General features: G+C 41.8%; 1 protein-coding gene across 1 annotated transcript; it reads left to right on the top strand.

Annotated features, from left to right (window-relative positions):
• The first annotated feature begins 60,500 nt into the window (after window positions 1-60,500).
• NRIP1 (nuclear receptor interacting protein 1) lies at window positions 60,501-126,110 on the top strand. Its single transcript, XM_069945668.1, has 2 exons — window positions 60,501-60,682; window positions 121,077-126,110. The coding sequence occupies exon 2, from the start codon at window positions 121,371-121,373 to the stop codon at window positions 124,779-124,781; it is 3,411 nt and encodes a 1,136-aa protein (XP_069801769.1). The 5' UTR covers window positions 60,501-60,682; window positions 121,077-121,370; the 3' UTR covers window positions 124,782-126,110.
• The last annotated feature ends 18,069 nt before the right edge of the window (window positions 126,111-144,179 follow it).

The following is a 144,179-nucleotide window of genomic DNA, read 5'->3' as shown; positions in this document are numbered from 1 at the left end:
AGAAGAGAAGTATTTCTCTGTGATGTAATGTTTTCCCTTGAGCAGAGGTGTGTGGAGTCTTTTAGACCATGCAATGCTCCACTAGGAAATAGATGGGCAAAGTAGCCTTCCCCCAGAAGTAGCAGAGCTTGCTCTCTGGTGCCACCTATTGGAAATAGTGTTGGCCCCTTTAAAGATCCTTGAAACATGACTGGTAGCAGACCAGAGCCTCTCACCTGCTGAGTAATAAATTAATCCATGAGGCTGATACTTGGGGGAAGCTAGGAAGGCCGCCATCTCTCTGCATATATAAGTATAAGGTTGCTGGAATTCTTTTTATAAGCTGGCAGAGAGACGCTCTCTACTTTTAGTGGCACACGGGCAAGGATTACATTTTGTAGCGATTTCTTTATCTTACACACAACCTATCACTAAACCTGGCTGCGTGTCACCTTACACCTATTACTTACTTTCGGTCTGGTGTGGATGATACAGACATGTTCTTTAACCCCAGATATGATGCACAAAGTATTCTGACCCATCTATCATATCCAGCAAAGAGGAACTATCAGCAGGTCACACGAATCTAACCTGCTGATAGGCTCCTATTGCACTCGGGACGCTGAGGAGGAAGGTATGTCTCTTAATTTCATCTGGCCCACCCACTTAATTGATTATCAGGCAGGCTGGATGACGCTATGGGGATGGGTCAGTACTCCTAACAGGGTTAATGGCTGAAGATTACAGCAACTAATGCTGCGTTTACACGGAACGATTATCGTTCAAATTTTCGCAATAACGATCGCATTTGATCAATAATCGTTCCGTGTAAACGCAGCAAACGATCAAGCGATGAGCGAAAAATCGTTCATTTTGATCTTTCAACATGTTCTCAAATAGTCGTTCATCATTTGCCAAAAATTCACAGATCGTTTCGTGTAAAAAGTCTTTCAAAGATTCACCCTATGTAATGTAATAGATGGGCTTAAGCGATCTTAAAAGCGATCGCATTAACGATTTTTCTTACAAATTTTCTTACGATTTTTCTAGCGATTTATTCGTCTAATCGCTGATCGTTATAAAAGCCAAATCATTGTTTCAAAATCGTTAAACGATCGTTTGGGCAAATTATCGCTGTGTGTAAACGCAGCATTAGGGCCCTATTACACGGGAGAATTATCGTGCAAAACATTGTTGAATAGTTCGAATTTAAACGATAATCGTTCTGTGTAATTGCAGGCAATCATTAAAAAATCATTCAAATGTTGATGATCATTGATTTTAGATCTGAACCTAAAATTATCGTTAATCGCTCGCTGTAATTCCACATTCGTTCGCTGTAGTTCCGCATTTGTTCACTAATCGTTCAGAGTAATTGCACATTGTTCATTGTTTTGCTGGGATCAGAAGGAGTAAATGATCATAGTAACGATCTCAATAACGATTGTAGTAACCATAGTGACTAATGATTATCGTTCTGTGTAATATATTGAACGATTTCAGGTTAACGATACACAATCTCGTTTGCGATCATTTATCGTTAGTCGTTAATAGTTAAAAATTGCTCTGTGTAATAGGACCCTAACAGCGCGGGATCGGCACTGAGGAGGAAGGTAAGACACATACCTACGTCCTCGGTGTCCTGGGCACTATAGGGGGCTGTCAGCAGGTTAGATTTGTCTAACCTGCTGATAGTTTACCTTTAAGGAGTAACTATTATTGAAGAAACCTTCTAGATCTCACTGTGACATATCAGGGTGCTGTGACTCTGACCAATGGCTAAAACAAAGGGATAGAACTGCTTAATCGAGCACTATGCCACTTCATCTCTGACCATCCCTGCTCGGACAGAGGAGCATACAGTGTACAGGCCAGTAGAAAATCACTGTGACATGTCAAACAGGTTGGCTTTTCGCCAATTTCTGCGATAGTAGTTGTTCTATAGAATTGGACCAGATGGCTAGCCTTCACTTCCTATGTGCATCAACAAGTCTTGTTGTGGTATCGGTGGCAACCAGCTTTGCAGGCCAGAAGATACAGGTGCAAAGCACAGAGGGGTGAAGTAGAAACAGGCTAAGATTTGGGGATGGCAGAGTATGTTTACAGTTGAAGATTAGGGAACAGATTGGGCAAAAACCTTACCTTCAGTAACGGGCTGCTGAGCCAATCACTGGCCAAGATGGGACAGCACCATGGACAGTTATTGGCTGAGAGGCCTGTCACTGAAGAGATAGGACCATTCTCTACACCAGTGCTTCTCAATTCCAGTCCTCAGGCCTCACCAACAGGTCATGTTTTGAGGATTTCCCATACAAAGTACACCTGTGCTAATACCTGATGAACTGAGTATAATTATATCACCTGTGACATACTAAGGAAATCCTCAAAACATGACCTGTTGGTGAGGCCTGAGGACTGGAATTGAGAAGCACTGCTCTACACTGTTGTGCCTATAACATGACCAGGACAGATTTTTACTAGAGATGAGCAGGACCCAAGCAAGCCATAGGCTGTATCCATGTTTTGCCGGACTCCCCAGGGCTGCATCCAACTTAGTCAGTCACCGGTATTGAAATGTTGAGCGATCTGCCCCGATCACGCTGGAGTAACACTCATTGTATGATCTTAAAAACGTCAAAGAACTCACATATGACTAAGAAATAACTTCTCATTATACAGTGGATGAACTTTAATCACTGGGACCAGAAAACTCCTTAAAGGACAAGTGCCATGAAAAACTTTTCCCCAGTAATTGAAGCACATTACAAAGTTATATAACTCTGTAATGTGCTTCAATCACTTATCTGCCTCCCCTCCCTGTCTTTTCCCCCCTCCACCCCCCACCAGGAAGTGCACTAAACTCACACAGACCTAATTACTGTCGTCACCAGGCAGCTCCTTCTTGTGAGGATGAGTCATCAGCAGGAGGGCTGGTCTAGGTCCTGTTACACCAGCCTCCCCCTCCCCTCCTTGTCAGGTGACTCAGCTTGCTCAGCTTATCTTCTCTAGTGACATGACTCCTTCACTGAGTCCACGGCAGCAGGAGAGAGGGTATGAGGGGAGGGGGAGCTGCCTATGTGCCGGAGTCAGTCAGAGGGAAGATAAGCAAGTGAGATGTGACAAGTGATGGCTTGCAGTTGTTCAGCCAATGGGAGCTGAGCAAGCCTGTCACCTGACAAGGCAGGGGAGGGGGGAGGCTGGTGTAACAGGAGAAGGAGCTGAGAGAAGAGCTTGGTGACGGTGACGACAGTAATTAGGTCTGTGTGAGTTAGGACACTTCCTGGTGGGGGGTGGAGGGGGGAAAAGACAGGTAAGGGAGGCAGATAGGTGATTGAAGCATATTACAGAGTTATATAACTTCAATTACTGGGAAAAAGTTTTTCATGGCACTTGTCCTTTAAGCCACTTGTTTAGCCAGCCTGAAGACCCCAAGATTTTACAAAAAAAAAACTGCTTTATCATTGTTTCTTTTTCTTCGTTTTCATGGATGATTTGTACAAGTATACAAAATATAACTTAATATAACTTGATCCTCTTATGTACTAAGAATGCGGCTGTGATGTCTATGCAGGATAAGGAAGGACACATCTTCTATGGTACCAGTAACTGATACTGAAGACTGATGATTGGCTCGGTTCCACATGGAGTTATCTGAGGACATGGCTGCATGATCTTCTATCATGTGTCATCTATACCTAGCACAGGATGTCAGCTAGTTCAGTTTGTTAAGGGGGCTATCCACCTTCAATAACAGACGGCCAAATGATCATCAGGCCATCATTTATCTCTCTATGTTCTCTATGGGGAGGTGAGAGGTAAGCCATCACGTCTGACCCTCATCTCCCCCGACATCTTGTAATGGTAGAAATTTGTGGGGAGCCCCAAACACCTTATACCAATGGCCGACAAAAGTACAAGGTGTATGGAAACCTTTAGGTAAAAACGCGGTTAGTTGTCTGTCAGCCACCATCTGTTATTAGTATGAAATACAAAGCTACATAGTTAAATATCCATCAAGCGTATTAGGTAACAAAAACCCATAAGAAGCAGACACCTATTGCTCTATACCAGGGGGAACCTTCCTTCCCGACTTCACATTTGGCAATCATAATAAATTCCTGGAATAATGCCCCCCCCCCCCCCAATCTAGTAGCTATATATATATTTTTTTTTTACTTGTTCAGTGAATCAAGCATTACTAAATCATGTAACAATGAGTTTCATAGTCTCATTGCTTGAATAGTAAAGAATACCTTTCTATTGTAATGGTAAAACCTTCTTTCTTCTAGATGTAGAGGAGGTCCCCTAGCTACAGTTACAGGATTTCGTGTCATCGCTCATTTTATACTTGCTTTTGCAGCAGCTTCCTGGCACTGATCACTAAAGTTGAATTTACAGTCTACCAATGTGCCCATACAAAAACACAGAAAAATGCAACAGCTCACTGCAATGGCAAGATGTAGACCCACTACAGACACAAAAATAGTTAAAAGCAGCCCCCAACTGCCAAAAAAAAATTCCAAAAAAATAATGAGACTTTTGGTTACTATTTGCAAACAGTGTAAACCACCCCACCACGATAAGGTAGCCTCATGCCATTGCGGTGAGCTGTTGCATTTTTTTGTGTTTTTGTGTTTACAATTTCAGCCATAGCAACGTGCTCCTGCCTAGTGTGAATGGTGTTCTAGGAGAGCTGACCAAATTTGTCTTTTTTTCTGTGTTCCAGTTGGGGGAGCGGCTGCGTCTACTTGGTCATTCACTCAACCCATCCCACCCAGGTGGTGCAATTATTTTTGCAGGTATAAGACAGATCTTGCATGCCCAGAGCATAGGCGTATTGTACGCCATGGAGAGGCCATAGTACAGTGTAGGCTTTGCCCCGAGCATGAGGCCACCTTATTGTGGTGGGGTTTGCAAATGGTAACCAAAAGCCTCATTATTTTTGTGGGAGCTTTTTTAGCAGTTGGGAGGGCTGCTTTTATGTCCAAACTTGTCTTTTTTTCAATATACTCGTATCCTTTGTATGGCTCCATACAACTTGAGTCCTGGATGGAAACACATAGAGACTGTATGTGCTATAATGCTGGGCCTCTGTACCTTGTAAATTGTATAAGGGCCGTTATATGGTAGGAGCCATGAGCCTTTAGAAATCAACATGCAGGTCCGTGCATAGAAACGTGCTAATAGTTCCTGTTAGTCACTAAAGTCTAACTTACTGTCTCAAGTGCCACCATTTTCAGTATACTTACCATAAGACCCCGTTCACACGTAGCAAAACTAGCGGAATTGTCCGCCGCGGAATGCCGTTAGCCTCCCTCTCATAATGGGAGTCTATGGGAGGCGTGCGCTGCTGCTCTCCCCGCGCTGAAGAATGAATATGTTCATTCTTCAGCGCGGAGAGATGCTGTGAGAACAGCAGCGTGCGCCTCCCATAGACTCCCATTTTGAAAGGGAGGCTAACGGCATTCCACTGCGGACAATTCCACCACGGAATTCCTCTAGTTTTGCTACGTGTGAACGGGGCCTAATGCAATACAAATATGCCAATTCCCTGGTTAGGAGCTGCATCTCAGTCCCATTCGCTTGTATTACCCAATGAAGCTCATGGACAGGGACGCTTCTGTTTCTAGTAAACAAAATAAAACTCTGTTCCTAGTAAGTCAACTTCCTTAATACTTAGGCAGCCTATACGTATATCTATATAAGATAAAAGTTGTCTGAACTTTTGGCTACTTGTTAAGCCACCACTTGAACATTACATATGAATGACTAGTCACAATTACAGTGGCCATCTTTTTTTTTTTTTACTAGCGACTGGTTGAAAATCCAGTTTGGCCAATCACTTGTGACTTTACACAACATTAATCACACATTCAAATAATCAAGCATTACCACAATGAAAATGTACAAGTTCAGAAAATAGACCAAGTGGAGTCACAGTTAAGATCCCCATACTTTTTTACTGATGTCAGCCAAACCAGAGACTCCACTGACAGATGATGTCGTTGTAGGTAGGGGTCAAGTATGATATTTTTTAGTGCACAGCCCCTTTGTTCTCAAAGAGATAAGCCACCAGGGCTGTCAGGCTATGGTTTACCCCCCTTACACAGAGAACACAGGATGTGCCAAACGTTCATGTGCATAGGGAGGACGGGTGAGATGACAGCTTTTGAAGGTGTATAGGCACCATTAGAATCTGTTTGGCCCATTAAAGTCAATGGGCAGGTGGAGCTTTACCTTAGCTTCCTATATTGTCACATTACCAATGTAGAACTTAATGGAAGGGCAGCAATGTGATGTATGTATTGCTAAGCAGCTTAATCTTGACATTCTTCGTTCAAAACACATGAATGCTCAGCCGAGCATTGGGATCATTGGGCCAGCATCTTATTTATATGACCAACAAGCAGAATCCTTCATACGAACGACCCCAAGGACAAATGATTGCCCACAATGTGGCTAATCAAAGTCTCCTTCTCTTCTTGTTTCTAGATCTGTAGTGCCATTGGGGCTGTATCCCAGCTCAGGTGGGGTGGGGGCAGGATTGGTGGACTCATGTATGGGGCAGCTGCTTGTATGTAGGGGCTTCCATTGAGCGTGTCTTTCTAGACTAATAAGACTTCATTGTGAATATTGCAGCACTGTATATACTAAACCTGGGTTAAACATTAGGTAAAATATGTATAAATTAACTTTAAGTGAGCGGAGAATGTGTTTGATCGCTGACATTCTGAAAGCCACCGGCACCCAGCTCAGTCCTAATAACATGGGATAATTTTATGTAAGTTGTAATGAGAAAACGGTAAAGGAAAGGCACATTAACAAAGAACTTTACTCAAGGAGGAGATGTTAATGAGTAATGAAACAAAGAGCTCTGTTACACAGATTAAATGCTCCTGTGTCTAAGTACAAGGGTCACGCTGCAAAGTGCAGCTGCTAGTCAGCTCGTAACCCCGCTGCAACCTTGGATTCCCCGGGTTCAATGTCTGTCTTCCTCCCTTCCTGTTACTAAGCTGACTAGTACAAGGTCCAGTCAAGGTTCAAAGTTTAAAACTGGCGAGAGCAAGCAGGATATGGTGTATGTGAACAGCTGCACATGTTCAGAAATATCTGATAAACTGTGATAGAAAAAGGTAAGACCAGAGCGTGGAATATTCTGGAACAGGAAACCAGGACGGCTCTGTGATATGGAGTTTTACGCAATCTGTAAAAAACACAAGGCCTTTTCTATGGTACTGATACTGATAAATCAATAGCAAGATTACCGAGGACACTGTGTACATTTATGAAGGGAAGTTATTGGTGTAATGCAGACAGTGCAGGGCTCATCTCACTAAAGGGCCTACTACAAGGGGCGAACCAGCTAATTATCGCCCCTTGTAGACGATTCAGTGATCAGACAATGATTGGCAACACATCACCCCTTGTAAAGAGAAGAGGGATGTCCGGCCAATAATGCTGTAAGTGAAGGGTCACACAAACAATCCAATGATTGCTTGGGTGGCCCTGGAGTCACAATCATTCATCCATGTAAAAGCTGATTAAAAGGGTATTCCCACCTGGTTTATTTATGCCATATCTAAGAGACTGTGGGCTGTCCCACCACTGGGGCCCCAAGTGATCTTGAGAATGAGGACCCCGAAATCCTGCATGCAAGCCGTGGTGCATGCTTCATTCTGCAGGGATTTCAAGGCCCCCGTAGCAGGAATAGCTTCCCCCATTTCAAAGTACCCTCTCTATCATAGGGAACCTTGAAGGTTGAGTGAAGACTTCACCTCTGGCTGAACACTTCTTTGGATGGGTGCACACCTAGTATTTTGATCAGTAGTTTTTGCCAAAGCCAGGAGTGTATTCAGAACACAGACAATCTTTCTTTTACAGTTTTTCCTTGTGTTGTTTCCACTCTTGGTGTTAGCTAAAAATACTGTCAAAAATAATATTCTTGAACCCAGCCTTTACAAACAAGGGGAGCTTTCGCATGTCAGCTTTGGGAAAGGGGTTATAGCTGGCATACACAACAGAGGAGGTAAGAATGTGCACCTTCTCCATGATGTACACGAAGCGCAACCTTCATAAGTGTTCCCATTGTGTTTGTCTATAAGGGTAACTCTATAAGGTAATATCAGGGGCATAGCTAGGATTCATGGGGTCCCATATGGGCCCCATAAATCCTTTACACTCTCCTCATACCCCCCGCCCACTGATGCACATACTGGGACCTGGCACAGTCCCACCCAGTTCCCTTCTTCCAAATCCCCAGAGCCTGAGTGATGTCCCTAGTATGCTGGGAGAAGGGAATGATGAGGGACTGCGCCAGGCACCGGGTCATGAATGTATGTGCACAGGGGAAAAGGCTCTTGTGGCTGGAGGTGCAATGCTGCCTCTGGCCACAAGAGGGACTGGCAGGACAGGGACCTCCCGCACGGGCCCGGAAGCAGTCGTTTGGTCTGCCTCCAAGGTAGCTCATTGGATAAGTAATAAGGGAAGAAATCCTTTTTTAAGGGAGAGACAAAAGTGATGTGTACTGACCACAGGTAATCATATTATATTATTATCCCAGACAAGTATTCAGTCTGGAGCATATTGCAGGTTCAGGTTGATCCTTCCAGTGTGTGTCAGGTGGATAAAGAGTCCTATCTGAGTACATGAAATGCATGGTCAGGTTTTAACACCCATCACTATTGACCCTCACTGACCTGAGCTATGTTTGAACTGTACATGTTCAGTCAGCAGCTCTAAATATACTGCCTATTGCAGGTGTCTGTGCATTAGAGGATTTTTTCTGTCTTTTTTTTTGTTACTTAAAAGGAAACTATCAGCAGGTTAGAAGCATCTAATCTGCTTATTTATCCTTATAACGCACAGGACACAGAGGATGAAGGACAGTTTCTTACCTAGATCCTTGGCGCCATTTTTAGGATATTAGCAGTTATTTTATATGTTAATGAGGTATTTTGGTACACTGGGGGCGGGGCTACCACCCTCAGTGCAGCGGTCAGCCGGCCGGCTCGCCCCTTCTAGTAATTCTTCTGCTAAAATGTACTTTGTAAGAACGCCATTAATTTTATCGTTAATTATCCTCCAAAACAGAAGGCGACATTGAAAATAAATAAATAATGCAATTTTGCAGATGGAGGGGGAAAACTTTTAAAAATGAAAATCATTTAATCAAAAAAAGAAAAATTTTAATTACCATTTTCCCTTAAGCTCCTTGAGAGCTGGTTAGTGGTTGGTGGATACCAGAGATTTCTCTAATCCGGCTATAGATGCAGGAGTATATCATGAGACAGCCAGGCCAAAACACCACCCAACACCCACAAAAGGAGTATGGGCAGGGACAAGGCCCGCTAGTGACCACACAAAAAAGGTGTATTGCTGGTCACTAAGGGGTTAAAATACAAATATAGCTTATGTAAGCATGGTAAACATCTGTATTTGAATTGAATGTCCACCTTTAACATCAAATAGATTTTAGGCCAAACATTCTGTGCTGATAAAATATATCTTTATAGGTATTGGGCGAACAGTCATGTGGCTGACAGCTGTCTCTCCAAATGTCTCCACTGTGTAAGGGCCCAATTACAAGGGACGATTATTGTGCAAAAAAAATCGTTATATCGTTCGAATTTAAACAATAATTGTTTTGTGCAATTGCAGGCGAAGATCGAAAAATCGTTTGTGTGTCGTTGATCATTGATTTAGATCTGAACTTAAAATCATCGCTAATCGTTCGCTGTAATTCCACATTCGTTTGCTGTAGTTTCGCATTTGTTCACTAATCGTTCAGTGTAATTGCACATTGTTCATTGTTTTGCTGGGATCAGATGGAGTAAATGATCGTAGTAACAATTGTAACTAACGATCATCGTTCTGTGTAATATGGTGAAAGATTTCAGGTTAACGTTAAACAATCTCGTTTGAGATCGTTTATCGTTAGTCGTTAATCCTGTAATAGGACCCTAAAGGCCCTATTCCACGGGTCGTTTAGAGGAGCAATATCGTTCGTATTCGGCCGATATCGACCGCTACGAACGATATTCGTCCCGTGGAATAGAGTGCAACGATCAGCCGACATCGTTCATGTCGGCTGATTGTTGCAGTCGCTTGTTTTTCAACATGTTGAAAAACAAGCGACTGATATAGCAGCGATCTGCTGCAGTCGCTCCGTTGAATAGGAACATCGGCAGCAGGCGCTGCTGTATCCTATGGGCTGCCCGGACGATCAGCGATCCCCCGGGCAGCCCCCCCAGCAGCTCCCCGCCGCCCCTCCCGCACTCACCCGCTCGCTGACGCCGCGTTGAATAGCGGCGGCAGCGAGCGGGGAACGAGGAGCAAACGAGCGCTAATAGCGCTCGTTTGCTCCTTCAAACGACTCGTGGAATAGGGGCATAAGCTCTGGCGGAATCAGCTTATTACTGTAAGAACAAAAGCCCCTCCGCCCAACATTGTTGAGGATGAGTCAGGAGGCCCCCATCCACTTTAGATAGTCATCAGCCAGTCTCACTAAATTCACCTTTAGGGCTGGGTTCACACTACGTATATTGCAGTCAGTATTGTGGTCCTCATATTGCAACCAAAACCAGGAGTGGATTAAAAACACAGAAAGGATCTGTTCACACAATGTTGTAGTTGAGTGGATGGCCGCCATATAATGACAAATATTTGCTGTTATTTTAGAACAACGGCTGTTATATTGAAATAATGGCCATTATTTTCTGTTATATGGCGGCCATCCACTCAATTTCAACATTGTGTGAACAGATCCTTTCTGTGTTTTTAATCCACTCCTGGTTTTGCAATATGAGGACCACAATACTGACTGAAATATACGTAGTGTGAACCCAGCCCCCGGACTTTAATTTCTATGATCATTCAGTAAAAAATTATTAGTACAGACATAGACATATTTTACTGCAAAAAAATAAAAAAGGGTGTTCAAGGTAAAACCTTCGCCGAACGGCGTACAGATCTCCCCATTAAGCGGAAGATTTATATGCAGCAGACAGGCATGCATCTTATCGCAGTAGTGGCACAGAACAGTAGGTGTTTAGAGCCTAAACAAATATGTAACAGTGTGAATTACCATTTATTGTCTACAAATAACCAGAAGCGGAGTATAAATTATTGCTGACCCCTCTCCGCTGCCTCCGGATAGAACACATTGTTCATTACCCAAGTATTAAAGTGATCTCTCTGCAAGTTTTTCTATCTGCGGCCTTTTCAGACTTGTAAACCCACTTTGTTAGCTTACAGGGCTTGTTTATCAGGGGGGGCGGGGGAGCTCAGCGCGGGCGGCAGCAGACTGATACCTGTATTCAGGAATATTTTTTTATTTGTAAAAGGTTTTACTGTCTGCTAGAGTTATTCCAGAACTGTGCTAGTGCAAATAGTCTAAGAAAAAAACATGCTAAAATATAGAATACTGTTTAGAGAAAAAAATGAGAATTTGTTATACGATAGCTCTACCATAATGGAAGCGCACAAATCCTTCATTATTACGATTCACGTAACATGGAGCAGTTTTCATCATGCATATTAGTATTGAGCTTACGTTTCTGTAAAATAGGTTGACAAAAAAGGGGGGGCAAAATTCGTAGAGTAATGCTCAAAATTGTTGGGCAAATCTGCTGTTCTTCACACGACCTATTATTATCAATGTGCATGGCGGTCTCCTTACTACTCCCTGCTAAATGGTCGTGGGGCAAAGAAGAATCGGGCCAGAGGATTTAAATACGCCCAAACATTTGTTCTGAGAAAAAATATTCAGGGGTGGGATTTACATTTTAACTACATGTAACCTGCAAACATCAGCCATATTAAAGCTGCCCATACACCTTCAATATCGATAGATGATCATCATCATCATCATCATTTAACAGTTAATCAGTTATCTCTAAATGGTTGTATATTGGGAAGATGCAGGTGGCAAGAAAGCATACAAACATCCTGCAATAGGTGGCATTCCACTGCAAACACAGGATCAGATTGCGATGCTGATTCCTCCTGGATCACTAAAGGCCCTATGCCACTGAACGATTATCGCTCATAAAAACGAACATTCGTTAATCGCTTCGTGGAATTGGTGGGAACGACAAAGGCGAAATCGTTATATTAAATAACATAGCTTATATAATCCAACAAAACACAGCAATCACTAAACTCTAGGAGATCAGTGAAAAAATTCCAATGAAGTACTCAATCAAGAGTCTCCACTGATGCCCCCCAAAATTTAAATATACAAAACAGGAGTCCGTGGAGCCTCGGCTGCAAGTCTCAAAACACGGGATAGCCAGATATCTCTAGCCTGTTGCAACGGGGTGACTCCATGATGGGGAGAGCACCACACCACCCTGATAGATAGCCCCTTAAGTCCCACTCGATTGCGAGTATTGGAACATAAATAGGGAAACACCAGGGTGACCCCTTTTTGTCAACTTCTAACTCAAGGTACGAGTATTGCGACATGAGAAGGGCTTGCGAAGGCAGGCTTCCATCCACAGACAGCCGTTTCAGGGTATTCGCCCCTCGTCAGTGTGGAGCAGGATTCTGGCTGGTTCGGGCAATAACAAATCAACCAACAAAACACAGTAATTACTGAACTCAAGGAGAACAGTGGAAAAAAAATTTAAATATGCAAAACAAGAGTCCGTGGGGTATTCTCTCCAGTCCAACACACTGCTTTTTGCTGCCCCCTTTGTCCATGTCAGGAAGTGTACAGAGCAGCAGCAAATCCCCATAGAAAACCTTTCCTGCTCTGGACAGTTCCTGACATTTTTTTTTTTTTTCCGCTGAACTACCCCTTTAAGTATTACTTACCTCCCACTGAACTCAATTATTTGTTTGTGCAGTTTCAGGATATGCTGGGTCCTCTTCTGGACACAGGACTCCCATTCTCTAATAGGCTATTGAAATAAGTTTACTAAATCAGATAGCCCCTTCAAGCTACAGGCACCAATGCAGCCCAAAAGGCAGACACCCACAGCTGCAGAGAGGCAAGCAGACAGAGGAAACACCAGAAGACAGACATGAAAAGAAACAGATAATAGGCCGGTCAGACACAGGACAAAGCAGCAGACAGGCTGATAAGAATGCAGATAATGGAGCCCAGAACAAAAAAAAATACTCCAGACAGCTAGAAGGGGTCTCACAATCCCCCATGTACCATGGCACTTATGAAAGGGGAAGATTTCTTCAAATTTATGCAAATATTTAATTTCCTTAAACAGTTTCCAATGAGGAAATGCTATTTCTTTCACGGACAAAAAAATAAGCGACTAACATCTGCTCCTATATCCTGGCAGCCCACGGTGTGAAGCGAGATCTTCTTTTTCCCACAGTACAATGTTGGATTGAGATCGGGAACATGAAGAACAGACAGTGAAGTTAGCAGATGTGATTACTGAGGGTGTCACAGTGATTGCTTTTGGACAGATGCCACCAGCAAAATGTTTTGAAATTCCTATAGAAGTATTTATCCATATTCAGCGCATGATAATCTATCTGCAGATCGGGATTGACCCGGTGTATGTGTTACAGATGTGAAAACAAAGTGGGCAGAGGCGTTTGTTTTTAACTCTTGCTTTACTCCCTGCTGAAATGGAAGTTTTAATTTTTTTATTTTTATTTTTTTGCTTTTATATTTTCTTGTGGTTATACATCTTATTATATCTATTAATACATCCCTTTCAGAATCCCCAGTATCACCTTGCACATTTATGTATCAACACCCATGGGTGTTAGAGAGGTAGCAGGCATTGTACCAGCTATAGGGCCTGGTCACTATTCTGTCTATTGTTTTAGTTGCTACTTAAAGGGGTACTCCGGCAAAAATCTTTGTCTTTCAAATGAACTGGTGACAGAACGTTATCTAGATTTGTAATTTACTTCTATTTAAAAATCGCAAATCTAACAGTACTTATTAGCTGCTGTTTGTACTGCATGAAGTGGTGTATTCATTCCAGTCTGACACAGGGCTCTCTGCTGCCACCTCTGTCCATGTCAGGAACTGTCCAGAGCAGGAGAGGTTTTCTATGAGGATTTGCTACGGTTCTGGACAGTTCCTGCCTCCAGTCTCTTTTTTTAGAAAATGTAACAGGTGATACATTGATACATGGTGGTTCCCCTCTGCTGCCACCACTGGCTGTTGTGGGAACTCTAGACTATACAAGCCATGATGCCCCTCTCACTATATTATCAGACCCCTCACTGTAACGCTGACACAGCTAAGAGTGAACAGGCGAAACACTAAAGTGCAGAGAATGAAGGATTGGGGGCAGTCAGCATCTTGATCCTCCATTTATTCTCATTAGTGCCATTCGCATGAAGTGTCTGCAGCCTATGAGAGGCCAGGACATGATCTCTTTAGCAGGCAAAATAATATGCCATTATCCCGCCTGCTGAAGGATCTATCCCTGCGACTCACAGGCCGGAGTACAGAAGAGAGAAAGTTCCTATCCATGCCTGGATTAGTGAGTATGATGGTTTGTTTGTTTTTTGTGATGGAGCACATCAGGGGGCCATTATGACAATGGGGGCACAGCAGGGAAACGGGCATTATCACTATGGGGGCACAGCAGGGCAGGGGGCATTATTACTATGGGGACACAGCAGGGCTGGGAGCATCATCTCTATGGGAGCACAGAAAGGCAAGGGACACTATCAATATAGCGGCACAGCAGAGCATAGGGCATTATCACTATGGGGCACAGCAAGGCAAGGGGCATTATCACTATGGGGCACAGCAGGGCAGGAGGCATTATCACTGTAGGGGCACAGTATGACATTGGGCATTGCCGGATGGAGAGGAAAAGGAATGTCTCATATCAAAGAAGACACCACCTATGATTTACTGAATTACTTTTTTTTGTATTTTGTAGAACGTTATTTAGTTGGGATTTCCTGAGGTAAAACATTTTCAAAGGGGTGTCCCGAAGTGAAAAAAGCCTGTCACTCAAAGGTCGGGTGGTGATGAAGGTATTAATTGGTTTCAAAGCCAGATGACAGTGTTTTGTATGTGGACTCTTGTATATTGCACAGCTGTAGTGTATAAAGGGTTACTGTTCTTTCTGTATTGTTTTATTTACTGTCAAATGGACATACCTCTTTCTCTTCTGCCTATCCCTATTCTCTCTCTCTTTGCACACATTCTTCTCCACCACTCACAGGGGCTTTTACACACCCTTGTTGGAAGTAGTCACTTGATGGGAGGAAGTGTATCATCAGTTTCCCTCTGATTCTCGTAGAAGGAGGACACACACAGAGTAGGCATCCCTGCATAAGTTATCCAGGGCCTGGCTGGCTGCCAAGTCCCCTGTCCAGGACAGTCCAGCTGTGTTATTGAGTCGAGACACACGTGTATGGAGCAACCAGAGACACTTCACTTCTTCAGTCTATCTACTACTCTAACTATGCAGTGCTAGATACCCCAAGGAGGACAAGTAGGGGAAAACCCAGCCCACACCGTAGGGACTGACCTGGATAGAGCAAAGTTACCCTAACAAATGTCTACGTACTCTATCTTGCAGTGCGGGTGACGCCAGATAATTTCGGACAATTAGCTACACCCAGATACCAAGACTGGGGCTTGTGTCACCTTAGAAGGACGGGTACCCCGACAATGTAGGGCAAAAGGTGGTCAGAAATAGTCTAAACATGGGCACAAGTATCTCTCAAGTATTGTCTCTAAAGTTCCGGCAGAGCACAGAACTACCTTGTGTTGGGACACCCTTGACAAACTCCTCTTCTCTTCATTGCTCTAAGTTACACCAGTACCGCTACATCTACCTCTATTGTATCAGCACTTCTAAGTATCTCCCAGCACAGTTCCAGTGAACACAAGCCTATCTAGATAAGTCTTTTGCTGCCAAAGTGTTTTGTATTCCGAGAGACTGTTCAGTAAAGCCATTATACTGATTCTACTGGGACTACATTGCACCAGCACCTATACACACCCACTACATGCCTTGGGTCACTTTCCCCTTTCAGTCGGTGGTGCTGCCAATAGTCCGGGTGAGTAATTTCTCCACCCAGGACTACAGTGACATGAGCCCAAGAGACCCATCACAGCCTGGCAGGTTACCAACCATTGGGGAGCAGTACAAACCAACAGTACATAAAGCAGACACCTGTGTTCTGGAATAGCACTAGCGTCACGACAATACCATCACTGGCCGAGTATTGCAATAGAACACCACACTAGGGCCAATTTCATGTGTATGGGGGCCTCTGAACTCTCCCCTTACATATGATGTTGGATTACCAAACTGCCCAATCCTTTTGTTCTCAGAGTGATGAGCCGCCATCAGAGGAGTTTGGCAGCAGCTCTCCACATATGAACACAGGAACACTTGGCTGAGCCTTGCATTCTTGTGTATGGAGGAAATGGGAAACATAACAGTCGGCCAAATGAAAGTTTAGCCAACATCTGCTAGGCACTATAAGTCTTGTACAGTTTGTGCTGCCCCCGCCTTCAATAAAACGTCAATAATATTAAATTTTTGTAAAATACTTTGTACCCTGACAAGGCAGTAAATATGTCCTCCATATGTCAGAATTGTAATAGGCCACACACTTGCAGTTCTCATACTTCACAAGAGAAGACTAAAGGCCCGTTTATACAATCTCATAACCGGCAGGCAGGAAAGCTCACGGCCAATGATCGACCCACGTGAAAGGATCAGTGATCAGCCGATGAAAAAGGGACAGGACTAGGATTTTTCTAACGTATAGACTACATGAATGATGGCATGAATTTGTGAGCTTCCAGTTTCCATTGCTGCTGTTGTGTTCCCCATTTTCTGATGGTCACTTTCTGATAAGCCCGGCATGTGACATGAGACCTTTGAATGGTTCATTGATTCTACTATCTTGTACCTTGCCCCATTACCTATGTCTGAACTTTGGATCTTTACTATCAGCTTTAAGCCGGAAGCCGTGGTCCTTAGTGAATGCACCCTTGTTATATCCAGCTATTGAATTTTACAAATCAAAAGATGCAAGTGAGAATATATATATATATATATATATATATATATATATATACAGTATATATATATATATATATATATATATATATATATATATATATATATATATATATATATATTATAGTGGTACCTTGGTTTAATAGTAACTTGGATTAAGAGCGTTTTGGTTTAAGAGCTCACAGTTTTTCAAAATTGTGACTTGGTACAAGAGCATTGCTTTGGTTTAAGTTCTCCCTGTACTGAGTGGGAGGGGGAGGGGGGGGAGGGGTATGGCCTGCATAGCGGGGTCTACAGCCCTGTACTCTGACCCAGGAAGTCTCCCTCACCTTCCAATTCATGGCATATCCACTTCAGGCTGGGGCTCACATCAGGGGACAGGACTGTGGAGGTAATCTCTCCATAGCTGTAACCCCTCTCTCCCTGGACAGAGAGCGCTGCATGTATGTGCCCACATCTGCTCTGCTCATTCCTTCATTCTCCCTGCAGTCTCTGTCAGCCTTTGTGTTTCCCATCCTCTCCAATACTGTACAGTAACTTATAATATGATATAATATAATATGACATATTCTGCTGTTTCGAGTTTTTTGTTTCATTTGTTTTACATGTTATTAAGAGCAATAAATCGTTATTTTTGGGGTGGGGAACCAATTGTATGAATTTTTATGATGTCTTATGGGAAAATTTGCTTTGGTATAAGAGTGGTTTTGGATTACAAGCACAGTCCTGGAACAGATTATGCTCGTAATCCAAGGCAATACTGTGTATATATATATATATATATATATATATATATATAGTGAAGTCCTTCTAAGACCTTGTGAAGTTAGGTTTAATATCAAATAAACATCATAACAACATGGCATTTACCAGTATCAGTTAGGGCCACACCAAAGATCACTAGATTGTTCTTGCACCCCATTGTCAGTCAAGGTATGGCCAATCTCACTGATCGGCTCTCATTTTCCTATTTATATGGACCAATGGCTGCACGATAATGGTTATCAATCTAGTAGATTGGCATTCATTTAAAGTTCCCTTACGCTGCTCTATGATTGTGCAGGTCAGGCCACACCAAAGATCACTGGGTCATTGTTGGACAATTCTCGCCGCATGTCAAGGGATCTTCCATGTTTTCTTCTATGATGTGTGTGTCACAATGATGAAATGAAAGGGCCACATGAATGATCAAATAATCTTTGGTGTGGCCCTGCACTCATGGAGTCCCATAAAGACACTATAAACGCACTAAGGGGGAGATTTATCAAACATGGTGTAAAGTGAACCTGGCTCAGTTGCCCATAGCAACCAATCAGATTCCACCTTTCATTTTCCAAAGAGTCTGTGAGGACTGAAAGGTGGAATCTGATTGGTTTCTAGGGGCAACTGAGCCAGTCTCACTTTACACCATGTTTGATGAATCTCCCCCTATAAGCGCAGAACTACTAGATCACAATAATTTTAACCCCTTCCCCCAATATGACGTCCAGGGACGTCATGAAAAGCAGTGCCATTCTGCATCATGACGTCCCTGGACGTCATGCTCTTCCTGCCTCCCCCCACTGTCCCTGGCTGAGACCGGGCAGCAGGAGGAGGCTGTGTCACACAGCCTCCTCCTGCTGCCACTGCCCTGCTGCCACTCCCCCCGGGCAGTTAACCCCATAGACGCCGCGGTCGGTGCGACCCCAGTGTCTATGGGGAGATCTGCTGCTTCTCGCAGATCAGATGCTGGGAGGAGGCAGCTGCACATGCTGTGCGGCTGCTGTGCTCCTCCCAGGCACCCGCTCCCTGCCGTAGTCAACCCCGCACCCCCTCCTCCCCGTGCTTCCCCTCCCCAGCCCGCTCTCTCCCTCTCCAGGCGCCCCCCTCCCCGTGCTTCCCCTCCCTGTGCTCCCTCTCCCCCCCGGAGCCGCGCAAGTAATTGCGCGACTCCGGGAGGGTAACCATAGCAACCCAGACGCTTTCCAGTGCGTCTGGGCTGCTATGATTTGTAATGATCAGGCCCCTGCACTGAGGCAGGGACCTGATCATTTGAATGATCTGTCAGTATAACACTGACAGATCATTCAATATATAATGCATTACAGCACTGATCATGTGCTGTAATGCATTATATATGTGAAAAAGTGAAAGTAAAAAAAAAAACACTAAACACACACATACATACATACATACATAAATAAAGAAATAATTAATTACAATAAATAAATTAAATACATAAATACATAATAAATAAAAAAAATAATTGAAATAAATAAATAAACATAAATAAATATACACATTTCCCATCCTCCCTTTATTAATGATCCCCTATAAATAAAGTACACATATCTGGTATCGCCGCGTCCGTAATGACCCCATCTATTAACCCGTTATATTAATTTTTCCACCTGATTAACGCCATTTAAAAAATAAATAAAAAACTAACAAAAATTTTAAAATTTTGTTAATCCCGCCCCCTAAAAACTATAGAAAAAAACGTCACATGTACCCAAAAGGTGTACCACTAAAAGCATCAGCTTATGCTGCAAAAAAAAAACCCGCCTCACATAACTCCATTGGCGAAGAAATTAAAATATTACCACTTTTACAATATGCAAGACTCAAACAGTATTTATAGTATAAATGCCATAAACTATATCAAAAGCTATATAAAATGGTTATCCCTGTAATCGTACCGACCTGACGAATAACTATAACATGTCATATGCAACGTATAGTAAATGGCGTACAAAAAAATTATAAAAACCAGCTGCTAAATTGTGTTTTTTATTCGTACCATCTCATTAAAAATTTTAATAAATAATGATCAGAGTGTCACGTGTCCCCCAGAATTGTACCGATGGAAACGTAAACTTGTCTTTCACAAATATTTTGGCACCCCAAGGCCTCCGTGACATGATATAATGACTATATAAAACCTTAAATAAGAAAAGACCCCAAAAATACATAAGGCTTCTATCATGTCTGCGGTCTATGATTGAGTCAGGTGACGCACTGCAGCCACATGTGGGGGATTTCTAGAAACATTGGAATAAGGGGAATAAATATTGAGTTCCATTTCTCAGTTAGTATTTGCTGTGTTAGAGGAAAAAATTGATTAAAATGGAATATCTGCCCAAAAAAATGAAAATTTTAAATTTCCCCTTCAACTTGCTTAAATTTCTGTGAAACACCTTAAGGGTTAATACACTTATGAAACGTTACTCTGAATACGTTGAGGGGTGAAGTTTTTACAATGGAGGGATTTATGGGGGTAACTAACAAACAGGCCCCACAAATCCACTTCAGAACTGAACCAGTCCCTAAAAAAATCTGAATTTGAAATTTTCCTGAAAATTTGAAAAATCATTGCAAAATTCCGAAGCCCTCTAACATCCTAAAAAGTAAAAGGACATTCACCAAATGACGTCACCATAAAGTAGACATGTTGTAGATGTTGCAGTAATAATTAATTCATGTGGCATGACTATTTTTTTCAGAAAAAGAGAATTTTGAATATAAAGGATTGTAAATGTTTCTAATTTTTGCGCAAATTTTGTGTTTTTCACAAAAAACTACTGAGTGTATCAACCAAAGTATACCACAAACATAGAGAGGAATATGTCACGAAAAAACAATCTCAGAATAACCGTGATAGTTAAAAGCATCGCAGAGTTATAACTACATAAAGAGAGACAGGTCAGATTTGCAAAATAGGCCCTGGTCATTAAGGCCATAACAGGCTGCGGAGGCAAGGGGTTAATGGCCGCACAAAAATTCTGATCAGCCATTGAATTAATGTTTTCCTCTTCATTGCTGATCACTCGCTCTTACACATCCAATTATCAGGAACAGGTACTCCTACATACGTTCATCCAGCCAATAATCGGCCCACGGTAAAGGGCTTTACTCATGTCGACAGAATATATAGACCCAGGAGGAAGAAGAAAAAGTTATACCTGCTGTTTGTCGAATGTCATTCCTCATGGATTGATGCAATTTGCCATTTTTCGCCACGTTTCTCTGCTAATAATATGACATAAACACTATTGACTTCCGATATTTTATTTCTGCATGAGCCGTCACTGCGAGAACCAGGGTCACTCTCCCGCCTGAGTATCTAACCATAGATCACACATTACACCTTGTAAGATTCGGGAAGCGAGAGAATAAAGGTCAGACTGGAGGTCTCCGAGCAAAACAGGCAAGTGATTATTCCGCCAGCCTCAGCTTTACAACACGATGCTGTGTAAATTTGACTATGCAGCCTGCATTATCACAGAAATGAAAAGTCACCTTGTGGGGATTTTGTGATAAACCTGAAGGAAAATTAAAGTGACGGCATGTTATTCAAAATCTGCATTTTTTTTTTTTTTTTTTTTGCCGAAATCCCAAAAGCAACTTGTAAAACATTTCTCGAAGGGTTTGTAAAGCTGGATGCTTAGCAATTCATGAGCAATCTTTTAGACCTAGGTGAAGAAATATTACTTCTTGCTGGCTGTGAGGAGTCTGTGATCCAGAACATCGCCTCACCGGGGGTTTCAAAGGCTAGAAAATAGCAGAAAGTATAAATACTTCCAAAAATTGTTTAAAAAACACTTGACATAGAATATGTGGAAGTTCAGTGACTGCTCCTTACAGACAGGCTGAATATATATTCACCGTATACAACGGGGTTATGTGATGCAAAAATCTACACAAAGCGCAAGCCAAACCTTCTATACGCGACCGAAGGTAGCATAGCGTGGGTTCAATGAACATCCTAAATGTTAGGCTCAGGTTACAGAGTAGCAAGACAATTATTGTCATTTAAATTTGAACAATGTGAACTAATCGTTTAGTGTAATAGCAGGCAACGATTAAACGACCAACCAGAAATCATTGATCGTTTGATAGAATCTGGACCTATTTTCATTGTTGATCATTCACAAATCGTTTAAACATTGTTTGGTGTAATAACACGTTGTTCCCTATTCTATCAGCCAGGAAAGTAACGATAATCGTCCTGTGTAATAGGGAGAACGATTAAGATCATTTGTCATAGCGGTCGTTTGAGATCGTTTATCGCCGAATAATCGTTTAGTGTAATAGTATCCTAAGACCCCCGACAAACCTTAAGGTCATATAATAGTCACATATGAAATACTAGCTAGCTAAAGATCCCCGTACACTTTATGTAAGAGATTATTCCAACGTTATGGATATGGATCCAATATGGATGATGTGCTATGGAACTGAGTTCGGAGCTCCAAAACTGTCTAAATGTTTGCAGTTTCAGAGCATCTGGCATCATAATGATACATGATGCAGGGTATTGTACATTCTAGTCGGTAGCATATCGTCCGTGCACAGACTGTAATCATGGAACAAGGAAATAAGCCCTTAAAGTTGACCAATAGTATAAGGTGTATGGAGTCTCCACCAACAGATCATGGTCAGCCATGATGGATTTTCATTGCCTGACCACTTTGTTTTTGGAGAAATAAGTTGGCTCAGAGCAGTCTGGAGGTGGCTTAACCTTCCTAACCCTATAGGGAACACAAGACCTTTCTATTGTGCTAAACTTTTATGTGTAAGGGGAGGAAGGAAGAGAACACTGTCAGCTGAAAGTTATTAAAGGTGTATAGGTATCTTTTTTAATGTCTGACCCTATTGCCCATGGAAGATAAACTGGCATGAGAGAAGTCTAACTGGGGCTTACCCCATCTGTGCCAAATAGTCATGTGTATGGGAAGTTCAGAAGAAATAACAGCTGACCACAGTTATTAACAGTTAAGATGTCTGGTAAGAGAAGAGTCTGGCTAGTAACATTTCAACTGGCTCTTTGGTTCTCAGAGAGATAAGCCACTCCCAGAGCTGTCTGGCATCGGTTTACACCTCCTTTCTCCATTGAGAACACTTAAACGTTTGGACATGCCAAATATCTCGGTATTTGGGTAGATTGGGATTAGTTTTCAGCCAACAGCTATTGAAGGTGTATGGCCACTATTGTAAATGGTATTGTTTGCAGTGTTACCGCTACTGTTTGTGAGGCTGGCTGCTTATATTGGGTAACAGGAGCTGGCATGGAGTTAGCGTGCCAGTTTATCCCAGATCTGTTTATACACTTCAGAGACTGTATGTTCCACTACCCCAGAATCCAAAAGTAATACGTTATACTATGCCAGCCATACCTAGCATTGCATTGTACATGATGATATGAGGCTTGTACGCACCAGTCATGGAAACCTAATCCATGAAGCTTCCAACAAATCCATGTGCTGCATTAATTGGATGAAACACGTCGCAGGGCACAAGTATCCCACTGGTCTCCAAGACTGAAACACGTCACTCACGTCCCTCAAGTCACTCCGTCACTCACCTCCTTCCACACATAGGATGTAAGAAACATTTTCATAGTTGTCTATAATGCTTATAAATAGCCGACCTTGCCTGGAATCCGGTTATGTCGTCACATCCCCTCCCATAGTATGAGACGTACCCTAGAGGAGAATGCTTACAATAGTGTAATACTAGCAGATACTGCCAAACTTGACAATCTGACTTTTTAGGAATAATGGCCTCCTATCACTTTGAAAGTCACTGCTAATTTTTCTACGGTGATTGCATGTGGGTCTGCATGACTTTATTTAGCTAGTAGCACTGGACGTACTATGCGTACAAGAAATCCAATAATTAGAGGGGGTATTCACATACATGTCATTTATGATACTATTAGGCCTCAGTCACGTGTCAGTATTTTTCATCAGTATTTGCTGATCAGCACATACTGAATCATTTGCAACCCATTGATTTCCATGGTGGTAGTCATACACCCTGTAAATCTGGTGATCCGCAATCCGCGACGGAGATAAAAAAAAAAGGTTGTATGGTCGCACGGACTCTTCTAGAAGTGCCCCGCCCCGGATTTCCCTACAGTCTGCCACTGCGGGCGCACGGAAAAGGAGCTCTCCAGGACAGGGGCCGGTTGTTGGTACGCTGATGCATTGTTCAGTGCTTACAGAAGAAGGGACCACACAGGAGCTTAGTTCTGCAATAGCCACAGCTATATCAGACAACAGTATCCTGGGTCACCATATTGTTAGTGAGTAAGCTGAACCACAACTGTCCTGTCATTACCTTGGAATTGCATGTTATCATATGTGATTTACCTATGTTTTTGACAGATTGCATGATGAAATTCTACTGTGTTGTAAAATGATTATGATATATATATATATATATATATATATATATATATATATATACCACCTGATATTCCCTGATGAAGTCACGGTAAAAAAAAAATAGCGACTGAAACGCGTTGTGTGGGGTGTGAATACAACACTGTATTACATAACGACAGAGGAGCCTTTTATTATTGTAGTGACGGTTTCAAATTTACTACGCAATAGGGAGAGACATAGGTCCGAGTAGTTTTTTTTCTTTTTGGACTGACATAGGTCTGAGTAATTTTTGGAGCAGGGACCTACACAGGTCCTAGATGTGGACTGATTAAAGTCTTTTTATATCTTTATCAGTGGACTGATTGGAGGTCTGCGATTGGTGACTAGAGGACTGATAGGGGCTTACAGTACACCTATAACAGGGAAATGCTATTTGTTGTGGTTAAAGGACTGACATTGGCCCTAGAGTAGACATTCCTACATTACAGTGACAGTGACGCTACTGTAACTGTTGACAATTTACGAGTTGTGCTGATCGGAGATACTTTTGTCTATTGTCAGTGATTTTGAACTGTCATAGGCTGATTGTAAATAAACTTCTTTACCTTTTACGCAATACCCTATCTTTTCACTCATTACACTTTTCACTCATAGAGCAAAGAATTGCTGATCCTTCTTTCCCAACACGATATTGGTCAGGGGAAACATGGAAGGCCCCTTTATCATAGTGTATTGATACTAACTGTAGTTTATCTAACCAATAAGCCATCCATTATACACCCAGCTTTCCAAGAACTCCATATCTGCCAAGATATGTACCAGTAAATGCTCAACTCTCATATCATAGAACAGCTAGATAGATTTGCTATCCAGGAGGAAGGAAAGTAGGGCAAGAATCCTTGTGAAGTTGTTACTGACAAACCAGCCAAGTTATGCAGTGATAATTCCCCCATACTCCAACACATCTAGGCAGATTTTCCTTTCGCAATCTCAGGAAAGTTGGGTAAGTTGTAAATATAAGGAGTGTCATTTCAGAAGTGTTTTTCCCACTAAAGATTTTGCCCTTTTTTTAAATGTCTGGAAAATATTTTCCTGTAACCGTTAGGCCTTATTCACACATTCCGTTAGTGTATCCCTAATTGCGGATCCGCATTTACGGACAGATGTAGGGAACATTGATTTCTATTCCTGTCCATAGTTTTAAAGATCCGCAATCTGTGACGTAAATGAATTGGACTTGTTTTAGTACAGGTCGTAATTGCGGGACAGATTCTATCAAAGAAGTCTATGGGAGCGTCCATAATTTTTGCAGAGGAAACATCCATAATATGTGGATCAAATTAATGTAACTATCACTTTCCCATTATTTGCCAAAGAAATAAGGATTACGCATGCACTATGGACAATATTTTTGCGGCTTGTGGATGACGAATAAAGAAAGTAGAAAAACTACCGACTGCGTGAATGAGACTTTATACAAAAAGGTTAAAAAAAAAGTAAATCCAGAGTTGTCCACATGACAATAAAGACAAAGGACATAGTGACATCATGATCATAGAACAAAGTCTTCAGGCTATATAGAACAATATACTATAACATCATTATCATAGAACAGCCTAGAAAAATACAAACACTATGGTGACATTATCATAATAGAACATCCATTGGAAATAAACACAATCACTATTGTGACATGACACAACAAATAGCTGGGCTGCACGATCGATACTTGTATGTAAATATCTGTGCTGTCATTTTCCAGATCACAAGCAGCAGTGTATACTTATCTTCCATGCTTCATGTGATCCGGCATCCAGGTCTTCAGCCTTCCCACTGCTGGCTGTATCTTCAGGCCCTGCCTCCTCTGGCTGTCAATCATTCTGGAGGAGACGGGGCCTCAAGACAGCATTGGTCGCAGGACTAGAGACCCAGATTCCAGATCACAAGCAGCTTGGATGGTAAGTATACACTGCTGCTTGTGATCTGCTATATACATATCTGTGCTGTCACTTTCCTTCTATCGTTTCGGCCACACATAACGATGATGTGTGGCTGACAACAACAATAAATTTTAAAGCAGGCTCAAAGGACCTGGGAGTCAAGGAGCAGACGTTTTCCCCGTTCTCAGCTGATCGGTGTCACTTTTATATGAGTCGATTATCGGCCAAAGGAGCATTTCTAGCAACAGTCCTGTCTGATAAATGGCCCATGTAAAAGACGCTTAACCCTGAGTTAAAGGGGAACCATCAGCAGGTTAGACAAATCTAACCTGCTGATATGTCCCTATTGCACAGGATACGCTAAAGAAGAAGCTTTGTCTCTTACCTTTCTCCTCTGCGCTGTTTCGGTGTTTCAGTGCTCCGTGGTCTGGTGAGAGCACTGGGGCGCTGTTAGGAGCACTGCCTACCCCCCCATGGCACCAATTCATTCATTATCATTAGTATCATTAGAAAGGGATGGGCTGGCCAGGGGGCGGATAGGTGCTATGGGGGCGAGCAGTGCCCTTAATGGGTGCCCCAGTGCTTCAAACAGTCTTAACGGACTGTAGAGCAAATGACTAACTGCACCAGAACAGCACCGAGGAGGAAGGTAAGAGACGTACCTTCCTCCCCTGCGTCTCCTGTGCAATAGGAACGTATCAGCAGGTTAGATTTGTCTAACCTGCTGATAGTTCCCCTTAAAGTTATAGTAAGGCTAGGGTGAGATCAAGGTTAGGGTTAGTTTAAATGGGGTTGGATAAAGTCTTAAGAGACCTAAAGGCCCTATCATATGGAACAATTATCTGCTAAATGAGATATCGCTCGATGTAAACCTGTCGAAAAATAATCCGTGGTCAGACGCACATCTTCCCACGCATTTAAGAAAACGGTTGTATAAATATTGAGCCATGTAATAGGCTTTGTAATTGAATGCCGATCTAGCAGATGAGTGCTTGTTTAGACTGTGTTCACACATGTAGTAACGGAATGAAAATGCAATGTGAATGCATCATTTAATTGCAGTAATTGATCATTTAATTGATCTCCAAGGGCAAACATATGCTCACACTGCAGCTCGGCCTACGTAATACACCCTTCAGGGTGTCATACATGATATTTATTTTCAGGACTATTGAGGTACGTTTGAATCCAAATCAAAAGTAATGACTAGTGATGAGCAAATCACTCGGGAATTTGTTTCATGAAGTTCACGAATATTCGCGAATTGCATACAAACGAATTCCATTTAAAATAGTGGCAAGCGAACATGTTCGGAAGTGTTCGTATGTTCGTGCGAACATGCCGCTTATTGTCCATGTTCGTCGATACGAACAATTTGTTCAATGATCGGAATGGTTATACCAATCATTTTCGAACATGCGAACATTTATCTCCTAATATACGCCACTGTGTAATATTCGCAACTGCGGAATGTTCCCAACTGTATAATATTCGCAACTGCACAATGTTCACAACTGTAAGCTAACATTTGCATTCGCTATTGCGGTCGCCATGTATGGCAAATTTACGAAGCGAATCTGGAAAATTCACGAATCACAATGAGGCGAATCAGCCAATTCGCTGCTAATCGGAATTCGTCAGATTGGCTTCACTCACCTCCAGTGATGACCTGAAAGGACATTTTGGATATTTGCTCCTCTCTGGTTACTATTAACTTCCCTTAGGAAAACAAGATGTTCACATGTACAACATTGATGTCTAAATCCTGCAGCTCTAGTTTCTGATAATATTGCCTAATTGTGAATACTATAATCAGCCGGGGTGGTATCTTATTGCCTTCTGGATTATACGTAAGATCATGTTCTGACCAAATAGATGCATTCACTGGAGCAAAATATTCAACCAAATTAAATGAATGAATGTAGTCCAATCTGGCCATGTACAGTATATTATTACAAAAATTGGACATTGTCCTTCTATTCCACCAATGCAAAAGATTAATTGTCATAAAGAGTTAAAAAACACTATACTGAACACATTCATCGAAAACACATCCTATACTTTGAGTTGGTTTCTAAAGAATGAGAGAACAAAACTTATGTTTAAAGTTAGGACAACCTGACCTATTGACCACAAAAAACTTTGTATAGAAAATCTGAGACTTTACTTAGATTTATCCACAGTAATAATGAATTAGTTTGTTGAAATAAAGACTAATCAAAAAGTCACGCTCGCTGCCTTCAGACAATAGCCCATTGGTCAGGTATCCCACGTAAGACGTGTTTAAAAACAATCCATCAATAGAATTGTGTTCATTGTATTGATCTCGGGTCATTGAAGCCAGGCTGACATCTTGAATTTCCTCAGGTCATGTCATGGTGAACTTCATGAGTTCACCACAATACAATGTAATCTTAACTTTAAAGTAGCGTGACTTTATAATTATGTCCCTAACCTAATAGATGGCAAATTATCCGGACCTGAAGCAGAATGAGAAGATCATTTTCAGGAACCCTGTTAGGGAGTTCCCAGTTACTAGTTGGGGTGGGTTCATTGTTCAGGACTAGAGATGAGCGAACCTGGAGCATGCTCGAGTCCATCTGAACCCGAACGTTCGGCATTTGTTTAGCGGTGGCTGCTGAAGTTGGATAAAGCCCTAAGGCTATGTGGAAAACATGGATATAGTCATTGGCTGTATCCATGTTTTCCAGACAACCTTAGAGCTTTATCCAAGTTCAGCAGCCACCGCTAATCAAATCCCGAAAGTTCAGGTTCAGATGGACTCGAACCCAAACCCGGTTCATCTCTATTCAGGACCCTTATGTGTTAGCTAGGGCTGAAAGAGTATCACTTGCTATAGGGGACACATTTGGGGAAATGAAAGGGGAAATAAAAAATTATATAAAATCCTTTAAAAAAATATCATGGTTGATCATATTGTGGGTAGAAGGCTTTAGGGCATTACGGGGATTTAAAGAAAAACCTTTGATATGGTTATGATCTTGGTGCTGAAACTCCCTCTCATCAACAGACACTAGCCAGAGGAAGCACATGGCTGTGCTCTTCTCTCCATGACTTGCTGCTCCATCCCGCTTGTTGTAAGGGACAAGGGAAGGCCTCCATAGTAAGTTTATGAGTCTGTGTTTTGTAACAAGTCAGATCGAGTGTTGAGTCGGTGAAGTGCACAGCCTCACACTTCTCCTGGTTATATCTAGGAATCGGTGAGGGTCTTAGCATCAAGGCCTGATTCCTGAAAACTTTTGACAATAAGTTAGGTCAATAATTTTATTAAGATTAAGCATCAGTAAGATTTGAAAAATAGTTATCAGACCAAAGGAATACTAATTCTCCTTGAGGACCCTTACAGGCCATCCATGTTCCACTCGGAATTCTGGGAAGGGTGGGCATGCAAACCAGCTCTTACACCAACTAGAAAAAGATGGCTTTCTCTTCAAGTCTCAGAACATGGGATTGGGATTGATGCAAGCCAGTGGCCTGCAAGTCTCCGTACATCCTTATAACACTCTCCTCTAAAGGAATTGGTATCCCTTTTTCCCCATGACAATGGGCCGCTCAATAGCCATCCAGCACCCTGCTGTGTACTGATGAGGGGCAATAAGCCCAAAACAGACAGTCTGCAGACGGATATTCTTAAGAGAGCTTTTTGCTTTGGCTTAAATCCTTAGTCATGTTCTAAAACTTCTAGTTGGAGTGAAACACTGACTTGAAGGGAAAAACATCCATTCAAGTCGATGCGAGAGCTGCATATCCTCTCTTTGTTTAGTAGGGTTTTTCCAATTAAAACTTACTTGTCCCTTATCCACAGGATAGGGGACAAGTAAGAGATTGTGGGTTTGTGGGTGGGGGGTCTTACCTGCATGCCACCCCTCCCCCCCTGCAATCTCCAGATCGGCCCCCAGCTCCTTTGTTTTGAATAGAGCCGCCGGTTGGCATGTGACCCCAACTCTATTCAATTCTTTATGGAGTGGCCAGTGGGAGCCTAGTACAGTACTTGGCTCTTTCCGACATCTCCATAGAGAATAAATAGAACCGTGGGTCAAGTGCCGACCCGCAGCTCTATTCGAAACAAAGAAGCAGAGGGCTGATCTGGGGATTGCAGGGGGCAAAGAGGTCGGACACCCCCCCCCCCCCCCCCCCCCCACACACACACACAATCTCTAACTTGTCCCCTATCCGGTGGATACCACTCCTGGTCCATCCAGCAAGGAATACCCTATATTGCAAAAAACACATCAGATACATATTCAGTAAATCAGCATTTATTATAGTTAGTTCCATATATCTAAACTTGGTTGTTCCCTGAAATTTCCCTCTCCTTACTGTCAAGTTTCCATTTGTGCCTGAAGACCCTCAGCAGCTGGTTACCCGACGTGATCCCCAGAAAGACATTCAGTACAAACCATGTGTCTCTACATTTGGATTATTTTTACCCAGCATGCAGCAATTGATGGGAATAATTATGGGATAGTGTTACTGAGCGATCTCCATTTGCTTTCTGTATGATTCAGCTGCTTAGGCTTCTATACATTAATAGGCTGACAGAGAAAGTCAAGCTGCTACTTAGTATAAAATAACTTGAATAATTCATACTTCAGCCCTTGTCCAGCCTAGGTATATCATGCTGTATGGTGGGATCTGGTGGTCTTCGGCTCTATAGTTGTGCAAATTCCAGCTGAGCATCTAGCATTAAATATATTGGAAGGAATGCTGATGGGTATACTTCTGTCCACATCCATTAGGCTTCCGTATCTGGATTCATATGTGGAGAACTGCACTCTGAGTGATTGCCTGTTATAATAATATTATTAAACCTGCTCCCTTTGCCAGCTATACAGACCTACTACCAGCAGGGCCGGCGTCAGCACCCGGCTAAGTAGGGCAAATGCCGGGGCCCCCAGCTCCTCTAGGGGCCCACTCCCGTTTGTTACTACATTTTTTTTGTTAGTAAAAAAGAAAAAAAAGTGTAGTAACAAAGGGGACTGGGCCCCTAGAGGCCGCATGTGACAGTTAGGGGCCCGCCGATCCATACTGGGGCCCCCGAGCACCTGTCTTCCATCACAAATCTTCCCTACAGCCGAGTAGGAAAGAGGACCTTTGAGTCTGAAGGACCTTTGATGATGTCACGGGTCATGTGATCGGACACATGACCTGATAGAGGGCAGCAGGTAGGCTCTGCAAACTAAGTGTCCTGTATGTGCTGGTTCTTCTACTTGTTTTGTGTATAGAGGTCCTGCTGTAATATATCTATATCTATTACAGCAGTATATATATATATATATGTTACAGCAGGACCTCTATACACAAAACAACTAGATATCTGTATCTCCTATCTATCTATCTATCTATCTATCTATCTATCTATCTATTTCCCTATCTCCTATCTATCTATCTATCTATCTATCTGTCTATCTATTTCCCTATCTCCTATCTATCATATGAACATGGTGAGACCTCTAGTTCTCCTATATTCAGGCCCTGCAGTGATATACAGTGTGTGTGTGTGTGTGTGTATATATATATATATATATATATATATATATATATATACACACTGTATATCACTGCAGGGCCTGTATATAGGAGAACTAGAGGTCTCACCATGTTCATATTATAAATAAATATATATATATATATATATATATATATATATAATGCTGGTGCTGCTAGTTCTCTAGTATACAGCTCCTGCTCTGTGTGTATGTATATACACACACACACACACACACACAGAAGGAGCTGTATACTAGAGAACTAGCAGCACCAGCATGATATATATATATATATTCCTGTCACTGTGTCTGACTCCTCCAGAGTCCTGACTACTGCAGAGATCAGGAGATACAGGAGGAGAAAGATATGCAGCAGCCGCATGTTTCTTCTGCTGCAAATCTTTCCTCGCCTGTCTCTCCATGATTTGCTCCTCAAAGGGGCCCGCCGAGGCTCTGTCGCCCAAGGGCCCACAAAAAGCTGGAGCCGGCCCTGACTACCAGCCATGTGTATAGAACCCATATAGCAGTGCACAGAGAATGTACTGCTCCTTAAGGTCCCCATAGACCTTATACGGCAGATTTGGCCATAAATCTAATTTGTATGGGGCCGTTTTGACACATGATATTGGTGGTGATAAGGGTCAGCCAATGTGGAAAATCACTAACCGACCCCTTAGTTCAGAGAGATATAAGCTGCAGCCACAGCAATCTCGATGCTCCCCTTCCATGGAGAACACAGGAACTCTCGAGCATGCCAAACTTTCCTGTGTATGGCGAGGATGGGCGGCGGGCTGGAGATATAACTAATGGCCGGATGAACATTTGGCCATCAGTTATTGAAGGTATATGGGGGCCTTTAGTTCATAGTTGCCTCTGTGCATTACTGTACAGCAGGAATGGGGAATATATATAGTCAGTATATAGAAACTAAGCCTTATAGGTAATGCTTCTAAGGTAGAATACCTCCACTCATATACAGTCTGATGGGATAAGCTATTATTTTGTTTTCTGTAGGATCTGTACGGTAACATGACCGAACCATAATACGACCATGTACATGATCCTTAAAGGTGCCCATACATGTCCAGCATACACATTGTTTCTGAATAGAGGAGAAACAGCAGGTTAGAAGTCTCTAACAGGGCGCTAAGGATGAAGGTCATTTGCTTATCTTGATCCTCAGCGCTGTTCTTGGAAAAGTTTGACTTTATTCCATATGCAAATGAGGTAGTTTGGTGTACTAGGGGCCGGGGCTACCACCCTCAGTGCTTCGATCCACCCTCCTGGCATGCCCCTCTTTCTGATACTTGTTAAACAATCTCTTTGTATTTTATCAGGTTCCTCCAGTTAAGTTGCCACCTCGAAACCCATCCATCCATGTCAGATCAGGCTATAGGATAAGATCCCATTGGACAGTACATCCCGTACCTCATTAGATGCCACCCTCTTGATCAAGCCCAAGCTATTGCATTAATAAGGCTCTTATCAGCCCCTGAAGTTATACGTAAGCCTAATATTTACCAGTAAGATGAACTAAATAACAAGCTCCTTAGCTATTAAGTAAGTAGAAACTTTCCTAAAAGGTGACTGATTTCTAGCTGCAGGGAGTTTCCTTGTATGTGATTGATTGCTCCTGCTACCCACTGTTTGTCTGTGCCAGGAAACATCCCTAACTAATATTACAGAGCTCCCTGCTTCCCTGACAACCATCACATTATGCATTGCAAGTGGAGATTGTTTATTTTTTTTATTTTTTTAACTTTAGTTTGTTAGTATGGCTATCCACCATAGTCTTTAGGACTGGTTTCAGAATTTATTTAGTATGTTTGGCTGGTGATTCAGTAAAAATATCATACAAAAAAAACTAGTGCTGACAAAAAACAATGGTGTTGTTCACGGTGGAGAAACATAAACATGTTATTCTTACCTCTTCAGGCTCCCTCGGTGTCCTCCTACAGCATCTCCGGGTCCCCAGCTGAATGATTCCGTCTCAACTTCTGAGGCTAACTCGTCTTGACAGTAACAGCTCGATCAGCCAATCACTTGACTCAGCTCTGTCCTATCGCTATCTTTCAACATGTTAAAACATACATAATCAGGATAGCAGCAATCTGCTTGTGTTGCTCCGTGGAGAAGACCGCCTCTATCATCTATAGGCTGCCCGGACACAGGGGCGGATTAACTTTACCATAGGCCCGGGGCTGTTCACCAAGCTTGAGCCCCCCAAACCCCACTGTAACTATATCCTAAGTATTGCTCCTCCATAGTGCAGACTGTACAGGACCTGTGGTGACATCATCGTCACATGATAAGGTACTTCAGTATGTTCTTTAATGTTACTGAATTGTCTTTGCCCTGATTTTTGCAAAAAAGCGGTAAAAAAGCAGCAATTTTTTGCACATCGTGGCAGAACTGTAGCCAGGAGACAGTACACCATTAAAAGTATAAGTCTGTTTGGGTGGCCATGGGCCCCCCAGGAGCTCAAGGCCCCGGGCTACCGCCCGTAACTGATCTATTATAATCTGTTACTGCCCAGACAATCTAGTGATCACCTGGGCAGTCCCCCCCCCCTCGGCTCTTACCTGCTCATTGCTGACGCATGTAATAGTGGGAAGAAGGACCTCCCTCTCCCGCTTTAACATAAAATATTTAAAATGCCCAGGGTACCACTTTGCAGGGGATACTCTTGTCTTTTGTCACACTTCTCTACATGTTTGGTATCATAATTCATAATGGAAATACAGAACAATACCAGACACAATCAATGGACATGTGTGGCACTGTTTCTGAAAGAAAGTCATCAGATTTATCCAATGCGTACAGAAGCTATAGGGGAGAGGCTCCTGCTGCAGCCAATTGTCTTACCGTCAGGATTGTGAAATCAAGCGTGACATAATGTTTTTCTAAACCTGTACAATTCCTCTAAGGTATATAACCCAGCATTGTATCACTTGGGTAATTTTGGGTGTGTTCCTGCTTTTGTTGATTCAGAAGCATTGCTTGACGTTGAGCAAACAACAATCAATCAGGCGGATCCTCTTAGAATACCAACACTGCGATGGACCAACGTGAAGCATTAAAAACATCTCGGATCATATTGTGAGTTGATATTGTAGAAAGCCGGCCAAGTGAATTAGAAAGGGGAGATGGGTTTAGTGAGCCGATTCCAGCAATGGTCTGAATGGATTACGGTAGAGAATGAAAAAAGCCAGCAGCTGGCCGACTAATTAATTAAGAAATAATATTGAAATGAGGTGAGCTGAGGTGAGGCGAGAGCTCCACTGTACAGGGATCAGAGCTGGGTCCTGTGTGCCGGAGTCTCTGTCCCATATAAACACTTGCTTCATTCTGTCTAGTGCCAGACTCCGCTGTATAGTGACTATGAGTGATGGAGCAACCTAGTTGTACAACATGATAAATCTGTACTTGCTGTACTACATACTTAAAGTGACATTTTTCTTTACTAACTAAAACCAGATGTTGATTTCATTCTTTTTTATTATTATTTATCTTTTTTTTATCTTTCTGTTTATGACAATGGGGGCTGCCATGAGTTCTACTTTATTAACAGCAGTCCACAAGTTTTTTTTTTTAAAGCGACTACAAGCACTATAGCTAGGTGTGCCTATACTCTGAATAGTGAGATAGTGGAGAAAAGCTACTGACAGACACTTCTGGTCAGTGGCAGATTAACTGTAAAACTGGCCCCGGGCTGTTAGCAAAACACGGACCCCCCATATCTGTAGTCAGCAGCGGTATGATTTCATTTAGGTAAATATTGAAGTGTTTTATTAAAAAAAAAAAAAAGAAACATTTATCCCTATCCAGGGAACAAATACTATGTCTCTACTATGACCACAAATAACCACCCAATAGTGAATGAATAATGCCCCTACTGAATTTAAAGCACCATTCATAGACCTACATTACCCCCATACAGTGACCATATAGTGATTACAGTCCAGCTGCATCAAGTGACTCAGAGGGAGTGTCTCCTCGGATCGTCTCCTGATGTGCCAGGGAAGCGAGCGCCAGTACCCTTGCTATATGTATAAAAATAATAAAGTTATACTTACCTTTCCTGGCTCCCCAGTATCCTCCTTGCTTCCTTCGCGCTCATCACAGTCACTGCTAACACATCTCTCCAGTGAGAGGCCGCTCAGCCAATCACTGGCCGAGACAGGACAACGCCACAACTAGTGATTGGCTGAGGGGCTTGTCACTTCAGAGAACTTCAGAAGCTTCAGCAGCAGCTGTGATGAGTGGAGAAAAGCCAGGAGGACATTGGGGGAGCCTGGACATATAAGTATAATGTGTATTATTGTCTTTAAACTGTCAAAAGCCATTGGCGCCTCACTACACATGTACGGCGGTCGATACTTTTTAAACATGTTGAAAGACAACGATCAGCTGATTATTGGTCCCTCAGCTGATCATTGTCAGGCAGATATCACCGCATGTATTGAAGACAATCATCAGCCGAGGAGTGAGCACTTTCACTCATTGGCTAATCGTTGTCGTTCAATATGTTTACAAGTCATCGGCGGCCATAATATCTGCCACAGTAATATTTGCAATAGTTAATATAGAATAAACAATGTGTTTTCCAATATTTCTGTGCAGTATATATCCCATTCATCAGTAATCCCTAATACCATCCCATTATCCATGCCCATGTTTACTACAAATTAAGCTTGTGTAATACATAAAATCCATTGACGTGGAGTCACATGGTCACAGATGACCTTTTGACTGTTTTCTATGGCCAAAAAAACCCAACATGTGTTATGTAAATTGGATAAGCCTGGGGAAGTGCAGACAGATCTGTGAATGATCTATGCCTTTCCCCTCACTATCTCTCTATGATGTCTATTACCAAGACATGGCCATTAGGCCGTTTTACTTGTTAACTTTGAAAACCAATTTCAGGAAGGTCCATATTGTATGACAGCGCCGCCAAAATGCCAATTATCACTTCAAAATAAATCTCCGGTTTCAGATGAGCGCGGTATGTAAAGTGCTGATCGCCCATGGGTCTACAGGATGTCATTATGGCTTAGTTCACTATGAGTTACAGAAATGTCATTGCCACTAGGGAACAGTGACGAGACAGTAACATAGAAGCAACATAACATATCTCACTTACAAATAGGATAACAAAATGCAAAGTATCCATCTACCTAAAAGGAAAAGCAAACTGCACATGGAGTCAAGTAAGGTCCTATGTACATCTATGGGGCCAGGATTATAGCTATGTACAAGAGGTGTGTTAAACTTTGGTTTGGTCTACTTGATAGCATGTTTAGCAGTTTTTGGAGTGTTTTTATTTTTAGTCTATTTATGTGTGTGGAGTGAAGTAAAAAAAAGGCCATAAACCAAAGCTCAAAAACAGTTGCAAAAAGCAATCTCAGTGGCATAAAGATCAGCATTGCTGCATTTACTATCATTTGATTTGCATATGTTAAGAAACAGTATACAGTACAGTCTTGGATATCGAGATCTCAGCTTGGGAGCTGAATTAGAACAGGGTACTTGATGTTAAAGCTGAGCTGGGACAAGGGGTTGGCAGGTATCCACCTGCCTAGGGCACTACTACCTACCCAGCCCAGTGGGGGCACAACTGCTGATGATTGCTACCAGCAGGAATCCTGGGTTCTAGTTCTGGATCCACCATCAGGTGAAAGCTGACAGACCAAGTAACCTCTGATTGTACTGTAGGCTGCAGGCTGCATTGGGCCTGCTCTCCTCTATCCCAAACACATGCGCAATAACTTCACTCGTAGTGTAGGTGTCTACTATCAGTAGTAAGGAAGGGGTGGGTCCTGGCTATGAGGGAGTGGGGAAAGGTAAGTATGTAGAGTTATTTATTTTATCTTTTTGTCTGGAGACCCGTTTGTCTACCTACTAGCACATACCAGCTACCTACTAGGGGGCACCTATGTTTAATGGGGAACATGGCTACCTACAGGGGGGAACTACCTACTGGGGCCAATATCTACAGGGAAAGCACCTATCTACCAACTGGGGATCTACAGCTCCTGGAGGCTCATATGTTGGGGCACCATTTGCCTAAACTGCCTAAGGCACAGAAATAGCTGGTCCCGGTCCTGTGTTAAAGAAGTATTCTCATTTCAGCTACAGAGAAAGAAATAACTTGAAGATCTGTTGGGGTACGACCTCTGAGACCCCCACAAATCTCAAGGACTCTGGTGAACTGTGCCTCCAAATGAAGGAAGCAAACTGCACATGCTTGGCCACAGCTTCATTCATACTCCAAACTCAAATAGTGGGAAGGGTAGTGACCGGGCCCCCACTGGTCTGCAAGTATTCCCCTATTCAATGGAAGGGATAACTTGCTGAAGTGAGAATACAGCATTCTGTAGTCCCAGACATTGGCTTATCTTTCTATCATGTTTTATAGTAAACATATTTTTGTATTATTTTTTTTCTCTATGCCACCATTCACATTAAAAATAATCCCTAACTTGTTCAGTTTTCACTTTGGCCACTAAGCCTAATAACAGGTCATTATTCCTTGTTCTGTAGAGAAAACGTCTTGACAGTTTCCTCACTATCACCACAGGCAGAACACCATTCAAAAGGTAACACCTATATCCTATAGGTAGCACAAGATCCAAAATGGTCAAGAGGTGATGGTCATAGCTCACCCTCTCCCAATCCTTGCAGACTGACCTCTGCACTGGTCACAGAGCATGCCTACAACACCCTCACATAGATTGATCATCTTCAAACTACAGGTTCCTATGCGTCATGTTAGTGCTGTAAAGTATATCTCTAAATGCTGTTTAGACAAGATGGCCGCCCCGATCATATAAAGAAAACATAATTAAAAGTAAAACCAATTCGAAAAAAAAGTGTAATAATAATAATAGTAATAATATAAGTAATATATATGCGATACTTGCCCTTTAATACACGTGACTTTGTCCTTGATATAATACCGGAGCAGATCTATTTTTTCTTTTTCTAATGTGAACAGTAGAGGTAAAACCCGGTCAGCCAGTGACAATTTCCTATCACTATTCCTGCTGCTGCACCATTGCTGCTTGACCTAGCCGGCTGCTCCATGGAAAGCATTAGGAGGCTCTCTGCAGCAGCAGCATCAGGCAATGACCTATATTTTAGGAGGCATTACTTACTTATGTGCCACTAATGGACTACTTCCCTGGACGACAAGGGGCAGCACGTGCAGCTCCAGGCGGCTTCACACTGTAGGAGTTTGGTCAGTAATATTTAGCAAAAAAACAGAAGTTGAACTGACACTGAGGAAAACTATAAAATGCAAGATTTGCACCTTTTCTGTGTTTTTGGACTCGCTCCTGGTTTTGGCTCAAAATACAACTTAGAAATCCTCCTTCATACCATAGTCACATGGGGCTTTTTGCAGGACTTTAAACACAAATTAAAAGGGCAGCATATTTCATATAGTGAAGTTCAGTGTTTTTTTCAACGGGGGGGGGGGGATTTGATTACAAGTACGAACTTACCTCTCCCCGTCACCGCAGGACCAGACTTGGGACCCCCGCTGGGCTCCAGAATCTCTGGCGTTGATGGACTGGCAGCTCAGACAGTCAGTGACTGGGGCGGGATGTAACTCCAGTCACTGATTAGCTGAGCGGCCAGTCCATTAGCTGGCCCTTTTAGTGGGGGTTCTCACTGTAGGCATGAGGAAAGGTAATTTCAAACTTATAACCAAATTCCCCCCTCCCCTGCCAGCTGCTAAAAAAACGCCAGACTTCTCCTTTAAGTAAAGGGGAAACAGCGCCACTCTTGTCCATAAGTTATATGCGGTATTGCAGTTCAGTTAAACTTGAGAAGCACTACAAGAATATTATTTTTCTTTGCTTTTATAGAAGTAGTGGTCTTTATTAGAGATAAGCGCAACTGGGGCATGCTGGAGTCCGATCGTTCGGCATTTGATTACCAATGGCTGAAGAAGTTAGATGCAGACCTAGGGAGTCCAGGAAACATGGATACAGCCATCTGGCTTTGCAGAGAGAAGGGACAGTCTCATCACTGCAGCAATTAAGTTGCTGGTTGTGGAGTTCTGACTCATAGGTGGGTTGGTGTCAGTTCACATTATGAACAGTATTGATGCATTTTTTTATTTTATTTAAAGTGCCTCTTTTTTTAGAGAACTATTGCCAAGTAATTAGGCAATTTTACCTAGAATCACAACTGAGGTGATGAAGATTTGACATTTTTTTTTACATCTTTTACTGTTTGTCCTATAATTTTCCAAAATTGCAGGGAAACATTTCTACTGTTATTTGCACAATTGCTGTAAAATACGTGATTTTTTCTACAATTTGGGGAAAATAAGACGAAATGAGAAAAAAGCAACAAATGCAATGGAAAAAAAATGCAAATGCAACTGCTGAGTGTTTCTGTGTTCTCTATGGGAAGAGAACAAAGGGGTCAGGTGGCGATTTTCCATCATGTCCAATCCCCATCTCCCCCGACATCCCAACATCATACCACTGGTATACCAACCCACATATATACATACCCAGCTGTGCTGGGATAAAAGAGACGGCACTGTAAAGGTCCCTGCACACCTTATACTTAGGTCAGGCGTACCCGCCGCTAATGGCAAATTCGGGGAATGGGGCTCTCCAGCCTCTCCTCACCATCCACTGACAGATGGTGTAGATGGAGATAGGGGTCATGTGGGGAGATAAGCCGAAGCCAAAGCTCTCTGACTATGGCTAACCCTCCCCTCCCCATGAAGAACACAGGAATGACTGGCCATGCCAAACTTTCTCTTGTATGGGGAGGATGGGGCGAGGGTGGGAGAGATAATGGACAGCTGAACGATTGCTTGGCCACCAGTTACTGAAGGTGTATGGCAACCTTAAGACTAGTGATGGTGAGTGTGCATGAAAATAAACATGTTTTTCTATTCTGGATAACCCCTTTTAAGGGGTATTCCGCTTTGAACTTTTAATATGTTGCGGCCCAGATGCAGAAGATAATAAACAGCTTATTCTTACCTCTCTGCTCTTTCCTAGTGTCCTCTTACCTCATCTTTGCTCCTCGGCTGAACAATCCTGCCTACATTTCCAAGATGGACCTGTCTGGCAGTTACAGCGTGCTCAGCCAATCACCGACCAAGACAGAACAGTGTTGTGGCCAGTGATTGGCTGAACGAGCTGTCACTGCCAGATGGGTCCGTCTTGGGCTGCATCCAACTTCTTCTGCCATCGATAATCAAATGCAGAACAATCGGGTTTGTACGACCCAGACCGTGCTTGACATTCACTCATCTCCTACCATCCCCTCTGCTGCTTCTCCCCAGATAGCCGCAGCTCATACTCCTGCAGAATATTTCCATGCAGTTGTCTGCTAAATAATTTGAATGAAACTTTTATGTATAAAAGATCTGATTCTGAACAGTTCCCCCCCTTTTTTTAGATCACGTCTGTTTTCCATTATATTATTTAGTCCGCGATAAGTGTGAACATGATAAAGCGATCACTTCGTACATAGCCTAATCTCTAGTCATCAGCTACTTTGCCCAGAGCATCAGTCACTCCCTACAGCTGTCTATTCACTTTTTCCTGTCTGAATCACTCCAGAACTCCTTCCCTATCTCTTTACTTAGGGAGGGGGGGTGGTTGAGGTTCTCCTTATTTGTTTATGTTGGGGAAGTGATGATTCCTCACCTCGGCTGCCCTTTAATTCTCTAGCGCTGGCCGGTATCCACCATCCCCTCGGGCTATGTGATATGTCATCATTGTAGAGCCAAAAGTCGAGGTGATGTAGGGCCAGTTCTATACGCCTAAAGGGGAAACGAGGTGAGGAATGCTTGGATCCTTTACATTAGAAAACATACTGATTATTCCCGCACCTCAGCATTACCTAGCCATAGGGAAGCAAGAGCTCCACTGAAGTTGAATGGAAGAGTGGACAGGCATGTTTGAACTGTGATGACCTTTCTCTATCTGAAAAATCAGTACTGTGCCTGACCTTCACTGACCTTTCCTTAGTTTTCTGCCTCTCTGGTTTCCTACCATTAATTCCACTCCCTTCACACTCTCACTCTTTATTAAAAAGAAAAAAAAAGTGGATGTCCTGCCATGTACAGTCATATAATTTCTACCAGACACTGTCTTTTTAGGGAAATAGTAAAGTGCAATTTTACCTGTAAGAAAGAAAGTTCCAGTTTAGTTATTAAATTAGTTATGAAAATAGCACAGCCACATAGGAAACATGGAGCAACAGACTCAACGCATTTTAAGTCCTTCTGATTTTTATTAAGGGTTAAGTGCAACTTTTACTTTTTTATTAGAAGTGAGCTATTTTTACTATATAAGCCACATAGAAAACATGGAGCAACTAACTCGACACATTTCAAGTCCTCCTGATCAGCGCTGAGTGCATCTTTTACTTTTTTATTAGAAGTAACGTGTTTTTACTGTTATTATTAATAATAGATAGATAGATAGATAAAAAAAAAAAATTCCATTCCATTTGTTTTGTGCTGTTCACACTGACCTCTGTAATGGATCTCTCATAAGACTGACAGATCTTACAGGCCTGACTTATATGCATTTAATATATACAGTGGGATTTGACTAGATTTGCTCAAGATTTTCTCCTAAATATTTCACCATGTACTGCACTTTTCTTGGTGTTGAAAGTGATGGAAACCCCCAAACCCTGCTAAGTGAATGAATGAATGAATGAATAAATGAATGAATCCTCTCCACAGTGTAGGCTATAGCCTATGTCCATCTGGCTGTTGCATCAGTCAACCATGTAATGTGTATGGTAGCCTCAGACTATCATCTGACAGATAATGGTAGAGGAAAGAAGGATTGGGCAGACGGATTTCACAATAACTAATCATTTAGTATTCAGGGGAGATTAGCTGCCATCAGAGTTGTCTGCCAGCAGATTATTCCTCTCATCCCATTTACAACACATGCATGCTCCCTGAGCTGAGTGTGCATGAGTGTGGATGGTCTGGAGTGATAGCGGTTGTGACTGGCTGTGCACATGAATTCTGATGATCAGTGTTCAGCTGCCTGTAGCCTCTCATGTACACATATGTGTTTCTATTAGGCTGGGTTCACACTGCGTTTTTGCAATCTGTTTTTTTTTTGCAAAAAACTGATGCATTTGTGTGCATCCATTTTGATCCATTTTTTATTGTCTTCCATCATAAAATATAGGATCAAAACGCATCCGTTTTTTTAACGTACACAAAAAAAAAACGTAGCTGACCTTATTTTGGCATACGTTACAAAAAAAGGGAATGCGTTTTGAGCCGTTTTACTTTACATTGGAAGTCAATGGAAAAACGGATGCACACAAATGCATTAGTTGTTTTTTTTTGCAAAAAAGCTGTGTGAGCCCAGCATTAGTCATTTTTTTTTTTTTATCAAAACAACAAATTTGTAGATTTGAACAATAGAGAACGAAACCCAGTTATAGCATCGTTTGTAAGATATAGCGCTCCCTGGATAATACTACATGAAAGCTAATATCATATAAAGTTCTATCTGTAAAGCCAAGCATAACATTTTTTTTTTTAAAATAGAGATCTTTTCTTTACTCTTGTAGAATACGATATTATCAACAATACCCAGGTCAATAGAACCGCTAAATCCCAATTATTATAGCCCACTGCATTATTATACCACCTACTGTAAAATATAAGAATATTAGGAGTCATCCAGGAGTCCTATGACAGCACATTGCCACAGCTCAAGTGCATTTATACAGGGCGCAGAAAACCAAGGTGACTGCTAATATTCATAGTCATTTATAATAGAAGGCTTTGAGGAGAGAGCAGGAGTTTCATGCCAATGTTAGATTAAGTAATATGAACGGCTTTGTCCTTAAAATGAGGGTCTATGGCAGACGAGGTGGAAGTCATACCCTATCTGAGGTAACACCACTTCATGTTAACTAGGATGCCCCCCAAGAAGTAGCCACAGCCCCTCAGACCGGTATTTGACTTTCTCTTAGACTAGGTTCACACTGCGTTTTTGCAATCCGTTTTTTTATCCGTTTTTTGCAACAACAAAAAAAAAACGGATGAAAAACTGATGAAAAAAACGGATGCATTTTGGTGCATTCGTTTTGATCCGTTTTTCCATTGACTTCCATTGTAAAAAAAAGGGATCAAAACGGATCCGTTTTTTTTAACAGACACAAAAATAGTGTCAGCTACGTTTTTGTGTCCGTAAAAAACCCAGCAAAAAAAGGATGAAAAAAAAACGAATTGCAAAAACGCAGTGTGAACCCAGCCTTAATTGGAATGCAGGCGCATTCGGCCATGCCCGCACTCCAATAAACCATAGCACTCGGGGGTGGTACTATCCATTGTGTGCACAGACTATTTTTCGGCCGCACAAAATACACGTCAGTTTTTTGTGCAGCCACAGAGAACAACGGCCGCACTTTATACACAGTGTATACAGTGTGGCCGTTGTTCCATAGAAACAGATGCAGCTTGCCGCTGTCAATAAACAATGGACGTTGCTGCAATCTCCAACAATGCACGTTGTTTATTGTTTTTTTATGTTGTGTGAATGTGGCCTAATCCTGCACGAGGCACAGAAGCTTTGCCTAAGTCATCCATGGCGGGTCCCAGCTATCAGTGATAGCCGGGACCTGCCGCAATTGTCAGCACCGGAGCCGTGATCTGGTGCTGACAGTTAACCCTATAGATACTGTAGTCAGCACAGCCAGATTATAAAAACCCTGTGGGAGATTTATCAAACCAGTGTACTGTAGAATTGTCCCAGTTGCCCCTGGCAACCAATGAGCTTCTAACTTTCATTTTCCAATGCATGAGGAATGAAAAGTGGAATCTTATTGGTTGCCAGGGGCAACTGAGACAGCTCTACTTTACACCCCTTTCATAAATCTCCCTCCCCACCCCATTTTTGAAAGTAGTGCCCATGTCCAACATAATATTAACCCCAGCTTAATGCCTCGCCACAGTCCAATGTGCAACCCACGCCTTAAGATTAGGATTACTCAGACACACATTTTTCAAGACATAGGTGGTAACTGGACCAATACTGTTCTTGGGGCTTTTAAGATATCACAATAGTCCTTACAGCTCGCACAATGGTTCCTTATAGGGTACTTGTTGTGTGAAGTTTTAATGACTCTTGTGATTTCTTGAGTGGTTTAAAGCTATAGGAAGAAATCCTGATGGTGTATATGTCACAGAGGATGATGTCCTTTAAACGTGATATAAGAAACCTCTACAGCTACTATCAGCAGCTTTCTGTTGCTGAACGGCAGGTTAACTTGTCTTATGTATAGTGCATTCAACCGTCAATGGTGGCTTTTTGGTTTCTGTTGCGTAAAACCCTCAGCGGATGTGCATCTGTATTTCAGCCACCTTTCAGCACCAGGGGGTGAGCGGATAATACACAGTTCAGTGCGTAACTACCTGGTTCAACACTGAGGCTATGTTTTTCCGTATTTGCGGGAAATAACGTCCGTTGTTATGAAATGCGGCCATGTTTTTTACGTAGTGTGAACCCAGCCTGATACTGCATATTTACCAAAGTCGAGACAGTACTGACCAGCATAAAGATCCACTGATGGTTTTACGCAGCAGCCCATACTCCCATACCCCACCAGCGTATCCTCCTTCAGAGGTGCACACTAGGGTTGCGTCTTGCACTTTGTCAAATCAATAAGCTGGTGTTGATATAAATGCGTGTCTTGAGAAAAGTTCAGATTCAGCAAGGTTTTTGAACGCATTATCTCCGTCTTCTGAGGTTCTGAGGGTCTAAGAATTGGGGTCTTTCTTTTATTTCTCCAATATTTTAACGAAAAAAGGAAAATCCCGCTATAGTTACCAACCTCAACTGTCTTTGCTAGGCTCCTCAGAGTTGAATAGTTTCAGAGTGCTGACTCTGCCCCTGCCCCGCCACCTCCTTATCCACTGGCATCCAATGATGTCCATGGAGAGAAAGCAATTGTATGCCGCCATTGCACCAATGTCCACTGCTGTCCTGGGAGAAAACTGATGTTACGCCGCCGTTGCACCAATGTCCACTGCTGTCCTGGGAGAAAACTGATGTTACGCTGCCGTTCCACCAATGTCCACTGCTGTCCTGGGAGAAAATTGATGTTCTGCTGCTGTTCCACTGATGTCCACTGATGTCCATGGCGGAAATTGGATGATCGACTGTCTTATTGAAATTTTTTTAAATCTAGATTTTCCAATTTTAACTTTTACAAGAACATACAATTACAAATTTGTCCTTCTGTCCCATTACTGTAGCTAGTATAGTTTGGCTGTTTTATTAAAATTCATTAGGATTCGATTTACAAATATAAATGAATTTGACCCAAAATTTGCAAAGCTCGCAAAACAAATTTCTGGCGGCTTCACTCATCTCTAAATAGTATCATCTTCTGTGTTTGGCTCAAAAAACTTCAGGTGTGATCACAGCCTAAGACAAACCAAAATATTACCTTCCGTATTACTTATGAGTAAACATGTAAGAAAACTTGTTGTAAATGTCATTGGTGAGGAGTAGAAATCTCCAGGCTTCTCCTTCAATAAACTTCTTACGAAACCCTTTGACCTTCCCTCCTTGCATCCTCCTTATCTCTATAACCCCATGGTTCATTTCCTCTAAAGTCATTCTATTCATCAACAATTTCCTCCTCTGAACGGTCACTCTTGTCCTTGCTTCATCACTTCCCCTTCCTCCATACCCCCTAATGTTCGCTTTCTGACAGATGGTCACCATTTGCTATGTTGATAGGGAGATTAGAATTTAGTTTTTTATTCTGATATGTTTGAAGAACTCAATGATAAGTAGGAATTCCCCACTATGTTAGTGGACTGAATTTAAAGGGATTTCATATCATGAATATCCACAGTTTATCATAAGTTCCACATACTGGAATAGAGAGAGCCACATGTCTGTCCATTCAGTCTGTGGTTATATTCTGTATTATTCCAGCTGTACCTGCATGCCTCTTTTGGAGGGACAGTCCCTACTTTTGAGCCAAGTGCCTATTTGCCCCTTACATGTCCCCCTAGGAAATAGATTAGCATTAATAATCTGTTTATGTTGCTCTGTTTTCTTACTGTATATTAGACCCAAACCTGCACTTTATTCTATCCAGTGGTGCACAATGAATCCTAAGAAATTGTTATATTCAGATGAATCATGTAACATTATGGCCTCTTTCAGATGCTATTTTATTATCCACAGTATTTTATTTGAAGAAGCAATATATACTTTATTGTGGACAGTCAGTGAGAATTCTCAGAACAGCATCATCAAGAGTACAGCTAGGTATCATGTATAAAAAAAAAAAAACTTCCTTCCCCCATAGATTTACTGTAAATCAGTGATTGTAACGGTGGTATATATATATATATATATATATATATATATATATATATACTAGAGCAAAAAAAAACAAAAAGCTGGCTCCGCTATTAGGGTTCTTGGTTTTCTAATGGACATAGAGTTGGTCACCTTCTCTATGCTGTGTCCACCACCTTATTGCTATGTACAAATGTACTTGCTACCCAATTTATAAAGCTATGGGGCTCCTTATGTCTGCAGACCCCATAGCAGCCACACAGTATGCATGTCTATACTATAGATCTTTAGGCATGCACTGGTTACATAGACCAACTGACTCCTCGGGCATAATTAAAGAACAGCTTCACTTACTGACTAATTGAGAGAATTACATTTTCCTCTTACATTTCCAGTAATATAGAGAATTAGCCCTTTTAGAGGATGTAATATACACAGGAGGTTGATCGGGGAAAATAATATAATCCTAAAGGCATTAGTTCATCTTATGAAGCAGCTTGAGCCTGATGAACAAGTTTCAGTTCTGAGGACAATATCCTCCTTAATCCACAGTATGTTTTTAAAGGGGGAGAGGCTGTGAGTCTAGAGCGGGCGTCTTCACTCCCAACTGTGACTCTCATCAAAGGTCACCATCTAAGATGCCAACAGCGATGAACCCATACCATAGGTCAAAGACCGTTAGATTCACACTAGCAGGAAATGCTTGCAAGCACTTTACATGGAGTCATCTACAGTGATATGAATGCAGCCTACACCAAATCCTGCTCAGTTACCTGCATACATATATGTATATAGTATGTGGGAATGTCAATATTTGACCTTTATTCAAATATTCTTATATTTGCCTACTCTTGCACATTGGCTCGGAGATATTTTCCCACGAGTCATTAGAGAATTCTTTTTGAGGTCTGAAGGTCGTGATGATCCCGTTCATGCACATCTGATGTCAATTCCCACCGCAGACGCTCATTGGGATTTAGTGCTCAGCTTCGACTTGGCCTTTCAAGAACCATCCAGTTTTTTCAGCCATTTGGTGGATTTACTGGTATGTAAGAGCACTGTCAGGCTGTAAGGTCTGCCCGGGGCATTCTGTGTCTTAGGGCCCTATTCCACCGGACGATTATCGTTCAGATTATCGTTAAATCGTTCGAATCTAAACGATAATCGTTCGGTTGAAATGCAGTAACGATTAACGACCGAACGAGAAATCGTTGATCGCTTTATAAGACCTGGACCTATTTTTATCGTTGCTCGTTCGCAAAACGTTCGCAAATCGTTCGCATTGAATAAGACATCGTTCGGTCGTTCGCAATAGATACGAACGCAATAGCGAAGAAATACGGAAGAAGAAACGATCGCAATTACGATCATAAGTAACGATTATCGTTCCATGGAAATGAGTGAACGTTTTCAGGTCTTTCGCAATAGCGGTCGTTTGAGATCGTTAATCGTTAACGATTATGCTAACGATAATCGTCCGGTGGAATAGGGCCCTTAGTTGATGTTGTTTGCACTTTGCTGACTTTCGAGTCACTGAGTCATTGGAAGATCAAGCCCCTATGTTATTTTTGAGTTGTTTTGTTTTATTTATGTGGGTCAATATTCAACTATTGTGAGCGTATTCCTGCTTGACGATACCAGACGTCAGGGTGTTCTTCTGCAACTGTGTGGTTTCTGTAATGCCTTTGGAGATAACGTGTGCATAACGTTTCTTCAATTCCATGTTATGCTATATGGGGCAGTGTCATTGCGGCTAAAGTCAAAGGTCAGTCTAGAAAGAACATGTGGACACCTGTACTTAAGAGGGAGGAGCTGATGCTACGTACAGAGAAGAATTTTGGCACCAGAAGGTGTGTTGCTGGATAGTGTGTGAGTGGATCTGTAACAGACCTGCCCGAGTAAGGTAAGGGCCCTATTACACAGTGTACTTTATGCAAAAATTCAGCCTGTCATTGCAAAGTACAATTAGTGACGCAAAAAATAAGGGGTCATGTGGGTTTCTAAGTGAAAAAATGCAAGTGCTATGGCCTTTTAAACACAAGGAGGAAAAAACAAAAATGCAAAAATTGAAATTGGCCGGGTCCTCTAAGGGTTAAACGATAATCGTTCTGTGTAATAGCAGGCAACGATCGAAAAATTGTTCGTATGTCGTTGATCCTTTATTTAGATCTGAACCTAAAATTATTGTTGATCGTTCGCTAATCGTTCGCTGTAATTCCACGTTCGTTTGCTCAAGTTCCGAGTTTGTTCACTAATCGTTCAGTGTAATTGCACATTATTCATTGTTTTTCTGGGATCAGATGGAGTAAACGATCATAGTAACGATCGCAATAACCATCATAGTAGCAATCGTAACTAACGATTGTCGTTCTGTGTAGTATGGTGAAAGATTTCAGGTTAACGATAAACAATCTAGTTTGCGATCGTTTATCGTTAGTCGTTAATCGTTAAAAATCGCTCAGTGTAATAGGACTCTAAGTGTAGGCCAAGAGAAGGGTGTAATGCTGCGTTTACACGCAAAGATTATCGTTCGAATTTGCACGATAATGATCGAATTCGAACGATGATCGTACGTGTAAACTCAGCAAACGATCAAACGACAAGCGAGAAATCGTTCATTTTGATCTTACAACATGTTATTAAATCGTCGTTCGCAAAAAATTCGCAGATCTTTGCGTGTAAACAGTTGTTCACCGATTTAACCTATTTGCGAGATAGACTTAAGCAATCGCAAAACGATTTTTCCGTACGATATATATCATTCCGTCTAAATGCTGATCGTTATTAAAAAAAAATTGTTACTTCGAAATCGTTAATTGTACGATCGGGCGAATTATCGCTCCGTGTAAACGCAGCATAAGATTGGTGGAGATTGCTTGGCAGAGTGTTTTTTCTTTAAGAAGTAAATACTATTGGACTGAAGCTTTTGGCTGTGCTCTGCAATGATGAAAACATAAAATACTTGCAACTGCCAAGAAGTTGTGCTCCTAAGGAGTATGACCACTATTCTGTGTATCATGCATATTATACAGAAGAACCATATCTGCTGTGTAACTATAAAGCCCGTATAACACGTAGCAATATTGTTCAAAGATTCGCTATAATGATCATTCACGATTCTGAGGTTATTACATTCACAGATTACTGTTATGAACGATTGTATTTTACATTGCTTTATGGTGGTTAATTGTTCCTCAGGACAACGCACACAACATGTTTTATCCGCGAACGGCTTATTGCACGGACAAATAAGCGAACGATCGGCGAACTACCAACAATCATTTTTCAACACGTTAAAAGACAAAAATGAGCGATTTTTTTCATTCGTTGTTTGATCGTTGGGTGTTATTACACGGGCAGATTATCGCTCATTTTCAATGTAATAGGGGCTTAAAGGGGTTGTCCGGCGAAAAAGATTATTCACAGAATAACACACATTACAAAGTTATACAACTTTGTAATGTATGTTATGTCTGTGAATGGCCCCCTTCCCCGTGTCCCACCACCCCCACCCGTGTACCCGGAAGTGTGGTGCGCTATACATTACCTGTCACGTGCCGACCACGGTCTCCGATCTTCAGTAGTGACGTCTTCTTCGGGAGGCCAGCGGATCTTCCCGAGTGCTGGCCGCCCTCTGCAGCGTCATCCGAAGCTCAGCCGCGATTGGCTGAGCATAACTGTGCTCAGCCAATCGCGGCTGAGCAGCTGATGACGTGGCCGCGTCATCAGCCGCTCAGCCGCGATTGGCTGAGCATCACTGTGCTCAGCCAATCGCGGCTGAGCGGCTGATGACGCGGCCACGTCATCAGCTGCTCAGCCGCGATTGGCTGAGCACAGTTATGCTCAGCCAATCGCGGCTGAGCTTCGGATGACGCTGCAGAGGGCGGCCGGCACTCGGGAAGATCCGCCGAACTTACGAAGAAGACGTCACTGCTGACGATCGGAGACCGTGGACGACACGACATGCGGTGAGTATAATGCACCACACTTCCGGGTCTAGCGTGGGTGGGGGGAAACACGGGGAAGGGGGCCATTCACAGACATAACATACATTACAAAGTTGTATAACTTTTTAATGTGTGTTATTCTGTGAATAATTTTTTTCGCCGGACAACCCCTTTAAGGCTTCAACCTCTATGCAAGATAAGGTTTATTGCATCCTAGCCCGCTTGTGATTGGCTGTGAAAGTTTTAGGATGAACCAGACACCTGTAGTAAATGCTTCTGTTCACCACCTGGACTTTGGTAGGGTCATTGTCCTGATATTTGAAAATGAATGGGTACATGTGGTGTCTAACTTTAGATGAGCAAAAACTACTTCTATGTTATGCAGTTCTGCTACCACCATGTTGTGTACAGCGCCTTTCAGCAGTGTCATGCAATATACAAATACCACCATAGCGTACTCAAAAACCACATAGCAGCTCAAAACATAAAGTAGTCTAAACAGTGTACCATATAAAGTCTAAACAATATTGCTAAACAATATAAAACAAGTATGAAATATAGACGTCTATTACACAATTTCAGCTCCCAGCGCCATATATGCTTAAAACACTGGAAAGAAAGATTTCTCATTGCCAAAATGAGAAGTTAATACAAGCTGTGTTCCCTAAAGGCCCTGGAGTGATGGGGGATGGGAATCTCTAGTTTTCCTGTTGGTGATGCCAGTGACCAAAACTGTATCCAAGCTGTGGAATGGGATATGCCATAAATGTGGGTCCCACCTTTAAAGGGGTTGTCCAGCAAAAATCTTTTTCTTTCAAATCAACTGGTGTCAGAAAGCTATATAGATTTGTAATTTACTTCTATTAAAAAATCCCAAGTCTTCTAGTACTTATTAGCTGCTGTATGTCATGCAGCTGACAGCTGACAGCTGAGTCTGTGTAACTCCCATTGCCTTTAGTGGGGATTATGAAAGCAGTAAAGCACTGCAAGTTAGGCTTTTTTATGCATGCCCCTGGCTATGTACACAGTGTAGCTCACACTGCTACATTGTTTAACCCTTCATGACCCAGCCCAAAATGGCATGAGTGACCACACCAATTTTCATTTTTGCATTTTCGTTTTTTCCTCTTTTGCCTTCTTAGAGCTATATGACTTAAATTTTTCTATATACATGGCTGTGTAAGGGCTTGTTTTTTTCAGGAATAAATGTACTTTGTAATAGCAACTTTTATTCTACCATTCTACCCCCAAAATATTATTTAGGAAAATTAAAATTTGGCGAAATGGGGGAAAAAAATGCAATTTTGGAACTTTTTGGGGGTTCTTGTGTCTGCGTAATGCACTATACGGTGAAAGTGGCATGATACCATACCCTTATTCCAGAGAAAGTATGTGTATAGAGCACTCAACATATTTTTTTAGAAAGTAGGTGGGGTTTAGCGGAGTGGGGTGTGGTTTATGCAGCCTGACAGGTTTCCCATAGATTATGTCAGGAATTGGCATGGTTAGCAAGAAGATAGTGAGTTATGGCATAGATTGGCATAGATTTCTGCTTACAGCACAAAGATGGTCACATCTTAATAAATTCAGGGCGTCTTACTCCAGGGGACTTTTATTTAGCATATGAAACACCAATCTAAGTAAATATCCCCCCAATGGAGGGGCCTAGCCTCCTCCTGCGCCCAATTTATCAAGGTTTACGCCTGGAAACCTGCTTCAGAGCAGTAGTAAATACTTGCCCTGTGCTTGCGCCAGGCGGGGGCCAAACAGAGTCCCTCTTAGTAAATTTTTCCCAGGGGGCAATGCACCTAGGATTTCACTGCATTACGCGCTTTCACTGGCAGCCGGCAGTGTCATCATTTGGCTGGTCTCCCTGAAATCAGCGATCTGTTTCTCTTATGGCTCTACTAGGCATTGCTCCCACCTAGCCAGAATCCTGCTCCACACTGATGAGGGGCAACACCCCGAAACAGCTGTATGTTGATGGATATCTGGCCTTGGTTTTTCCCTTGTCATTACATTGACTTATAGGGCCACTTAATATGGTGGTTTTGGTGGTTTCCTTACAAGAGCCACCCCTAGGCTGGGTCCTTCCTGGAGGGATATCTGGCTAGTCCTGTGTTTTGAGGCTCTTCAATGAGGCTCCATGGGCTCTTCTTTTGCATACTCTTAGTAAATCTGTCGGGGACAAAGGGGGTGGGGCTTTATCTACGACTGACGTATGAGTACACCAGCCTTGATAAGTACTCCCCAAGGTCTTTATTTTACATCATAGATAACATTGCTCTGAGCAGGAGACCAACTAGTGAGCTCTTGAGTATCACCAGAATAATTATATATATATATATATATATATATATATATACATACATACAGGTGGTCCTCGGGTTACAACGGTCTCGAGTTACATTGTTTCGTGGTTACAACGCTTTATTCCACGCCTTATTCCGACTTACACGGTATCGACGTAACTCAAATACATGCAGCGGCAGAAGAATACAGTACGATAGTATACTGGTACAGTACTCAGTTATGTGGTTCTAGACTGAGGATATTGATAATTATGTAGGGTACTATGTTAGGATAGGCTAAGTGTTTACAGGACAGTACTGTTGTTATGGTGCAGTACTGTATGAACATATGATCCGACTTACATCGAAATTCGGTTTACAACGCTGCGTAAGAACGGATCACTGACGTAAGTCGAGGACTACCTGTATATATATATTTCCCCCCCCCCCTATGGGATTTATGGCTTCACGGAAAATAGGGTTTGTAATAATTTAGACGATAAAACATATCCATATGTTATACAATGCACTTAAGAGAGAGGAACTGCTACTTGTGTTTTCCTGTAAATAAGACGCAGTGACCTCACTGAGGGACCGGCACAGATTGTGGAGACTTGGCAGAGACACGGAAAATCTCAGGACAGTCTGAATCCCTATTGCTCTGAGGCAGACAGCGAAAGCTGGTACACAGCTGAGCATAGTGTACCTGAGCGTTGAGGAATGGTAATAAAAGTGACAACGTCACCTCTCTGCTCTCCTGTCTTTTCCAAATACAGTGCCAGAACACTGTGTACTCACCCCTACGTATAAATGTGGCCTATAACAATAAATTATTTCCTGCGTCTATTCCGCTGATCAGCGCAAACTAGATACAGGCGGCTTGTAATCGCACCCTGAGCTGGGGAAAGTATTCGCCCCCTTTCAGATGCGAGGCTGTTGAGGAACTGTAGCTCACACACTTGGCAGAGCCGTCTAACCACAGAATACTTGCACTATTTTGAGCCCTAGTGACCAGAAGCATTTATATCATTGTGCTGCTTACACAACAAGAACTTTTTTTTTTACTTTTAAGATTATAAATAGAGATAAGCGAACCTGGAGTCAATCCGAACCCGAACTTTCAGCATTTGATTAGCAGTGGCTGCTGAACTTGGATAAAGCCCTAAGGCTATGTGGAAAACATATAGTCATTGGCTGTGTCCATGTTTTCCAGACAACCTTAGAGCTTTATCCAAGTTCAGCAGCCCCAGCTAATCAAATGCTGAACGTTCGGGTTCGGATCGACTCGAACCCGAACCCGGTTCGCTCATCTCTAATTATAAACTTGATTGTTGCATCTTTATTTTTAACAACTAAGCTTTTCACATTATTTTTATTAAACTTTTTTGTGTCATGCACCCCAAAAGGCCAGGCTTTTTTTTTCTTAAAGGGGAACTCCAGTTATCCCATAAAAAAAAAAAAATACACAAAAAGCATATAGGTGCACTCACCTGTCCCCCATCCATTGTTTGACACATTTCCCTCTTGTCTATGCTGCTTCTAGCCCCAAATTCAAACAAATGATCACTGTTTTACATCATGGCACCTGACCAGGAAACTACATCTCCCAGCATGCACTGAACCTCAGAGCCATCTGCCGAGTATGAGCCCTTGTCTTGTAGAATCTGCCCACCACAGGCTTGATCTGCTTCTACTTTGCACAGTAAACACAGTCTCTGTATAGCTAACCAGTCAACGATCTATCTATCTATCTATCTATCTATCTATCTATCTCATATCTACCCATCTATCTATCTCTATCTATCTCATATCTATCTATGTTTTTATTTATTTATCGCTCTATGAGAGAGAGAGAGAGAGAGAGAGAGAGAGAGAGAGATGAAACAACAGTGGGCAGGGTTACAGGTGAGCCATTACAGCTTGCCTGTCAACAGAAGAGACATGTCCTCTGTCTCAGAAGGGAGGGGAGGACAGAGGAGTGGAGACAGAGAGGACTGGGAATGGAGGATTTTCAGCAGCTTCCAGGTGTGAGTCAGGATGTGCTGCAGACTTGCGAGGTATTACAATTAATTCAAGCTGCAAATGCATAAGAGTTAGGCTAGATTTACATGTACCGTTTGCAGCTAAATCCCCTGCGGATACTTTCCCTGTCAGTTTCAGTGTGATTCCATGCTCGCAGCAGGATAGTCATCCCGCTGCAAGTATGTTTATGCCGGCCCCATTAACCCCCTGCCACCCAGAGCATACTTTACCAAATCCACGCTCCGGCTGCATCTGTTACTCCCGGTCCCCTTGGGTCCCACTCAGCCAATCAGTGCACAGCCCCGCCGAAGTCACTGACTGGCTTGGCCGGACCTCCGGGAGCCGGGAGCCTCAGATGCAGCTGGAGCGTGGATTTGGTAAAGTATGCTCTGGGTGGCAGGGGGTTAAGGGGCCAGCATTTACATACAACGGGATGACTATCCTGCTGCGAGCATGGAATCACACTGTAACTGACAGGGAAGGTATCTGCAGCAGATTTTGCTGCAAACTCGCTGCGGATGTGGTATGTGTGAATCTAGCCTTAGGGTACAAACCCACTTGCCGGATCCGCAGCGAGTCCCCTTGCTGCGTATTTGCAACGAGACTCCGGATCTGCGGATCCGGCCCCTATTCTTTCAATGGAAGACAAAATCGCAGCAGGGATGTACATCCCTGCTGCCATTTTGTCTGCAGCCCGCCCCATTAACCCCCCGGCCGCAAGACATTATACATTACCGGGTCCCCGTTCCTGCTTGCTTCGGGGCTCCCAGTGTCTTCACGGCCCGCGGCGGGGCAGTGCACTGATTGGCCAGGCGGGACGTGCCGGGAGCCGCCGAAGCAAGCAGGATCCGGGATCAGGTAATGTATGCTGTATCCTGCCCACCCCCCTGCAGCCCCGATCGCCCGCAGCCCCCGACCGCACCATTGCCCCCAGCCCCCGGCCGCACGATTGCCCCAGCCCCCGGCCGTACTATTGCCCCCAGCCCCCGAACGCACGATCGCCCCCAGCCGCACGATCGCCCGCAGCCCCCGGCCGCACGATCGCCTGGCGGGGGGGCGGCCGGGGGCTGCGGGCGATCGTGCGGCTGGGGGCTGAGGGCGATCGTGCGGCTGGGGGCTGCGGGCGATCGTGCGGCTGGGGGCTGCGGGGCTGGGGGCGATCGTGCGGCCGGGGGCTGCGGGCGATCGTGCGGCTGGGGGCAATCGTGCGGCCGGGGGCTGGGGGTAATGGTGCGGCCGGGGCCTGCGGGCGATCGGGGCTGCAGGGGGGCGGGCAGGATACAGTATACATTACCTGACCCGGCTCCTGCTTGCTTCGGCGGCTCCCGGCAGCAGCCCTGAAGGAAGCAGGAACGGGGACCCGGTAATGTATAATGTCTGGCGGCCAGGGGGGTTAATGGGGTGGGTTGCAGACAAAATTGCAGCAGGGATATACATCCCTGCTGCGAGTTTCTCTGCTATTGAAAGTATAGGGCCGGGATCTGCAGCGAGTCTCGCTGCAAAAACGCAGCGAGCAGACTCGCTGCAGATCCGGCAAGTGGGTTTGAACCCTTAAAGGGAACCTGTCAGCTGCAATTCACATTCTAAACTGCTGACACTGTTGAATAGCTGTTAGTACTAAGAGACACGTGTTACCCTTCAAATATCTGTCTGTGCTTCCAGAATGTAGAAAAATACTATTGTTTTCTGGAGCAAAGAGTCATACAGGCTTTCCCAAGCTCCTGAGCAAGCTGGAATGTCTACTCTCTCTCCCCCTCCCTGCTTAAGGGACACTTTGAAGCTGCATCCCCAGCTGGTTCAGGTATGGGAGGGGTGAGTAAGTGTTACAGCTTGCTGCACTTCAGGAGCTCGGGAAAGCCTCTTTGACTATTTGTACCATAGAATGAAAGCATTTCTCTAGCTTTTGGAAGCACAGACAGATATGGAAGGTACCATGTGTCTCCTAGTACTAGCAGCTATCTAACAGTGTCAGCAGCTCGGAACATGAATTGCAGCTGACAGATTCCCTTTAAATATTTTTGCTCTAAACCAACTGAAGAAATATATTATTTTTTCACATGATACATGCAATGCAATAAAAAAATAAATAAATACAAAGGCAAATGTGACCATTGTGGCGCCCCCTGATATCTCATCCGCAGCAGCTAAACATTAATACCTTATGGCGAACAAGATAATTCCCTACAGCCATTTTGTTCCTATGTTCACATTCACTAATGCAGCTAACACTCCCCTGCACACTGCTGTTACTGCTGGGGGAGTATAAGGTGATTGATGCTGACTCACGATACACTATTCAGCCCCTGTCTTACCCCTGAAACAGGTCAGAGATTTATACGCTTTCTACTTGCTTGGAAAATCTCTGGGGCCTTGTCACTGACTGAGAACAAGCAAGTTTGTGCTTGACAAAACCCTGCTGCTTTTCTCTGTGGTCTGACGTCCCCTATTCCCAGAGCCAGGGAGGGGAGGTGTCGTAGCTGGCCAGTGTGCCAAAAATCTGGTACGCCTAGTGAGATAGATGGGATGTAATAAGATTATAACTATAAATAGAAGTAAGAATAACAACAACAACAATAATAATAATAATAATAATCTAATAATAATAGTAATAATAATAATAAGTAATATAGTCGAGTAAAAAAAAAAAATCAGCATAACAAGAAAAAAAATATTGTAATTAAGCTGGGTTCACACTAGGTTTTTGCAATTCATTTTATAGGCTATGTTCACACAACGTTTTTTCAGCTCCGTTTAAAATGACGTTTGTCATTTTGAGTCTAAAATAATGGACATCATTTAGCTGTCTGGCCTCTCCTTAGTGCAATTATGGCTGTTTGTACATTATTATATAGTTTGGGGTTACTAATTGGCCTTTGGATGCAGCTAAATTGAAAAGTCCTTTGAATTTAATAGTAAAAATGGAGAAAGAGCGGTGGAAAAAGAAAAACTGCGTGTGAATAACTAATAAAAAACGGCCGCTCTTTGCAAAAGACGTCTGGAAATAATGATCATGATCATGTCCATGATAAAAACGTCCGTTATTCAACGCATTGTGTGCATTGTTTGTCCGTTTTTCCATTGACTTCATTGACTTCAATGCATTGCCAAAATCGGCCGCCTTTTCTCTATTTTTGACGTGTGAACATAGCCATTATCTGCTTTTTTTGCGAAAAACAGATGATAAAAACCAGATGCATTTGTGTCTATCCGTTTTGATCGTTTTGACTTCCATTATAACGAAAAAAAAACGGATCCATTCTTTTCAACGTAGTTGACCTCATTTTTGTTTCCGTAAAAAAAAAAAAAAAAAACAGATTAGTTTTGCTTTGTTTTTTTATAATGGAAGTCAATAGAAAAATGGACCAAAACAGATGCACACAAAAAAAACGAATGACAAAGTCGATTCGTAAAAACGTCGTGTGAACCCAGCCTTATCGTTTTGTATACTATACAGTATACATACAGTTCAGTACAAGGATTATTATCTTATTATACATTCTGGATTATTAGATGATGGATTAAAAGAAATTAGCGTTGTATAAATATATTACACATACGGTATATAAAGTATATACGATGTGTGATTAAAAAGTTTAAATAGATATGATTAAATTATGACCATAAGGACTGTCTGCAGCTAAATTACTGTACGTCATAAAAATGGAAATAAATGGCAAGATTGATCTTTTTTCCGTCTCGTTGCCCATAGATAGCTACATAAAATATATTGGAACAAGTAAAGTCAGATATTTTAACAGGGAAGATGATGCAGCATGATGAGACAGATCAATATGTGTATGTGGTAATAGTAGCAGGAAAGCATGACTGAGGAAATATGGTAAGCTAAAGGGGAACTCCACCCAAACTCCATCATCTGGTAAATCAGGAGATAACATTGGTGGAGCCCATGTGCTGTGACTTCTACTGTCAGAGAGTCAGTAATAGAAGAGATAGACATTACATACAGATATGACAGGTGTCTGACAGTAGATTATTCCATTCTGCCCTTCAGTAGATAGATGATAGATAAATAGATAGATAGATAGATGATAGATAGATAGGAGATAGATAGATAGATAGATAGATAGATAGATAGATAGATAGATAGATAGATAATAAATAGATAGATAGGAGATAGATAGATAGGAGATAGATAGATAATAGATAGATAGATAGATAGATAGATAGATAGATAGATAGATAGATAGATAGATAGATAGATAGATAGATAGATAGATAGATAGATAATAAATAGATAGATAGGAGATAGATAGATAGGAGATAGATAGATAATAGATGATAGATAGATAGATAGATAGATAGATAGATAGATAGATAGAAGATAGATAGATAGATAGATAGATAGATAGATAATAAATAGATAGATAGGAGATAGATAGATAGGAGATAGATAATAGATAGATAGATAGATAGATAGATAGATAGATAGATAGATAGAAGATAGATAGATAATAAATAGATAGATAGGAGATAGATAGGAGATAGATAGATAATAGATGATAGATAGATAGATAGATAGATAGATAGATAGATAGATAGATAGAAGATAGATAGATAGATAGATAGATAGATAGATAGATAGATAGATAGACAGGAGATAGATAGATAGATAGATAGATAGATAGATAGATAGATGATAGATAGATAGATAGATAGATAGATAGATAGATAATAAATAGATAGATAGGAGATAGATAGATAGGAGATAGATAGATAATAGATGATAGATAGATAGATAGATAGATAGATAGATAGATAGATAGATAGATAGATAGATAATTAATAGATAGATAGGAGATAGATAGATAGGAGATAGATAGATAATAGATGATAGATAGATAGATAGATAGGAGATAGATAGATAGATAGATAGATAGATAGATAGAAGATAGATAGATAGATAGATAGATAGATAGATAGATAGATAGATAGATAGACAGGAGATAGATAGATAGATAGATAGATAGACAGGAGATAGATATATAGATAGATAGATAGATAGATAGATAGATAGATAGATAGGTAGATAGAGCACCCCTTTATATAGATACTTCTGTGTGTTTCTTATCACTACTCCCTGTTCTCCCTGTAGAGCTGATACCCCAGTGTGTGTGTGGGCACAGCAGGCCCTGGGCTGGCAGCACAGCTGAGTGGCAGTAAAGTTGGGGCTGTTCCTCCCCCCCCTCCTCCTCCTCCTCCTCCTCCTCAGCTGCATTGGATCCAGTGACAGCAGTGCTGTGTGTGTGGGTGGAAGGGTTAAGAGCTGTGAGTGAGTGGATGAATGGCACACCAGTGGGAGGGCCTGTGCAGTGCCGGGTGAGCTGGAGGAGGACACTCAGACATTGCAGCAGATCCCTGAGCCGCACACAGGAGCAGACACAGCAGCAGCAGCAGCCGGGGACCGAGCCGCTGCTCCATACACTGGGATTTGGGGGACAATGTGGATGCTTGGGGGTCTACACCCTGGACATGTGGAGACATGAGGCCCTGGCTCTGGGGTGAGTAGTAGTCCTCCTCCTCCTCCTCCTTCTTCTCCTGCTGTATTGTTACAAGGAAATGGCCATGACTGTACTGCTTCTCATCTAAGCCCAATGTCTGACTCAGCCAGGCTGGGGAGGAGGGAGGGAGGAGGCTGGGGGGATGGCAGCATGAGGGTCCCTGAGGCATGGACCCCTATTGTCCCCCGGCCAGCAGGGCAGTGTGTACAGACTGGGAGATGTCTGGGCTGGGGATGAGACCTCTGGCTCTGGGGCTGATGGAAATGAGGTAATGCTGCTGGAGCTTGGGAAGCTGGCACAGTGACATGACACAGCCAGGGGTTATGTGCCCAGCCCCCCCCCCCCCCCCGGGTATGGGGGGGGGGGACTTACATACAGGAGAGGGGGGGCTGCATTACCCTGGAGGGGGCTCCAACCTGAGCTGTCACAATGGAGCAGGGTGGGGGAAACTAGGTTGCAGACTTTGTTATTGTCAGAGTGATTGTTACATCTTCATCTGTTACATTGTATCTTGTTGTTTATTGTTATTGTTCAACACAACAAGAGCCAGAACGTCCTGGACTTTTATAGCACCAACATATACCGCAGTGCTGTGGATGTGTAATGTAGTGATGTAGCACCAACACTGAAGAGGGAGAAAAGATAGTAATAGTGTCTATTAGTATAGCACCAATGTATATTGTAATATGTTGATATAGCACCTACATATACCAGAGGGCTGTACTGTCAAGAGGGAGTCATGATAGTAATATTGTTTATTAGTATAGCACCTCTGTATACTGTAGTGTGTTTATGATAACAATAAATTGATATAACACCTTCGTATACCAGAGGGCTGTACTGTCAAGAAGGAGCAATGATCGTAATATTGTGTATTACTATTGCACCAGTGTTTTTTTATAACAATATATTGATATAGCACCAACATATACTAAGGAGCTGTACTCTGAAGAGGTAGCAGTGATAGTAATCTAGAGCACCAATGTATACTGTAGTGCATTAGTAACTATATTGTTTTGGCACCAACATATACTAAAGGGCTGTACTATTTGGCATAATTGCAGTAGTAATGTGTTGTAGTGCTTTACCATATGAGGAATAGTAAAATATGTTGATATGGCACCAACCTATACCAAAGAGCAGTAACTGTTAATATAGCACAAACCATCAGGGGTGCTAATAATATATATTGATATAGCACCAACATATACTGCAGTGCTGTTCAGTATTGGAGGGTAATCACATATAATGGTATGGCACCAACCTGGAGTGCATATTAATAGAGCACCAGCCTATACTGTAGTGTTCTATCTAAACTGGATGATAATAGTATAAAGGTATGGCGCCAACATATACTGTACAGTAGAACTTTACAGTCTGGGAGGATAGGCGTATATTGATATGACACCAATTTATATATTATATATAATACACTATACAGTATATTAGCTAGCACACTAATTATACTGTAATGCTTTAAAATACAAAATATTGATATGGCAAAGCGATATTGATATGGCACCAACCTATACCAAAATGCTTTACTATTCAAAGTATTGTACATTACTATAGCAGCAAAACTATAGCAGCAAGGTTTACTTCAGTGCTTGTCCATCTAAGAGTAATATCAGTCTATTAATATAGCACCAACCTATAGCAAGACTGTGTAGAACCAATGTATACTGAAGTGCTTACAGTTAAAAGAAGTTATATGATATAGCTGTCAACATATACTGTAGTGTTGTACAATCCTGATGACTGATGCTGTATCCATATATATCACCAACCTATACTAAAGAGATTTACCATTAGAAGTAGTGTATGTGAACAAAGCACTAACCTATACTGTAGTGCCTTACCATCTGGGGGTGTAATAACCGTATGTAGAAATGACACCAACCTATACGGTAGCGCCTTACTATCTGGGGGTATAACAACTATATGTAGATATGACGCCAACCTATACTGCAGTGGGGGTGTAATAACTGTATATAGATATGACACAACCTATACTCTAGTCAGTGCCTCACTATCTGGGGGGTGTAATAACTGTATATAGATATGACACCAACCTATACTGTAGTGCCTTACTATCTGAGGGTGCAGCAACTGTATATTGAAATGACACCAACCTATACTACAGTGTTGTACAGTCAAGGGAAGTTGTGGCACTAGGTTGGTATAGCATTAAGGAGCTTTATAGATCCAGTACATTACCAATATCTGTGCATCACCTTAGTGCTTTATAGTCTGAACTAGTAATAGAAAAAATACTAATGTATGCTAGTATAGCAGTGTTTTGATGTCAGTGGAAGTAGGGAATATACAGCATCATAATGATAACCAAAATGTATGAGATAAGAGTGCAAGCTCTGCAGACCAGGCCACGTTTTCTCAATGCTTGGCTGTTGGGCTTTTGATTTATTTCATGTGGCAGTCCCAGTTAATCTCCTCGGTGGGGTGATGGGGGTTACATAGTACAGAACAACCTCAAAGTCATGTACAGGAGGGAAAATGACTGTTTCGGTGACTCATGCTGACGGCCCAATAACTGGCAGCACTCCCAAGTTATGGTTGTAATCATCACACAAGTGCGGTTTACTTTAACCACAGCTGGCTTCCCCTGCATTGTTTTGACCTTATATTGCAATTTAAGATGTCACATTTCATGTAACACAAATGTTGGAGACAGAACAATTGGTTCATTTTTTTTTTGTCTTAGAACAAATTGTGATCTTCTCCTTACCAAAAATAGTGCACAGAATCGTCCATTCATTCTCGCGTCACGCCTCGTGTTTGCCACATAGCCCTGATTTTCATGCTTTTAGGATGGGATGTTGCCGCACTGCATAGCATATATATGCCCCCCCAGGCTATGCATGTGTGCAGATCTGGATAGTTTATAGTTTTGCCATTCAGAAGTCTGGAAAAGTTAAGTCAGTGTGCTCCAACTTTTGGCTCTCCATCTGTTGGAGAACTGCAACACCCATCATGGCTGTCAGGACAGCTGGAGAGCCATAGGTTGCGGAATACTGTGTTAGACCAATATTTGGCCCATATATAAGAAGGATGACAAAGGTGGGGGTCTGGGCACTAGTGATCTATCTAACTATCTTAAGTTCTCTTACTATTACACAAAGCGATTTTTCGACTAGCGATTAACGAACTCAAACGATCGGTATGGCGAACGACCTGAAATCGTTCACCCAATTACACGGAACGATGATCGTTACTTATGATCGTTATTGCGTTCATCCTGTTGTCGTTACTGCAAACAACTGAACAACGTCTTATTACATGCGAACCAATTGAAAACAATCAACAATAAAAATAGGTCCAAATTCTATTAAACGGCCAACGATTTCTCGTTGGTCGTTTAATTGTTGTCTGCCATTACACTAAACCATTATCGTTCAAATCTGAACGATTCACCAATTTTTCAAACGATAATCATCCCGTGTAATACCACCCTTATTTATACTGTACAGCTGGCCATACACATAAGATAATTCTAGATGTTCAGCTGTCTCTCCTGATTCTTCCACACATGTGCATGCTTAGCTTAATAGAGGAGAGGAGAAATTTGCTGCCAGACACCTCTAGCAGTGGTCTATCTTCCCAATAGCAAATAAATCAGGCAGTGTCAACCCACCATGCCCAATCTTTCTACCGCTCCCCCCAAAAGTAGTAGGAGAGTCTGGCCTTCCTGGTATGACTGTCAAGTATTTAACGTATATGGCCGGCTTAAGGGTCCTATCAGATAAAGCAATTTTTCGTTTCCAACGATTAACAATAAACAACTTATGGGAATGACCTAAAATTATTCACCATAATACACGGAACACAAGTTGTTAGGTACGATGGCAATTACGATCCTTCATACGCGCTGGTCTACAAATTTTCATAATTACAAAAGAACGATGTGTACATACACCAAAAGATTTGCTAACAATTAAAAGGGTGATCCAGGATTAGAAAAAAACACTAAATTTATTGCAGAAACAGCGCCACCCCTGTACTCAGGTTGTGTGTAGTATTACAATGCTACTTCAATGGAACTGTGCTTAAAAACCCATGCTTAGGCCAGGTTCTCACTATGTAAAAACAATGGCCGTATTTCATAGCAACGGCCGTAGTTGTGCAAACAACAACCGTTATTTGTGAAAAAATGGCCGTTGTTATGAAATACGGCCGTTGTTTTTATATAGTGTGAACCTGGCCTTAAACTGAGGACAGGAGTGGTGCTGTTTTTGGGGAAAGGCAGCCATGTTTTTGTAGGCCTGGATAACCCTTTAAATGATGATTTTATGGTCAGCTCAAAAGGTGCGATCAACGACACACAAACAAATTTTAATCACTGCCTGCATAAACACAGAAAGATTATTGCTTAAATTTGACAGATTTATTGATTTTTCCACACAATAAATTTTTCTGTGTAATGGGGCCCTAAGCCCCTATTACACGGGGCGATGTGGAGAGCAAGTGAGCGCTGACCTTGTTTCTCGCTGCCAGCGCTATTACACGCGCCAAAAGCAAGGGGGACCGCAGGGAGCTGCAGGAGGCTGCCCAAGTTATCGTCTGAGTGTCCAGGCAGCCCATAGCGGACAGCGGCGGTCTGCTGCTGCTCCTATTACACGGAGTGTTGGCAGCAAATCATTAACAGGCTGATCATTAGCGTTTCAGCCTGTTGAAAGAAAATGATCATCTGACATCGTGCATGTTGGCTGATCGTTGTTGTTTATTCCATGAAACGATTATCGTCCGTAACGGCCGAATATTGCCGGTAATCGCTTCATGTAATAAAGCCTTTTAGACTCACAAAGATATCACCATGTTATTCTCCCCAGGGGATGTTGGAGTGATAGAACCATCATCAATATCCACAGCAAAAAGTCTTAATGCTTAGACTCGAAGATGCCTTATATTTTAGAAGAACAATGTCTACATACCCTTTAAGGTACATGTGTCAACCTGTGGCCCTCCAGCCGTTGAAAAACTACAATTCCCATCTTGCCTGGACAGCCAAAGCTAAAGGTATGATAGGAATTGTAGTTTTGCCACAGCTGGAGAGCCGCATGTTTGACATCCCTGTTTTAGGGTACGTTCACAGGTACCGGATCCGCAGCGTATTTTCTGCTGTGGATCTGCAGCGGATACGCAGCAAATCTGCGGCAGATTTCATCTAAATAACTGAACACAGCATCAAATCTGCTGCGGATCTTGCACGTGTGAACGCACCCTTAGGGTACAAACACACACAGCGTATACGCAGATACGCAGCAGATATGCAGCAGATTTGATGGTGCAGATTTGATGCTGTGATCAGTTATTTAGATCTAATCTGCTGCGTATCTGCTGCGTATCGCAGCAGTAAATACGCAGCGTATATGCCGTGTGTGTTTGTACCCTTAGGGTGCGTTCACACCTACCGCATCCGCAGCTTATTTTTCCGCGGACATCCGCAGGTCTGGTGGTGCAGATTTCAACCTGCGAGAAATCCGCGTATGTGTGCGTTTCGCGTTTTTTCTGCAGCAAGTTTATCGCAACTGAAATGTCCGTTTAGAATGAGAGACATTTTAAACTGACATTTCAGTTGCGATAAACTTGATGCAGAAAAACCGCAAAACGCACACATACGCGGATTTCTCGCAGGTTGAAATCTGCACTACCAGACCTGCGGATTTCTGTAGAAAAATAAGCTGCGGATGCGGTAGGTGTGAACGCACCCTTAGGCTGGGTTCACACTATGTATATTTGAGGCTGTATTTGTGAGGCTGTATAGCAACCAAAACAAGGAGTGGATTGAAAACACAGAAAGGCTCTGTTCACATAATGTTGTAATTGAGTGGATGGCCGTCATTTAATGGCAAATATGTGCTGTTATTTTAAAACAACGGCTGTTGTATTGAAATAATGGAAGTTATTTACCGTTAAATGACGGCCATCCACTCAATTACAACATTATGTGAACAGAGCCTTTCTGTGTTTTCAATCCACTCCTGGTTTTGGTTGCTATGAGGACCTGACATGAGGACCAAATACTGCCTCAAATATACATAGTGTGAACCCAGCCTTAGGGTGCGTTCACACCTACAGGATCTGCAGCAGATCTGCAGCAGATTTGATGCTGTGTTCAGTTATTTAAATGAAATCTGCTGCAGAAAATCAGCTGCAGATCCTGTAGGTGTGAACACACCATTAGGGTACAAACCCACACACCGTATACGCAGCAGATATGCAGCAAATACCCAGCAGATCTGCAGCAGATTTGGTGGTGCAGATTTGATGCTGTGTTCAGTTATTTAGATCTAGTCTGCTGCGTGTTTGCTGCGTATTTGCTGCGTATCGCAGCAGTAAATACGGTGTGTCTACGGTGTGTGGGTTTATACCCTAATGGCGCGTTCACACCTACAGGATCTGCAGCTGATTTTCTGCAGAAGATTTCATTTAAATAACTGAACACAGCATCAAATCTGCTGCAGATCCTGTAGGTGTGAAAGCACCCTAAGGGTATAAACCCACACACCGTATACGCTGTTTATTTACTGCTGCGATACGCAGCAAATACGCAGCAGATTAGATCTAAATAACTGAACACAGCATCAAATCTGTACCATCAAATCTGCTGCGTATTTGTTGCATATCTGCTGCGTATACGGTGTGTGGGTTTGTACCCTAAAGAATTATATTATAGTTAGACATACATATGGGGAGATTTATCAAACATGGTTTAAAGTGACACTGGCTCAGTTGCCCCTAGCAACCAATCAGATTCCACCTTTCATTTTCCAAAGAGTCTGTAAGGAATGAAAAGTGGAATCTGATTGGTTGCTAGGGGCGACTGAGCCAGTGTCACTTTACACCATGTTTGATAAATCTCCCCCATAGTCACCATCCTGAGTAACACAGTTGTGGGAGGCACTGGCTAACAGTCCTTGCTTGGACTTCCCAAGAACCGGTGTCATCTGGCTGCCCATGGCAGCCCTTGGTCTCTGTCATACGATGGGCTTTTTATAGTTGTTTTCCCTGTTTGTTTATCTATAGGTATTTTTATAATCTCAGATTATGAATGTGGGATTATTTACGCTATCTGTAAGAGCATTGGCCTTCTGGAGAACATGATCCCATCACTTGAGTCGTCATCTCACATGAGTCAGTGTTTATCGCCCTCAAAATAGCAGCCAGCAGGGTGGGCATTAGATTTGGGGTCTATGCTAGTGCATTTGGTGGAGTGTATCAGGTGTTGGCCTCTAAGTAGGTTAAGACACAGTATATATATATAATACCCCTCTACAATGACCATACTGATCCATAGCCCTGCGTGTCCCCATGCAAATAATTAAATTAGATATGTGTAGTATTGTCAGTGATCCATGTCCCAGCGCTGGACTTTGTGAAAGGAGATTACGGCTGATGGACTAATGTTTATTTTAAAGACACGGCGCGTTAACTCCCTAATGCTATTTTGCGTGCCCTGGTTTAAACCATTGTCACAGTATTAGGCGGCATGCACCTTTATGATAGTGGCGGCACAGTGTCCTTTTCATGCTGCGCATACAATGGAGTGTTCTCTGACTTGTTACTTCAGGATGCGGAGTCATGAAATGTTCTATTATCTTATCTAAGAGATTCCCATGTGTTCTTGATTAGAAAGCCATGGCAGTATACTTTATATACTGTGATATAACCAGTAGCCGGGCTGCGGGCTCACTGTCTGGCCTTGGCCGCATGAATCATGTGCAGTATCCTGTCTACTTGTAGATGACTTTTTATAGGAGGCTGTGGCGTGTATTGATCCGTTGTGAAGAGGGTCTTCTGGTTTAAAGTGATCCCTCATAGATGATTATTATTTCATGATTGCCAGTTGACTGAGATCAATAGCACCCTCATATTAGAGTTAGTTTGACCCCTAAATGTCCAGTTCTGTAAAGGGGAAACAGAGCATGTGTGGTCTGAGAAGAACAAGAGTCTTTAGTCCTGATAGAAGGCACTGTTGCCCCATGCATATACAGTATGTGCATTGAGCCTGAGGGTATAAACCCACACACCGTATAAGCAGCGTATTTACTGCTGCGATACGCAGCAAATACGCAGCAAACACGCAGCAAATACGCAGCAAAAACGCAGCAGATTATATCTAAATAACTGAACACAGCATCAAATCTGTACCAACAAATCTGCTGCGTATTTGCTGCGTATTTGTTGCGTATCTGCTGTGTATACGGTGTGTGGGTTTGTACCCTCAGGGTACAAACACACACATCATATACGCAGCAGATACGCAGCAAATACGCAGCAGATCTGCAGCAGATTTGATGGTGCAGATTTGATGCTGTGTTCAGTTATTTAGATCTAATCTGCTGCGTATTTGCTGCGTATCGCAGCAGTAAATATGCTGCGTATACGGTGTGTGTTTATACCCTTATAGACACTTTGGGGGACCTCTTTTTGGCATCCCCTTCCCATTAACCGGATGAAAGCATGGCGCCAAAGAGTCTGGCACTGCCATGGTGATGCATCCCTGGTACCCCCTCCCCCCTTTGTTTACCAGCATCCAGCTATGACGTATCATATATGTTAACATGTAACTGCTGCAGCCAATCACAGGAGGCAACATGTCACCACTTGAGGTTGGTAAACAGAGACTGGCACAGGACCAAGCAAGCAGTGCCACATCATATTGCTTTTATTAACTATCAGGAGCTTGAGCCCACATCACCAAATTCAGATTGGTCTCACATGTGAACATGGCCTTATACATATTATAACTCACTCCCATGAGTCTCCTAGTCCTGTTCAGAGGCACTACCATTGTAACCTGGCATAATCTGCAGTACTAAGCACTTTACTTTATGGGCACTGCAGCGTTTGCACAGTATTGTCCGGTATCTGGAGTCATAGTGACAATGTTGCATGCACTTCACTTTGCTCGGGTTTATGCACTTGCATCAACTGTCGAGCTGTAGTAAGTTACAATTTTGTGGCTGCATTTTTATTTGTTTGTGTAGATTCATGGTCACTCTATCAACCCTTGAACACTTCGAGATGTAGCAGAGCTTAGTTTGCACCCAGTGAATTTTCACAGTGCACCATGAAACAACTAAGTTACAAATGTAGTTCTGCTACACGTGCACACCACACCCTTTGGTGGACAGATTGATCGATGTTATTAAACCTTTTATGATTCAGTGTTTTGCCAGAAGACAAGACTGCACCAAGGTGAAGTGTGCAACTCCCACGTGTGCAAATGGAGCAGTAAACCGTGTGCTTGTGGGAGGTTTCTTCACTGAATGATGTACAGCAGTACTAGGACTGTACAAACCCTGACTTAATCTTTGACATTATTGGTCTTCTGTCAGATGTTTGTTCAGCTAAGTGCTCATAACATAAAAAGTCACCTCCATGACTATTGGGTTCTGGTCACTATAAAATAGTAAAGGCGCCTGGCATAGTACTTGAGATAACAGCACTGTCTGCATTTTATTGATAATGGACCAAAAAAAAAAATAATTAAAGACAGTCATAAAAAATGGAAAAGAAAGCATACTCGCCTGCCCCCATCACCTGCTGCTGCGGTTCTGTCTTGTGGTCATCTCTCCTAGTTCCTGTGACACGTCAATCCAGCAGGAACTTCCCACTTAGCCAGTCACTGATGACAGCATGACCCGCCTTGACCAGTAGCTGATTATAGGTTGATGTGTCATTGGAACTACAGTAGCAATAAGCAGCGAAAGCTGTCAGAACGTCAGTGACGGGGTAGCAGGGAAGGTGAGTATGCTTTCTTATTTGACTTTCTTTTTTACTTGCTTTTACATATTTTTTTTTTTCTGGGCTAAACTATCCCTTTTAAGGGTTTGTTCACACACGGTAGACGTGATGCAGAAAATTTTGCAACTGGGAATCAGTATTATTCTTCTGACTGCAGTTGTTTCTGAAGACTCCATTTAGATCAATGGGATAGTCACTGAAATGTCTGCAATATACTCCAAGGATGACTTTATACAGGGAGCAACTAAAAACAGCCATGTCCATCACCTTTCTATAATTTGGGGGGGTTGTGAAAGACATGAGATGGAATCAGCATTTTTATAACTCCAAACACAGCTCATCATGCTATACACCTCTATGGTGCACACTGTAAGTTTGGTTCAGTAGAGCTGTGGGGGTCTGGGCTTGATATCAAGAATATGGGAGGGTCCAAGAGGAGACCCCATGCTGATGAAGTATGCTAAAGTGGACAACCTCTTTAAAGGGGTAATCCAGCGCTACAAAAACATGGCCACTTTCTTCCAGAGACAGCCCCGACTCTTGTCTCCAGCTTGGGCGGGGTTTTGCTGCTCAGTTCCATTGAAGTGAATGGAGCTTAATTGCAAACTGCACCTGAACTGGAGACAAGAGTCGTGTTGTCTCTGAAAGAAAGTGGCCATGTTTTTGTAGCACTGGATAACCCCTTTAAAGACTAGGATGACTGATCAGCAGTCTGGATTGATCAAAGTGTCGCTATGCCGCGTCCCCAATAGTGCTTAGCACGGCCTGCAAATTGCCCATTATTGACCGGTCTTCTGCTTAGTAAAGATTTTCATTTGTATTATTTCACTGTAGAAGAGCTGTAATTCAGTTAACCTGTACCTGCTCCACTTATTATCTTTATGGTTTGTGAGTCATAAAATTATCTGTAGATATTTGCAGCGCTAAGCATTTTGCCCTTGGCTAGAAGCAAGCTGCAGTGCTGAATACAGACCCTGACTTATGTGCATGGAGGAGCCGTGTAGTGCGGTGTGTGTGTGTGTGTGTGTGTGTGTGTGTGTATATATATATATTTATATATATTATGAATGAATATCATTCATTCCAGACATGCATTAACCTAGAGTAGGAAGAAATGTAAGGGCTCTGAACATAAGGTATGAGTTAAATCCTGGGTGAATTCTAGGAATCTAAAGGCAACCGTGTAATGTAATGTTGGCAGGATCATGTTTAACTATACTGGGGTGCTGTCACATAGGAGAAGCAGGATTTTTCAGCAGGGGTGGTGCCCAAGGCAAAGTTCCCTGACACAGAGCACCAATGAGAATTACATAAGTTTTGATAAGAAATTTAATAAGGATTTTAAAGCACCCATACATGTCAATGATTTTTTCTTTTTTTTAATGCTGAAAAATTTTCAGTATCCTAAGGACTGGGAATGTTATTTTCCATTGATGACAATACGTTTTCTTGTGGAAAAGATGCTAAATGGGAGGTAAAGTAGACGAGGGTTTCATGTTCATATCTGTCCCTTTTTCTGTTGTGTGAATAAGGCCTTAGATGATAAAATCCTACTGTCTTGCAGGTACCCCTAGGGGGATTTATTCCATTTACAGTGGCAACGAAAAAGTTTTTACTTTATATAAAGGAAAGAAAGGCTTTCTTTCAAAAAACTGCACCACACTTCTATGCAGACTGTGTCTGGTATTGCAGCTGGACTCCATCACGTCAATAGACCTGAACTGCATTACAGCTACCTGTAGTCCGGTGTGGCAGTGCAAGAAAGTAGCCATGTTTTGCTAATTAAGGGGTTTCTGGTTAATAGGATTTCCCACTAGCCATATAAAAATAGGCCTCATACACAGACCCTTTATGGCAGCATGAAAAGTATTGGAGTTAAATTTTGAATCCTTGACATGCTGGGGGTTGTACTCCCACAACATCTGGGTAGTTTAAACGTTCTCTCCGCACCTGCCGGGTTAATGCAGTGTTACACACAACCCTGAGTGACTAAGCGTTGGTAATCTCTGTTTATCGGCAGCCTGAGAGCTATGTTTAGTTTCTACCATTACCTTTATCCTAATGTGCGTGTTTACAGTATATACCTATATGAATGTATGTGATAGATGTAACACTGACAACACTAGGAGACGTCCTTGCCATTAAAGTTTTGCAACGTTTCAGCGCTGCGTTACACAGGTACATGGGGCTCGCCTCATGTATTAGCAGTAGGGCATTTGTCACTTCTCGCCTGTTTCTTTGGGCAGTAAGGACATGCAAAGCTATCAATGGAGTGATGGCCTAACTGGTACGTCTCCAGATGCTGCTGAACTACAACTCCAAGTCGTGCTATGGTTGTCAGGGGATAATAGGAGTTATAGCTGCATAACAGCTAGAGATGTTGCAAAACTACAACTCTCATCACGCCTGGACAGCCAGAGCTTTAGCTTTGGCTGTCCAGGCATGATGGGAGTTGTAGTTTTGCAACAGACGGAGAGAGCCAAGGTTCCCTACCCCTGAACTAGAGAGCCACAGACTGGAGTCTAAACCAGTGGTGTCTAACCTGCAGCCCTTCAGCGGTTACAAAACTACAATTCCCATCATCCTTAGACAGTCTTAGTTGTCCAAACATGATGGCAATTGTAGTTTTGCAACAGCTTGAAGGGCTGCAGGTTGGACACCACTGGTCTAAATTACCCGTTTGTAATTTAATTGTAAATGTTTGTTGCCCATAGCAACCAATGTGAGCTGAGCTTTCATTTACCAGAGCTTGTTAAAAAGAGCTCTGGTTGCTATGGGTAACAAAGATTTACTATTATCTTCCCCTATTGAACTATAATGGACGTCCGTCTGTCATTTTGACGGGTTGAATAGCTCTGCGTGCAGCGTTATGTTCACATACCATTACAAATTCATTCATATGCGAGGAGAAAAATAGGGCCCAACAAAATGATGGACACAATGTTGGAACCATTATATAGTATATAGAGGCCATTACATAAGCAGTGTTAAACAGAATGTTGATTATGACAATGGGAACAGAGCCTTATGAGTCCTGTCAAATCTGACAGAAGCCTAAGGCTTGCTACAAAAGATCCCATTAACTGTGATGGCAAACTTTCTGCACTCCAGCTGTTGCAAAACTACAATTCCCATGATGCCTGGTCAACCAAAGATATGGCTCTGGCTGCCCAGGTATGATGGGAATTGTAGTTTTTCGACTGTTGGAGTGCTAAGGGTTCACCATAACTGCCCTGGAAACCTGACTATGCAGCAAGATATACGTATTTACACCTGCCATTCTGGAGCATGGGAAAGCTGGGTGCGTAATGGCAGCCATATCGCTTCATATCAAGAAGAAATACCAAAATAGAACAACTTGATAGAAGAGGACAACCCAGTGACTTCTAATGACCGATTAGCGTTGAGTTCACACAGTCTGGTTGTAGTTGCAGAATGCGCAGGTGACATCATCGGGGTCAAAGTTGAGTGACATAAAACACTGTTGCCAAGCAACCAGATTAGCAACACAAAATTGAGATGGAAATTGCAAAGGCGAACGATAAAGCAAATATTAGCGTATGATTGGGAACTTTCACACAGTGCTATATCTGTACAGATCCTGTATATTCTACATGTGGCGTGCACCGTATCACGTTCCCATAATAGCATGTATGGTATACTGATAACGTTGCTTTGCGCCAAGCTCCTTAAAGTGAAAAACATCAAATAGTGATTTGACAGGATGGTGTCTAACCATAGGCCTGTAGTGTTTTCTGGGTTTCAGCATGTATATTGTAAGTGCTGAGGTTATTGTCTGTTACACTTGCTATATGCACTGAAGGTTGGCTCAACCCATCTAATTTGATGGGATCTGTCATAATGTGTATGGGACCACATGACGGTACTGTGATGGCCAATGTAAGGAAAATGATGGGCCATTTGCTTTGGACCTTTATTGCCATGGAAGATGAGCCTAAGCTGGTCCTCCAGATAGATTTCCGTTTGGCTGACCGCTAACTCTCCCAATCACCAACAATTCTGTCCCATGATATATGCCATTAGGGGAGAGTCAGGAAGTCCGCACACACATTAGGCTGTGTCCACATTGGAGGCTCCTATGACTGCACCCATTGCAATTTCTGACCAAAAAATACTAGAAGGTTAGTAACACTTGCTGAAATACTAGAAACCCATGGACCCTATTAAAGTCAATAGCTAAAAAGTACTTTCCCTGTAGTAACTTTTATGAACAATTATGCTTAGGTAGGTGGTAAAAGGCAAAAAATTCCTTCTGGACTCGTGGAATATCCCACTGAATGAGTAGCTGCTGTGGTGTTCCCCCTCAACCATTGATTTTGAATGTGCTGACCACAATCCCGGACGTTCTTCATCTAGGATTTCTGCATACTTGTGTTCTTATGGAAGGTAGGCGTGCAATCGAGATGTTTGAAAGTGCTTACACCCCTTTTCCCATTGAAAAGACATAAATATGTATTGGGGAGGTGGGAAGGAATAGCCATCAGCCAAACAAGCATTCAATTGAGTGGGAAGTAGAGATGGCTTTTATCTTCTGCCATATTAAATGAATGGACCAGCATCAATTCATAAATGGAGATTGTAAGAGTGCGACATAGGATGGTTATGAACTAATAGACCGATGTTCGGGTTTTAGCTGTACTTGACAAATAGCTCCCAGTATAACAGTACAGTCGGCCATATCACACAGGGGACTTACTTACTTATAAACCATCTGCTCCAGAGCTGCAGTTTCTTCCTGTGGCCCACACCCTTGTTTCTCTTCTCTCTCTTTTATGTGTCTAACGTATAGTAAACTTTGTTATATTGAACTTGAACTTTTGCCCCCACAGTTTTTGTACTGATCACATTTCCCCTTTTGTAGATGTCTTATCTTCAACCACTTGATTTATGCACAGGGATAAAAAAAAAAAAAAAAAAAAAGAAAAAGAAAGAAATTGACTTTGAACTTGGCATGCATGCCGGCATCATGGTATAACATGAAAGACTCAACCTATGGATCTCCAGCTGTCGGAAATTGATTGAAGTAGACTAGGGGAGATCCATTATTGAAGCGTTTTACCTCTATGCTGTTTTTAAAATATGAAAAATAGTTAATTGGCCCAAAACATTAAAGAGAAATCCAGACAGCCAGTTGTCCAGCCAGCAATACCGAGAACATGCTGTATGTGCTGAAGTTAGCCAACAGTGACCTATATGGAAGAGTACACCTAAAAACTGAACTCTCATAAAACAGTCCATATGGTCATTTTCACGACAGGTGGCCTTCTCATGGGTTCTGTAAAATGTTTATCCAATACTCCTCTTGACTTTTTTCTACCATCTCTGGTCACCTGTAGTGTTTTAGCGTTTTACATTCTGCTTCCTTGTAAAATACCTATTCTTGGTGGGTCTAAAACTGTCCATGCCCATAAGGTATCTGCTGAGTTCCCATGTTCTTGGGATCATTACTTCGAGTCATGGGTAACTACAAATACCTCTCGTGCTTGCAGTGATTTACCAGTGGTTATTGAGACTGAAGGTTCAATGTGAAAAATTAAGAGAATGTGAGAAAATATTCAGGCTTTTCCGAATTGCTATCAGTCTAGTGAAGTTCTTGCATTTGTATCTTATAATTCTCCCTGGCATTCAATCTCGTACTTGTAACTAAAGTCCAGAATATTATCTAATTAGTATTCTAATGTTTATCTAATAGGTGTATGTTGAATAGAGGAGGGACCTCTTCTCTTTTAAAAAAGTAAAAGTGACTTTTTGGGAAATTACCAGAAGTATAGTTTAATAGACCCCAATAGTAATCGGACATAATTGAGTGGAAAGAAAGGTAATTTATTTATTTTTTGTTCTACGGCGCTGTACATAAAAAGGGTTTACATACTTATAGCGAATGTACAATCAGGTACATGGCTTTAAGTTTTTTTTACATGAATAGACCAATGCCGGTGCGGAGATTTTTTATGAACCATGGGCTTGTTCCCGCATGCGGTGCCGGTCTGTTCCCGGGCAATGGCATGAAGCACTGGTGGAGAGGGGAGATCGTCACACTGGGACTGGGTGGGCCCGTCTTCAGTGCTTCATGCTGGGTCGGTGCTTAGGAACAGACCGGCACTGTGAGCGGGAATCGGGCTGTGGTTCAAAAAAAGGACTGCAGCATCAGCATCTCGGCACCGATACAAAACTTAAAGCGCTGTACCCTATGTTACCTTTGCAGTGCCCTGATGTTACATGGGGCAGTGACAACAATGAGATTACTAAGTAAGAGACTGGTGCAAAGGGTAGAGGGCAGAGACAGATGATGAGGGTAGAAACTATTGATATAGAAGCATAATGGCAGTAACTTTCTTGTAGGTTATTTGGCCCTATTACACTTGGCCATGTGTGGTTTAAACAAGAGCCAATCTATGGGATTTAAGAGCCTATTATAAGACTCAGCTACAATGTAAGGAGGGCTGGATCATTCTTCAAACCATCTTGCTTCCATCATTTCTCACCCCTAATCCTCTTACATGGAGAGCAGTGTAGTGTGGCTTGGAATGGATCAAAGTTTATCCTTTACATGTAAGAAATTGATTAATTGTCTGGGGTGCGAAATAAAATGTCACGTTTTATAAAGTGGGACGGCCGAAGAGGTAAACTTCAGTTATATCAGCAAAAAAGCGGTACTGAAAATCATTGGATACTCTGCACTCTATGTAGTCTGTATATGGTTGTGGACTGTATTAATGCAGTGCAGAAGTGTGGATTAACCCTATGGACCCCTGAAAAGTTGTCAATTTATTCTTTCTTGACAAAATTAAAACCCATTGCACTATTATGTGCCAGCACATAGAAATAACACAATGTTCAATTACACACTAAAATGTGCAAATTGCTTATTCTTTTCTCGACATATCAGAGCCAGTTAATTTCACGGTGAGTCAACGTTGCATTTATAAGTTTATCATTGCCATGACGAGTTTTGGATTCTTGCTTTGACTTCCAGTAGGTTCATAGTATTTTTTTATTTTTTATTTTTTTGTTTTTACTCATGTGAACCAATGGAGTTGTGATTCAGTGACTTGCTCTATGAAGTGTCTAATGTCTCCCACTGCTGTGTCCTCAATGACTCCAGATAAATGACTAATGATTGCCCTGTGGCCCGTAATGAGCTCAGGATGACATCATGCAGATTAGTGAATCATGCCCTTCATCTTAAAATGGTAGAATTTATACATCCCTATAATCTCTTACGAGCTGACCTAGACACCGCATAATCCATACCGTCTAACACGTTACTGTAACTGCTATCATTTTATTGGTTGCTGGGAATATGCCCTCACGTTGCTTGGTGAAGGATTTGGGGGAGTCGTCTCTCCAGCTATTCATCTAGACAAATAAGCTGCTTAATGAACAAGGCTTATGATGACAGGCGCTCTGTTGAGGTCTCTAGACGGTAAAGCTGGTGTCATTCGGCCCGCCGTCCCCTCCCCACCTGTTCTTTAATGGTTGTGAACTTGGAAATAAGTTGTTAATGAGTCTTAAAGCGGTCAACAGGGACCAGTGGCTGAAATCAGTACAGAGGTGACACTTTCTCTGTGCACCAATCTGGTGGCTTTCAGGGTTGTAACAGACAGAAGCTGTAGATCTAGTATAACCATCCTGGCTGCAAGGCCCCCTAAGAACATTTGGACTGGACAAATATACTTTAAAGGGGTTATCCAGCACTACAAAAACATGGCCATTTTTTCCCCCTCTCTTGTCTACAATTCAGGTGCGGTTTGCAATTAAGCTCCATTTACTTCTATGGAACTGAGTTTGAAACCCTACTCAATCTGGAGACAAGAGCGGGGCAAAAGTGGCCATGTTTTTGTAGTGTTGGATAACCCTTTAATAAACGATAAGGGGAAGCGTATTTGTCTGACATGTTTACCATTACCCAATTGTTATTTCACTCGTTTCCCAATGGTGGATGTCTGGGAAGACCACTGGTTGACTGTTATAGTTGACATTGACAATGGATCCCACTGAAATTGTTAGGATGTTTTGGAAATAAAACTTGTCTATAGACTGCTTTAGACCAAGTCTTGGATATCTCATCCACAAAGTGCTCTCATGTATGCAAAAGGGTCTATGCTATAATGGAGACTCTTTGAAATTCTGGGGGTCGTTTGTATCTATTATTGGGGCCTACCAGTTGGCACTTTATGGACCATATCGGTCATACAGTACTGGTGTAACCACTAGCTGTATGGGGCAACCCTGGCAACATATTTCATGTCTACGGCTGATTTCACACAAGTGTTTGCTTCCATACTGTGGATGCAAGTCCCAGCCTGACCATGGGTCTAATGACCCAAAGTGACCTTCTCATAGATCACTGGTTCGAATAAGGAGGCAAACATCTCTCCGTATTATGCATGTAGGAAAACGTCCTTATGCTGAGCTTTCCTTGTGCCCATTCTCTTCACCAGTTCATCAGTAAAGACCTTGCACAAATCCTTTGCCAGGTTTACCACTTGCATTACGTAATGGACCTTTTGCATTCTCTAGGTTCATTGATTTTCCTTATAAATGTTCTTTGCTTCTATGATCAAGGATTTTAGGAAAGTGAGCAGATAAAGGAGCAGAGCCATCATAGAGCGTAATAGGTGTATGGAGGAAGCGTGCATCGTTCTTCTTTATAATCCACTTTATGCCTGAACTGTAACCTACATGACATGGCAAACAAAGCTTTCTTCTGCTCCTTCAGTCACCGCTTGCTGCACATTCCCCAATTAAGTTTATTTTTCTTAAGCATTTGAACTTCTGCTTGGTCGGGATAATAGAAGGGAACAAAAGGTCACGCCGTGAAGACATGGCGTTCATTAGAGGAGGGCCGCGGCGTCTTCACTGGGTGACAATTAAGTAGATTTCCCACAGTCCTCTTACTCTGCTGCCATTTTTCAACTTGAATGACTGGCTTGGAGTAAAGGGCAAAGGAATCTACCATGTTGACATGTGAAGCATCCTTTGTCATTTTTATGAGAGTGGATGTGTCCACGTCTCATTGGTTGGCACAGAATTCTGAAAATTGATGCGAAAAGCTGTTTTTGTTCTTATTTTAGAGCATTCTAATAAATTAATTTTACCTAATAAAGAATTTTCCAGAAGTCATATGGAAGTGTATGTGTCTTGGCTAGAGTCAGGCGGCTTAAGTGTTTATAAGGTGTCGAATGTGATGGAGGTTTTTTCCGATAATTATAATTACTTATATACGTTCCGTGTTTACCCTATGTATATAGAACTAGCCCAATATTGTAGAACTCACAGCCAATGTGAGCATAGTATGGCATAGTATAGCATTACTGTTCTAAATGCATCAAAATGGTCCAATAAACTGCTGTACATGCCTCGCATATCATTTGGTTGAAGGGTGTTCTTTGGACACTTAAAGGGGTTATAATGCAGCAAAAAAACATGGCTACTTTCTTCCAATTTGGGTGCAGGTTTTGTAACTCCGTTCTATTGAAGTGAATGGAGCTTAATGGCAAACCGCACCTAAAGAGTGGTGCTGTCTCTGAAAGAAAGTGGCCATGTTTTTGTAGTGCGGGATAACACCTTTAAAGGAGAAGTCCGGGGAACATTTTTATTAAAGTATTGTATTGCCCCCCAAAAGTTATACAAATCCCCAATATACATTTATTACGGTAAATGCTTATAAAGTGTTTTTTTCCCTGCACTTACTACTGCATCAAGGCTTCACTTCCTGGATAACATGGTGATGTCACTTCCTGGATAACATGGTGATGTCACTTCCTGGATAACATGGTGATGTCACAACCCGAGTCCCAGAGCTGTGTGGGCTGTGGCTGCTGGAGAGGATGATGGCAGGGGGACACTGAGGGACACAGGGCACTGGTGGAACACTGAGCATTTCTCTGCCATCATCCTCTCCAGCAGCCACAGCCCGCACTGCTCTGGGAGTCAGGGCATGACATCACCATGTAATACAGGAAGTGACATCATCATGTTATACAGGAAGTGACATCACCATGTTATCCAGGAAGGGAAGCCTTGATGCAGTTGTAAGTGCAGGGAAAAAAGCACTTCATAAGCATTTCCCGTAATAAGTGTATATTGGTGATTTGTATAACTTTTGGGGGGCAATAAAAATACTTTAATACATTTTTTTGCTGGACTTAGGATATCTGTCAGCTGTTGTTCACTTTTTAAATTGCTGTTAGATGAAAGGTACCATGTCCAGGATGTAGAAAAATGCTTTTATTCTCCTGAATAGCTGAAATGACTCCTTGCTTCCCTTCCTACCCCTATTCCTGCTTAATTGACAGTCAGCTGAAAGCCAAATCCCAAGCAGTTAGAGGGATAAGGGGGAAGTAAGGAGTAGTTACAGCCCTCAGCAGTTCAGGAGCTTGGGAATGCCTCTATGATGCATTGCACAACAGAACAAAAAAAAAAATAAAAAAAAAAATATATATATATATATATATATATATATCTATCTATATCTACACGTGTGTGTGTGTGTGTGCTGTGGAAGCACAGATTGATAAAGGAAAGGTACCACATGTCCCCTTGTCCTAACCGTTATCTAACTGTGTTAGCAGCTTAGAACCCAAACTGCAGAGTCATATAATAATATTTAGGGATCTTCTAGTGTATGTTATTTATATACACTGATGTAGTTACTGTTTTTATAACTCATTTGAGGCTGCGTTATTTGTGCATTCAGATTACTCTCTCAGTACAGATAATGTGGCAGATTTATGCTGTTATAGCCCACAGATAACATTATAGTATCATGTCAGGTGGCTATGCCAGTGTATAGTGCCAGGTTCTTTGTTTTTATTATTCCCACCTTTTTTTATTGTTGTTCTTTAATTCTATGTTGTAACATTGCAGTATTTGTGTTTTCTTTTATTTTAAGTTGTGCTATAGGAGTATGTATGCTCTTTTTTGTTCTACCCTGTACCATTGCAGTCTTTGTCTTCCCTTTTTGTTCTGTGTTGTACTTTACAGTATTTGTGTTCCTTTTTATTGCATGCTGTACCAGTGCAGTATTCTTTTATTCTATTTTGTACCATATCAGTGTTTGTGTCTTTTATGTTGTGGCATTACATTATTTGTTTTTATTGTATGCTGCACCATTGCAGTATTTGCACTAGCTTTTTCTTTTTTTTGCTTCTGCATCCCATTTGATGTGTATTTGTCCACCGTGTGACTTTGTAAAGTTAGAATTGAGTTATCTCTCGCAATTTGATACTATTAATAAAATGTTGATGAGAGAAGAAGCTGCCGGGGATAAGGTTTGTAGTTCATTTACAGTTCAAGGTTGTTCTCTGGTTTAATGTCAGGCGGAGGTCAGGCTGCGCTGTCTAATATTAACACAGTCTCAAGGACGTGTGATTGACTTGGCAACGAAGGGAAAAAAAATATGTTGACTGTGAACATCAGACAAGGTTTTTTTTTTTCCTTTCGCTGCCGCGCTGGATATAAGCTGTCACACCCCTTTGGAAAACAGATCATTGACTTTGCTTGTACCCCTTGCCCCATACACTATTGTTAACAGTGAGGCGTTGTTCAGTATATGGCTCGCTTTAAAACGGCATTGACATCTGTTACCTTAGAGTAACCTCGGTGAGCGGCTTTTATGAGGTTCTCGGTTATTGTGTGAACGTTTATATGGCGCTTGTAGTGGGCAATATATATATTGTGCAATAAAAGCTAAATGATCATAGGAAGTAGGTGCGGATATAGAGTGGGAGTTGTAGGGAAGCCTGCTGATCATGTCCGTTCTTTAGCCATGTATTCGATTCAATGGCAGATAACTTACGATAATAGTTCCCCTATCACTCCTATAGCAAAGTTGTAATACCACACACAACCTGAGGGCAGACATGGCGCTGTTTTTCGAAGAAAGTAGCCATTTTTTTTTTTTTTTAAATAACACTAACCCCTTTAAATACATTGCATTACTTATTTATTCTGATAGGACCAGTCAGTCCCCAGACACATCCCGTGCACTCAACTGAGCTTATGTTATACCGCCGTATTCTTCAGTTTCTTATGTGGAGACACAGAAAAAGTCCTTGTATGTTCTCCGGCATGCCTCAGTACACAGGTATTCATTCTCCCCTCGAGGCATTGCCTCTAAGATGTACGATGGTGCAGGAGGAGCCACGCTTGTACACAGTTTATTATAGTTCACCATAACTTTGCCTGTTATAAATCATAGGTCATGTACACAAGTGGGACATAGTAGGACATTACATGCATAGAATGGATAAAACGTGTTTCTTCATGTATGATTACTCATGCGGCTTTAGCGTGCAAAATGCACATCATGTTGTTAAAGAGGATTTCCCATCTTTATACAAGGATGGCATTTTGCAAGAATAGGGATCCCCCAGCCACCAGCTGTTGCAAAACTATCAGTCCCATCATGCCTGGACAGCCAAAACCACAATTCCCATCATGCCTGGACAGCCAAAGCTAAGCTTTGGCTATCCAGGCATGATTGGACTTTGGCTGTCCATGCATGATGGGAATTGTAGTTTTGGCTGTCCAGGCATGATGGGACTGGTAGTTTTGCAACAGCTGGAGGGCTAATGGTTCCCCATCCTTGCTCTAGGATATACGTCACTCATTGATCTGCGAGGTCCGACTTCTCCCAGTGATATTTGGCAGCCCCTGGTCAGCACTGAGAAAGAATGTGAATAGGCCTAATTACAGTATCAGTGGGGGTCCCAGAGGTCAAAACACTGAACAAAAGGTGATGGCACATCCCTGCAATGTACCATCACTTAATGAGATGGGAATATATAAGAGCTCTATATTTAGGGCATGTCCTATCTTCCCTTTTATCCAGGATTAAAAACACCATAGCTGCTTTAAAAAACTCCACCTCTGTCCTCAGGCTGTGTGTGGTATTAAAATTCAGCTCCATTCACATAAATGGAATGAAGCTACAAAACCACACACACACACTGAGGAGAAGGGTGGCGCTGTTTCTGGTTCAGCCAAGTCTTTTCTAATCCTGGATAACCCCCATAGCAGAAAAAAGTGGAAAAGTATTCCTTAAAGGGGCTATCCAGCGCTACAAAAACATGGCCACTTTCCCCCTACTGTTGTCTCCAGTTTGGGTGGGGTTTTGAAACTCAGTTCCATTGAAGTAAATGGAGCTTAATTGCAAACCACACCTGAACTGGAGACAACAGTAGGGGGAAAAGTGGCCATGTTTTTGTAGCGCTGGATAACTCATTTAAACAGGGTTTTTTTCCAGGACAACAAAAACACAGCTGCTGTATTCCAGAAAAAGCACCACTCTTGTTCTGAGTTTGTGTTTAGTATTACAGTTAGGCTCCATTTACTTTTATGGAACGGAGATACAAACGATACCGCTCTTGTCCTCACTTTGCTGCTCTTTGTCACCTTGTTTTTGCTGGCTAATAAAACATTGCTGCTAGTTTAGTAAAACAGAAGCTGTCGCCACGCCTGATGCCTCGGCTGAAATGGTAATTCTTACAAAGTGCATATTGTTCTTCTGTTAGTCCTCCCAGACGTGAATTACGAATACATTGACAACTAGGTGTTACTACTTAGTGATGTTTCATTATGCTGTCTAACCAAAGCTGGGTTACTCACTGTGCCAACTGATAACACCCAGGGTCTTCCTGTGCCACCTGATAACACCCAGGGTCTGCCTGTGCCACCTAATAACACTAAGGGTCTGCCTGTGCCACCTGATAACACTTAGGGTCTGCCTGTGCCACCTGATAACACCCAGGGTCTGCCTGTGCCACCTGATAACACATAGGGTCTGCCTGTGCCACCTGATAACACATAGGGTCTGCCTGTGCCACCTGATAACACATAGGGTCTGCCTGTGCCACCTGATAACACCCAGGGTCTGCCTGTGCTACCTGATAACACCCAGGGTCTGCCTGTGCCAAATGATAACACCCAGGGTCTGCCTGTGCCACCTGATAACACCCAGGGTCTGCCTGTGCCACCTGATAACACCCAGAGTCTGCCTGTGCCACCTGATAACACTAAGGGGCTGCCTGTGCCACCTGATAACACCCAGGTTCTGTCTGTGCTGCCTGATAACACCCAGGGTCTGCCTGTGCCACTTGATAACATCCAGATGGCAATTTATTCCAAAATTTCCTTGAGGGACAACAGCGGAGCACCGCAACACAGGTTTATGAATAATGGTTCTCCTGATTTATTGGGTATACAAAATTGTAGCTTTGCAACACCCTTGAGGGCCGAAGGTTCCCCATCCCTGCTTTAGATGGAATTGCGTGCTGGATAGACCTGTATGAAGTGTAGACGTTTTATAGAGGCTGAATAGTCATCAGCTCGTAGGACTGTTTGCTGTGGGACGCAGCCAGTTATTTTCTTTTCCCTTTGTTCCTTCTAAAGGTTCGGTAACATTTCTTTTTGCACACGGATTGTTTACTTCTGCCCATCTGACCTTCCAGATTGGAAGGGTTATTGAAGGTTAATAGAGGTTAGTTTTCCACCTCTAATATTTTTCCAGATCTGGAGGTCATGGGAGAATGTGCGATAAGGCAGTAACCTGACCTCTGTTCCACGACCCGGTAATTATTGCTGCTGCTGCAAGCACATGACCCATGTCATACGGGAGATGCGTCCGTCCCTAGGAAGGTCTTCATGTTTGAAAAATATGTTTAATAAGAGTTGTGTCCAAACCCATCAGATTACTCATCCAGCGTACATCACAGTGGCAGAAAGTATCACTAAAGACAACTTATAGTATTAAAGTCCGGCTAAGAAAAAACAAACAAAAGGGAATAAAAAAAAAAAATCTGTAAAAATATTAAGTTTTCTGATTATATATTCTGAGTATATATTATTTTATTTCTATAGCAACAGCTTATTCTCATGGGATTTTGCTATCCTATTTGTGCGCTTTTGCTATCAGTTATTGATACATTATCAGTAGGATGTGTACACAGGGGGAGATTTATCAAACATGGTGTAAAGTGAAACTGGCTCAGTTGCCCCTAGCAACCAATCAGATTCCGCCTTTCATTTTCCAAAGAGTCTGTGAGAAATGAAAAGTGGAATCTGATTGGTTGCTAGGGGCAACTGAGCCAGTTTCACTTTACACCATGTTTGATAAATCTCCCCCTAAATGTTTTATTGATAGAGCAGCTGGATACGTTTTCATATGTGGTGTTTACTTTCATGGGATGGGCTGCAATACCAGATATGGCCACTATACAGTTTATGGCAGTGGGCTGCAATACCCGGAGTAGCCATTCCCTATGCTTGGCGCTGGGTTGCAATAATAGAAATAACTATCTTTTGTATGGTGCAGGGCTGCAGTTCCAGATATAGATGCTGCCAATGTGTGGTGCTGAGTTGCAATACCAGATATGGCCTCTATCTAGTGTATGGTGCTGTTCTCACGGGGGGGGGGGGGGGGGGGGGGGAGGGGTACCTAGAGTCCAACCATCACCGATTTAGTATTCATGACCATCAGTATAAAAGTCCTAGAGAACCCCTATAAGGCAGCATACACATTGGGCTTTGTTAACATACTGGTGCACTGGTGCATATGCTGGCTACAGGGACCAGTGGACACATTTTAAAGGGGAGCTCCAGGTAGAGGTTAAAAAAAATGAAACATCTGCAGAAGCATAAAGCATTATTTACCTATCTATTCCATTTTTGAAACTACCAAAAAATCATTTGTTTTGGGGGGTTTTGTTCTGTTTTGTGTTTCTGCACTTCCTGGTTGATCAGTTGTACATAGTACTACAGGTTCTAGAATGCAATGCTTTCCCTCAGCTGTCCATCACAGTCCTCCACCCTGCCTATTCCCCACCTGTAACACCACACAGCACACTGTATTCTCTACCTGTAACACCACACAGCACACTGTATTCTCTATCTGTAACACCACACAGCACGCTGTATTCTCTACCTGTAACATCACACAGCACTGTATTCTCTACCTGTAACACTACACAGCACGCTGTATTCTCTACCTGTAACACCACACAGCACGCTGTATTCTCTACCTGTAACACCACACAGCACATTGTATTTTCCACCTGTAAAACCACACAGCACACTGTATTCTCTACCTGTAACACCACACAGCACGCTGTATTCTCTACCTGTAACACCACACAGCACGCTGTATTCTCTACCTGTAACACCACACAGCACTCTGTATTCTCTACCTGTAACACCACACAGCACACTGTATTCTCTACCTGTAACACCACACTGCACCCTGTATTCTCTCCCTGTAACACCACACAGCACTGTATTCTCTACCTGTAACACCACACATCATGCTGTATTCTCTACCTGTAACACCACACATCATGCTGTATTCTCTACCTGTAACACCACACAGCACGCTGTATTCTCTACCTGTAACAACACACAGCACGCTGTATTCTCTACCTGTAACAACACACAGCACACTGTATTCTCTACCTGTAACACCACACAGCACACTGTATTCTCTACCTGTAACTCACTGCACACTTCTGCACAATTAGAAAAATCAGTGCAACACCTGCTTCTGGCTGGTCAGAGATGGTGAATCACTCAGGGGATTTGGGGATCCGGCCAAGCCTCCTGTGACATCACGCCCTCCCCCCTGTCTGCATCATCAGCCTGTGCTCAGCAAACACACACAATGTGAGACAGAGGCATGGAAGATTTGTGATAGCAGAAGGAGCAGGAAACAATGTGGATTTGCACAGGGGCCACTTTTCTTCACTTCCTGGATTTCTATCAGACACCAGTATGGCAGAACCGTACAGATACAGTAATACATTGCTACTTTTAATGTACTTTTAATAGAAAACAAGTTTTTCTTATCCGGAGTTCCCCTTTAACATACGAGAGCGCTGGCTTGTATGAAGCTTAGGTGAAGCTGATGACGAGCTGTCCATCTAATGAGTATGGTGATGTGGCCATATGTTGCCACTGCATGGCATCATAAAATGAAATGTACAGTGTGAACCCATAGCAAGCAATGAGTGGAATATTGTGCATCTATACTGTATACCACAACCTAACATTCCAATGTTCTTTACATGAGTCGCCCTCAGATTGTCGTCTCCCTCCACCTATAGCTCATTACCATTGACTCTCGGAGGTGAACGCATTACCGGGGTGGAATTCTCTCTTTTGGTTATCTCTCCCAGCGTTATTTATGTGAAGGACATAGGTGCTGGTATGTGAAGGTCAGTGCTAAGATCAGTCTCAGTCTATGGAGGCAATTTTACATTTTGAAAGAGTTTTTAGCAAGACCTTGAAATCTCTGCGCTGTTCTCCTTGCCAAGTAACATTTTCAGCTATAGCTTTGGATATATTTTATCAACCTTGCCAGGAGCAAATTGTTGCAGCGTTTCCATAACTTACAAACAAAGGCCGTCCATCTTTAAGATTTTTTTCCCCGCCCTCTATTGTTCTAACTTGAAATATTAATTGTATATTTGCTGAGTGTTGCAGTCGGTGACACCTTCATTGTATAAACTGTGTACCAAAGGGTTCAAGGGCGGCATGCTCCCAGCCATGTCATGTGCAAATACAATATGTAGCAGCATTGTCTCCAGACCAGTTCTACCAAGGGGGCATTTATGTAGAAGAAGAACTGCAACGCCCATCGAGTTCTGCAAAATAAAATAAAATCTATAATTGTGTAAGTCTTATTGACTTGGCTGTTTGTATGTGTAAGTATACATGGCCGAATCTAACACTTTTTGTCTGCTTTATTGTTAAAGGGGTTATCCAGGCTTAAAAGAATATGGCTGCTTTCTTCCACAAACAGCACCAGTCTTTTCCTTGAGTTTGGTGTTGATTTTGCATTCTACGGGCGGGCCAATTCCACCATCCGCTGAAAGAAGTGACAAGTCAATTCTTTTGGCGGAATGCGGAATCCGCCCATGCATAGAATGGTGTCTATGGTACGGGCGGAGAGGTGCGCGGCCGTGAGCGCATACTATCGACGGAATCTAGATTCTATAGTGTGAGCCCACCCTTACATTGAAGTGACTGGAGATGAATTGCAATACTACCCACAACCTGAGGATAGGGGTGGCGTTGTTTAAACAGGAAGGTAGTTGTAGGGATAAAGAGGTTCTTCTTGACTTCGACATTGACGTCCTGTCTTTGAGTTAGGCTAATAGATTTTGGTCATTTGGGGTTCTTATCCCAACAATAAACAGGATCAAGGCCATCATGTTTCAGTAAAAAAATATATAAATATAAAAAAAAACTCAAAATATGGCTCATGCCGATATTGGCGCAAGACCAATGATAAATTTCTCCATAGTTTGGGCATCTGTACTTGGTAGTGCCCCATTATCCAGTTGAAGTGAATGTGTACTGTGCCTGTGGCATTGTCCCAGGGGGCACACCCTCTCTGATCATGCATTGGGCACACATATTGGACAGGAGTATGACCTCTTGGATTTCACACGCTTGATTATTCAGTTCTTGGTGTCTGGCGGTGGCTTTTTACTATATCCTCATACAGCACACACGGACGCTCAGCCGAGATGAGTGTGTATGTATGTATGTACAATGATAATTAGAGAGGGCCGTCAGCTGAATAAGCTGCCAGCTTTATTTTGGAATCTATGACAAGCTTAAGGATAGGAAGACACTTTTACTCACAAGACTCTTTTATATCTTTTGATGTCAAAGTTATTGAAATAAATAGCTGAAAAAAATTCCCTGTGGGGCAAATAAACCATCAAAGTATAGTCATGTTTGTAGCAATCTTGACAGATTATTTTAAGATGGAGCAAATGTCCTTGCAGACTTATGATTGTCAACCTGTATGTGTGCGTGTGTATCCTCAGATGTCAAACTCGTGGCTCTCCAGCTGTTGCAAAACTACAATTCCCATCATGCCTGGACAGCCAAAGCTTTAGCCATCCTTATAGCTTCATCTGCCAGGCTTTCCTCTCAATGACATTGACTGTACCGGCACCAGGTAGCTGCCACTTTGCACTTTTTGGAGTTAGTAAAGCCTAAGCAGTTATTCACTATTTGTACAGTTTGTGCATGAAGGCGGTCACTTTTTTCAGATTAATAGAGCTGCATAATCTTCTGCGTGGGAAGAGTTCTTTACAGAATATGAAACAATATTTCTTTAATGATAGCAAGCTCTTATGTAACTGTGCTTTTGGTATGGCCGGGGAGGGAGGTCGCTGTTAATCTCGTGCACGGTAAACCGAAAATACCTCCATTTACAACCATTAGGTCATACTTAGAAGTGACAACTGTAATCTAGATGTCCTTACTTTACTGGAAAATGTGTGTGAGCTTAAAGGGGTTGTCTAGGATTAGAAAAACATGGCACTGCTCTTGTCCTCCGTTTTGGTGTGGGTGCTGCAGTTCGGTTCCATTGAAGTAAATCGGTATGAATTGTAATATCGCACACAATCTGAGGACAGAGGTGGTGCTGTTTTTGGGGAAAAAAATAAAAGTTGCTGTTTTTTTAAATATTCAATAAACCCTTTAAGAAGCGTTGTATCTGCACTGGAAAAGGGTGGTCTGACTATTTCGGCAATGTAAGGATTTATGGTCCCTGTTAACAATACTTCTTATAAGTGCAGAAGAATGTGGAAGAAAACGTTTAAAGGGCACCTGTCATGCTGCCTGAACCACAAGTCATTGGGGTGGGCCCCAGTAATTTTTCCAATCTCACCAGCCATGACTGATAGATCTATTCCTATAACCAAACAGACAAAGATCTGTCAATCAAGGTCGGCAGGTGGAGAGAAGCCACCACAGACGACAGCCATGTCCGGTTCCCTTTAAGTATATGCTGGTGTCAAGCAGCTGCTGAAAAGGGCCTCATTTTTATCATTGCTATTAGGGCCCCCTTCTATAAGCCACTGTTAAAGCCTATTCTTTTTGGCATCTTATAAGAGGATAAACACATGCTCACATTACTCTACGTGGATCGTGCTGACATTTTGTAAGTGAACTTTGTGCCCAGATATTTGACGGCCATTAGCTGTGAACATATGTACGTAGATGGATTTGCTAATAATATTGCCGGCTTAGCAGATATTCAAAGAAAAATACAGGACGTTCTGTGTTATATCTTGGTGATCTCATGTTATGAATATTTTTTATTTTTTTTTCGGGGGCCCCCTGCTCTGTTGTTGGACACAGGGATGACTTTATCTTGGGTTCACTCCACCACCCATCGTAATTGAGGAAGGTCCAAACTGGAGAGTTGTAAACTCTGGGCTGTAGAGCCAAAATGGGATACTTGGCCTCAGACAACCTTTCATCTTGGCTTTTAATAAAATAGCTGTGGGTTACAGTCAGTGGTCGAGCTTGACTATTCTGCTTTGTTACTGTGTTGGCAGCAGTGTTAGTATCTGCATACCGATGGGTCCTCATATCCTTCTGTAAACCGGGGATGGTTTCTAGTCCAAGCCCTCGAGGCACGGTCCACTCGTTTGACCTTCTACGACATATTATTGAAGGTCCGGTGGTTATGACCTTCCAGCGCACAGAACTCTCAGTATGTTCTCAGTTCTTTTTTTTTTTTTTTTTTTTTTTTTTTTTTTTTTTTCCTGCTCCCCTCCTTTGTTCGCCGTATACATCTAATGTTTTTTATTACGAGTATCAATTGTGGATCTGGACATGATGATGTACAATCTGTGTCTGCGCCCCCACAAGGCCGACCGCTAAGGCTGGCTATAAATACAGGCCGACGATCAGTCGAAGCTTTGACTTGAGATAACTGCGTAACGTTTTCTTGTCTTCATAGTAAAAAGATGTTTCTGGAGCCATCCTGCTGATAAATGAATAATGAAACTCAATTACTGGAGGAGAAAGCCCGCTCATTAAGTATTCAGTAAAAGCTGTTGATCTGTTGGAATCAACAATGGAAATCTTTCAAGCTTTTTTTTTTTTTTTTTTATTCCTTATGAAACCTGTTAATAAATTACTTATTGCCTGTCTGAAGCCTTTTGTGACAGGCATTAAGGAGTCGGCCAACAAAGAGCCATTGTGCTTCTAGTTACCCGTTTTATTATGATCTCGTCTGTGTGTTTTCCGGATTATCTCGGTCTCTGCCCTAACAGGAAGTGTTTTTGTTGATGGTTGAATGTGATGCGCTCTCCCAATTATCATCTTCAGCTCCTGTAACTGTGTTCTGGTCTTTGATCTAGTCCACGGATGGGGAACCCTCCTCTCTCCAGCTGTTGCAAAACTACAATTCCCATCATGCTTGGACAGCCAAAGCTTTGCTGGTGGGCCGAGGGTTCCCCATCTCTGATCTAGTCTTTTTGTTATAGGTGGTTGCTGTCTAAATGAAACGTCATATAATATATATATATACCATTTAAAGGGGTTTTCGGTATATAACCTCTGTCCATATATGCTTTAATAAAGGGGTATACCACTCAAACATAACTTTTGATTTGTTGCTGCCCTAACAATTCATTTAATACTTGTTATCTGTTCAGTCTCCTTCCCCCGATTCTCAGCTGCTGCTTTCTGCTAAGGACACAAAAATCTGTGTGTGTGAGCCTTTCTCTCTGTCTCCCCCTCCCCCTCCCTTCTGAGACAGCTGATGTAAACAAGTCCCTGTCAGGGTTTATCTGTAACACTGTAACTTTTTTGTAATGCTGGGAGGGTTAGTCACAGTGAGTTCATACACAACTTGACCTCAGACTAACCGTCCCAGCATTACAAAGAAGCTACAATGTTGCAGATAAAGCCTGCCAGGGACTTGTTTACATCAACTGTTGCAGAAGATAGAGAGAAAAGCTTACACATCGATTTTTGTGTTTTCAGCAGAAAGCAGCAGCTGAGAACTGGGGGAGGGAGACTGATTACATAATAAGTATGGGAGGAATTGTTAGTCTCATCTCGGGCAGCAACAAATCAAAAGTTATGTTTGAGTGAAGTACAACTTTGGCCACCAGTATTCAAATGCTGAACAATCTCAAGCATGATCGAGTTGCACTCATATCTGATGGGGATTGAATGGCCAAATGGGTAATACTAAATTTGACCTGTAGTGGCCACTGCAGGAGAACTGAGCAGCCAATGGCAACCTTTGACAACAAGGTGAATTTGTCCATGGTCAGACCACCCCTTCAAAGAGGAAAAAACTTTTTTCCTTGATTCATGATTTTTTTTTTTTTTTTTATTCTATTTTTTTGTCAAGATTTTGATTTCAAGGGAATTTGCCATCAGGAATTTACCAATTATTTAATGACCCAAGTTTTAATGTTAAACATTTTTTGAAATAATTTTTTTTCAAATCTGTGTTCTAAAAGAATACTGAAATCTTGCAGTTTTCATTTTGGCCACTAGGCTTGAAACTATTCTGAGACTTCCTGTTCTGTCTGTGATGATAGGGGACCGCTGATCTGTAAAGCATTACAGTGAAAGGTGACATCAGTATAAAGCAAAAAAAAAAAACAATAATAACTCCCCCGCCATGTTGAAGGAGGCCACAGAGCCTGCTTACAAATGTGTCCCAAACAAAGAATAGGGACTAGAGAAGTTTAATATGTCTACGTACATGAGGCTTGCAGTAAAGCATGTCACTAGATGCTGTTGAAAACAGTTCAGGCAAGATAGCTGCCCCCATAATATACTAAAAATAAATTTAAAAAATTGTGAATATTCCAGTATCTGGCTCTAATTAGTAAAAACAAATCTTGCTGTACATTCCCTTTAAAAGGACATGGTACACAAAGGGGGAGATTTATCAAACATGGTGTAAAGTGAAACTGGCTTAGTTGCCCCTAGCAACCAATCAGATTCCACCTTTCATTCCTCACCGATTTTTTTGGAAAATGAAAGGTGGAATCTGATTGGTTGCTAGGGGCAACTGAGCCAATTCTACTTTATACCATGTTTGATAAATGTCCCCTATAGTCTTTATTGTGTATATTATATGTGCTCTATAACTATACGAAAGGGTGAACAAGTTTCAAGTGTCCATTTCTAGAGATGAGCGCAACTCGCGCATGCTCAAGTCTGATCGTTCGGCATTTGATTACCAGTGGCCGAAGAAGTTGCATGCAGCCCTAGGGAGTCCTGAAAAACTTACTGTAGGTATAACCTATGGCCTATGGTTGTATCCATGTTTTTCCAGGCTCCCTAGGGCTGCATCCGATTCCTTCAGCCACTGGTAATCAAATGCTAAAAGATTGGATTCGAGCATGCTCCAATTCCACTCATCTCTATCCATTTCTCTACATTTCGAGGGAAGGTTTGTCATTGCCTTGATCACCCTATACAGTAGATCCAACTACAGTGGGTTTTCGGCAGTATAATGGCTTCTGATAACCCCCTATATGTAGTCATACTAGTCTAATGTTATATATTACGTTACATGACTCCAGAAGCATTTTTAGTGGTCAGGTCATCTAGACATCTATTAGAAGTCAACACAAAAAGTAGGTTTTATTGACACATTTTCTAGGCCACCCGGGAATTTTCCAGCTTTGGTAAACTGATTACTATACAATATCTGTTTGTGTGTCAATGCTCATGCCCTTGTGTTACTATTAAACCCTTTTTACTGCTACTTCCCCCTACGGTGACCTTGCAGTCAGTGACTTCAGGTTTGCACAGTGTTATGAGTCATGTACATAAATGTAATTACGGCAGTTCTTATCCAAGGTGTCTGCTGTTCTATCCAAGGGTGGTATGGCTTATGTGGCTGGATCAATGTCACCTGCCCTTCCAGTTAAGAAGATTTCTCGTTCCCTTATGTGATAACAAGTCATTTTTATTCCAATGTATGATTGCAATTAGATAACTATAACTAATTCCGGATTAAACGGCTCATGTGGTCTCTGAAATACAACTCTCATAGTGTTCTGGTCAATAACTGATGCTAGGAGATTACTATATTTTACATCTCATTTTGGGTTTTATGTAACCTTTTCGCTCATGTTTTTTATACTGTACTTGTAATATTTTCTGCAATTTTTCACTCTTAAAGGGCCAGTCCATTTGCAAACTTAAAGGGAAACTCTTAGAATTTCTGTACCGTTCAGTGAATTTTAGCCATTTCAGGCTTGATAGACGCTAAATTTAATAAGATTACTTATAGGAAGTCCATAAAAATCCTTGGCCCAAGATCAAGAACATTTCTCATTTCGCCCTTTCTGAGAACGGCCAGAGAAAAAATTTACTTACATTTAGAGAAATTATAGTAGCAGCTCATTCTGTAATGCCTTTTATCGGTTATTTTATGTTCCCGTAGTTTACTCGACCCTTGCAATTCCCAATCGATGGAAGCAGCCAGACAAACTGTGCCATATGTGGACCACATTGGAAGGAGAACGCTTGTGGTCTCAATGCTATTCCTATATATATAGAAATGTCCACAACCTCTTAGGTTAAAGGGGGATTCTGGAGATTTAAAACAAACCAAAAAAACTTATCAGCATTTATCAGCTGCTGTATGTTTTGCAGGAAGTGGAGTATTCTTTCCAGACTGACACAGTGCTCTCTGCTGCCACCTCTGTCCATGTCAATAACTGTCCAGTGCAGGAGAGGTTTTCTATGGGGATTTGGTGCTGCTCTGGACAGTTCCTGACATGGACAGAGGTGGAAGCAGAGAGCACTGTGTCAGACTGGAAAGAATACACCACTTCCTGCAGGACATGAAGCAGCTGATAAGTACTGGAAGACTTGAGCTTTTAATAAACAAATTTATATAACTTTTCAACACCAGCTGATCTAGATAGATATAGATAGATAGATAGATAGAGATAGGTTGTTTCCCGGTTGGGTATACAGAGACATTTATCAATCAAGACCAGTGGGGAGAAGTCTCTAGGGGCCACCCCCAATTACTCATGGCTTGGGCAGCATTAAAGTAATGACAGGTTCCTTTTTAAAGAACAACCAGGGGGTTTAAAACAGGGTTCCTGTGCCCCAAAACCTGCATGGAGGCTTCGGCATGGCAATGTAATACATAGGTATTCTTTCCTAGATGCACTGCTTTCATAAAAACTTGTTCTCCTCTTTTATAGTAGTGACTTCACATACATTACCAATCTTTCTGAAAGTGACATAGAATTGTGCAGAGCGGCTTCAGGTTTCATAATGCCTGTTATTTACTTCTAAGAACAGCCTGACTGGTCAGCATGACCTTCTTATCACTATGCTTTCCATTCTTCTGCTTCACATGTTCTTGTTTATATAAAACAACCCGATAATTTACAGATTAAAAAAAAAAAAAAAAATCTGGCGTTTCTGTATCTACTGGATATAGGAGCATTCTGGGGGTCCTTCCATTGCCGGGGGGTTATTTTCCATTGTGTATCTTCTGCAAATAACTGGAAATATATGGCTGCTAAAATAGTTTATATACAGCTTTAGTTTTTATTCCCACATGGATTGTCTACTTACACCTGTGTATTGTTGCTGGGTGTATGCAGTTTTAAAGGAATTGTTCAGTTTTTTTCATGTAACTGCTTTATAGGGTATCCTTTATCATTTACACCTACATTTCTTCATGTATTCACTACTTTTTTTGTGCCAAAATGAACGCCATTTTTGGTAAATCTTCCCTTGTGTAGTTTTTAGGGACATTATTCCCCTCTGATTATTTTCCTAGTACATCTTGATAGCAGTTGCTCATTTTTTTTATTCTGAACTCCCATGCAAAATCATAAATGATAAAATTCTGAACCCCCTGCAACAGCCACTAGGGGGAGCTTTGGAGCTTAAAGGGGTTGTCCAGTAATTTATTTATTAAAGTGGCCAAACTGGGAAAAATTTTTTACTGACATGCTGCTCCCCCACCTTTTGCTGTTCAAATGGTAACTAGTCCCTGTGGCTCACCACCTCCTACTATCCTTAGGACATGAGAAAATGCCTACTCGTCTGTAAGCCACAGTGTGACTCAGGCCTTGGTTAGTTAAGCATTTTCATGTGCCGAGACTTCAGCAGGAAGTAGTGAGCCGTGGGGATCAGGGACAACTGGAACATTAAAGGGGTTGTTCCCCCCAAAATATTTTCTTTCAAATCAACTGGTGCCAGAGATTTGTATTTTACAAATATTAAATAAAAATCTCGTCTTCCAGTACTTTTCAGCTGCAGTATGTCCTGCAGGAAGTGGTGTATTATTTTCAGTCTGGAGAGCAGGAGAAGTTTTCCATGGTAATTTACTACTGCTCTGGACAGTTCCTGACATGGACAGAGGTGGCAGCAGAGAGCACTAGGTCAGACTGCAGAGAATACACCACTTCCTGCAGAACATACAGCAGCACTAGAAGACTTGAGATTTTTTAATAGAAGTAAAATACAAATCTTGGGCACCAGTTGATTTTAAAGAAAAAAGTTGTGGGTGATAAATCCCCTTTAAGCCCAGGCAGCCCACATTTAAGGTGTGCCTGATAACTATTATTATATCAGGAAAAAATCGATTGGTACTTGGAACAGTGAAGTAAACCCTTTTAGTTCCCCCGCCTAAAGGACACTACCACCAAAGTATTATCTAAACATGAACTTTGGATGGACAAAACTTTTTTTGTTTTGTTTTTTTTGTTACAATGTTTCTAAACAGACATAACTGATGACATAGAGTTTTGTCTGTCATCTGTGACAGACAAATCAATTCCCTGCAGCGCCTCCACAGGGGAATGAAAGCATTACATGATGCCCTTGACACATATGTTCTGTAAGTAATGCAGCCAGTATGGTTTATCCAGTATAACTATAATCCGTTATCCCTGATCATCAATAACAATAGACGCCAATAACATTTAGAGCACTGTGATGTGTTTCCAGCGATGCTGGCGTTATAATTGTAATGATCGTCTTTACAGCGATGTTGTTGATTCCTTTGTTACTTCTGTGGCCGCAGAGGACGGCGACTGCATAATTTACCATTTCCTACAGCTAATGAGATTATTTGCTGGAGACATCTTTCATTTAGAGTGACTCTTGATAGGTGTCTAGACTGTGGTTTACTCTCCTGTCTTGATCTAAAGTAAAGGGTTTTGCAAGTTGAATATGTGGCCACCTCCTGCAGAGAGCGTCAAACGTCTATATAAGCCTCCTGCGAAATGCAGGGTCAGCACAATTTAGCACAGTTCAGCAAAGACACTACTGCTGTCTACATGTGCATGTGTACTGTACTGCCACTTAAATTCACTATGTCTACTGTAGCTGTATGTACTGCACTCTCTGAACTATTTGTTCTACTCTCTGGCTGTACTACATGTTCTGTACTGTCTGCCTGCATGTGTTCTTCTCTCTACCTGTGCTGCATTAAATCTACTGCCCCATACCTGTACTGCTATCTAACTGCACCACATATAATGTACTGATCTCTACACGAGGTGCATTTGCTCTTCTGCCCTCTACCTGTATTATAATGCTGTCTAACTGCACCACATGTACTATTCTGCTCTCTACCTGTGCTACAAATAATGTACTGCTCCCTACTTGTATTGTTCTGCTTTCTACCTGTACCATGTGTTCTGTATCACTATATGGCTGTACTCTTTTGTTGGTGTAGTATATGTACTGTACAGCATCCACATCTACTATGCTGATCTCTACCTGCACTGTATGTCCTGCTCTGTATCTGTCCTATTAGTACATCTCTGTACCACATGAGCTATACTGCATATACTGCACTTCTGTCGACCTGTAATATTTGCATGGGTACTACTTTCTACCAGTGCTGCATGTGGGGTGCTGCCCTTTTCCAGTACTACATGTATGCCCTGTGCCATTTCTTAATGTGTGGTACTGCCTTCTACCAGTATGACCTGTTCTGTACTGCCCTCTACCAATACTACATGTATGCCCTGTGCCATTTCTTCATGTATGGTACTGTGTTCTACCAGTATGACCTGCATGGTACTGCCCTCTATCAGTACTACATGTATGGTACTGCTTTCTACTAATACTACATGTATTACACTGCCTTCTACCAGTACTACATGTATGCCCTGTGCCATTTCTTCATGTGTGGTACTGCCTTTGACCTGTTCTGTACTGCCCTCTACCAATACTACATGTATGCCCTGTGCCATTTCTTCATGTATGGTACTGTCTTCTACCAGTATGACCTGCATGGTACTGCCCTCTATCAGTACTACATGTATGGTACTGCTTTCTACTAATACTACATGTATTACACTGCCTTCTACCAGTACTACATGTATGGCACTGCTTTATACCAATACAATACTGCCTTCTACCAGTATGACCTATATGGTACTGTCCTCTACTAGTACTACATATATGCCCTTTGCCATTTCTTCATGTATGGCACTGCCCTCTACCAGTACTACATGTATGGCACTGCCTTCTACCAGTACTACATGTATGGCACTGCCTTATACCAATACTACATGTGAGGTACTGCTGTCTACCTATACTCTGCACACAACAGTGCCTTCTAGCTATTCTACAATAAGTCATCCAGGGTGTACATATCCGGAGAGTTTGGCATGAACCGTTAGAGCGGCTTTATCTATGACTTTCTGCTAGTGATCTTGGTACTTGCTGGGATGTGTGTGTAGTAGAATTGCTTTGGCAGATATTGGCTGGATTATTGTTACATCGGCATTACCGTGACTGTATCTGGCCATCGGTATGAGCTTGTGCTTTAATATTTGCTGCTGGGTTTCTGTGACAGCTCCTCATATTGCTTCTTTCCAGCTTATCTACTTTCAAATGTCAGTGCAATATGTATGGAGGTCACAAGATGTAATAAGACGACTCTTGACCTTTCTTCATTTTGACTTTTCCTCTTTCCTTGTGATGAAATAGATGTAATCCTGTGTACAGTAGGTCATTCTCACAGTACAGCTTCCTGCACTTGTTTGTCTTTCGACTTTTGTTTTTGGCGGTCACTGGTAGTGCTTAGTTCCGAAAGGTCTTCTCCTGACCTTTATCCGGATACGGAGTGCCAGCAGCACACAGCTTGTTGTATGACTATCCATATATTTATATATATATCTGTGTGTGTCCATTTACTATAATTGCCGAAATTAAAGATAATAGTAATAAAGCTCCAAAATGTAATGTCCATGGCCGGTGCTCTATATAGCACATACACAAAGAAGGTGTATGTGTATAGAGACCTCATCTGTAATGGAGCTTCTTCCTCCAATAGATGGCTTGTTTTTAATCTCCTGTTACATGGAGAGGTTTGTGGGACCTAAGTCAAGGGTAAGATGACCATGCAGGTCTCCTGGCGTGACCTCTGCAGAGGCAATAATGCTTGAATTTCATATGTCCTTGAAGGTTTCATTAAGACTCTGGTTTTAATACATACACTATATAGGAGGCATGATTATATGCATAATGGAGGTGCACTGAATTAATTTCAGCAATACTAAAGGTCCTAAGCATGGACATTATGTATAGCCGATCCCGCAGTATGTGAACACATATGCTAATATTTGTATAGAAAAGGCAAAGGTCTGTCTTTTGGACGTGTTGGAATAAGAACATGAAATACAGTATAGGGCTATGTTCACACAACGTATATTTTCCATATTCTCCATTTTGTTGTACAACGACCGTGATTATTACGAAAAACCGGCTGCAGAAAAACCCTGTCAGTACACACAATAGAGTGAGCAGCTCCGGCCGCGCGCTTTTTTGTGTGTTGTGAGGTTTTCTGATGCTGCGGCCTGAAAGATCATCCGGCCGGTACTGCAGTATTGGCCTGGATGATCTTTTCAGAGACCAGCCATTCCGTGACCTGGCCCGGTCATGGAACGGCCTGTCTCTTACAGCATGTGAACATAGCCTCGAGGTGTATACATAAATATAATGGAGGAGATTTATCAAACAAGCTGTAAAGTGAAACTGGCTCAGTTGCCACTAGCAACCAATCAGATTCCACCTTTCATTTTCAAAATAGTCTTTGAGAAATGAAAGGTGGAATCTGATTGGTTGCTAGGGACAACTGAGCCAGTTTCACTTTACACCATGTTTGATTAATCTCCCCCGTCATGTTGATGTGGGAAGCAGGACAAATTGGTGGCCTGCATGGGCACCCAGTTACTGTGACCACCTACCTAAACATTGGGCAGTCCCCTGATCATAATGCACGGGTCAGGCTGCTTATAGAACATGACAAAGAGTTTAAGGTGTTGACTTAGGCTCCAAATTCCTTAGATATCAAGCTGATCAAGCTTCTGTCAAGTCCTATAAATCTCACAATTTATAGGACTTAAAGGGGTAATCTAGGCTTAGAAAACAACTTGGCTGCTCTTTTCCAGAAATAGCCCCGCTCCTGTCCTCTGGGTGTGGTTTTTGCAGGTCAGTTTCATTGAATAGAGCTGAATTGTAATACCACACAAAACCTGGGAAGAGGGGTGGCGCTGTTTTGCAAGGTTTTTTTTTTTTTTTCATATCTTGGATAATCTCTTTTGAAGGATACCTGTAAAGTTGAACTTTCAGCAGTTTGGTATGGAGATATGCATTCCAGCCGGGGTGGTATAGTAGCTCAAGCATTTGTGCGACACCCAGTAAGTTTCATGCACAAGCCCATTTCCAGGTAATAGAACTTATGCACGGAACTTGCTGGGCAGCTTCAGCAACCTGATTGTCCAACACAGCCTGAGTCTCTCCACTCCCAGCCCAGACACCACAGGACACTTTCAGTAGTTTTTGTGTCAAGGCCTCTATGGCTCAGGGATGTTTAAATACATATATTTCCATTAGATAGGTGTAAAGGTTAGAGAGTGCTCATTGGGAGGTATCCTACATCCGCCTAACCTCCCATGTATAGTCGGTCATTCACCAGCTTCCAGCAGCTGTCTTCTATATGAAAGGACTTGCTTCCTATAGTATATTATCCATTTATTCCCCTCTTGTTATGATATTTTGCCAACTTTGGAACCAATTATTAGGTTTTCACACAATTACGCTCTTGAATTATAGTGCTTGACCTATAAAGAATTTTTGTAACTTAAGGAACCCCAATAAGACCCCCCCCCCACCATACACACACACACACAAACACCGGTGCCATTATATGCCATAATAGGACATTAGTTCACACCGCAGGGTCTCTTTAAGTACGGTAACTAAATAGCAATATATTCAGAATATTACCGCAGTCCTTTCATTAATATGAGTCCAGAGGCTGATATTTCAGTCATACATTAGTCTTCCAGGAAATGAGCCTGCCCCTGCCGGGGGTCAGCGCAGTATTAGCTTTCCTGACCGGTCGCTCTCAGGTGCTCGTAAGGTTCATTTCCCCACCTGGTGTTTACATCATGCCGAGTTATTTTTACCAGTCTCATTGGGCGCAGTCCATCCCCCGGGGGCTTGCACGTTGTAGTTTGTACCTCAACAGCAGTTTGTTGTGAACAACACAGCGATATAGTAGTATAATAGCCCCCAATAATATCACTTCAGTTCACTGCATAGATCTATAACTATTCCTTGTTTATTCTTGGAGAAAAACTTTTGTCTAAAAGACTTGCTTTCTCAGCTGTGATACTGGTCGGCCTGTTATTACATGGTCTGTGCAGTGTTGCTAAAAAGTGAGATCTGTATTTATTTATTTATTTTTAGTGAAGCAGAGCTGAGTTTGTCATTTTGCACAACCATTCACAATGGACATCCCACGAAACAAACTTCTAGGTTTGGGCCATGTTCCCACTCTGGAAGACACCGGCCGTTCCGTGATCCGGCCGGGTCACAGATTGGCTGGTGTCATACGTTGTGGGAACATGGCCTTAGTATGTATACATGCTGAGCTTACAGGTGCCTGTCTGTATAAGTGTAAGGCCCTGTTCACATATATACTGTGGCATATCTGCAGCAGGCCTATTGACCTCTGGAGAAGAAGAAAAATAGTTTTTTAAATGAACTGGTGTCAGAAAGTTTTATATATATTTGTAACTTTAAAAAAAAATAAAAAAACTCAAGCCTTCCAGTAGAGATGAGCAAATTTACAGTAAGGCCAGGTTCACATTATGTAAGACACCGGCCATTCAGTGACCCGGCCGCGTCACAGAATGGCCGTTGTCAGTGAAGATCATTACGGACGGTACTGCAGTACCGGCCGGATGATCTTCATTTCTTTTGATTTGGGATGCGGGCGCATCTGTTTGCACCCGCATCCCAATTCACCATTGAATACAATGGAGAGTGTCAGGGTTGTGCGGCCGCTATTTAATGAATAGTGGCCGCACAGAACTGACATGTCAGTTTGTGTTTCCGCCGCTAGGGATCCCGGCTGCAGCATATACGATGTGTGAACATGGCCTGATAAAGTAAAACGCTTCGTTATGTCTACAATCCGGTCATCAGCCAGCTGCCCCTGAACTCCGTGCCGCTCTGTTTTAGGTGCCTGAAAAAGTTGGATCCAGTCCTGGGAACTTCTCCTAGTTTCCCAGGACTGAATCCAGCACCTGAGGGAGGAGGAGTGGCACGGAATTCAGGGACAGCCAGCTGATGAGCGGATTGCAGACATAACGAAGGGTTTTACTTCGTTATTACTGTAAATTTGCTCATCTCTACCTTCCAGTACCTTTAAGCTGCTGTATGTCCTGCAGGAAGTGATGTATTATTTCCAGCCTGACACAGTGCTCTCTGCTGCCACCTCTGAGAAGCAGCAAATCCTTATAGAAAACCTTTAATGCTCTAGACAGTACACAGCATGGAGAGAGGTGGCAGCAGAGAGCACTGTGTCAGACTGGAAAGAATACACCTAGGGATGGTCCGAAACTGCCGAGGTTCGGGTTCGTATGAACCCGAATGCTCGGCATCAGATTCTCGCTGTCTGCCCGCTCCGTGCAGCGGGCGGATACAGCGGGAGGACTGCCTGGAATACTGGGATACAGCCTAGGGCTATGGCTGTATCCCAGTTTTTCAGGCGGTCCTCCCGCTGTATCTACCCTCTCCACGGAGCGGGCAGACAGCGGAAATCATTACTGAGAGAGAACTCTGTTTGGACCATCCCTAAATACACCACTTCCTGCAGGACATATAGCAGCTGATACGTAGTGGAAGACTTGAGTTTTTAAACAGAAGCAGTTTACAAATCTGTATAACTTTCTGACACCATTTGATTTAAACACATTTTTTTTCTCTGAAATACCCCTTTAATAGGCTGAAACCTGACTGGTGACTACTGATTTGGCCTATTTCCCCAAAACATACTTTTTTTTTCTGGGACTCTAAAATGTGTTCTACACATAAAGTATACTTTCAGATCAGAAAAAAAGACTCAACATAGTCACTAGTACACCATGCCTGATCTATTAAAGTCAATGGGCCAGCTACGGTATTCGTCACCATACGGTTTTCCCAATATTCCAACATATACCACCGCTATACCCCAAAATGTGATGTGCTTGGGGCCTAAATAAACTTATTTTTGTCTAAAATTGTCAATATGTACCATAACATCTGCCCCCTCTTCACAGCATCATTTTCTTTACAGCCCTTATGGCGGTGTCAACTCCACCAGGCAGATATACCATGACGGTAATATCATATCATATGAGTGGTGACGGTAATATCATATAACATAAGGGTTTTTTTTTTAAGGTGGAGGGAAAATGTCAAGCCAGTTCCAGATAACCTTTATCCTCATATCTTATATCACCCCTTCCCACCACTCCCTGTATTGGTGACCTATGGCAGAGTTTCCTGTCCTTTTAGGTGGCTGTCATCTTGTGTAGTCAAGTCTTCTAACAATGACGGGTCACATCTGTTCTCTGAAAGGAAGCGTCTTGTCATCCGAGTAGTTACCTGGGGCCAGGGGAAAGAAAAAGTTCAGTTTCAGAACTGATGACATTTTCTTCACACGTAAGTCTTCTATTATCACGTATGGTTTTACAAGGTTCTTAAAGGGGTTTTCCTGGTTTTTACATACTATTCATACAATAATGTTTGATCAGTGAGGCCAAATTTTACCGTCACCACCGGTGAGACAGGAGTGTCAAACGTGTGTCCCTCCAGCTGTTGCAAAACTTCAATTCCCATCCTGCTGGACAGCCAAAGCTAAAGCCAGGCATGATGGGAATAGTAGTTGTGCAACAGCTGGAGGGCCGCGTGTGTGCCTTATGATGTAGATGCAATCCTTTGAATCCAGGAAAGAAGGTCCAGGTTGGCATCTTTCTTCCCGGTTGTGTAAACCAATTGTCGTTCTAATAATTGTCGTTTCAGTGGCCTTAGTGTCTGGAGAAATAATCAAGGAGCTGCCATGACCCAGAGTATTAGGGATCAGCAGAACCTCAGCAATTGGAAGTGTTTTAGTCCTGGAAAATATTTGTGGTTTGAAGTGTCCCTTGAAATCAGAAGGTCACCAACCATTTGATCATCTGTGATCTGCAGCGCCACCATGAGGCATATGAAAGATTACATGGTGTAAATTGAAATCAGTGAAATGTTTGTCTAATATGTGGACATCCTGGGTCATCCAGAGAGAGAGATTCTCTCAGTATCCTTCTACACCTTCGGCCTTCCAGCCGTTGCAAAATTACAATTCTCATTATACCTGGACATCTGAAGCTAAAGGTTTGGCTGTCAGGGCGCGATGGTAATTGTGGTTTTGCAACAGTTGGAGGGCCACAAAGAACCATCCCTGTTCTATACTATGGTATAACTTTTTCTCACCAATGTTGCTAAAATTGTTGTTTTTTTCTGTTAGGCCCTTAATTAATGAAGCTGGTTTGGACCAACAAATACAGCCTAGCCTCCAGCAGTGCAGGCACAGGTGCATATGTTATCCCCTGAATAGATTCTAGGTAATGAATAAAGGTCATCTAGAGGTAGCGATCAGCTGATCCCATCAGGTCTGACTACTGTCAGGACATATGGAAATTGGGGAGGACTCCTTTAAATAACTGTTCCGCCTCTGCTGTATGAAATGGTTGAACATCCCTTTTTAATCCAGACATAATAAACTCCAATAAGGCTCCGTTCCATGTCATCTATTTGACTTTTGCTTGCCGTTATGCTGACTTGTGCCATTTTTCTCATCACTGTTGGGTGTCGCTTCCTTCCAACTATGCAGAGGTGTTCAAAATAGATTGTATGATGCATGGTGAGTGAATCCGATCACTCTGTAAGGCAGTATTGGGCTCTGTTTCACCTCCTCTGTCTTCCCCCAAAGACATCTGTGACCTATACGCTAAAGATGCTTGGAGGCATTGTCATAGTGAGCTTTACTAGCTGGAATTTTCCCGCTCTGACCAAATATAACCACCGCTACTGATGCTAGACATGAGAGATACGATCAGCTTCCTGCTTCAGCAATGTATTCCTCCTTATTTACTTTCTATATTCGCTCGGGCCTATTATTTCCATGTGTTTGATGCAATCTAAGTCAATATTAGCCTTAGCTGAAGATTTAAAGGTGAATTCCTTAAGGTCAAAATAATAATTTCCTTCAGATTCCTGGTTCACATTTCAATTAATGAAACTTTCTTTCTTTTTTTTTCCCTTCATGCGTAAGTAAAAAAAAAAACTGAAGAGACTCCTAGAAGATTACATGAATAATTTTTCCCTGGAGTCCATGCTCTTAAATCATGTCAGTCCACGCTTGTCTGACTATATCGGGGAATTTGCTTAAATAACAATTATTTTTTTTTAATTTTGAAATGGAGATTGAAATGTCCTTCAGCTTCCCTGAATGATGATCCATTGGGACTGGTAATATGGAAGATCAGTGGGTGTACAGTTGCTCATGGTTAGGGGACCCTAGTCCTCCATCCTTCCAAACCAGCATAACCATTGAGATGTATAGAGCAGGGGTCAAGCCTGGGGGCTAGCCCTTCATTTAACAAATCAATGAAGACTGGTGCCTAGTGATCAGTGGGAGGCTTGGAAGTAGGACCCCTACTAATCTAACCTTACTTATCCCATTGAGGTTTAGTCAGTAAAGCTGGTCCTACATATGCATGCGGAGATGCATGCGGAGAAACATAACTTATCTCCATGAGAACAAAAGGATTATGCCCAACCAGCTGGTTGTTAGATAATTTTGTGAAAATTGTGAGGTTCACTTAACCTAAACCTAATGTCGGTGGCCAACTTCTTATAGATGGTTGGTAAAATTGCTGTGGTGCCTTAAGGTGTCCATATACTAAAGTTGACTAAACCCAGTGGGGTCATCCCAACTGCTAGAGGGAAGGGCCGTATGTGATGAATTTTCACTGCCCTACCATCTTGTTCTTGGAGGAATAAGCTAAAGCTGTCTTCTACATAGGGAATACATAAATGTACAACTGTGCGAAACATGTCTATAGGGAGACATAATGGTGGCACTTTTTAAAGGGTTTGTCTTGTCTGATGAGGAAAAGGATAAGTAGAGACCTGATTTTTAAGAGATAATGTTCAATGGAATGCCATCTGTTATATAGTTTTGTGGAAAAGATCCAGGAAAACTACTAATTTACTCATGTAAACCTCTGCTCATTTTGGGCTCAGTCAAGTAGGCGGTCCTTGGTATAAAAGTTGCCAATTTCTGAGTAGGACCTCCCACTTGACTAATTAGCTCAGAAGCAACATACATTTTTGTGAATAAATGTTAAACTGAATCGTCTCACAAAACTATATAATATTTATATATATATGGGCTAAGTAGTCAGGCGGGCGATCTACTCGGTGATAGGCACCTCTCTTATACAAATATAGCTGTCAGTCACTAGTAGTAACACCCACTTGACTACTTATGCCAGAATAGGCAGAGACTTCCTTAGATAAAGTACTAGTTCTATATATTTTCCTACAAACCTATATATCAATCTGCCCAGCTCCTCGTGATCCATGCCATAATGCCAGCAGATTAAACAGCATTTTTAACATGACAGATTCACTATAGCATGTTTTTTTTTCTTCCCTGAATTGGTTAGCAAGCTGATTTCTTGCAATTTTACCCATAGATCACTTATTATTTATATGCCTTATATTCCTTTTATATTGTTACAGGTTGCACCTAAATTGATGGTAAGCTACAGGTCCAGACAGACACTGCAGCACTCTGTGGTAGTTCACAATGTGGCAGCGCCTTTTTATTAATGTGCCCAATACCACTGAGACAATATGCGATCCATCACAAGCTTGTTGCATTGCTGTGGGATCGTCTTTGCCTGTGTTGTCGTTTTTGCAGAATGAATATCAGGACAATGAAAGTTAATGACAGCCTGAAAGGGTTAAGAAGCGACCACATGCCTGTCAAAGGCCTTGTTTTTCATTTTGCCTTTCATACTGGCACAGATCCGGCTAAGAGCAGCCCAGATTAGTTCAGAAAACCTTTGAAGAGATTTAAGATGTCCTTCAGCCAGTTTGAAGGTTTTTGTCTTGTAAATCCAGTACAAGGACGCCTGCAGGCATCTCGACCCTTGCTGTGTTGCTGATGCATCTCAAGGTCAATCTAACCCGCCCTGTGACATTCAGCACACACAAAATTATGCAGTGAAACTGCTACAGCATCCAGCCAACCAAAACTTCTCCGCTCATCAGTAGACGAGGTGCTTATTTTATTTTTTTTTTCCCGTGTTTTTTTTTTTTTTTTTTCTTTCCTCCCTTTTCGCTGTAAGACATAATCCAGGATTTCTGCTGTGTGTGATGACAAGGTCATTTCTTACTTAATTAGAACACATGTAAAGAACAAAGCTAAACTGCTTCAAAACAGCTTTGTAGTTGATGGAGAGGATTTCAATTATTTAAAGGGATATTCTCCCACTATAGAACACAGCCTTGGTTCTTAAGACTTTTTCTTTTAACCTTTTTGATCTCGCCGATAACTTGTTATCTTGGGTGACGTGGCCATAGGCTGATCCATAATTCGGCCAATTTCACTCATAATGAAGTGTTGGAGCTGAAACGGATACTACTTTGGTGACCATATAATTCATTATGATGAATGAGGATTTATGGATTGAAAAGGAAAACTACTAATAAAGTCAGCGGATAGATCTCTCCTTATCCATCCTCTCCAACACCATGTAAATAAATTCTAATAGATATATTATTTCAACGCGTACAAGCACACTTTCCAACAAGCCCTATCCCCCCAAAAGTTGTTAGGACAGTCCAATAATATATGAGATAGGATGGGGGGGTATGATTAATCTTCTCCTTTCTTTAGTTCTTTGGAAGTGGCTTAACATTCTGAAGTGGACATTGTGATACGTCATTCACAGGCTATGACATTGGGTAACAGCTATGTGATGCCATCATAGAGGGTGGGTCTAGAATCCCCCTTGCACTGTGTTTCTTATGTGCACCAGGGCCTCTTGACTGTTGAATTTCAGTGCCTGAAGGTTTCCATACACCATAGACTAAAGTTCACCAAAGCTGCATGATAGCCTTCTGATTCTCCCCCAACAGTTGTTGGTTCATTACTAATACTAGAACCTATTGTTCTGGGAGAAATAAGGTACTGCCACTGCTTGGGACGACAGTTTTCTCTACTGTCCACACATGAGCGTTCCCATAGAGAACACAGGAGTGTTCGGCAATGCTGAGGGGGAGGGGAAGCTGCAGCCAAATGCTGCCCTGGCAGTGGCTTATCTTTCCGAGAACAAATGAGTTGGGCAGTAAAATTCCATCATGTCTGATACCTATCTCCGCCGACATCATCCTGTGGAGACTCTGGAGGCCCCTATACACTTTACACTGATGTCTGAACCTGCTGCCAACTAATGGCTGACATAAGTATAAAATGTATGCGAACCTTAAATGTCAGCCAGATTAGTTACTAAGAGAGGGCCCAACATATGCATTCCTTACATGGACAGCCTATTGATTGCAAATAAAAAAAACAAAAACTTTCTAATGTCTCATTTGTCTTTTGTCAGTTGACGTCCCATCGGTGGGACACACTTTGAGCAGCTTATCGTCCTGTGACCATTCTAAGAAAAAGCTGTGTTGTATACTGTTCATAAAGAATTTACGTTGTGAATAGCCTTAAATGATGTATAAGATGCGCCCATCCCCCCTTCCTTTCTCACATCTTTTATATCGTATACCAAAGCTTTTAGTCTGGTCGTAGACGGTGTGATTTTTCACAATTTTTTTGATCAGTCATTTGTTGTTTGGACAGTAGCAGTTACCACGGATGCGTCTCTCGATATGACATCTGTCTCAAGGGGACCATCTGTCAGACATGGTGGAAAATGATTTTTACAGACATCTGCTATTTAGCTTAGTCCGGGCGGCAGTGTTCTACCGGTACTGTTATTGTTAATGCTTGCCGGTACTTCCTCCTTACCAAAATTGGCACAGTAATAACCATGGATGGCAGATACGTTACATAGTGTAATGTAGGTTTGTTGCTCTTATAAAGTGTTGGTGCACATCGGAGACCTTGCACTATTATATTACGATGTTGCACAATAAGCATGTCCGTGACCTATGTACATGTACACTAATAGATAATGATGAATTTCGGTGGTTTCCCCCCGCGGTCACGTCTGTCTGCGATTGTTTTGCCTCTCGGGGAATGTAGCTTGGCCGTCTGGAGCAGGAAATGATAGTCTGTGTATCTCAGCTCAGCCAAAGTTTTCCAGGATCTCCTTAGCTGTAAGCGGAAAGTTTGCTCCTAATGCCAGTTCCGTACTTTGCTTCCTTATTTCAGTCGAACTTGCCAAACAGTGTCAGATATGTCACTCCTTATACTGAGGGGCTAATAGGATGGTAATCCCGTGACCTATTTATTGGGAAAGGGACATCAAGGGGATCGGCATAGACTTTGCTTATAAGATTTTATCCTAAATTAATTTAGAATTGGTGAATTCATGTGATGTCAATATCTGCCCTTTTATAAATCTGATCACTTTTATATTATTACATAGTAGTCACAAACAGCAAACTTGTATGGCACATAATGGAGTTATAGTGTAGGTTAAAGTAATCATTGCAGTGACTTGGTGATTGTGATGATCAACACTATCATGGAGGGGCAGCCATGTGATACATTGTGATGCTGAACCCAACAGTGTGGTGCACTCTTTGCATGGGCTCGTCCATCTAGATAATAGAGCGGAAGTAACAAGTAAACATGGGGCCCCAAAGCAAAACCTGTAATTAGGCCCTAATCTACAGTGACCAACTTAAATGGCAAGTTCAGTACATGAAAAACTATTTGTAGAGATAATCGAAAAGCGCTAATTTACAGGTTCGTTCGAACTCGAACCATCGGCATTTGATTCCCGCTGCCTTCCCCTTCTGTGGAAGAGGTGGAGACAGCCCAAGTACCACCTGGAAAACAGGGATACATCCTAAGTAATAGTCTGTATCCCTGTTTTCCAGGTGGTACTCGGGCTGTCTCCACCTTCCCCACGGAACGGGAAGACTGCGGGAGTCAAATGCTGATGGTTCGAGTTCGAACGAACCTGAAAGTTAGAGCTGCTCGATCATCTCTAGTTAATTGGTTACTGAATTGTCTCCCGCCTACAGTTTTGCCCTGACTTAAAAGTGGTAAAAAAGCAGCAATTTTTTGCAACTTGTGGCAGAACTGTAGCCAGGAAACAATACACCATTAAAATTATAGGTGTATGAAAATTAGAAATTGTGGCACTCACCCCAATTGCAGTTTAAAAAGCCTTTATCGTAAAGCGGCTCGGTGAAGACGCTGACAAGTGACTGGGCTACAGCCGCTTCACGCACATGCGCAGCGCGCTTCCTCAAGGCTACGTCCCGAAACGGACCTATTATAATTCGCTACTGATAGTCATCACTAGCTGCACTGTATGTCTCAGCAGTAATGGGGACCCCCTTATACTTAGTGACTCCTTACTGAATCTGTTTTGCTAAAGAGAAAAAAAAATCAACGAGGGGAGTTTTATATAGAATAAAAATCTATACAGTCTTGTAACTTTGTAACTTTACCTATCTCGGATGGATTTTGAGTTATATTGGTTTTATATTTCTCAGTTTTTTTTTCAAATTTTCTGCACATTATTGCTCCACTTCTCCTTACACCCCCATCATTGCATTGCCCCCTTTCCTATCCTTGTCCATGTGTCGTTGAGGTCGCTTGTATACATATCATGCAGTCGCCGGTAAGGGGAAGATTTCCCGTGTGGGTCACTGATAGGATTCTTCCAGTGAGTCATTCTCATGAGCAGGTACTTAAACCGTGCATTACCTATTACAATAGACGGCACTTTTAACCCTGTCATTGTCATTTTTGTGCTTCCATAAGGTCCCAAGTTCACGGGTGTCATTGTGGAAGGTTGTGTCTCACGCTGATCCTCTGGGCACGGCCTTGGTCATGTAACATCACCGCTCTAGTTCAATGCCATGTTGTGACAGCTTCTCCCCTGTTGTTTCTGTGTGGTTTCCGGCACCCAAAGGGTGGAAAGATTGTTGTAATTGGCACCCGCAGCTGCTCTTTCTTTTGACAGGGGATAATTTTGCATCCAATGCTTTGTGTGACAGCTGCCTAATTGGGCATTCTCTCCTTGTAGCGAGCATGCCTCCTTCAAGCCTCCCCGCTGACAAATGGTGGCGGATTATAGATGGGGACATGCTGACCCGTTCGACCTTGCTGAGACAGCAGGGAGGAGCCTCATGCCTCATGCAAGAGGCTTCGGGTCACGTAAAGGACAAGGTCACAAGCCAGGTGGGGAAGCGAGCCGGTATCGCATGACCGTGATGCAATGTCACTGTGTCAAGGGCGATAGCCGCGTTATTGATTATCGTCCCTTTCATGATGTCTCATTGCGGCTGCTTATATATTGGATGTCAGTGATTAAAGTACGGTGCAGTGAGCAAGCCATGGAGAATGGAAATGATCATATTGAGAGCCTGGAACATTGATCTACATCCTTGTCATTGGAATTAGTCTAAATGCGTGATCCAGTCACTAGGGAGCTAACCGGCTAATCTCGGTGGCTTTCCTATCCGGCTTGCACAAAAAGTTTTTAGAATTTTTTTTTTTTATTTTAAAGGGTGACCTTTCCCATTCCGGCCCAGAGCTTTCCAAGTATCTGCGATAAACGTCCTGTTTGTTATTAGATGTTAACTCCTTTTGCTTTCTTCGGCTTCCTTTGAAAGGTTAATAAGATGTTTCATGGCTGAGCGCTCCTCTCTCACTGGTTTTATAGAAGTAGGTGCTCACTGAAGGGGAAGAGCTTGGCAGATTTTGTGTCTGCCCTCAGACGTCTCTGGACAAAGAGGTTACCTGCTGTTTGATGCTATAGCTGCATAACAAACCGCGCACGGACAATTCCGTCGTCGCCCAGGTGAAGCGACACGGATCAAGTTAAAAATAAAAAAAATAAAAAAATTTTTTGTTAGCGGTGACCTCTATAAATGCATTTAATAAAGTGAAGTACATGCAAACCAGCCTCGTCTGCATTATGCAAAATGTATTTTTTTTTCCTTTTATGTTATCCTTACCCCAAGATGTAATTGCAATCCCTGGAGGTAAAAGTCAGTCAATGGTTCTGAGTGATGAATTGGTGCACTCAAGTCTACTTGCATGTGTGTGTGTGTGTGTGTATACGTGTTTAATGCTGACCTTGTTCTGCATACGCTTAGCTGCTCCGAGTGATTCAAGCGTAGTAAAGGTTTTAATCCTATGCCCTGACACGCATACTGTTGATTAGTACCAGTAGGTGTCTTAGAGGATATTCTCTCCTCCTTTCGTACTGGTCAGGACCTGGGCACTGGGGAGTCAAGTCGAAGGAGAGAGAAGGATGTATTTTCATTAGTATTCTAAGGAAGCCGTTCTGTCTGCAGAACAAATTGATTGCCACACCGTACCTGCGCCGGGCACCATCGCTTGCCGAGAGAGAGAGAGAAACAGAGAGGTAGGCTTGTAATCTGTTGTTACCGTATCACAAATCGAGGCATTCCAAGATTATTTTCTGTCGTCTACATTGGGAAGATTGGATTGTAATTAAGTGAAGTGCCATCTTGTTACGGTATTAGGGGGGTATATAAAGTTGCTTTATGTACTGGCATAGGATCTGTCGGATGTCGAGTCTTTGTATCTCTGCACTTGTTAGAATGTGTCGCCGTATGCCGGAAACTCCAAGCTCAGGTCCTCAACAGGACGTCTTGTAAAAGTGGCCAGTGATGGGCGCTCCTCGTCGTGTTGCTCTAGTATGTGAACAATGCACTGTTTACATTAACGGGAGAGGCAGCTCAAGTATTTTGTGCACTTTCACAGAGCAGACCGTGCCATTAACATTACTAGGCAGGTGGCAGACGTACATGAGGTTAAGATCTGCATGGGAAGCTTATCGTATAATATGAGGAGGGGTGGAGAAGGTAACTTTCAGGGGAAAGACCTTAGAAGACCTTTGTCCTATGTAGAATGCAGTAAAAGGAAATATTAGATGTAATATATTTGGTGTGTATATAAATGAGATCTCCAGAAGGAAGAAAACTGTCTAGAGAGAGAACTCATTTGCATAGTTTTTCCCATGGAGCATTGCCTGGAAATCTGGATCTCTCCTCAATGAAAGCCAGTACCGCCCAGAGCTATATTACTTGCACATATTTTACATATTTGATGCATATATTCTGCATTCCTCAGGAATCATAGGTTTTACAGATCTGCTGTGACATGCTGATCACAGGTATCCCTCCAAAACCGGGAGAAATCAATCAAAATGACAATCTAATTAAACTACCCGTCGCCTGTCATAGATGTTCATGAAGCAGGGACTTTTATAGGATTAGTCATGCTGCCTATCCTATTTACAGTCATTGTTTACTTATATGGATATTTGTTGTTTTTGCATTTATTTTTTTTTTAAGCTTTATGAACTTTTTACATACACCAAAAACCATCCTGAGCTAATAAAGTAATAAGCCATAAGCGCCTTCACTAGAATAGGATTCTTACAAGTCACATTACAGTGAAATCTAAAAAGTAGTGTTTAAGGGGTGTGATCTGTTCTGTAGCTACTATTATACTTTAAATGGGACACCAAACTTAACCCTTTTACCTTTTGTGTGCAGCTAGCAGTCTGTTGTTCTCTGTTATCAGCCATTCTGGCAAGGGAAGAGTCTTGGTGTGGACCAGAAAGGGTCCAAAAACATATCTGCCCCATATCACTATGCTCTCTCATGTTTCCAGTTTTGAGAAGCTCCTATGTATTTACATATATAGGAATACATGGTATTCACCATCATATATGATTTTTACTTATCTTCCTTATCAAAATGCCTCCTAGTTGTAGTGAAACTCCTATTCACACGCACGCACAGTTTGGCCAAGTGTGCATGTGTTTCGAATAGATAGAGAAAAGTCATCTGACCCACCATTCATTTTTTACACCACTCTTCCCAGCAAAGCCAGCGTTAGGCTATGTTCCCACAATGTCTTTTTTAATTGAAAAGGGCAGGTTTTTTTTTTTTTATAATGACTGCCGTTAATAATGATCATGATCATTATTGATGTCCATCATCGTAAAAAAAAAATTAGCTGACAGATTTTTGAAGCCAAAGCCAGGAACAGACTATAAACAGAGAACAGGTCATAAAGGAAAGACTGAGATTTCTCCTCTTTTCCAATCTATTTTTGGCTTTGGCTTAAAAAATCTGTCAGATAAATGTGTGTGTGTAAACGCACCCTTACAGGTTGGTAGCATGATGCAGATCCACTTTCAGCGATCTCTGAATAAGGTCTTTGGATGTGGCAATGATACGTAATGTAATACATGGTTTGGGGACAGTCTTTTGCCTTAGGCTCGATATGGGGCACTGCTGGCCATTTTTAATCTAACTAGAAGGACTGCTTACTCATGCGCCTTGTGTGTTTAGTGGAAAAAATCTCTCTTTCAAAGTCAATAAACGTACTATAGTATAGATTCATTTCCAGTCACCTACTACCTAAGGCTTTTTGGGAGTACATAAGACACTTAGTTGATCATATTCCTTTTTTTGCAGTGTTCTTTATAGCTTATAATCTTCATTGTTTTTGTTTTTTTCATAGAAATCAACTCTTCATGTCCTCCTGCTGATCTCTCTTCTAGAAACAGCACCACCCCTGTCCTCAGGTTGTGTGTGGTATTACAATTTAGCTCTATTTACTTCAATGGGACTGAGCTGCAAAACCCTACACCCAAACTGAGGACAGGAGAGGAGTTGTTTTTAGGGAAAGGGTACATGTTTTTCTAAACCTGGATACCCCCTTTAAACCTTTAATAGGCAACAAGGAAGATTTCTGACAGACTCCTATTAGATAATGCAGTGTAACTTGAGTCACTGATCCCATCTATGCCCCAGTCTGCCCTGCGTGGTCACAACCTATATATCTTATACCTAAAGGGATTTTCCAACCACGTAATATTTTTATTTATTTTTTTCTACACATGGCCAGCAATGGCTTAGGACCAAAGGGAGTAATGATTCTCCATAAGGAAAGCACCGTAAAGATGTTTGAAGATGGCCAATTCATGTTCCAATGGGAATTCTGGGAAGGCGGATATGCAAAACTCTGTCGCCACTTTTTCCCTGCAAGTTGGTGTTTGATTCCTTTAAGAAGTCTTAGGACACGACTGGGGATTGAATAAATTGCCAGTTACCCTCCAAGGATTCTGACACTGGTTTGAAAGCTACCTCCTAATAATAAATAAATAAATATATATATATATATATATATATATATATATATATATATATATATATATATATATTGTGTGTGTATGTGTGTGTGTGTATATATATATATATATATATATATATATATATATATATATATATAATTATTTTTTATTATATATCTATCTATATATGTATATATAGTCCAAGAATTCAGCGGCTCAACCAAATGTAGTGAAAAAATCAAAAGGGTGTTTATTCCATAATCAGTAGAAAATTCACATGCATGTGAATTTTCTACTGATTATGGAATAAACACCCTTTTGATTTTTTTCACTACAGTTGGTTGTGCCGCGGAATTCTTGAACTTTCTAAAGGGGAGACGTGGATTCAGTCTCCAGCTGCTGGCACCCACAGCACCACTAAAAGCAGAGTGCTCTCCATTGTGGAAGTATATATTATATATATATATATACACATATATATAAAATTTATTTATTTTTTTTGCTTCAAATTTTTGAGAGTCTGTAGAAATTTCCATCATGTCCTACCATGGTATGTAATGGATGGAAACCTATACACACTGAAGATGTATAATAATACAATACAGGAGAATGTTACTCGTAAGACCTCACCAGATAAAAATGTACAAAGCACAAAGGCAAAATAAGTTGTTGATTCAGTGACATGGCGGGTACAGTGAGCGTATTGTTTTTAGCCGAGAGTTCATTTATCGGGTCATTTAACTGCTGTAAGTAGGTACGGCATTGTACTGAATGTCTTTATGCCAAATTAGCCGAGTGGCTAGAGTTTAGCGTGAGGTCATGGACTTTAAATAAATGTATGCTTTGTTCAATGCTAAGACTGCATGTCAGGTTTATGCAAATTGCCTTTCTAGCAAACACCATGAGATTTGCTTAGTGCTTTCTTAATAGGTCACTGTACCTATAGGTCCTTGTCTAGAATCTGCAGCTTTTTATGGAACACCAAAACATTAACATTTTACTGAGACATAATTCACCTCGCTGCCTTTGTCTAAAGCTTCATGACCGAGGAGATCATTGGTGCAGTTTAACAGGGTACAAAGCCCCCATAGAGAAACCAAGACATTTAGGTGGCTAGGGACCCTGGGTATTGGGTAACAGCTAGTGCATAGAGTCATTCAGCTGACTGGTTATTATAGAGACCATGACAAAGTGATTCTTTGCAGGTACTGTGCATACATATTGTTGAATAAGGTTTTGAGGTAGACATGGAAGCACTTGGGCCGAGGAGCCATAGGTACTCCAGTGTGCTGTATTATAGTTACTCTCTCTGGTACCACATTAGCATTAGTGGTTCTAGAAGAGAATGTCTACCAAATCATCAGATTGAGATTGTACAACTTTGCGTGAGATTGGATAATTTGGCCCTATATATTTCTATGCTTTGTGCATACGCCCGTGTGGGTGTACGCCTGTGTGTTCGGAATGGAGGAGTAAGGGTTATTTTCTGGTAGCTATTAACACCATAACAGAATCAGATGGACTCCTCTAGGTTAATGGAGTCCATTGAGTACCTATGGTGTCAGCCATGTCCACTTTGTGCTCTGATGATAAGAATCCTTCATCGCAGATGTCAACCTAGCTCTAAGATCAACGGTTTGTTCCAGTACTCTGGTAAAGATTGAGTACTGAGAATTTAGCTTTTTCTCCATATATGACTATACCTATGTAAAATGACCTCTTTCTATAAGGGTTATGGGTGAAGAAGTCATATTGGCATTTTCTGCCGACGTGCTCATCCAATGACTTTCAGCAATCGGCTATTAAAAGGAGAGATGACTCCGCACTTGCCTATTTGAGCTGGAGGGCTTGTCATCCTTCGCTGACCTGTTACTTGCCTGATTTAGTGTTGTCGTTCATCATGACCCTTTATATGTATGACTCATATGTAAGGAAAGTTTAAGCCACAGGTTACGTCAGCACTGTCCATCTACAGAGGAAAAGGTAAATTACATGAGATTGCTTCATACTTTTATTGGTGAATATTGCAAGGTGAGCGTTTGTTTTTATGGTGATATCCTGTATCCTGTTTTGTCTGCAATACACATAAGGCAACGTTATATTGTCTACCAGTGTATTGAATGTATATTAAGTCCAGTAAGACTGCCCTAGAGATTTTCAGTCTTCAGTCTTTCGGTCTTCCAGTACTTATCAGCTTCTGTATGTCCTGCAGAAAGTGGTGCATTCTTTCCAGTCTGACACACTACTCTCTGCTGCCACCTCTATCTGTGATAGGAACTTTCAAGAGCAGTAGCAAATCCCCATAGAAAACCTCTCCTGGTGTCCAGACTGGAAAGAATACACTACTCCCTGCAGGACATACAACAGCTGATAAGTTCTGGAAGACTGGAGATTTTTAAATAGAATTAAATTACAAATTTCTGGCACTAGTTGATTTGAAGAAAAAAAATTGCTGGAGTACCCCTTTAAAAGTCAAAGCAGTGAGACTTATACAAGTTAAGAACTTAAACAGGCTAGGAACGAGGAATGGCCAAATAGTTCATTATAATCATACTTATTATGCATTGTGCCTGTAATAAACCTTTAGGGTACAAACCCACACACCGTATACACAGCAGATACGCAACAAATACGCAGCAAATACGCAGCAGATTTGTTGGTACAGATTTGATGCTGTGTTCAGTTATTTAGATATAATCTGCTGCGTTTTTGCTGCGTGTTTGCTGCGTATTTGCTGCGTATCGCAGCAGTAAATACACTGCTTATACGGTGTGTGGGTTTATACCCTTAAAGGCATAGAGTCGGACATTAGGGCGTCGCTTTCTTATACTGAAGAAATTAGTTGAGACTGAATTCTAATGGGAAGATATCAGGGTGAATAGGAAAGTTTACATATGTTACCTATAAAGTCATTGCCTAAATTATTACGGGAACTTTGATTTTCAAGAAATCGGTCTCAACAAGGAACGCCGAGCTGTTTTCAGGAATTAATGTGCGGCATCAATTACAGTATGTGGGGAGGAACCACTGACTTTATTCTATTATCAATCAATAGGTGCATATCCAGTCAGCCAGAAAGATGGAGCGCAAGGGGGGGAATTAAAATCTATAACAAATAAGTCATCACTTTCCTTCACACTAAGGGAAATTAGCATAACTGGGAAGAGTGAAAGGGATTAAAAAAGAAATAATAATTAAAAAAAAAAATTAAATATACACAGGGTGACCAAAAAGTAGGTGGACAGTATGTCTAATAGGGCTATAAATGAAGAGATTTATCAGACATGGTGTAAAGTGAAACTGGCCCAGTTGCCCCTAGCAACCAATCAGATTTATCCTTTCATTCCTCACAGACTCTTTGGAAAATGAAAGGTGGAATCTGATTGGTTGCTAGGGGCAACTGAGCCAGTTTCACTTTACGCCATGTTTGATAAATCTCTTCCTTCATAACCCTATTACACATAACGTCCACCTACTTTTGGACCATCCTGTATATAATTTTAGAAATACAATGTTCTCTTCTGGACCATTGTAACTTGAGACCAAACATTCAGGATCTGCAGCACATGTGAATAGCGACGATCCATGGCCATTTTACCTGTAAAATTTTACGGATCTGTATAACTTGATTTGGGGAAAAAATGAAAATTATTCAGTATATCTTTAATGTTTGAAATTAGTGTATAGCGGACTTGTTGAACTGTTCGGGTTTGGCAACATACAGTATTCCGAACCTAAAAGCTCTGCATTTGACTCCCGGTGGGTGGAGAAGTTGGATACCACCCTAGGGCTGCCAGGAAAACATGGATACAGCCTATGGCATCCAACATTTCCAGCCGCCAGGAGTCAAATGCAGAGCTTTGAGTTTCGGAGAATGTTTCAATACATTTCTATAACATCCAGTATATTTGGACATTTGTAGGGTATCTTGCCTTTTTGTGTTTTTCGCCTTTTCAATCTGTTACCATGTTAGGAAGGCAATGACTGGCATGATTTCTGATGTGCTGTAATTAACGGTATAACGCTTTGTTACAATGTTGGATTTTCCTCTTCGGCGGCTGTATTTCCAATGGTTTATGCAGAATGTCACACAAGGCTAAATATTTGGTTGTCCTTAAGCGTTCTAAACACTTGTGATACAATGTACAGTATGCGTAAATCGAGTGAGTGTATGTTGTGTATGTTAAGTGTATTCTAAACCCCAGGAGCCTGGATCAAGTGCCAGCTGTTACATCAGTCCTATTTGTAATCTTACTTACTAGTCTGTGACCTTGACATTGCAGTTGTGGACGTACCCTGTGTTTCATCTATTTTTAAGGGTGATTTAAGTTGAATATATAGTGTTTGACGTTCTGACATGTTCTAAGGATACTGTATAGATTCAGATATTCAAATAACGAAGCTCAGAAATAATCAGCCTAATTATACATAGATTTTCCGGGGCTTTAACTCTGCTGACCTATCCTTAGAATATCAATTATTTAACCAGCGAGCCTGCCTAATGTTTATCTAGGTCCAGTGCCACATCCATGTATGTGGTTGTGTCTATTACTGCAGCTCAGTCTAAAGGTCCACATACATCTTATACTATAGTCGGCCAAAAACTGTAGCCGATTCAGACATTGGTGTAAGGTGTATGGGGCTCTCCTGTATATTCACTGACAGATGTCAGTGGAGATAGGGGTATGGACATGATGGAAAATCACTGCCCGACATCTTTGTTCCGGGAGAAATAAGGCCCAGTCTGTAGATTATAGGATCGCTCGGCAGTACTGAATGTTCTGTGCATATAGGGAGGTCTGAGTTGGGATGGGAGAGATAACTGATAGCTGCACGATCATTCGGCCATCAGTTATTGTAGGTGTATGGGGACCTTTATTAATTCTGATTGGTGGGGGTTGGGACACCAATAATAAAGATTGGCCATCAATGTTTTAGATGAATTTTTTTTAATTTGGTGGTATTAATGTGGATCAGTAAGAGACCCTAAAAGAATGTTGAAAATTGACTATGTTTCTTCTATAATTTTATCATTAGTTCTGTGCTCCTTTAAGAAATATACATACATATATATATATACATTTTTGATACTGTACTAAAGTGTTCTTTTCTTTGTTTTTAAGGTGGTCGATAATTGAAGAATTAAAGCGCTGTTTCCATGGATAAAGTGAGAAGATTGTCTAATGTGAACAGAGATCTGACAGATTGATACACACCATTTCAACATGTTGCCTCAACACTAATTTGATGGAACATTCATATTCTTGGCAAACAATTCTTCAGAGGACATCTGCTTGGAGATTATACTGGAAATGATTTAAAAGAACATAGACACCTACTTTAGAACATCTAGTCCGAGTCTTCAACATTCTCTAAAGTAGGTAAAGACATAGCTTTTCCGCATACGTTTGTTGAACATGACTCATGGAGAAGAGCTTAGCTCTGAAATGCAACAGGATCCCATTGTTTTAACGTATCTAGAAGGATTACTAATGCATCAAGCAGCAGGCGGTTCTGTAACAGCGGTTGACAACCTCTCAGGCCATGTAAAAGCTGATGACAACTTTAACATTTCTGGGAATGTTTTTACGAACTGTAAGAATAATGCCCCGGTGCACAACAATAGTCAGTCATCCGGCATGTTGCATCTCAAGAAGGCCAGACTCTTACAGTCTTCAGAGGACTGGCATGCTGCAAAGAGAAGGCGCTTATCTGATTCTATCAATGGAAATGGCAAGAATGAATCTCTGTTAGCGGGAATGGTTGAAAATGTTCCAAAAGGGAAACAAGATAGCACGTTGCTGGCTTCCTTACTGCAGTCATTTAGTTCTAGGCTACAGAGTGTTGCACTTTCTCAACAGATTAAACAAAGTCTTAAAGACCAAGGATTTTCCCTGAATCAGCAGGGAAACTTGGAAGAAAAGGATAACCAATGTTATGGTTTGGCTTCAAATCACCTAAAGACACTCTTAAACAAAAGCAGATCAAAAGATAGTCCATTGGACGGTAATTTGACTGGTCTGCCTAAAAGTTCTGTTCAGGAAAAGTTTGTTGAACCTTCTCTTTCCGCACAAAGTAGCACTAAAGTGGTAGGTGAGCCAATTTCATGTGCTGCAAGACTTCAAGCTGTTGCTAATATGGTGGAGAAAAGATCAAGTCCCACCGCTTCGCCTAAACCAAGTGTGGCCTGTAGTCAGCTTGCGCTTCTGCTTTCCAGTGAAGCACACTTGCAGCAGTACTCTAGAGAGCATGCCCTTAAAGCACAGAGCGCAAGTCAGCTAGCAAGTGAAAGGCTGGCAGCAATGGCAAGATTAAAGGAGAGTTCTGAAAAAGATTTTGGCCGGCTTCAGTTGCCATCAAATGTGCCAGCTAGTCTCAATGCCCCACCAAGGACAGTATCCAATGGATTAAGTACTGCAGGCAATATTTCTCCTTTTCCAAACTCGCTTGGTGTTCCAAATTCTCCTATAAAAACTGTTGGCTATAAGAATCATTTGGAAAGAAGCCACGGAAAGCCATCACCTAACAACAGCTTGCTTCTGCATCTTCTAAAAAGTCAAAATGGTGCAAGTGTTGGAAACAACCTCCCACACAATGAAAAATATTCTGCATTTGACGAAAGTGCTACGCCTACAACAACAGATGACTTCTCCGATAACAATCCTAGCTTTACAGAGGAGGAGAGCAGCGATGATGAAAGCACTCATTCTAACTGCTTACCTATAGATTTGTCCTTCAAAAACCGAGCAGACAAGCCCAAGATGTTGCATTCTACAGCCTCAATTGAAAATTTAACTGAATCACTGCTTCATAACTGGGATCCAAAAGTTAATGGGATCGATATTGGCAAAGACAATAAAGACTCCGTGGATAATACACTTAAACCATATCAGAAAGTAACACTCTTACAGCTATTGCTAGGGCATAAAGCGGATGATGTTCCATCAACAATTGAAGAACTTCAGATGCAACAAAAGGCTACAGACTTATCGAAGTTCAGTTTCCCAGTACCTAGTCCTCTTTCAGAAAGTCCAACTATACGCAATCCCTCTCCATTAAATGCACTCTCTTTACACCCATCCTCAAAACCAGATTCTCCAATGAACCTAACACACCAGCCATTTCCAGTCAAGCCTCCTTTTACACCATTCATAAACAACGTTCATCCAGAAAGGATGAATCCCGTAAATCCAGCATCAACCCATCTGATAGAGCTTACCCGAAACAAAGCACTTCAAACAACTGTCCCGCTAGCCACCGAAAATGCACAAAATACATCTTTCAGTGCTAGCAAGTTGTTACAAAATTTAGCCCAATGTGGAAAGCCAACATCTGCTCCGGATGAACAGAGGCCAACAAAACCAGTTGGTCTGACAAATTCCAAGTCTGCTGGGTTGATTGAAAGACTGAACAGTCCTCTTGTTACAAATCCATCACGGACTTTTGAAGAAGGAAGAGGATTTAGTAGTCCTTCTACTCCAGTGGATTCCACGTTTTCTGGCTCTGAGATTGAAAACCTATTAGAACGACGCACAGTACTTCAACTACTGCTAGCTGCGCCTAACAACAAGGGCAAAAATGATAAAGTGCAGAAACCAGTGATAAAAGATGAAGTGAACACAGAGAGGACTGTGAAGTCTCCAAGTGAGCAAGTCATGGCTTTCAAAATTAAATCTGAACCTGAGGATGATCTCAACACTGCTGACCGAGCGATTACCGTCCCAAGCTCCTTGGTAGCCTCATTGCACAAAACTGCAAGACCGGCTCCAGAGGATGTCAGATCTCCACACTCCTCTTCTCCACAGGACTTTTCACTTTCAAAAAATGGCCTTTTAAGTCGTTTGCTGCGTCAAAACCACGATGGCTACGATACCAGTGATCTCAATGTAAATAATAGACATTTCGAGCCTAAGCGGACAGATTCAAAAATATCTTGTATTGTGCCTAAAAAACGAAAAATGCACCAAAATGACCCCATCGAAAGCCAAGTAAAAATAGCAAAAATGAGTTCACCGGAGGCTGGAAACCAACAGTTCTGCACTTCACCCTCTTTATGTGAGGCACCTTTTCTCCTTGAGGACAAAGTCAATGGCACAAAAATTGATCATGATAACAAGAACCTTATGGGTCAGAATTCCTCAGGTGGGAATAAAAACTTGAGTTGGTCAAGAGAGAGTAAAGGTTTTAATGTGTTAAAACAGCTGTTGCTTTCAGAGAATTGTGTCAGGGACTCTCAGCATAGGAACAATACACCAGTTGATGAACTTCTAAGAGGAAACAGAAGTAACTTGTCAGGAAACACTGACTTTATGCTTCCTTCTCTAAATATGTTTATGGGAAAGCATTCTCACCAAAATAATGTAGGTCAAATGTCATTTCAATATCCATCTCCTTTAAAGAACTCTCCTCACTCTTCCCCAGATATTTTAAGAAGTAACCCCCCACGGACTGAATCTGGACATGTGAATATGTGCCCTCCCCCCGTTGATAATGGTCCCATCAAATGGGTTATCACAGACATGGAAAAAAATGACTTTGGGAAAGATTCCCCTAGACTGACAAAAACAAACCCTATATTGTACTATATGCTACAAAAGGGGGCACATACGGCTGCTAGTCAGGACTTACGAGATCGAGCCAGCTGGACTGAGTCACTGTTGGGACAAGCAGCAGAGATGACCTTCAAAAGAGAGTCTGCCCATAATAGAGGAACAAACGGGATTGGTTTTCCCAAACCGCCCAATGTTGTAAATAACACTTTACATAATTCCAATAGCAGCAAATATGGACTTCTTGATATGCTAACAATAAAAAAGGAGCCTGAATAAAATCCTGAAAAATTTGCTACAGATTGTTTAAGATTTCAGAATTATTTTTTTTTTCATTGTATCATGCATGATGTAATAAATGGCATGATCTTACGGACATTTTATCATTTTATGGACTTAGGTTGATCTTGCTTGTGGTTCTAGTCAATGTACAAGTATTGTTATTAAAACCTCTTCTTTTTTACCTTTAATATCTTATGTTGCTCATAATTTAGTAGCTGGGTTATAATAATGTGTTACGGTTAATGTCAGCCGTTTCAAAAATGTTCTGGCTAATTTGTCTGGGGTACTTGAAAAAGGGCAAATACTGAGTTTATAGTATTGAATGCTTTAATTACGGGTAACTATTACATTACACCTCTAACCCTTCATAAGGGGTAGGGAATTTTTTTCTTTCCAGCTGCTGCAAAATGATTCAATGGGAATTGTAGTTTTGCAACAGCTGGAGGGCTGAAAGTTCCCTATCCTTACCGTACATTATTATTGATGACCCCCCACCCTCAAACCCTTCCCCAAAATTATGTAAAAATACACAATTTTATACACAAAAAATTCATTGAAGTACATTTAAAACGACTAATGCCTCGGCTTGGATGCTTCCATACTTTTAGGCAAAAACACAATATACAAAGGTGGCATTTATTTATTTTTATCTCTGTCATTTTTAAGCACATAAGTAACCAGATGGCGACAAGAACAGAATGTTTTTCAATATGTTATCCTTATTCTGATTATTATGGTTTTTCTTTTAGATACTTTTATGTTCCTGGCAGGTTGTCTTTAATGTAAAATCAATGCAGCAAGCACAGTGAAGCTGGCTGGTTACCACAAGGTCACAGTGGTGTAACCTGGTGGTAAATGAAATACTTAAAGTCTTTTTCCCAAAGTAACAATATTGCTGTTTCAACTGACACACGACTTTCCGTTTCCACAAGGAGAAGACTGTAAAAGACCCTAATTGTGGCAATATCTAGTTTGACATTTTTCTTCTGAACGTAATAGTAAAATAATTTTTACTTGCTAGACTGATTTTCACATTTAGGAGTATTGTTTTTTTATCTTCCATATTGTTACTTTTTGGTGCATTTTTACATAAAGGGGGTTTGCCGGGAAGAAAAGATTTTGAAAGATTCTCTAAAAAAGGTTTATTAGTAGAATAGATTATCATCATCATGTGATCTTGGGGGACTCACAGAACTGCCACGATCAACAGAATAAAGAAGCTACAATAGCCCTTTAAATCCAGACACTGTGGTTGTCTATGTGGCTGTAACATTATTCACATGAATGGAGTTAAATAGGGATGGTCCGAACCCGCCGGGATTCGGGTTCGGCTGAACCCGAACGCTCGGCATCGGATTACCGCTGTCTGCCCGCTCCGTGCAGCGGGCGGACACAGTGGGAGGACCGCCTGGAAAACTGGGATACAGCCTATGGCTATGGCTGCATCCCAGTTTTCCAGGCGTTCCTCCCGCTGGATCCGCCCACTGCACGGAGCAGGCAGGCAGCGGTAATCATTGCGGATGGTTCAGGTTCGTACGAACTCAGTTCAGACCATCCTTAGAGTTAAAGCGTAGCTGTCATTTAAATGTCATTTTTCAGAAATCAACAAATATCAATAGTACAAGCGATTTTAAGAAAAGCTGTAATAGGTTTTATTAAGCAAAAGAATTTCCTTCTGCACTCAAAAAGCTGTTTTCCTACCTCCCCCCTCACTTTAGGAAAAGCAGATTTCTGTGTCCTTTATGCTCTATAGAGAGGGGAGGGGTCGAGGAAGATGAGTGAGAACAGAGAGGAGAAAAGAAGGACTGTACCAAACACTACATCCTGCAGTCTTCTCTCACCAAGCTCTCGGATAATCACTGACCTTTATGACCTCTGAATCCAGCGTTTTATGTGCCCAGACAGTCTGCAAAGTGCTCTGTCTTTTTCTGCTCACTGAACCTCCTTGACCCCCTTCCCCTCGATGGACTTGGCAAATCCTTCTTAACTTTGCCTGATAAGGAGCAAATAAGAAATGAGGGGGGAGGCTGGTAAACAGCCTTTAAAGTACAGAATGAGGCTTTTTTCCCTAATAAAACAAATTACAAAGTTTCTCAAAATCGCTTGTACTAATGACAGCTACACTTTAAGCTTTAGTACCAGGCACCACTATACATAAAGGGCCACAATGCATGGATAACCAATGAAAAAAACATGGCAGCCCTATGGTTCGTTGATTGGAGAAGGTTCTGTATTTCAACCAAAATTATTCAGGATTTTCAGAAAAAAATGGGTATGGGCTTCTTTATCCCAATAAGATCATGTTAAAGCAAATGAGTATAGCCGAGAGTGTATGCCGCAAAAGGGCTATTATTTAAGGTACACTTAAAGATTCAGTACTAGAGATGAGCACACTTCAAGCATGCTTGAGTCCAGTTGTTTGCCATTTGAATATTGGTGGCTGGTTCCCCACTTGGCCCCCTTAGCTTCTGTGTGGCCAATTCCAGTCCCCAGATCTCCTGTCTTACAAGACTATGTTGGAGCACGGCCTTCTGGCTCAGCCAATAACTGACCAAGGCGGGAAACTGATACAGTTAGTTATTGGCTCAATGCTCTTATTTTAGAAGCTAGAATAAGACAGGATCAGGGGACCGGAGATTTTTTTCCCTCAACTTTTTCAAGGAAACTAGCAACATATTTTTGTAAACCATCAAAATGCCCTTTTATGGGTAACAATCTCAATGTTATTGTGCAAAAATGTCGGTGTTTAGGTCTAGTTTCCTGGCTTTAGTGCGATAGAGAGGTATTCTATGAAAAATAAACTTTTCCCCTATCCACAGGATAGAAGAAAAGTAGGAGATCACGGGGGTCCAACCTCTGTACCCCCTGCCTATCTCCATATCGGACCCCGGCTTCTGTATTATTAGAGCTGCGAGTATGGCACGTTACCCACGGCTCTATTCATTCCTGTGGAGGGACGGAAAGAGCTAAGTACATCGGAAGAGCACGGTATTCGGTTCTTTCCATTGCCTTCATAGGAATTAATAAAACCATGGGTCCCGTGCTGTATCCATGGCTCTATTCATTCCACAGAAGCCGGGGCCCTATATAGAGATCAGCAGGGGGTACAGAGTTCGGACCCCCCCATGATCTCCTACTTTTTTCCCTGTGTTTTTTTCTGGGAGTACCTCTTTTAAGTGCTGTACCATATGTGTGTGATCTATGTCAAAACAGACTTTATATTGGTCAGTATCACCTAATGCCTCACGATGGACCCTGCACACAGGCTTATGGAGTCCCTGCGGTTCTATGATACATTGCCTTGGGGAGCATATCTATGTGATCCAGCATCTGGTATAGCACTCTTAAGTTTGAATGCCTTAGTATGTAATAAGAGGCTTCAAGAGGTGGTTGGTCCCAACTTAAAACCATGGGTGCCATATGCCTCCATAAAACGTGAAGATTGTACAGAGACATAATATGGTCTTGGATATTTGAAAGATGGCATTTATCGGTTCTCTTCAGCCTTTTAAGTTCTGCTACATAATATGGGTAGTCTAACATCTAGACATCCTGATATCCTCTAGAAGTAAACATCGCTGTGTTGCAGGTTTAAGGGAACCCCTCATCACTTTCATACTTCTTTAGTTACTAAGTGGTTCCTGATTACTTCTATACCCAAATGCCGGATATACTATTAGTCAAGGTTGGTGGGACAGAAAGAATTTGTAAGCGACTGGCCAGATGACTGGTGGCTTGGGCATAATTAAAGTAATTACCAGTTCCCTTTAAGTATGACATCAAAATAAAACCTACTGTTTACTGGTGTAAATCAGACCAGACATAGTAACAATAGTCAGCCTACTAAAGCCTATGGCCATGCCTTGTTGATAGTATTCCGACATAGAACGCAAAGCTGTCTAAATTAGAAGCTAAAGTTTTGTTCTCTGATTTCCACTAGCTTATATTATGGATTATTAATAGAGATGAGCGAACCTCGAGCATGCTTGAGTTCATCTGAACCCGAACGTTCTGCATTTGATTAGCCGGGGCTGCTAAACTTGGATAAAGCTCTAAGGTTGTCTTGAAAACATGGATACAGCCAAAGACTATATCCATGATTTCCACATAGCCTTAGGGCTTTATCCAACTTCAGCAGCCACTGCTAATCAAATACTGAACGTTCGGGTTCGGATGAACTCAAGCATGCTCGAGCTTCGCTCATCTCTAAATATTACCAATAAAGGAACACTCTCACCAAAATGAACTTTTGACATGTCCGAAGTTTTGATCTGTCAGCATCTCCCTACTGAAATCCCCTATTAAACCTTTAATCTCAGATGCCCAACTACACGTAATAAATCTAGTGCTTTAGCTTCCATCCATGTGAATATCAAAGTGATGTTTTATTTGACTTATTTACTTCTTTAAGAGGCAGCTATCAAAGTTTACATGTGAAATACTGAAAAGAACATTTTACTATGTATAAGTATCTCTGTGACATGCCCTCACTTGTCAGGTGCCTGAAATATGTATATAGATATATGCCGTGTATGTAAATAGAAGTGATATGTGGGACATTTAAATTAGAAGATATTAATTTGCTGTTCTATATTGTTACCCAGTTTTTTTTTCTTTATAAATGTATGAAATGGGTACCTGCCCTAAAAGTAATACCTCAGTAACACATAATTTGATAGCACATGCAAAGGTTTTTTGTTCTTAAATACCCAGTATGATATTGGGACATACATTATGGCCCAAGACACATATATACAGTGTATAGATACACGAGGTATAAAATATTCAAGAAATTATTAGTGGGGAATATCTGCATTTGATCTATTGCCAACTCTTCTCTCTGAGGTCTGTCCATGATCAGAAATTTTTGAGAGTTCTTATTGCTCTCAAGTAAGAACTTTCTCAGAAACTAAGCTTGCATAGATTTAAAAGGGTATTACCACCTTGAAAAGTTACCTATCTATCCATGGAATAAGGAATATCTGAGATTGCAGCGTGGGGGGATCCAACTGCTTAGGCCCCTCCACAATCTTGAGAATGTGGACACCAAAATCCGACGAATGGGCCACTATTCATTCTCTGTGGAGCCGCTGAAGGTAGCCGACAGCTGCATTGCTCTATCTCCAACAGTTCCATAGAGAATAGAGCGGAGGCATACAGGCATTACTTGCCACTCCATCTAGTGGAGATTTTAAGGTTCCCATTATTGGTTGCAGCGGGCCCCACTAAATTATAGTTATTTTCCATCTAGAGAGTTTATGGCTGTATCAGTGTTTTCCAAGAAGTCCTTGGGCTGCATCCACCTTCTTCAGGTGGCGGTATTCAAATGCTGATCGTCCCATGGCTACTGTGGATAGGGCATAACTTGTCAAGATGGTAAAACCCCTTTAAGTGATTAAACTGTCACCATTGGAGGGAGCTTTAAAGGAGTTGACAATAGAAATTCCCATTGATAAGTTCTGAAACTGTCTCAGCACAAATGCCCTTTTGGCCCATTTCCGGCTAATGTGGGTCACCGTAGTGGCTAGTAACTGAGTGGGCTTTTCCTACATGATAAGACTAGCAAGTGCTGATCAGGTAGTGTAACATCAAGCCTTGGCAATACACCCCTGACTTTACCCTATATTTTAACTGTGATGTCTGTGCAGGCAATCTACAGACATAGATCGGAAGTAATACATCATTTATTGTTGTCACATCTAATTTTAAACAAATGATCAGCACAGAATATTGACCCTCAAAACAACATAACATTAAAAGGTGAACACTCACTGTAAAAGGGTCGGCTGCTCACTTGTGCTTGCACCATTGAACATGTTCTAGGCCTCAATATTCAGTATGCTAGCAGGGATAGGATCGTCTCTTAATGAAGAACTGTATTTTTTTTTTTTTTTTTTTAAGTTTAATTTCTCCTAAATATATATATATATTGATACAAATGAAATTTAAATATTTCAAATTTGAAAATTCATTTAATTTAACAAAATTTAGAAACTGAAAGATTTTTGTGTTGCAAAACAAAAAGTTAAATAATTTGTGTAAAAAATAAATAATAATTTGGAGATAACATTTTAAAATATATAGTATTTTTTATTACAAATGAATAAAATATGTTTTTCTTCTCTATGTAAATACCACTGTAAATAATGTATCACTTATGCGTTGGTATGTTAGCATTTTTTAGAAAACAAAACGAAAATGGCTGTAAATAATGTTTTCCATAAGTCAACCTTTTTTGTATTGTTTTAATTAAACCTGTTTTCAGGTTCTATACAGTCTGTGAATATCTGTGTATATAGGGGCAGGTGGGTTCTCGGCCTTCTTGTTTTGCATGTATACATATCATTGTACTTTGGGGGAAAAAATGTACAGAAATTAAATTTTATTTAAAAAATGTGATTAGATTCTGCATGTACGATGCATGGGAAGACACCCTGTGCATTACGGCTTCACAGTCAGGTCAGAGAATAATTGGATAAAAACAGTATTGTATTTTTGTTTGTTTTTTTCATATCAAACCCCCCACCTCCTCACTTTGGGATAATATAATAAGTGAAGGGTCCCTTTTAATATGATAAGATTGTTGGATTTCAGTGGGGAGCCCACAATTGTAATGTGACTGATTTTTAGTTTATATATTTTCATTTTCTGAAAAAAGAAAAGTAAATGAAGTAATGTAGCATTGCAATATGAAACCTTGTTTGTTTTTTTGTTTTTTGCCACTCAGTTATGGATTCTGAGGTTTACAGAAAACTGTTATTTTAATGGAAAATTTCTTGTTTTCCTGTGATGTCACAAGCCTTGTATATAATGCGGTGTGATTCTTTTGTTATTATTTTTTTTTATTTTATTTTAGTGTTCATTTCCAAATGAGGATTTGAATAAATATTAAAAATGAAATTTTGTTTTATGTATTTTTTTTATTGTATTTTATTATCGTATTTTATGTAAGATTCTGTGATTTCATCAAATCTCTACCTCAAACTATATTAGGTATTGACTTTGAAAGGCCGCATAATGCTAGGTATTACTTTAAAAGGTCACTTTTTAGTATTGTGGTCCTTGTGGTGCTTTATAACCAGGAACATGCCAAAACACCTGCCATCATGGATATGTTCTGACCCAGTTGTCTAGCTCAGTGCTTCTCAATTCCAGTCCTCAGGCCTCACCAACAGGTCATGTTTTGAGGATTTCCTTTAGTATGGCACAGGTGATATAATTATACTCAGTGCATCAGGTGTTATCACAGGAGTTCTTTGTATGGGAAATCCTCAAAACATGACCTGTTGGTGAAGCCTGAGGACTGAAATTGAGAAGCACTGGTCTAGCTATCAAAGTCTGCCCTTTGTTTAAGTTCCCCAGATCCCTAAAGAAACTCTGTCAGTAGGTTTATGGTGTCCTATGTAAGGGTAGCATATACTAGTTACAGAGAAGCTGAACAGAATGATGTATCACTTACATTGTTATGTGCAGCTGATTCAGAGAGATCCTCCTGAATAACATGGAGAGTAGTAAATGGTCCTCGTTACTATGTGCACAAGCTCAGTAGTCCTGGATATTCATGAGCAGCAGGAAACTCCACCCACCAACTGTTGATTGGCAGTTATCCATCCATGCTGTGTATAGGCAGTCAACTGTCAATCAGCAGCTGGAGGGTGAGGTGAGTAATGTGGCATGACTCCTATTCTCCTGCATATTAGGAGAATGGCTGAGCAGAATGATGTACTGTAAGTTATACACCGATCTGTTCAGCATTTCTGTCACTAGTTTAGGCTGCCCTCATTTAAGGAAGCATAAACCTAGTGACAGATTCCCTTTTAAACTTGTGTTTTCTCCTGCTTCTTTTCCTGAACACAGAGTGTTCCCTATAACTGGTAAATCACAACTTCTCACCCCTATTCCCCCCCCCCCTTTTTTTTTTTTCTTTGACCACCCTATAGAAGTAACAGGAAGCTGAATGTGAATAGCGTAAGTTGAATAATCCTCCAGACACCAGAAATGATTAACCTATTTGAGCACCCCAGACCACCAGGGATGCATAAACAAAACCCTTCTCTTCTCTAGATCGCAAGGGATGAAGAAGATCCTAAAGGGAAATCATAAACCTCCCTGAGGGTGAGTGAGTTGGCCCTGGTATCTTACAGCTGTCAAGCCCATCAGTCTCCAGTGGGGCCGCAGATTCAAAATCTTAATCTTTAATCAACCTTCCCGGCACCTGATAAGTAGGCATATGGATGGAGCCACAGTGGCATGTATTACCCTTGCTCCTTCCCTCTTCCCAGCCACTCACTTGATTGGCAGCTTGAGCGCTGGGCTTTGCATTAAAGTGTCACTGTTATAACTTTCAAAATCTAAATCAACAGTAGATGTGAAATAAAGCAAGTTTGCAATTTACATTCATTATTATTTTTTGTTAGTTATCATGGAAAACACGACACTCCCTGTTTTCTGACAGTTTTGTTCTCAAAGAGTCAGAAAACAGGAAGTCCAGTGTATCCCAGGCCATCTGAGCGCTCACAAAGAGAAGGCAGTCAGGTGATTGATGGACACATTGAGCCGTGACTCTCTGTACTGGCTGTAATTCCTGTGTTTAGTCTGTTTTCTACAACCAGCACAAGTCAGAAAATCTGCCTTCAGGAGACTGGACCTGGATTTCTGGCAAGTACAGCTTTGTTTTACTGCACAATAACAACAAAAAAAAAATAAAGAATGTATCTTGCAAACTTTCTTTATATCACATCTACTGTTGATTTAGATTTTGAAGGTTATAACGACAGCAACACTTAAAGTTTCTAGGGCTCAGGCTGCAAATCAAGTATACAATGCTGGGAAGAGGGGAGGGAGCTTGACTACATGCCGCTGCGGCTCTGCCTTCATGCCCACTTACCTGGTGGCGGGACGGACAGTAAAGATAATTTTGAATTTGCTGCCCCACCAAAGACTGAATGGCAAACTCACTCCCTCAGGAAAGTAATTGGTACCCTCTAACCCCCTTACTTCCCTAGATAGACCACCAGGGATGCTGATAAGGTGTTGATATACTTTTTGTTACAGTTACCGATGATTGGACAGCTTGTTAGTTATAATAAAAAAAAAAAAAACATACTGAAATTAACAGCAGGTAAGATGCTCCAAAGTGATATAAAATTATTTTTTTAGCTTCCAGACATGTTTAGTATTTCAAGTATCTAGAACTTCTCAACACTAATTCTTTAAACTGGACAATAATTGAAGTAATAAATAAAGTAGGAGAACACAGTGTGTGTGACGTGACACATGACCCGCACCTCTACTTATTCCTCTAGAGCCGGGACCTGATATGGAGATCGCCGGGGGGTTCAGAGGTCGGAACCCCCCCCCCCCAATTTCCTAGTTATTTTTTTTTTCTTAGAATACCCCTTTACCCAGCGCAGAGAGGTTAAAGGAGACGTTGTAGAGAAGCTGAACTTCGTGTTGAGTGTCCCATATCGGACATAGTGTTTGCTGTGCATGTTACTGTTCTTGGCTATCAATTCCATTATTTTTATGCTGGCAGCTACAACGTCCTTCAAGAGATGACGATCGGGAAGTGTTCGGGTTAGGAGCAGCTCTCCTCCCACAGTCATGACCTTATCTCAAATATTTACTATTGTGATAAGTTCTGGAAAAGTTTCATTGTGTATCTGGAAATGTAATCAGTTGTTCCTTTTTATAAGTGAACTTGAAGTTTTAGCTACAGATGTTGCAGGTGACAATCTAGCGAAGTCGCCAACTTGTCTTAGAGCATGGCACCTGTGGTGGTAGAGGTCATCCTGTATCTATTATAATAGGAATACCATTACTGTGTGCAGCACAAAGGGGGACACTAATACAATCGGGGGCACTATGGATGGGAAGTTTTATGCGAAAAGGAAGAAACAACAAAGGTGTCTGGGCAGTAAATTCTGCAGAGACAGGATGTGGCTGGAAAATATCTCGGCAAGATAGAGACTATAAAAAATGTGGAAATACAATCAGAGAAGACGTCAGCTATGACCAATGGACATATCTGTACTGCAGTCTACAGAGTACCTGTGTAGTACTGGCATCTACCACTATATGGTGGTAACACTGGTCTTAGGTTTGGAATATTATCAACTATACAACTATAGAAAGTGGTGGTAATGTGCTCATGGTCCGTATATAGTGATATAATTTTTAATATTGATCTGGCTATAGGTTTTGTTCAGTAATGACATGGTTATGATAGGTGTCATGATGATAATTGTTCTCTTTAGTTTAATACCCATCACTGAAACCCCTATAGAACGATGAGATGATATCTCCAACTCAGAGTTTGACCCATCATGGAGGTTATAGGGATATATTTATTATTATTATTATTATTATTATTATTATTATTATTATTATTATTATTTATTTTTTAACTAAAACATCCCCCAAAGGCATAGAACCTACTAATATAGTGTTATCCACAATTGTACTGGCTTTAGCATGTTTTTGCCTAATTTTCCCCTGACGGGAACTTAGTTTTCAATGTGGTTTTCAATGTGGTATTTTCTTAGCAACATCCTCTGCTGTCTCAAGAGGTTTGGCTAGATCTTGTCTCTAAACTGGGTGATGTCACCACCCCTGACCAGCCCCTACAACAGTTTTGCAACAGCTAGAAGGCCAAATGTTTCCCATTCCTGCTTTATAGCCTATATATGTGGAAAGAATAAGGTGTGTCTACAGTATGGATCTCCAAACTGCGACCCTCCAGCTGTTGTAAAACCACAATTCCCGTCCTGTCCGGACTGCTAAAGCTTTGGATTTGTCTGTCCAGGCGTGATGGAAAATGTAGTTTTGCAACAGCTGGATTTTTGGTGATTTTACAACTGGGGCAGGAAAGTGCAATGATTCTTTTGTTCTTCTTTTCTTTTTTTTATGTCCCCTTTTAAGGTTTGTATGTTTCAACTACACTGTTACTTCATTCACAGGCCATTTACTGTTTTATAAATTAAAGCTATTCAATATAAACATTTCCATATATTGGGGGGGGGTTGTAAAATGACGTCTCTAATTGGATTCAATGGATCTTCCCTATTTACATTCCAATCATCATTGCTGCAATTAGTCATGTTTAATAGTTTTACGGTAAAAGTTGAATGTCACCCCATAGGAACCAATATGTTTTTTTTCACAGTTGATGTGAGGTATAAATTGTGAGGGCCGTAGCCTGCAGTAACCTGTTGGCTCAGTACGGCTCGGCTGGTTGTGAGCCGCTCGTAAAATGCAGCTGTGACAGGTATTATTAATCCGCGCCCCAGCTGCTTCTGCCAGTCCACACTATAAAACCAGCCAGGAGTAAAAGAGTCCCTGGCAGATTCCATATCTTATTTATTATAACTGAGACTTTTACACTATTTCTGCTGTGAAAATTCTATAAAGCGTTAAGTTTGTGGTCAGGTGTATAAACTAACTGGAAGAGGAAACTTCTCAGCTATGTGATGTGTAGAGAACGCTCTCATGGTGTGAATCAGATGTACATACTGTATAAAACAACAAGCACTTGCGGATACGCTGCACAGGTAAAGCAGGACTGGTTGCTATGGATACTCTCTTTAATGGTCCCCATACACCTTGTACTTTGATCAGCCACTTGCAGCGGGTTGGGCCGCCAGTATAAGAGATATGGGGTTCTTCAGACCGACCACCAACAGATGATGTTGATGAAGATGGGGGTCAGATGTAATGGAAAATTATCGCCCGACCACTTTGTTTTGGGAGAGATAAGCTGCAACCAGAGTTGTGCTAAACATTCCTGTGAGTAGCGAGGACAGGGGGCCTGATTGAAGAGATAACTGGCAGCCATGAGTTATTGAAGATGTATCGCCATCTTAACAATCGAAGATTTTTCAAAAGGGTTGTCAGGCGGCGTATCCCTAGCAACCAGACTATGTCAGGTCTTCAGTTGAAGGCACAGTTGACACTGAACAGAGGCCAGAGAATGGGCAATGAGGGTTGGCGGGAAGTAAACAGCAATGTTCTATAACTCTAACAAGGAAATTATTCACAAATTTTGAAAGAATGTGTTTATTGAAAGTAGTATGGCCTATCCTACATCTAAGGAGTAAAGAAACCCCTCATGCTGCCCAAACTACTCTGACCTGTGAAGCTACTGACCCCATAGCACCTCTAAAGGTGTGCTGTGTTATTTGGCAGCAGCATATATATATATTTTTTTAATTACAATTAGAGATGAGCGAACCGGGTTCGAGTCCATCCGAACCCAAACGTTCGGTATTTGATTAGCTGGGGCTGCTGAACTTGGATAAAGCTCTAAAGTTGTCTGGAAAACATGGATACAGCCAATGACTATATCCATGTTTTCCACATAGCCTTAGAGCTTTATCCAACTTCAGCAGCCACCGCTAATCAAATGCCGAAAGTTTGGGTTCGGATCGACTCGAGCATGCTCTAGGTTCGCTCATCTCTAATTACAATGTATAAGCAATTTTATGGGGGAGGGTTGTCATTTATTTTCTTACCTATTGTGGCCCCTTTACCAAGTATGTATCAAAGTCTGCGCCTAGCACAAGCTTAAAAAAATGCTCAATATTTAGCGCAAAGACTCCTCCTTGTGCAAAAACTGTGCCATTTTTTCAAGTTGGCGCGTGTCCTCAAGTCGTCCTCAAGTCGTGTCCTCCCCTTGCACAAAATGTATCAAGATTTTCATCCAGATTAGCCAAATAACAGGCTAAAAATTGATGTCGGCTCCAAGCTCCACCTCTTGATAAATCCAGCATCTGGAAACTTAAAATTAGACATGCACACAAATAAAAAAACATACCATTGATACATATGCCCCATAGTTGCCAAATTGAGCCTCATGCACACGACCATAAAATTGATTGGGAAAAAAACAACTATTGAGTTCTATTGGTCAGGGCCACCCTTCAGTGTTTTTACTGAAGGGTGTCCTTTCAGAAATACTGAAGTAGAAAATATAGGACATATGCTATTTTTCTCTTGAATCATGGCACAGATAGGTCCAAAGAAGTCTATGGGTGCCTCTGGAATTTTGTACAGCAATGGATTCTCATCTGTAGCTATCCAGAATTTCTGAAGCATTGTTGGGAAACAGCAGGGGCTTTATCCCATGTATAGGCCTAAGCCTTCAAATGAGAACATTTCTGGATCCTGAAATATAAAGGTACTATAGGTGCATTACAGGCTGTGGTCAAGATATACTGATAGCTTCCTGAACACTACAGACCCAGATTTAAATAAGAATGAGATCATGTACATATGGTTTGTCACTAGGGTGTCTCCTCAAACCATTCACAATTTGAATAAAGGGTTCTCATAATGTGTTTTTTGTTCCTTTCCAGAAAACAGTGTTGCTCTTGTCCATAGGTAGCTTGTGGCACTGCAACTCATCCCCACACCCCCACACCCCACACCACTTTTTTTTTGGGGGGGGGGGTCCCACTTTTTCTGATTCTAGACATTCCCTTTAAGGAACCACTGAATGAAGTTTGTTACATTGTAACAGATGGGAATAAATCAAATTAACTGCCAATTTTATTCTTTAACCTCTTAAATTTCATAAAATTCTATTTCACGCAAAGTAAATTCAGTATTTTTTTATCGCTCTGTCTTCACACAATATGGCTATGATTTTTTTCTTCTTCAGTGACAACAACGCTAATTGTTAGAAATGTTAAGTTCAACGTGTCCTATGAAACGGGCCAACTATGTACATTAAGGATCTGCCTGCAGACAAGCACTTATCTTATGATGACTGAAGAGCTTGTTTCCAACCAGGGAAGTCAATATTTCACCAATTTAACTTCTGTCTTGCATACGTTAATTAAGAAATATTGCACGCTTGGTTTTGCTTATGAGTGGACCCATTTGCCCTTCGGCTATGTAGTTCAGATGCTAAAGTGCTGTTCTCTTGCTTTCTAAGTGATCCTTTACGTCCCAAAAGCCCGTAAAACTGTGGCTAGAGTAGTGGGGACACTTCTTGTCTCCTTTCCTTAGGCACTCCATCACTGCCTTGAACTGCAGAGTAAGGATCTTAATTAGATTCAGACTCAGCTCATTAACTTTTTACCCTGCCCCCCTTCATCAAGATCTCTTTGGAGATTAAGTCAACGGTTTGGTTAGGGATGCAGCTTCTATGACGGATAACGCTAAAAGCCACCGACGTGTCCTTTTATAGAAGGGAGAACTGTTAATAATCTAATTAATCAAAAATGTCTAACTACGGTATATTATATGTTATATATTACACTGCCAAAAAAAAGTGTATGTATACTAAAGAATGATCCTGACCATGAAAAGACATGTAATATTTAGCAAGTGTCGTAGAAACTTAAAGGGGTTTAAAAGAAATTATGTATGGCTGGGGATAGTAAAAGAAAAAAAAAAAAAAGGGCATACTCGCTTCCCCCATCCCCTCTGCAGCTCTTAATTGTCAAAGCTTCTTTACAGGAACTGCCCATTCAGCCAATCACTGGCCACAGCAATGTCCCGCCTCAGTGAGTAATTGGCTGAGAGGGCTTGTCTTACAAGCAGGAAGAAGCAATGTGAGGTGGGACCAGATGATGTCAAACTAAGAGCTTGAAGGGAATAGGGGAGGTGAGTAGTGGCTAGTTGCATGTCCACTGCAACCCCTTTTAATAAAAATACCTAGTGTATGTTAGGGATATTAAAAAAAATGTTATTTTACTGCTAAGATATGATACAGACTGTACTACTGAGACATTCTGATGTGAGAATATTTAGCTGAGGTGAGGATCATTCGATGTAAGGATGATACAAAGAATTACTTATCAAGCCATACATGCATTTCCTACACTATCTTGACATTTAGATTAAGGATGTAGATACAGTAAAACATAAAGTATATCGCATTGATAAGATTACTGCAAAGTTTCAGTCATAGATTCATGCTTAGAGTTTAGTTGCTGTAATAGAAGCATATCCATTCCTCAGTGGTGGAGGCAGTAAAAATCCAAAGAAATCAAGCAAATGTGCCTCCTTACACCTCCAGATAGTATTACCAAAAGAGTATTGAAATACAATACATTCGGAAAGTCTTCAAACCTTTAATTTTTTCACTCATGCTGTTATCTTGCGGCTTTGTGCTATAGTATGTTGTCTTGGCTGTGTGCTTAGAGTCATTGTCTAGTTAGAAGATTAACCTTTAGCCCAATTTAGGGTCCAGAGAACTCTGGATCGGGTTTTGATTAAGAAACAGAACATCCGGTGTTAGTGAAGATCCCGGCTGGTACTGCAGTACTGGCTGGATAATCCTCATTTGTGCTGAATTGGGATGCAGGCGCATCTGTGTGCGCTCGCATTCTAATTTACCTTTGAACACAATGGAGAGTGCGGCCCGAGCCACACACTCCATTGTGTGATCTGTCAGGGATGTGCGGCCCCTATTCAATGAATAGCTGCTGCACAATACACTATGGGAGGCATTTATTAAGTCCGGCGTTTTTTACGCCGGAGGTAAAAATGCCCCCGCAGCTCCGGCGCTACGGAGATTTATGTAGAGGCGGACTGCCTCTACATAAATCCCGTGCGCGCCGTTGCGCACCGCCGAAAATCTACGCCAGCTGAGGACTGGAGTAGGTTTTCGGCGTACATTTTGGCGGAACGGATGATAAATCGCGCGGACTCTGAGTCCGCGCCCTCCGTTCCGCCCACTCTCCGCCCCTTTTCCGCCCCCTTTCCGCCCCCTGGCGTACTCGGCGGAAAGTGCCGATTTGCGAATATTTTATTCGCAAATCCGCCATTTTTGCTTAAAAAAAGACGCAAATCGGCACTTTCCGCCGAAAATCATCCATTCGCCGGATGATACATGTGGCCCTTTGTGTATACACTCCGGTCGGGATTCTCTCAGAATGCACTGCACATCAGCAACAACAGCCATGATTAATACCCAACTTACGATGTGTGAACATGGCCTTCCACTTTCCCTGTCCCAGACACTAAAAAACACCCCCACTGCATTATGCTGCCGCCCCATGCTGCCACTGTAGTAATAGTATTAGTGGATGTAGATGATGAGCAGTGTCTGGTTTCCTGAATACATGGGCCAGATTTATCAAAGTTTGTTGGTGTGGGCAATTTATACCCATTTTTATTTACAAATCTGGGCTAAGAATTAAGACCAGAATCTTGTTTCATGGTCTTAGAGCTCTCCATGGGGGCCATTTATTATCTGGCGGAGATGCCATTTTGTGTCACGCAAATATATTCACAATCACTTGTTTTGAGAAATTTTTTATTTATTTGCATTAGGCCCCTCTGCGTTACTTGCCCCAGAGGGGCAGGGAAGGGGTGTGGTCACACACAGAGGCGGCGTGGTCTCTCTGTGGGCGCATTTAGCATTTTTCCTATAGAGAAACGTAATTGAAGCCTATGCCAGCTCTGAGCTGGCATAGGTTTCACTGCGGGCAAACGTAAAGTCTCCGGTGAACCAGGGATTTAAGTAGAGGCATTGGAACGCTACATAATTCCTGTGAGCCTGTGCAGGGACATTTTCAAGCCCGGCGCAAAAAATTCCGGACTTAATAAATGTCCCCATGTGTTCTTTCATGTATCTTTTACTAAAGAGAGGCTTTTTTTCTGGTCAATCCATGAAGCTCAGGTTGGTTCAGTGCTACAGCGATGGATGAAGTTTCTCCTGTCTACACATCTTTAGAGTTCTTGGTCACCTCTCCTACCAAGGCTCTTATCTACTGACTCCTTAGTTGTGTGGCCAGGAAGACTTCTGGTTGTTCCAAACAGCCATTGAAGAATTACTAAGGCCACTGAGCTCTTGGGTTCTTTCAGTGCAGCAAAAAATTTTTGGTACCCTTCTATTGATAGATCTGTGCCTCAACACAATTCTTTTTGTGAACTCTACCAGAAGTCCTTTCCTCCTCATGGCTTTGTTTACATTGTCAGATGTGATACCTTATATAGACAGTTCTGTGTCTTTCCAAACCATGTCCAATCAGCTGAATTGCAAAAACATCTCAAAGCACAGAGTCTGAATACTTATGACTGTGCAAATTTTTAGTTTTTGTTTTTCAAATAAATTTACAAAAAATTCAAAAAAGACCACAGAAATTAAAATAAATGTTAGCTGATCCCCAGGATTTTAGGGGCACTTAATCACCATTTAATTCCATTTAATGCATATGAGGGCCTACTGGCACTTAGCAAAGAGGAAAGAAGATTCGGGCACATTTGATTTTAACATGCTCGATCCTTTGATCCTGTGGGAAATAAGCCGCTGTGGTGAGTGGAATAGCTGTGGGCTGACAGTGATATTATGTGTTTGTCCAGCTTAATTTACCACATGCTACACTGACATTTGAGGACCTGAAGGCTCAGCCTCAGATTTTACAACTTTTTGTATTTTTTCAATGGGTTGGTTATAGGATGGCTGGACACTGCCATTGGGTTTTTTATCCCTTATTTCTTGGAAAAAAACACATGCAATCTACCAAATCCTATGTGTAACTAAACATTCCTATATAAAAGGCCTGGGAGCACAAGATAATTCCCTTCCGCCAGCAAAGACACAAGATGGATTAACAAAGTTTCAAAACACGGTGCCCTTAAGATGCTGCTTAATGTATTTAACAGGATTTAACCTAAAAATACAACTTAAGACTGTAGCGTGGTTTCTGGGTTAACTCTGCCTGATTTAGACAGCTTCATTAAATGTTCAATGACATAAAACCAGGTGGCAGTTGACACACTAAACCAGTCTAAGCAGGTCACAGTCTGCCTCCGCGTTAGTCATTTGCCTTGGGTCAGGAAGAGGAGGTAGGTCATGACTTATTTTTGTAACCATACAACTAGTTTTTGAGCCTTGCACATTGCATGCCGCCGTACTAATAAACTAGGGCACCCAAATATATACTTCAATACCAAAGTGGTAACCACTGAGCAGACGTTGTGTTACAGTGGTTTCCGGCTGAAAGAAGACAGTCATTTCAGAAGAAATAAATGCTGCGTTTTTGTTGACTCCACAATAAAGGGATGATGCACTGTAAAAAAAAAGAAGAAGAAAAAAAAGTGGTTTTGTGATTGTCCGTTAACAGATGACTCCGTGGGCTCAATTTACATGCTAAAATTATGAAGCTTTATGGAAACTGTCCGTGTTGATAACTGCAGATGACTCCTGTGGAGATAACAACCACAATCGGGCCTGTCTGACAGTGGACGTTTTTTGTCAGAGTAATTGGAGCATGTTGCAGTGATAAATTGAAAACCTGGAAAAGCAGAGTGCACAAACTTTTAAGAAACCAGAAAAGATGTGGCTAGGAGTAGTTCCTGCAGTTACGGAGGAAGAACCAGTTAAAGGTGTGGAGAGTCCCGGTCTATATACTCTTTAGGGAGAATCTCCAGTCCTGGTGAATCCTAGCCAGGCTAAAGCTTGCATGATATTCCTGCTGGGGAGGCAAAGGCACCTGGTGTAGGACATTACTGGCTGTGCTGAAGTCAAAACTGTTAAGTTCTCCAGAAAGTTCAAGTATTTTACTGTCATTTGAAGGAATGAGCTATTCTAGTTATAGTCTGGTCTGTGCTTTTGGTTTCCCATATACATTAAAGAGACAAACTCAATGCTAGTGGTGGATTCAGTCATCAATCTAAGGTGTATGGGGCCAAACAACCACCGACAGATGATGTTGGTGGAGATAGGGGTCAAGCATGATGGGAAATCACAGTTGGCTTTTTTTGTTTTGGAAGAGATAAGCTGTAGCCAGACTGCCTCCCCATACCCTTGCTCCTCCCCATAGAGAATACAGAAATGCTCAGCCGTACCAAACATTCCTGTGTGTCGGGGGGGGGTTTGAGGGATAACTTTTCCCCAAGTATTTTTTTTAACCAGAAAATTAGATTAGAAGAACGTGGCTGCTTTCTAATAGAAAAGTGGACCGCACTGTGTCCCAAAATGCCCCTTCCGGCTTCAATAAGGAATACTCACCTGTCAAGATTCCCACTGCTCCCACTCAGCTCTGCCATACAGACAGGACCTGGTTTCTGTCAGCTATGCCCCTGTGTAATGATACAAGTTGTGCAATGATGTCACCATACAGCCCATATCACAGAGAAGGTCCCATAGAGCAATGCAGGGAGTAAGCAAACATTCTCTATTGTGTCAGGGACAATTCAGGGGGCACCAGGTCGGCATAGTGCCTCCTCACAGTCCTGCAGTTATGCGGAAAAATACTATGAAGGAGCTGCAGCACTAAATTAGTGCTGCATTCCCATCATTCACAGGAACCACAGGAGTCCCCGAGGTCAGAACCCGACCTTTCATTAAGTGATGACACATGCCTATAATATGCCATCACTTGATGACATGGGAATACCTTTATAATGATGTCACAATAAACTACTTTCATTCATCGGCAT

The sequence above is a fragment of the Dendropsophus ebraccatus genome, chromosome 11 (assembly GCF_027789765.1).
Source record: "Dendropsophus ebraccatus isolate aDenEbr1 chromosome 11, aDenEbr1.pat, whole genome shotgun sequence".
Lineage (NCBI taxonomy): Eukaryota > Metazoa > Chordata > Amphibia > Anura > Hylidae > Dendropsophus > Dendropsophus ebraccatus.
This window is presented reverse-complemented; position numbering and strand designations above follow the sequence as displayed.

Excerpts from the sequence above, each read along its gene's own strand:
- NRIP1 (XM_069945668.1), top strand. The coding sequence starts at position 121,371 with ATGACTCATGGAGAAGAGCTTAGCTCTGAAATGCAACAGGATCCCATT.